This window comes from Pagrus pagrus (genome assembly GCF_965226575.1).
Source record: "Pagrus pagrus genome assembly, chromosome: 20".
Classification (NCBI taxonomy): Eukaryota; Metazoa; Chordata; class Actinopteri; order Spariformes; family Sparidae; genus Pagrus; species Pagrus pagrus.
Genome location: NC_140207.1, coordinates 11744684 through 11866579, shown reverse-complemented (window position 1 = coordinate 11866579; position 121896 = coordinate 11744684). Strand labels below are relative to the sequence as shown.

The 121896-nt window shown below is 43.6% G+C and overlaps 8 protein-coding genes across 17 annotated transcripts; 5 read left to right on the top strand and 3 right to left on the bottom strand.

The window, feature by feature from the left end:
* Nucleotides 1–2849: 2849 nt before the first annotated feature.
* On the top strand, nucleotides 2850–31129 carry boc (BOC cell adhesion associated, oncogene regulated). 2 transcript variants are annotated; one of them, XM_084340620.1, is made up of 18 exons: nucleotides 2850–3106; nucleotides 17393–17521; nucleotides 18751–19023; nucleotides 22135–22281; nucleotides 23002–23145; nucleotides 23543–23836; nucleotides 25314–25586; nucleotides 25670–25938; nucleotides 26031–26196; nucleotides 26569–26628; nucleotides 26909–27118; nucleotides 27462–27637; nucleotides 27734–27956; nucleotides 28048–28233; nucleotides 28606–28817; nucleotides 28907–28995; nucleotides 29252–29403; nucleotides 30006–31129. In XM_084340620.1, exons 2-18 carry the CDS (start codon nucleotides 17410–17412, stop codon nucleotides 30173–30175), a joined length of 3156 nt encoding a protein of 1051 aa, XP_084196746.1. In that variant the 5' UTR covers nucleotides 2850–3106; nucleotides 17393–17409; the 3' UTR covers nucleotides 30176–31129. The 2 variants fall into 2 exon arrangements, with proteins under 2 accessions (XP_084196746.1, XP_084196745.1); XM_084340619.1 differs by lacking the exon at nucleotides 2850–3106 and adding an exon at nucleotides 8896–8943.
* Nucleotides 31130–31461: 332 nt separating this feature from the next.
* On the bottom strand, nucleotides 31462–41698 carry usf3 (upstream transcription factor family member 3). Its single transcript, XM_084341334.1, has 7 exons — nucleotides 41597–41698; nucleotides 40956–41080; nucleotides 40831–40862; nucleotides 40627–40709; nucleotides 40427–40523; nucleotides 35266–40256; nucleotides 31462–33815 (listed from the first exon to the last, which is right to left on the bottom strand). The coding sequence occupies exons 2-7, from the start codon at nucleotides 40997–40999 to the stop codon at nucleotides 32007–32009; spliced, it is 7056 nt and encodes a 2351-aa protein (XP_084197460.1). The 5' UTR covers nucleotides 41000–41080; nucleotides 41597–41698; the 3' UTR covers nucleotides 31462–32006.
* Nucleotides 41699–41945: 247 nt separating this feature from the next.
* Nucleotides 41946–45847, bottom strand: naa50 (N-alpha-acetyltransferase 50, NatE catalytic subunit). Of its 2 annotated transcripts, none has more exons than XM_084339837.1 (5): nucleotides 45633–45847; nucleotides 44012–44145; nucleotides 43763–43882; nucleotides 43605–43671; nucleotides 41946–43446 (listed from the first exon to the last, which is right to left on the bottom strand). In XM_084339837.1, the coding sequence occupies exons 1-5, from the start codon at nucleotides 45638–45640 to the stop codon at nucleotides 43269–43271; spliced, it is 507 nt and encodes a 168-aa protein (XP_084195963.1). In that variant the 5' UTR covers nucleotides 45641–45847; the 3' UTR covers nucleotides 41946–43268. The 2 variants fall into 2 exon arrangements, with proteins under 2 accessions (XP_084195963.1, XP_084195962.1); XM_084339836.1 differs by having other exon boundaries at nucleotides 44012–44148; nucleotides 45633–45846.
* Nucleotides 45848–46946: 1099 nt separating this feature from the next.
* Nucleotides 46947–55359, top strand: atp6v1ab (ATPase H+ transporting V1 subunit Ab). The gene is made up of 15 exons (XM_084340729.1): nucleotides 46947–47075; nucleotides 49857–49960; nucleotides 50093–50221; nucleotides 50730–50944; nucleotides 51030–51167; nucleotides 51253–51404; nucleotides 51490–51652; nucleotides 51732–51840; nucleotides 51937–52059; nucleotides 52987–53101; nucleotides 53196–53259; nucleotides 53353–53556; nucleotides 53734–53828; nucleotides 53990–54161; nucleotides 54634–55359. Exons 2-15 carry the CDS (start codon nucleotides 49879–49881, stop codon nucleotides 54724–54726), a joined length of 1854 nt encoding a protein of 617 aa, XP_084196855.1. The 5' UTR covers nucleotides 46947–47075; nucleotides 49857–49878; the 3' UTR covers nucleotides 54727–55359.
* Nucleotides 55360–55877: 518 nt separating this feature from the next.
* On the top strand, nucleotides 55878–69409 carry gramd1c (GRAM domain containing 1c). Of its 3 annotated transcripts, none has more exons than XM_084340261.1 (18): nucleotides 55878–55961; nucleotides 57666–57772; nucleotides 58193–58316; nucleotides 58944–59044; nucleotides 59661–59756; nucleotides 59849–59929; nucleotides 62766–62884; nucleotides 63782–63938; nucleotides 64038–64194; nucleotides 64292–64435; nucleotides 64975–65093; nucleotides 65187–65329; nucleotides 65411–65514; nucleotides 65839–66009; nucleotides 66549–66615; nucleotides 66839–66958; nucleotides 67348–67453; nucleotides 68202–69409. In XM_084340261.1, exons 1-18 carry the CDS (start codon nucleotides 55922–55924, stop codon nucleotides 68268–68270), a joined length of 2025 nt encoding a protein of 674 aa, XP_084196387.1. In that variant the 5' UTR covers nucleotides 55878–55921; the 3' UTR covers nucleotides 68271–69409. The 3 variants fall into 3 exon arrangements, with proteins under 3 accessions (XP_084196387.1, XP_084196386.1, XP_084196388.1); XM_084340260.1 differs by having other exon boundaries at nucleotides 64035–64194; XM_084340262.1 differs by having other exon boundaries at nucleotides 55885–56109; nucleotides 64035–64194.
* A 1339-nt stretch (nucleotides 69410–70748) lies between these two features.
* zdhhc23b (zDHHC palmitoyltransferase 23b) lies at nucleotides 70749–77138 on the top strand. Of its 2 annotated transcripts, none has more exons than XM_084340931.1 (6): nucleotides 70749–71049; nucleotides 72932–73078; nucleotides 73192–73881; nucleotides 74322–74480; nucleotides 76051–76323; nucleotides 76699–77138. In XM_084340931.1, the coding sequence occupies exons 2-6, from the start codon at nucleotides 72942–72944 to the stop codon at nucleotides 76742–76744; spliced, it is 1305 nt and encodes a 434-aa protein (XP_084197057.1). In that variant the 5' UTR covers nucleotides 70749–71049; nucleotides 72932–72941; the 3' UTR covers nucleotides 76745–77138. The 2 variants fall into 2 exon arrangements, with proteins under 2 accessions (XP_084197057.1, XP_084197056.1); XM_084340930.1 differs by having other exon boundaries at nucleotides 70750–71049; nucleotides 74313–74480.
* Nucleotides 74393–91663, bottom strand: ccdc191 (coiled-coil domain containing 191). Of its 3 annotated transcripts, none has more exons than XR_014621210.1 (18): nucleotides 91040–91306; nucleotides 90342–90380; nucleotides 90032–90167; nucleotides 89761–89913; nucleotides 88788–88966; nucleotides 88432–88655; nucleotides 86552–86696; nucleotides 86261–86451; nucleotides 85823–86072; nucleotides 84812–85224; nucleotides 82938–83029; nucleotides 81879–81961; nucleotides 81684–81785; nucleotides 81323–81466; nucleotides 79549–79701; nucleotides 79109–79263; nucleotides 77170–77389; nucleotides 74393–74483 (listed from the first exon to the last, which is right to left on the bottom strand). XR_014621210.1 is itself a non-coding variant. In XM_084340927.1 (18 exons), exons 3-18 carry the CDS (start codon nucleotides 90372–90374, stop codon nucleotides 77248–77250), a joined length of 2595 nt encoding a protein of 864 aa, XP_084197053.1. In that variant the 5' UTR covers nucleotides 90375–90380; nucleotides 91040–91098; nucleotides 91585–91663; the 3' UTR covers nucleotides 77007–77247. The 3 variants fall into 3 exon arrangements, 2 of the variants coding, with proteins under 2 accessions (XP_084197053.1, XP_084197052.1); XM_084340927.1 differs by lacking the exon at nucleotides 74393–74483 and adding an exon at nucleotides 91585–91663 and having other exon boundaries at nucleotides 77007–77389; nucleotides 91040–91098; XM_084340926.1 differs by lacking the exon at nucleotides 74393–74483 and having other exon boundaries at nucleotides 77007–77389.
* Nucleotides 91345–104135, top strand: qtrt2 (queuine tRNA-ribosyltransferase accessory subunit 2). Of its 3 annotated transcripts, none has more exons than XM_084340933.1 (9): nucleotides 91345–91524; nucleotides 91915–92165; nucleotides 92277–92332; nucleotides 94495–94571; nucleotides 95340–95549; nucleotides 96475–96674; nucleotides 98909–99078; nucleotides 103170–103281; nucleotides 103365–104135. In XM_084340933.1, exons 2-9 carry the CDS (start codon nucleotides 91948–91950, stop codon nucleotides 103615–103617), a joined length of 1296 nt encoding a protein of 431 aa, XP_084197059.1. In that variant the 5' UTR covers nucleotides 91345–91524; nucleotides 91915–91947; the 3' UTR covers nucleotides 103618–104135. The 3 variants fall into 3 exon arrangements, with proteins under 3 accessions (XP_084197059.1, XP_084197058.1, XP_084197060.1); XM_084340932.1 differs by lacking the exon at nucleotides 91345–91524 and adding an exon at nucleotides 91589–91672; XM_084340934.1 differs by lacking the exon at nucleotides 91345–91524 and having other exon boundaries at nucleotides 91943–92165; nucleotides 98909–99060.
* Nucleotides 104136–121896: the final 17761 nt, after the last annotated feature.

The following is a 121896-nucleotide window of genomic DNA, read 5'->3' as shown; positions in this document are numbered from 1 at the left end:
AAGTGGCCTTTGTTGTAACACTGAGTGATCTAGGTCAACAGATATGGACTGAGTATCAAAGGTTGCCGTCTTCAAGTTCGTTTTTGCACAAAACAAAGACTGTTCCTCATCTCCTTCTTTGGGTTTAGTCCAAAAAACTTAAAAGAGGTGGCATTGGTTAGGGGTCATGTGTCAGATGCAGGTGAAAGGATGCAATACGATCCAGTAAATCCAGTTTGAGTGGCAGAGCAGTGAGTTTCAAAGTTTATCAGGCGGCAAAATACTGCACATATTCTTTTTTATGCCTCTGAAATTATGAAACATCATTTCATTTCACTGCATCCTGAATAATCAGTGCCTGAAAAGACAATGCTAGGCTTGTTGTGAATCTTTGGTCTGAACAAGGCTTCATACTTAATCTAATCCTCGTCATTTTGCGCTCACTCACCGGTTTTGTCTGTATTTTAAAGTCGTTCCCTGTCTCAGAGGAAAGAAAGACCTTAAACGCTGGTTCATCGGCAGGATCCTGCTATGGCTGTGGAAAATCCACAGCTTCCATTGGACAACAGCTAACGTTAGCATTCAACCACTTCCTAGCTAACATTACTATTCATGGCGTTACAGGATAAGTAAATTATTTCTAAGATATCAACACACATCTTGGACACATTTATTTAAGCCTTGAAGTAAAAACCAATGGATGTAATCAAACGATAATGTTAGATCAGAAGTGCTTGAATGCTAACATTTGCTAATGGGTTGTCAAATATGTTATTTCACTTTGATTACCAACGTTTAAACGACTTGCAACCTGGAACACAGCGATGTAACATTATCCCTCGAGTGTGAGAGGAAAATGGCCGCCGTGTGCACAAATCAAAGCTTGAGCCAGCTCCAACTTTCAACTGTGACTTGGTGACAGTGTAGCTTCCATTGAAGTGAATGTGGTGGCTGCGTTATTACATTGAAGTCGCACGAGGAAGGGGATCGCCTCACGGCCAATCAGGACTGGAGGAGTGATTACAGTCACCGTTTCTGATGCACATGCAGGCGTCTGAACCTGTCCTTACAATATTCCTTCTCGCCCTGTGCGACAACGTCCAAATTCACCAATGAAGAGTGGCACGGAGAGAGACCGAGACTCCTCTTCTGTCTCGCTTTTATGAATGTGAGAGTGAAAGTGTGCTGGTTTAGAGCTCCCATGCACCACAAAGCACAAGTGTGTGTGTGTGATTCAATCTGGTTTTGTCACGCCGAGGAAGTGACACAGCTGCTAAGGTCAGCAGGATACAGAGAGGGAAGGAGAGAGCGGGTCGTTGTCATGGCGCTCAGCTAAACAATGGAGCGAGGAGGTCGGAGAGGAGAGGGCACAGCACAGTGGAGACCCTTGAGGGAAAAAGATCACCTCATACACTACACACACACACACACTCCTTTAATGATGACATGCACTGGATGGATTCACACCTGAGCTCACCTGGCGCTCTCACTTCGTCAAACTCTTCTTCTTTGTTGGTAAAACGCACAAATCACACTGCAACAACGCCCCCCCGCTCTCCTCCTCACCCTCCATCACTTTCATAACAACATTTATAATCATCTACATGACAATCTGTGTGGGGCTCTATAGCGAGCCTCGGGGGTGACAGGGGTTAGCGCTGAAGGGAAGCGGTGCATGCTGGGATTGCGGCCTGCTGAGAGAGTGGCATTCTGGGAGGCGGTGTCCTGCGGGCAGGGCCTCTGGGGGATGCAGTATGGTTAATAGGCCTTTCATGGCCGGCCCACAAAGCCTTTTGTCCCGAGCTAATTCATCCAGCCCTGCATGGGGAGATGGAGAGGGGGGAGGGGCACCATGGAGGGTTTTTTTGGGGTTGGGAGTCCCCATTTTCTTCTCCCACTCTTGAGACTCTGCAGTGCAAGTGCAGGGTGGCGCTGGTGTGAGGGAGCCACATACAAACAGAGTTGGTAGCAACAACACCAAAACATTGGCAGAGCTTGCAAAGCGCTGGCAAAGTGCAGCACAACACAGAAAACACCCACGATTAATGACTCCTTGAGAACATCTTGAGGCCGGGCTGACGCTCAGAGTCCGCTCACAAGCGCATTATCACCTGAACAAGAGCAACAGGTGTCATGAAATGCCACAGCTCGTCGGTGAATGGAGGCCTGCTGAGCTGCAACAACCCCTCAGGTACATCATGGTGGGAGTTCCTGCATTCACGGGGCCGAGACGCGGCCCACTTCCCACCGACAGACCCCGCTATCAAACCCTGTGATCTGGGAATAGTCGGTTATTAATGAAGTGGACGGGAACGGCTCCCCTCGTTTCAAAGTGTGCTGATTGAAGTGGAGAAGAGAATTCCAGAGGGAGCACAGAGGGGGGATTTGAGCTGTGATCACTGTGGTATGAGAGTGTGTGTGTGTGTGTGTGTGTGTGTGTGTGTGTGCGTGCTGCACAGTCCTGACTGGGCCCGTCCAGTTCACAACAACACAGCACCAGCACTGCACAGCTGCACTGAAGGGCCTGCAGGCCTCAATGGACGGGGGTCAATACAAACTCTGTGGGGACCAACGCATACCAAATCAGGGGGAACAGAGCAGGAGGAGGGGGAGGGGGCGCACTTTTCTCCTCCAGGACACCGTAGTTGTAAAGAAATCACGTTTCAGGGAGTTTTTCTGATCACACACGCTTTTTTTTTTTGACTTAATAAATGTTGATTCAAGTTCTAGTTTTACGCACAGCCTCTGGAAAGTCCTCATGTGTCCTGCGCAGGGCTCTCTAGTCTGGAGAAACGGCGCTGCAGTGCTCAGCTCTGGGATTTTGGGAGCCAGTCCCTATTGTTCAGATCCCTCCTCCTGCTTGGGAAGTGGGAGGACCCGAAAAGACGTCGCAAAAGGGAGAATTGTTTGAGAGCTCAGTCATCCAAAAACGGCCTTTCAATGTGAGAACTTGGGGAGCCGAAGAAAATGTCGGTGGCATCGCAGTAAATTACCAAAGCAGCGAGGCTTTAGAGGGAAAAGAGAAGTAAAAAGTTGTTTTTGCGGACTAAAACTCACCAGAGGAGAGAGGCGAGGAGAGGATCGGCCGGTTTAAAGCGAGGTGTGAGCACCAAATCCAGCAGTTCGGGTAAGTTTGATCCCTTCATGCGGTCCACGATTGTGCGGTGTTACGCTTCGTATCAACATGTTTTACAAAGTTAAACGTAAATGTGACACTTTCGGTGCGTGTTTGCAGCCAAACCGAAGCCTCTTCCTTCTTCTGTGCCGCTTTGTTTCCAGAAAACGTTGTGATTTTGGTGTTAGATGACGAGTTCGTGCCGGGGGGAACTACTTTGATAGCCACATTTGTTTTTGTTTTTGTTTTTTTTCTTCCGCTTATTGAGTCATAAACTTTGCAACAAACTTTCTGAACGCGCATCTCCTGTGTCGGGATGGATGCGTGCGTTTTGGCGCTCCGTTTCTCCGCAACTTTTAATGAAAAACGTTAACTTGTCCTCGGGACTTAGCCTGTTGTGATTGGATGAGCCTCCGCGTCCGTATTCTCCGACGTTTTCTTTCATTTTAAGCGTGTTTGCGCCGACTTTTTCAGCCGGATACGTGCATCCGAGCGGGGGGCGAGCATGGCGTGACACGTTGCAGGACTTCTCGGCTGTGTTTTTTAGACATACGTTTGTTTTTTTGAGGGGAAATGCGTGTGCGTCTTGAAGGCCGCAGCCTATAGTCGCTCCCATAGGGTAACAGAAAACAGACATGGTGAGCCGTGCCAGATTTACCCCCATATTATCACCGGGGAGTGCTGCGATGCAGCGGCAGGCTGGGGAACATCTCCGGCGAAGCAGCCAAAATGAAGGAAGAGCTCAGAAAAGGCTCACGCACGCTCATAAAGATGCTCAAAAAGTAACTTATATGCTTTGTTTTTACACGAAATCCTATATTTTCTCCACTTTTCTGCGCAAAATGGCATGCGTAAGTTTCATTCGCGGCGCAAAGGAAATCATAACAATTCCACCTGAGTGCATTTCTATACCTAACCCCCCCTCCACCCCTCAAACCAAAGTCTGGTGTCAGAATAACCTAATTAAAGCCTCCAATAAACTGACAGCTGCTCCGTGCGCTCAGGAATGCAGCATCCTGCCTCCCCCTGACAGGAGACTCTCTCCTGATATCATCCCCTCATTCAAAGGTTTGATTTTTAATGAGAAAATGTTTGTCTTAATCCCCCTGGGCTGCTAATGAGTGTTGGCCGGGGGGTGTCACTCACCGTGGGGGCCGAGTGCAGAGGCATAGGAGCGGGCTGGCGGGGAGGAGGGGAGGGGGCGCGCACGGACACGGAGGAGTGCCCGCAGGAACAGCCGCAGGGGCTCAAGTTTCCAACCCCAGGTGTCGTTTTGTTGTTTGGATTACATTTGGCCCCGCTCGCATGGAGGAACCTCTGCGATTCAGTGACAGACATGGCATCAGACAAGAGGGCCCGATTGTTCGCGCTGAATCAATGTCACTTGGATTAAAAGTCGAAACGAATGGGCCCCGGCCTCCTCCAATTAGGCGCACGGCTTATGAGGGAATTAATTGGTCCCAGTAAAAAGAGGGCCCTTGTTGTTTGGTCGCTGGGTTTGTTGTTGTTGTTGATCATCTCTGGCAGTCGGGTGGATCAAAGTTGGGACTAATTGATTCCAGTCTGATTATCTGCCTGTTTCTCACACTGTTTGGCCCCTTTGATTACTTATGTGGTGCCTGGAAAGACACAATTATAGGCGTTCATAATCCATCTATTACGCAAATATGTCCGTCTTATGTAAGTTTTTAGGCTAATATTTCAAGGGCTACAGTCAGACTGTGGGGGATAAAACAGTCAAGACGATAGCAAAGTAGACCCAGACACGGTTTGGATCCCTGTAGGAGGGTGTATGATCGTGTTTTTTTAAATCCAGGATGTGAAACTGAACGCTTTCAGGGTGAAGTCCATGGTCAAAACAACAGTTGCCGCCTGGAAGGTCTCAGTTTTCCTTTTAATACAGAAGCACAACAATACAGAAGAAAGATGCCAAAAATCTCAAATCTTTCTCTTTGCGGTTCGTAACTCAAACCAGAGGCGATCCAGGCCCGCCAAACAAGAAGAGGCATCAAAAAGAGGAAGGAAATACGAAAAAAGCCTTTATTACAGTGGCTAGATCGATGAAAGGACAACCACTGAAGGGGCACTAACTTCAAACTCAGAAATATGTATCCTTTCCTTAACTGAACAAACGAGCTGTTTGACGCTAGATAGGTGGCGGGGTCCGCCAAATACAGAGTAAAACAGTATGAATTCATGTTGAACTTTAAGGTCAATTTGTCTGTTCACTCACGAAAACAAAGAGTTTGTTTAGGCGTAAAAATCAGTGGATAAAGATCGTTTTCTGATTAAAATATCTTCTCTAAAACTACATAGTGCTCCTTTTTAAAAACAGCCACCATGTCTCGACCACTACGTCTTCATTAGGGCCCCAAACAACGTCGCCCCAAACATGTGACCTCAGGCTCTGAGAGCTGGAGATATCACTAGACTATGAGAAAATGAAAGTAACCATCAGTTGCAGCTCTCGACTCCAGGAAAGTATACTTCAACCCATTCTTGAATACCACAAGTGCGATTCAAGTCCCTATAGGAGTATCATAATTTATGTTTTTTCTGTACAAGACGTTGTGATGAATGAAACTCTTTCAGGCTGCAGTCCCAGGCCGAAACAACAGCCATCGCCTGGAAGTAGAGACCTTTTTTAAAGCGTCCCCTAAAATCCGACACTGTGCTGACGTCTGGGACTGAAAGTGTGCATACCTGTATCGGCGAGAGAGACCTCCGGTTTCAGGACAGGAAACAGACTTTATTGTCTTTTGGTTAGCAGCTGGAACTTGAAATTATATTTGATTGATCTTGGTTACCTGCCAAACAGACGTGTACCGGCAGTTTTCCACCATTTGCCTAAAAGATGGCGGATAGTTTTTCAGCCGCTCTATAGGAGCCCGAGTTCTCATTCCTGTTTCTAGCTCGTGAGGAGAAGTTACTGTGTGGATTTAGGTACGCAGCCAATAGTTTCTCGCTCGTATCTTGGTGCCATATTGAACTATGACGTCAGTTACGAGCGGATGGATAGGATTTAACATGTTTGACTCTCGCAGCCTGGATGAGAATCAAAGTGTTCGGATGGAGATGGATCTGGAGATGCATTTTGAGATTACAAACGGTTCCGTCGGGTCTGCTTCAAACTTTGTGTTTGTGAGCCAACGTTTTCTTGAGTTTCTACTGCGGCGCTGGAAAGCAGCGTTGTTATTGTAGTGGGTGTAACATTGGCGTTAATTGACAAAGGAAGAAAAAAAATCCTTCCTGAGGGCACGCTTTCATCTCTATGACAGCGGGTACACTCATGCAGTCATAACAGCCTGCAGGCTCGATCTGAGGGCCTTTGCTGCACATATGTGTGTGTGTGTACACTGGAATGCATTGCTGGTCATTGTGGTCCTCAACTGGTCTCACCTGCGTGGTCGCTTTGGGAGAAAGAAGTTAGTTATTTACACTTTATAATATCCGAGAGACTTTTTCCCAAGTTGATGGTACTTTTCATGAACTAGCAAAGGAACACACTCACGCCAAATAAGGCTGCCTCATTTCCCAGAGCTGGACGATATTGGCCTGTTGACATACGGTGCATTAGTCGTCCAGCGCTGACAGATTGGAGGCTCAGGACTCAGGCCCCGCGCCCCCGGGAGGGTTTCTGTGTCCAGTCAAGACATCGGATAACCAGAGAGGGACACCTGGACCGGCAGGTGGCCGAGCTCCAGGCCCCTCCCCTGGGGTTGCATACCTCTCTTCCCCTGATCCTCCCTGTCAGCCAGAGAGAGGGAGTGAAGAAGGAATGTGAGCTTTTTTTTTTTTTTTTTTTTTTTAAAAAGGGAGAATAGTGAAGGAGAAAGTTCTGACAGAGAGTTGGAGAGGCTAATTAAACAGGCTCAAACAGAGAGAGATTATTGAGGAAAGAGGAGACGGGAGACACAAACTCATTGCGAGAGACTTTTCCTGTTTCTTAAAGGGGCACTCTGTAGTTTTGGAAAAGAAATTCAAACTCGGAATTTTAATATTTTCAAATTTAAAGAGGTAATAATACAAACTCGGACATATTTATCTTTTTCTATAGCTGAATAAACACAATTATTCAGTTTATTCAGTCATGGAGTTTGTTCAGGCCTTTTAAAAACAAGTCAGTGAAGTGATCTTTCTCCTCTGATTGCAATTTCTTCCCCAAAACTACAAAGTGCACCTTTTTTAAGGTTTTATATCCATATCATGAAGAAAACCATGCTTTCATTTGTTGTCTCAGCAGCCTAATGAGGATTACCCAAAGCCTTTAAACCAGCTGAGTTGATTTGTTCCACTACTTAAAGTAAAAGTCAAGAAGCCCTTGATTGGATAATGAAGTTACCCATACTCTCACTCTCTCCCTTACACACACACGCAAACACAAACACACACATTGTGAGGCTGGTGCGAGTGCTGTTAGATCATTGATCAACTCCAGACTCCAGTAAGGAGTAAGCTGTGTGTGTGTGTGTAGACAAATAGCCCTGTGTGTGCAAAGCAGATATTTGGACAAAGATTAGGGGGTGTTATTACGAGCCAAAAGCAACCCAGACGCTCTAATAGATCATTCACACACAGGCACAAGATTGCACTCAGACTGGGGCCGTCTCAATTACACACACTTTGGTAACTTTTCGAAGAGTTCTGCGCACACAAAAAAAAACCTCCCCGTGTTAACCGTGTTCTGTATCCCCCGTCTCGAGCATGTGTGAACGAAACAATAAAAGCAGCAGAAAGACAAAAACGTCAAGGAATCTGGGTCTCGTTCCAGGGCTTTAACCAATAATCAGATTTAAAAGTGTTGCCCCAGAGAGAAAAAACTCATCATCGAAGAATGTCAAACTGGCAGGAGAAGACATGATTCAACAGAATAAATCACTGGGCACCAGATTAGTTAAGTTATTGGGCCCCTGAGGTTATCACAACTGGAATTTTCCATCGACAACGCATTTCTGTCTTCTGCCAAAATCGTGTGTGTGTGTGTGTGTGTGTGTGTGTGTGTGTGTGTGAGGTTTTATTTTATATCTCGCAGCACATCTGTGAGCTGTGACTGACAGGACAAATGGTACACACAGACTCAGCTTCTGACACTGGCGAGGGCTCTCTTTGAAAGCCTCCTCCAGCTGTTTCTCCTCTTAAGGAACTCTTTCAGGCCAGCAGCTTTCGCTCTTTAGCCGCCGAGCGGGCCGTCGAAGTCGGGTTGCGCCCTCTCCGCCGTCCCCACACCCTCGCTTTCGGCCTGATTTCCTGCCTCTTCTCAGTTTTCTGATTCCTCCCCGTATGTGTTTTTCCTATAACTTTCTTTCTCCATTCCCTCATCTCTCTTTCTGCCTTATCTCACTTTCCTAATGCGTCCTCGTATCTGTTTTTCATATAATATTTCACTCCCTCCGCTTTTCTCTTCCTTCCTTCGTCTCCCACTGAGAGTTGTTGGGTCAGTCTCTCCCTCTCTCTCCTCTCGCTCTCTCTCTCCCTCTTTTTCCCTCCTGGTTCCTGCTGAATAATGGGGAGAAATTGCTCTTGATTTATAATTGGTTCCATTCACTCTGATGCATGAGCTGCCAAAGGAGTTGGGGGGCCCCTTTCACCCCCTTCACGTCCCTCCTCCCTCCCTCTCTCCCTCCCCTCCCTCCTCCCTACGATGCAGGAACACACAAGGAGGCAGGCTCGAATATATGTACAGCTATGAAAGTCTATATTAGCATGCATGAATGCCGTGGCGTGCTTGTAGTTTATCTCTCAGGCCGAGGATAAGTGGCAGCCCGTTTTTTTTTTTTTTTCTTTTTCTTTCGCGTGTTGACATTTGGTGTTGGAAAAACTTCCTGAGGTCTACATATTTATGTGCCTCTGTGAGTATACTTTTACCATGTAATAGGAGTTTGTGTGATTGCTTGCTTATGTGTCATCAGTCGTGTGTGTGTGTGTGTGTGCAGGGAAAGAATGGCTGTGGGTGAGTGAAATATGTAGCTGCATGCACGCGTGTGTTTGTGTGATGAGTACTGCGAAATATGCTGGATATATGTAGCGTTCTCAGTACTGTGTGATGATTATGTGTGTGTGCTCAGAAATGATCCTTCAAGAGTTAAGACACGCACACACACTTTCTATATTATAATTAGATAATTGATTCATGAACATGTTTGCATGTGCGATGAAAACACGTGTATACAATGTGTGTTCAGAGTTCGATTGTGGTTAAAGAGTGAAGTTGGTTATCTAGTTTTTTTAAACACACACTCAGCTAGCTTTCCTTTGTTTTTATCGTCCCTTCTGTCCATCCATCCTCTTTTCTTTCCTTCTGATTGTCTAACCTCTAACCTTTCCTTCCCTCTAACATCATCCATATTTTATTCTCTCTCTATCCAACTCTTTCTTTCTTTCTTTCTTTCTTTCTTTCTTTCTTTCCTTCATCATCCATATTTCTTTCCTCCATGATCCATATTTCTTTTTTTCCCTCCTGTCCATCCAATGTTCCTTCTTTTTCCATTGATGATGCCTCCATCAATCTTCCCTTTCTTTCTTCTATCCCTCCAATCATCCTTCTTTCCTTTCATCGTTCCTTCTTTCCTCTCATCCACCCATCTTTGCGTCTTTCTGCTTCTTTCTATAAATCCGCCCATCTATCTTTCTTCCCTCCCTTCCTCCCTGCGATGTGATTGGCTAACACCACCTACATCCCCGTGTGCTCCATCTCTCTGGCTGAGACTCCTCCAGCAGCAGTGATGATCCAATCCTGTTCCCATGGCCCCAGTGGGCACGCTGGCATCCCACACCAGGCGGAGGAATGTGGGTGGGTGTGTTCGCCATGGCGCAGTAATTAGCTCTCCGTGGTTAATTCAGCTTCGTTATCTAAATTATGCAAATGCTTCGGTGCCTAATTGATTAGAACGCCCCCCTCCTCGACATGTCGGGCCTGTCCAGATCCCTCTCGTTAATCCTTGAGACGCTCTGTAGCTCGTTAGTGTCGGTTCGGGGGCGAAGCAGGGGTTGGACGGGCATATAGCTCGTTAATACTTTGTGAAGCGTGTGCATATGTGTGTGTGTGTGTGTGTGTTATGAAGGAGGAGGGGATGAATTCTCAACCTCGTTAGGGATGCTTAGATGCTTTTGATGTGTAATTTTATGGCATGAGAACGAGTGATGTCTCGAGTGGAGGATTTGGACTGGCCCCCTCTCCACCTGTTGGGCCGAGTTTTCATGCCAAGATAAGACTCCAGAAGGTTCCCTTGTGTCCGAGAAAGCCGAGAGATAGATGGGAATATATTTAAAGATCTGTTCTCTGCCAAGTTTTTGCTTAAGGGAATTACAACAAAGAAGTTCGGAGGTTCTCCGCTTAAGATCGCATTATCCACGGTACTTTGAATGAGATCACGTCCAGCAATGTGATCTCACTACATCACTGCATATATCATAAACTAGATGCACATATCACTACACTACTTATTGTTGCAAAAAGCTCCATTTATGTTGTATAAGTCGATAAAAAGGAATGACATATTGATAACCATAGCAAGTAAACACCAGTTGTATACATTAGTGTAGTGACAGAGACAGACTTAGGTGACAGAATTGATATAAACGATTAGGCGATTATTCAGTTTGATGAGTGACTGAATTAGAGCTGAAAGGCAGAAAGTCTGTTAAGAGTGCCTAAAAAAAGAAGAGAAAAATCTTCACCGATTGATTTTCATGCTTAAACAAACACTTCGTTTTTCTGACTGAACAAACTGACAGGACATCACAATTTCATACTATTTTACTTTGTTCATATTTGGCGGACCCTGCCACCTTTCTAGCTTCAAACAGTGTTCTGGGGACCTTACTTTCCTTATTATCCTTTTTATTTTCCTTTTTTCATTTATGGAAATAAGACATATTTCTGAGTTATATTATTACCATATCAATGTTATAAACATGACCTTTCTGAATGTCTTTTCCAAACTACATAGTGCCACTTTAATCAAGAATAGAATAATCAATTAATTGATCATAAAAATGATTATTTGTTGCAGCCCGACATTGAACGTCATCACTGTTGGCTCACTATTATACTGTATTAATTCAAACTGTTTTGATAAACGATTAATAGCTTTGAGTGCTTGTTTTTAAAGGACTATTTTCTGATATTTTATAGACCAAACAACTAACTCATTAATTGAGGGAATAAGACCAATCAACAATGAAAATAATCATTAGTTGCATCCCAAAGTCAAATGAATCAACAATGTAAGAAATCATCACGTGCGACCCCGCCCATGATTCCCTGCCCTCTCCTTGTTGCCATCTTGTTGCTCTCTCCCTGCGTGATGCTCAGATGGTGAACCGGGTGTGTTGCTGCTGGTTTGTTAAGCGACCCTCTGGATCCTCCTCATCCTCCTTCCGAGCCAAACGGAGAGACCAGCAAACACATTGACGGAGTGAGGGGGAAAATATGTTGGGACATTCAGCGAAGCTCTCACACGCGCTCTCTCAAACACACCCTCTCATTGACGAGGCCCTGCTCTCTCCTCCTGCTCGCCCGCCAGTTGACATCCTCTCTATTAATTTGAGTAGCCGTTCTGCTTTCTCAGTCAACCTCTCTCCCCCCCCCCACTGCCTCCATAAACCCCCTTCACCCATCTCACATCAATCCATAAAGGCATTGAACCCCCTCCTCCTTCTCCTTCTCCTTCTCGCATCCCCAAACTCTCGACTCAAACCTCTTGGTCATTGAGCTCCCCCCCCCCCCCTTCTCTTTGGTCATTGAGCAGGGCCCATCAGCTCTTCCCCGGGCCCTTCAGAGTAGCGTCTCCCCTTTCTCCAGGGGTCCGCGGGGTCTTTGTCCATGCACCGGCTCACTGCTTTACAATGACTCTCCACTCTATTAAGGTGCGTTCTGCCTGTTAGCGTTGCGAGGGGCAACCGGCCTCCCGCATGGCAGCTATGCGGCATGGCATTGTGGGCCGCGGGCCCGAGCGGGGCAGTTGAACCCCCGGCACTCCTCACACTTGACACCGCATGTGTTTATCTAAAGGGGGGGCTTTGTGGTGTTTGGAGAACCTCGAGGGAGGAGGGGGGGGTTGCCGCTGGGTGTAAAAAGACGTAAAACTGGGGGAGGAGGGAGGGCAAGAGGGGAGTTTGGGGAGGTGATAAATATTCAACAGCTCAGCTCCTCAGAAGGAGTTACTACCCTGCTACCCCTCCACCACCTCCTCCCCTCCTGTGTGTCCTCTTCATGCCAGAAAGCAGATGGAATGTGAGCGCTCAGGGAGGAGGCTCCAGTCTGGTTTTATCCAATTAGCAGGGTTGTCAAAATGAATTTATCCACGGAGGCAGGGGGACAATGGGACTGGCAGTGGCCCGGGAGAACAGGGGCCCCGGTGTCTTTACTTAGCACGCTCACAATGAACTTCTGTCAAGTGACTCTCTCCCACAACGACATATAAGGCACTCGCATACCTACACTCATGATGCATGCCTGCACACACCAACACCACCACGACCTGGAACGCTCTGCTGCTCGTTGTGCTCTCCTCCGAGTCCCCCCGCATGATATATACACCAAACATGGGCACACACACATCTGTCTCTTCAGAGTTGGGTCCAAGTCACGTCTTAAGACTTGGAGGGAAGGTCCAAGTCACATCACAAGTCTTAACAAAGTACAAGCGAAGCAGCTTTTAAGTCTTTGAATGTTAAAGTGACACACACTTTGGACATTTTCTTTTTCTTTTCTCTTCCAATACCAAGAGCCAATACAATACCAGTGCTCCCCTTTTCCCCAAATTTAAAAACTGAACCACACTGCATGGTACTTACTGGAATCAATTACTGTGACAATTGAAACTAAACGTGTAACTGGATTTTTATAACAACATTGACAAAGAAACTGCATTTAATGTCGCCACTATCCGATTGTCTTAACAAGGAAGAAATGTCCCTTCAAAAATAACTAGGACTAAGTAAGACTGTCTAAAAACAAGTGCAAATTGTCCCTGTATCTCACTGAAACATTACTTTCTCTGTAATCATGTCTTCAATTGAGTTTAATGAGATAATTAGACTAGAAATTAGACAAACATACATGGTAAGATTTTGAGTTTTTGCAGTGTTATATCCCGAACTAAAAGTGTTTTTCAGGTTTTTCAATGCATATATCTAGAAGATTGAATAAGTAACGTGTGAGCAGCGAAGGCCCTAGTGATGCAGAGGCAGGGTATTGTTTGAGGTTTTCAATATATATGCACACATTCATGGCATGAGTTGCAGTACGGATGACCAGAGCCTGAGTGGATGGAGTGTAGAATCGATATCAAGGTATCGGCTGCAGTGACCCCTTTGTGACAAAACTATGTAATGAAGGCAGGATATTTAACTGATTAACAAACAACTGACTGAAACTAGAAATGTAATAATTGAAAATCAAGCACCTTTTTCTGCATTATAACCTCTTTAAACAAAGTTCTCATGTCAGTGCAATTTGAACGTATACGTCAATACCGATATATCGATCGGGCTCCACCAATAACAAAAATAGACTCTTTCATTATACCACACTTTTTTCCAACTACACCCTTTTTCATTCAACATTCAGTATTCAGTATTAGTATAAAAAAAGCGATACTCGACAACTCTTTCGACAAAGTCCTGGCCACAATTTCGTTACAGCCTTGGATTGATAAGCTGATTGTAGATCAGGTTTTTTAAATAGTTACTGTACTATCGATGTGTGTTTTGTTTTAACATGTGCTATCGCTTAAGTGTTGATACTTTTGATAAGCTTCGACAGGACTGTGATTTGGACCATCTGTTCACAACTTTCTGCAGATTGGCACAATAACAGTATGGAAGTTGTACACAGAGCCCCACCTGCAGCTGTCTCATGTATTTGCTTTGGTCTCAGGATAAAACCAAGGCAAAGGATGTACTGTATATAAGATTTGCTCCCAAGAGTCACTTGGGAGTCGACGCTCAAGTAAGCCAGGTCTCACAGTAGCCAGTGTCAGTTTTCTCAACATGATTACAGAAATAGCTTTACACTCCTGTAATCATACTTCTGCGCTGGATCTGGCAGATTTGCGCAGTTCACACAGTTCTCCTCACTTCGCTGTCACTGAAGTATGTTTTAATACCACAAAGCTGCTCCCACAGTGTTGCCATGCAGCGTTTGTTCCTCACTGCTAACACTGAAACAAAACAGGCACAGGCACACATTAACACACACACACACACACACACACACACACACACACACACACACACACACACACACACACACATTCTCGGTTCTTGATTTAGGGGAGCTGTCTGTGTGCGTGCTCTGTTTTTTATCAATCTCACTGATGCGTAGGAGGCTCTTCTGCCTCTCGCTGTCTGCGACTTCTCTGGGAAGGATGGATGGAAAAAGTTGGACATAGATGTCAGGCCAACTTTTCATCTGGAGGCAGGGTATCCGCTAAGCAAACACAGGACCCTGCTGACTAATGAATCAGACAGAAAGACAGGCTCGGAGGAGTGAGGCTGTTTTTAGGGAGTGATGATATACGAGGGGCCTTCTCATACCTCGATTGGAACAAAACTCTATCTCTGTTCCTGTCTCACTGCTTGTATTTGTGTGTGAAAGGCAGATATTGGACAGGTAAGAGGGCCAGCGTGTCCTGCTGTGTGTCCAGTTGGCAGAGTGGCTGGTGTGGTTTACGGTCAGTGGCTCTCACAGCTGGGACAGGTGCGCGATACAGATGTATGTGTCTTTTATGGGCAGCTGTCCCGGGTTGTGTCCATACAGCGACCGGCCACAGAAGCCACAGGCGTTCAGCTTTGCTCACTCCTGGTTCCACAGTAGCTTGCTGTTTGTTTACTGAGTGAGCCCACTACTGATGGGCTACTCTGAGAGAGTAAATGAAACGATACATGTATGTAGGGCTGCAGCTGAGGGCTGTTTTTTCGTAGTAAACATTGTGAGAATGTGCATCATGGCTCCCAAATTGCTTGTGTCTGACGTATAGTCCAAACTGAAAGATTTTCAATTCGTAATAACCCGAATAAGTTAAAAGCAGCAAATCTCCACATTAGAGAAGCTACAAGTCAACAACTGTTTCCATCCAAATGTATTGCCAATTTGAACAGAGTTTATAGAAAATCTGCCAAAGAAACTGCACCAAAAGTTAATGGGGACTATTCTGGACTGAGACCCATCTTCCATCCAAGTTTTGTGGAAATCTGTTCAGTAGTTTTTGTGTAATCCCGCTCACAAACCAACAAACAGACTTAGGTGAAAACTTAACCTCCTTGGTGGAGGTGATGAACGGGCAGCAGTCAAACCTCAAAGGGTGAAATAGGTGAATAGGTGTTTGTGTCATGAATTGATGTGTGAAGGATCTGTCTGGAGTGATGAGGAGAATGTTTAAATCTACTGCTGTTTTTTGTTGCTTCTCTCTGAATGGCGACAGCAGGTCAGTCGGAAAAAGGCATTTTCATCTCTCATGAAGCACATTAACTTTGTTTACTTTTAAACTGAGGACTAAAGAGCAGACAGTGCATTTAGCCTCTAAAATGCGAGGTTTTTCCCTCAGGAGAAGGTGGAGACCAAAAATGGAGCTAAAATAGAGTGAATATTGATGTTGCATTCATTCAGTCAGACACACAACTCCAAATAAATGATCGTGTTGCTTCATATATGATGCAGGTGTGTTTGCTAACAAGTCAGCTTAAAGCTCTGTGTTGTGTTTACAACTTGTTATGCTGCCCGCTACTGGCCAAGAAAGTCAGTTATTGTTTTGATAAAGGTAAAGTGTGTGACAAAACAGCGTTATGATGAAGTAGAGACGCTCTAACCTGCAAATCTTGTTCTCCAAATGTAAGAAAACATGCTTGTTTGGTACAGACCACAACAAATGTCACATCATCATGGTTTTAATAGGATTTTTCAGCGAAAATGAAAAATATGATGCTAAAAAGTTAATTTTTTTGCAGCTTTAATAAGTGAATGAAATGGCTTTTGTTTCCAGTCAGTAAACAATTACAGTTTCACATGTTTTTGCGCAGGTTTGGGAGTACTCCTCCATAGCTGCTCATGTCGTGAGAATTAACAATCTCAAACTGTTTACGCACATTCATAATAAGCAATTAAAATGTGGCGGAGTAATGCGCAGCCTGGTGTGACAGTTGGCGCAGTTAACAGCTGTTTTTCCGTCGGCCTGCTGCTTTGCTCATTTTCAATAAACGTGCCAGGCGGCTAAACATTTTCACTGCTGCTATTAGATGATGAAGGTGCACTGTAAGAGTTTCCATTCTCTTACTGTCCTGCTTTGGCCCTGAATGTGTGTGTGTGTAGTCCCGAGTCTCTGAGCTTCATTAATCATCCCCTTGCCATAATAAGAACGGGACAAATATGTATGAGAAAGTTGTGTGCTTCCATTTTTACTGTAACGTCGCAGGACAGTTTGTGCCCTTGAGTATGTTCGGTGACATGCATGTATATGAGAGACGGAGGGAGGGAGAGAGAGAGAGGGGGAGTAATAGAGATTCAGTTTTGCAGGACCACCCTCCTCATCCTGACGGGAAGTTGTTAGTTTAACCTGACAGGAAAGAATTCGGGAAACTTGGCAGCAGGCGACAAGGGAGAGAGAAAAGCTCCCCTCTCTGCATTAACTGTTAATAGACTGACCATTACCAGCGTCTTCTCCATTTTCCTCCCAATACATACTGCACCGAAGTATAAAAGACCCTTCCTCTCCTCCATCTCACACACACGCCTCGCTGCTGTGATATACATTTCCCCCCCGTCCCCCCTCCTCCCCGTTCTGCCTCTCATTAGTTGTTCTTTGTCCCGACTCCTGAATGCAGCCTGTGTGTTTTCCCCTCCTTCCTCCTCCTGGACCCTCTACCTGTATCGGTTACACCTGAGCGGGAAGGTGGAGGGGTCGGGTTACGGCCCGCAGAATGAGGGCGCCCCTTTGATGAGCGCGGGCTGGATGGGTGCGGGTGCAGGCGGAGGAGATGGGGTCAGCGGTGAGATGGGGGCTGACAGAAAAGAAAGGCTTTATTTGTGTCTGGAGTTTGGCTGCTGAGGGTAGCGCAGAGTGCGCTGCCACGCCTGGGTTGTGTTTCGTTAATGGCTGCGTGTTTGTGTGTGTGCGTGTGCGTGTGTGTATGTGTGTGTGTGTGTGTATGAATCGAAATTGACTGTTTGGAAGGATGATGTATGTTTTCAAGTTGAATTTTGGCGGCGTTGTTTTTTTTGCATCTCGTGCTGTTTGTTTCGAATCAACCAAGTCTGTAAATGACCCTCTGACCTTCCACTGTGTGTGTGTGTTTCAGGGGGTAGTGTATGGAAGATGTCTGGAAAGCGAGACTGGACTCCGTGGATGAAAAAGAGAAGGGCTCCAGTGTTGTTCGCTCTGGGTGCAGTGCTGCTATGCTGCCTGCAGAGCGGCGCCTCTCTCACTGGTGAGTACTCGCACTGAGACGGTTTAAAAAAAAACTGGGTCTCTAAGAAATAATCTGCTGAAATGAAATTAAAAAAAGTTTCCATTTCCAAATGCACTCGACTGACTTGATCTCTGCTCACTTTATGAATGCCTTTACATGAGTTTTTCCAGAACACCTGGTGCAGGGTAAGTCCTGCCAGGGACAAAATATCCTGGCTGAGTTCACAGAAAGGGAGGTGTTGTACGTGTCTGGCAGCAGCAACAGCAGTTTATTTGAAATGAACTGAAGAAGTGCTGTAGTTTGCATGAGACGTATGAGTAAACTGAAAAGAAGTATTGTATGTAGAGCTGCAACGATTGGCACATTAATTGAGCTGATTGAGAGAAAATTAAAACTGAGACAACTGTTTCCTTTCGGAGGGCCAGTCTGAAACTTAATGATGGGCTTGTTAAAAAAAAATAATCAAAAAATGAACCAACATTATCAAAAGTATGTGAAGAAATAAGAGTTTTTTTACACTATGTCAAAGACGTCTTGGCATTGTGTTGCAGAGATACCTACTGAAGTTAGCATGCTAACCTGCTCAAGTGCACACAAGCACACAGAAGCTCCCAGTCTGGACTGCTTGCTGCTCAGCTAAATGAGCTAACTAGCTAATGTCAGCAGCAGTTAGCGACTACTCAGGCAATATGCTGCCCCCTATTTGTTTGGAGTATGAATTTAAGAGGTGGCCAGTTCTTACCTATTGCACCTTTTTAAGATGTGAAATGGTCCTAGGATCAGAAGTTCCCTGAATTGACTGACTTTCGGTGCAGTGTCACTCAGCCCGTCACGTATCCTACATATTTTAAGATCATTTTGCAAGACAAAAAATAAAAACTGCATAAACAAACCACTCTGGGCAGCCCTGTATTTAACTATTTTCATAATCATGAGTAATTTTTGAACATTTTTGCTTCAAAATGACAGGCTGAGTCTGACTTTGTGGTATATTGGTGGACTGGCCTGCGAAACGAGACATTTAATGACGTCACTTTGTACTCGAAGATGTACAGTTTCAGATACGTTTTATAGACAAAACGCTTTAAGAAAAAACAATTGGGGAAAAAAATTGTTAGCTGCAGCCCTAATTAATCATATGCATGTCAAAAGGAACCCATCTGGCCACATTGTTTGACATGTAATCAGTGAGAGATGTCTTCATATGTTGACAAAATGCTGATTGCCACGTCCAATCTTTTCTCCAGACGAGGTGCCAGTGTTTACTGAGGAGCCCATGTCCGTGGTGCAGAAGCTGGGAGGCAGCGTGAACCTGCGCTGCAGCGCCCAACCCGCCTCCGCCAACATCAGCTGGCGCCTCAACGGCCAGGAGTTCTTGGACGGAGATTTGGGTGTAGTCCTGGGGCCCAACAGCCTGTACATCCCCACGCTCTCCAACCTGACTCTGGGCCGATACCAGTGTGTGGCCAGCACCGGCGCTGGAGCCCTGGCCAGTGTGCCTGCAAATGTCACCGCTGCCAGTGAGTAGCCACCCACACACACAGCTGAGACAAATAAACACGAACACACGGGCCCCTTTTCAGCCTCTTTTTGGTTTGCGAGAGTATCCAAAGAGCGGCTGTGACTTAATGTTCTTCTAGCAGAACAAAAACAGTGAAGAGGCGGAATTTGTTTGCTTAAAATGCTCACCAATACCGCTCTGTAAACCACGTACTTTTCCACTGCTGCGAGTCCAACTTCAGTTCTCATCATGGTGACAAACTGTTGCCCATCATCGATTAGTGATGGCAGCTCAGCGTCGTTAGATATTAGCTGCTTGTATGCGGCGTCCTCTTGATCTAACGGAGCTAAAGTGAATTATTCTCACTGCTGACATTTTTAGTGGAGTGTGTGGTGTTATATTTGATATGCATCATGGGACCGAGAGGGGGGCCTGAAGCTGTGTAACCCGAGTCGGAGGAATGGAGGGGACCCAGGGGCCGGTCAGGAGAAGGGGAAGAAGGGACCTGGACTCAGCCTGGGGGCCCCCTGCTTCCATCGGCCCCTCTGCTCCCCACAACAGCACATTCCTCTCCACAGGGCCCGACAGCAGGGCTCGCCAGAAATTATGGCCCCGTAATTGGTTAGAGGGCAGGGTGGAGGGGATAAGTGTGTGTGTGTGTATGTGTGTGGACAGAGGATATGGGTGTATGCCTCACTTGAACACAGAAAAAAGGGAGCTGTTAACTGTATTGTTTTACATGTAGTGATGTGATGTATGAGGCTGCCATAGCTGCAGAAACTGGAGGTGTTTCAGGCCAGTCGAGACAAGATCCTCGCACAAGATGAGACGTGATGTCACATTCTGTCTCCCTGAAGCCCTCACACATAACCTTCCACACACACACACACACAAAAACACACTTCTCTTCCTATCCACATTTTTCACTCCTCACCCTGTCACTTTCTCTCCTCTTCCCCTCCTTTCATTATCTTTCACTTTCCCTCCTCTGTTGTCATCTTCACCTCCTCCATGTTTTTTTATTTTCCCTGTGTACAAAGCGGTAAAAGTTATTGATGGTTACAAATAGTGGATGAATCGTGTTGAGATAACTACATGTGGAGCCAGACTGCTCACCCCGCCTCCCCCCGAAAAAAACTTCTCTAATTTAATAACGGTCTCTACTCGGCCACCCCGAAACCGCCTAAGGAATTGCTCCATGGGGAGTGTGTACGTGCCTGCCTCTCCATGTGAGCCCTCTTAGTTGTACGCACATGTTTTTTGTGATCGGGATAGGTTGATTCCAGACCCTCCTCGCTATCCGACTCTAATGAATCTGCGCTATTTTGGCATAAGTTAAAAGCTCCTCGCTCGCTTGAATTCTTGTGCAGACAATCACCCTCCCCGTTTTTTCTTCCTGCGTGTATCTGCACAACGTGAACGCACAACACGTTGCACAAACATGTTATAATTCAGACACGCACACACACACGCAGGCCTCCTACTGCTACACATAAAGATGATGAATGCACTGTCTCTCTTGAAATATTTAAAGTCTGCCTTGCCAAGCGGCCCTGCTGGTGCGGGAGGTCTGCTCCACTTTATGAATACCATCAATCCTCCATCCCTGCAGGATGAACGCACACGCGCGCTCACATGCACGCACACGCACCTGAGAGGCACCCATGCGGGGTTTCTTCCTGTGAAGAATGCGGGGCGGTGGAGTTGAGGGAGGGGGGTTAAAAGGTGTAACTGGAGGAATTTGGGAGAAGGTGGGAGTGGCTGTAAAAACAGCACCTGATTGATTTAGCAAATGGAGCGCCACACGGTCTCTCTTTAAGGCCTTTTTCCCTCCACTTAGCTTGACATGTCCTGGCTGGGATTCTCATCTTTCAGAATAAGAGCTGAAACGGAGTCGAGGAGATGGAGTTGTGTTTGTGATATCCCCCATTTCTCCCGTTAAAAGCTCCCCCAGACGCAGACAGAGGGGGCAGCTCCGGCACGCATGGTGAATAAATCAGCAGCCTGCAGTGAAGGTGTTTGTTCAGCACTTTGAGTAAATCACAGCGACGTCCCTATCAGCAGATAAACTTCACTTATTGAATTAGAGCCGTATACAAAGGCGCCTCATCAGCTGACTGTGTATACCAGCAGCGAATCGGTCTTCTGCCAGAGAGAGCAGCCGGTCCAAGAAAAACACACCCGTTATAGCACCTCTGGAAAGAATGGATGTTTGTTAAGAATAAATCAACAAAGGCCGGTAGACTTTTTAATTACGTTCCCCGAGACGTTTTATTTATCTTTCATTTCACTCCTGGACTCCTCCATGACACATTTCTGCAGTTGTTGCTTCTTTTTTTTCCCTCTTTTTCTTCCACTCTGCTTCAAATCTATAAAATGGCAGCGTCCCCCCGCTAAGATTTTTTGTGGGTTTTCCTTTTTTTTCCCCGGCTCCTTAAGAGCAAAGTTTTGCCGTTTCCTCCCAAACCCAAACTGGATATCTTTCTTTGAAACTCTATAGGACGGACACCTCTCACCTTTGACCCCGTAGCCGGGCCTCTGGGCCGCTCAGCCAGGGGCGGGGGTTTAGGAGGTCAGGGGTCACATGAGTGTCTGTCCTGTGCAGACTGTGTGTCTGCGGGACACAGTCGCAGCAGCACATGGCCCCAGTAATCCCACTCCCCCAGTTTCCCACAGAATCTGAACCGGCTCCGGTCCCAGTATAATGTTTGAAAGGATTAATGACACCTACTCGAATGTTACAGACACCACTTTAAGGCTTTCAGCTTATCCAAAGTGACGTGAAATGAGTAAAACAGAGAAATTAGCCGGAGTGCCATTTTATAAAATTCCTGCGACTTAAGTCAGATCGTGTTAAGACAAGCTGTGGGGAGAGAAATTATTAGATGGATGCAGAGGAGGTTTCTCTTTCAAAGAGAGGGCGCATTAAAGCCGTTGTGGGAATGTGGCTGAGGCCGATATGAGAGACACCCAATATGGAAACTGCGCAGTTATTATACAGTTTATTATTGCTCCGATGATTGTGGTTTTCTGACTGTAAACATGTTGATTTACACTGCGCATTAACGCGATGAAAGAAAAGTGAACTGTGTCACGGCGCTGACTTTTTCCCCTCGCCTGTGTTTTGCAGAGCTGCGGGACTTTGAGCCCGACGACCAGCAGGAGATCGAGGTCGACGAAGGCAACACGGCTGTTATTGAGTGTCACCTCCCGGAGAGCCAGCCCAAGGCTCAGGTCCGCTACAGCGTCAAGCAGGAGTGGCTGGAAACATCCAAAGGTACCGAGCTGCTTCACTCCATTAGCTTCTCACATAATCTGCTTCCCTCTTGACTCCCATGCTATCTTCGTAATTTACCGGAATGCTATAATCCAGCTATCTGGCTCATCATAAAACCGTTGATAAGGGTATTATCTGGAGGACGTTGAAACATGGGAATGCAGTTGTTTATTTTTCAAACTATTTACTTCTAAGTTGCCTGGAAGAGAAGAAAAGCTCCAGTGGTTTGTGGCTGGTATGCTGATGATGCCTGGGAGCTGTAGGTACTGATATCTGCAGCTTATCTCTGAGGAAATGAATACCACATTGACATGCATTCACCGAGTCTGGCTCAGATTCTGGGGCGCCACCTTGTGGTCCCTGCTGGCAGTGCACAGATGGTCTGGAATGGCACATAGTACTCAGATTACACGTGTGTTTCACAGCATGGACTCGATTTACCTGCTGTTGCTCTTGGTTTTAGCTATGTTTTATTTGTATATTATTACTTTAAAGTACCAAAGAAACTTCCATCCTGCCTGCAGCATCCCGTCTTTATAAATCTTTTATCTGACTGAAAGTATGACATTGAGATTCAGTGAAATAAATGTGACAAATAAAACCTTTCAAATCTTTGTCCTCAGTCCATCAAAAGCGCCATCCCTCACAGAAGCTGGTCAGAAGTGTACAGTCCGATCAGTTTAGCACACCCTGACATCTGTTTGTTCCTTCTTCCTGTAGGGAACTACCTCATCATGCCGTCAGGGAACCTGCAGATAGCCAACGCCACGCAGGACGACGAGGGGCCGTACAAGTGTGCTGCCTACAACCCCGTCACTCAGGAGGTCAAGACGTCCATCTCTGCTGACCGCCTGCGCATACGCCGTGAGTCATAATCTACAATTTTTTTTATTAGCAATGCTGGTGTTAATGAAAACATGACTTAAAGACTGAATCCATGGTTCAATGTGTCGGCCATTAAGTAATTACATGAGAGAAGACATTATTGGAGAGCTTGTAACTGTTACTGTAGCCACATGTGGCGCACATGTGGTCGGCTCGGCAGCTCAGTGCGACTTTTATCATCCCGTCTTGCCAGGAGACATTTAGTCAGGTGATGACGTGCACAGTTCATGATTCTGCAAATGCTTTATGTCCTTTTGTATTCCGGCTGTAATTTCAACCACAACACATATACAAGCAATTTGAAGAAAACTGAGATGTGTGGGAAAACGCGCACGGACTTTTTCACATCACACTGACCGTCCACCTCTTTTTCCAGGCTCCACCTCAGAGGCCGCTCGTATCATTTACCCGCCGGCGTCTCGCTCCATCATGGTGACCAAAGGCCAGCGGCTGGTGTTGGAGTGCGTGGCCAGTGGCATCCCCACGCCGCAGGTCATATGGGCTAAAGACGGGCAGGACCTGCGCTCCCATAACAACACTCGCTTCCTGCTCAGCAACCTGCTGATCGACGCGGTGGGCGAGGCCGACTCCGGCACTTACGTTTGCCGGGCGGATAACGGCATCGGCTCGGCCAGCTCGGCGACGGTGCTGTATGACGTCCAAGTGTTTGGTGAGTAAAGGGAAAGTTGTTTGAGCGTGCTGTGTGTCGCTTTTGTAAGATTCGTGAAATGCAGATTTTTATGGGTGGCGTTTTGTCTGTGCCGCGGATTTAATAATTGGTCTGACTCCTGTTTGGCGGCAGAGAGAACGAAGGTCTGTGTGTGAGCATGTCGGAGGCATGTAAGCCCAGGAGGTGCTGTGTAAGAAAGACTTTGGGGAGACAGAGCTCTCTATTCTTCAGCAGGAGTTCATTGAATGTGTCTAGGTTATGGATGACTGTTTTTACAGTGATTTTCTGTGTGTGTGTGTGTGTGTGTGTGTGTGTGTGTGTGTGTGTGTGTGTTGTGGGCTTGTCTCTCTGCAGCTGGCTCTGATTAAAGCCAGAGAGCTGCTGTAATGAGCTCTGTCTTTCCCTGATTCACAAGCAGCCAACCATCAACTAGCTGGCGTGGCCCCGCCTGCCTGGCTCTATACTCCCCTCCTGTCATACAGACTCTACGCACACACACGTGCATGATTGTGATTTTATTCAGACACATGTGACATTGTTCGAGCTTAAACAGATTTAATAAGCCAGCATGCTTTTATCAAGCAGTGGACGACAAAGATTCATTGGTTCCAGCAGCTTTTTCTGTGTTTTCTATCATTTTAAAGGGGATGTATTCAAGTTTTAGAAAATGTCACCATGGGCTCTGTGACATGTTTTTTTACCTCTTTTATTTTGTAAACTTTTATAGACTAAACTAAATTGTGGAATAATGGGGAAAAGAAATCTGCACATTAAAGAAGCACTATGTAGTTTTGGAGAAGAAATATTAATCAGTAGATTGACGATTCATCGACTGACTATTTTATGGCTGAACAAACTAAACAAACTCTTTGTTTTCCTGACTGAATAAACAATAAACAATTTGAAACTCTGGTACTTTGTTTATATTTGGCGGACCCTGCCACCTTTCTAGCTTCAAACAGTGCTCTGGCGACAGCTTGTTCACTCAGTTGTGGAAAAAATAGATATTTCTGAGATTAATATTTGTGAATGTTAAAATTCTGAGTTGGAATTTCTTCTCCAAAACTACATATTGCCCCTTTTAATAAGATTATTCTCATTATGGATTAATCATGTGATTATTGGATTATCTGGATTAAATGAAAAAAACAACATGTGCTCTATAACATGTAAACGGCCAGAAAATAGCAAAAAATATCTGTCAAAGCTCAAAGTCAGCTCCTCAAGTTGCTCGTTTTTGACAATCCAAAACCCAAAGATATTGAGTTTACAGTGATATAAAAAAAAAAGCTGTGAGAAGCTGGAATCAATTAATTTTCAGGAATAGGAAGCCCTAATAGCAAAACAGCTGTGATATATGAGATGGTAATAACTCTCAGTTGTGCTGATGCAGTTTTTGTCATTTGCAGCCTCAGACACTTGCTAAAAATGATGTAATTTCAAACTAGCCTCCTGACATTGAGTCTGTCTCCTGCAGAGCCGCCTCAGGTGACGGTGGAGCTGCAGCAGCAGGAGGCCGCGTACGGTGAGACGGTGCGCTTCATCTGCCAGGTCCGCGGTAAACCCACTCCCTCAGTGATGTGGCTTCACAACGCCCGTCCCCTGGCCCCGTCTCCTCGCCACCGCCTGAACTCCAAGGTGCTGCGCGTCTCCAATGTGGGCCCTCAGGACGACGGACTGTACCAATGCATGGCTGAGAACGGGGTGGGCAGCTCTCAGGCCTCTGCTCGCCTCATCACAGTATCAACCGGTGAGTCAGATAGTCCGTCATGTGTCACAGATTTGACTCTTTATTTTCCAGTCTTTAGATTTCATGATGTCTTTTCTTTTTAGGGATCTCCTCCAGAGGGAAGCTGCCCTCGATCTATCGGCCGCTCAGCCCAGACAAGGTGCTGAGAGAGCAGCCGCCTGTGAGGCCCGGGGCCTCGGGCGCCATGTTGCCTCTCGACTGCTCCGAGCTGCCAGGGCAGATCCTGCCTGCAGACGCCCCCATCATCTCCAGCCAGCCACGCACGGGCAAGGCTGACTACTATGAACTCACCTGGAGGCCGCGGCATGAGCGAGGAGTCCCTGTGCTGGAGTATATGGTCAAATACAGAAAGGTACTGCTGTCACTTCACACTTAAACAGTATGTTATCTCAAAATGTACACTTTCTTCGTCAGCAACTCACCGTCTGTGTCCGTGTCACTCAGGTTGGAGACCCTCTAGCAGAGTGGACATCCAGCAGTATCTCAGGCTCCCTCCACAAGCTGACTCTGGCCAAGCTGCAGCCGGACAGCCTGTACGAGGTGGAGATGGCTGCCAAAAACTGTGCCGGTTTGGGACAACCTGCCATGATGACCTTCAGAACTGGCAAAGGTACGACACTGTCAGAGCAGGCACGGAGCATTTTAAACATGTTGATGCCAGTGTGGGTCAGTCTAACACTTTGGTCAGGATGAATGAACCATGTTGTAAATCCTTTAACTCTTCATGTCGCACCATCATCAGTTTAAAATGTGATATAGTCCAAAAGCTAAAAAACGAATGACAATCAACGGGAATCATTAGCCTCAGCCGCAAGTGTTAGCACGCTAACACTCTGAACTAAGCTGGTGAACGTGGTAAACATACCTGCTTGTTTTTTTCTCGTTCAAATGTTGTTTCTCGTGCAAAAGATGAATTAATCACAAATGCTCTTAAAGCAGTTCCTTAATCTAAAATCGGACTGTTTGTATTTTCTGTCTTCAGGTCGTAAAGGGCAAATCGACCCACCGAAAACGCCTGCTGTCCCTTCGCCAAGCCTCTCTCGTAAGTATCCCTCCAATCCCGCACTTGCAACCTCTACCTCCTATTAATTATACTAACAATAAGTGACTTCTGCTAAACTAACTGTTTTACAGAAGAACCTGAACTAACCATTCTCTTTTTGACTAACATTTCTCAATCTCTCTCTCCGCTCTGTCTCTGAAGGATGAGCTCTCAGTAAGTGCTGAATGCAATGTGTTTTGTTCCTTATAATTACAGTGTTGTTTGTGAGTTTATGTCTTTTCTTGTCCTCCATCTGACACCATTCTTCCTTCCTCTGCAGCTCCCGAAGCCCCCGACAAGCCCACAGTCTCCACAGCAACGGAAACGTCGGCATACGTGACTTGGATTCCTCGGGGTAACCGCGGCTTCCCCATCCAGTCGTTTCGGGTGGAATACAAGAAGGTGAAGAAGGCCGGAGAGGACTGGGTGACGGCGGTGGAAAACATCCCCCCCTCGCGGCTCTCTGTGGAGATCACGGGGCTGGAGAAAGGTCGGCCATCTTCGCACGCACTTAAACAGTGTTGTTCTTATTCATAGAAGTTAGGGTTGGGGGGGAGAGGGAGGATGTACCGTGTAATTATAATGATGATGTCCTGCATAATTACACTCCCACGGCCTGTAAATTCATCAGCGTAATGAGTGTTGTTACAGTCAGTTCAGTAATTGCTGCCATCAGTCAAACCCATAACCGTAACGCAATCAACATGGCATTTGTTCTTAAAAGGAAGACATAAAGTAATGTGAAAACAAACATCATTAGTCAACGCAGCCTCATCCTAGGCGGCGTGTCGCCTCCAGAGACAGCTGAGTGATGGTTATTCCTCTCCCTGTAGGTACGTCCTATAAGTTTCGTGTTGTGGCGGTGAACGTAATCGGTTCCAGTCCTCCCAGCGCTCCTTCGAAGGCATACACAGTGGTGGGTGGGAGAACCCATGAGCGCCCCGTCGACGGACCCTACATCACGTACAACGAAGCCATCAATGAGACGACCATCATTCTCAAATGGACGGTGAGTGACCGGAGGACACAATTAATGTGTTTATGTCTACTAAAATAAGTATTTTGTTGATTGTGATTATGACATGATTTATCCCCCTCTCAACAGTACACTCCTGTAAACAACACGCCCATCTACGGTTTCTACATCTATTACCGGCCGTCAGACAGCGATAATGACAGTGACTATAAGAAGGATGTGGTGGAGGGGGACAGATACTGGCACTCAATCACTGACCTCCAGCCTGAGACCGCCTACGACATCAAGATGCAGAGCTTCAACGAGAAGGGAGAGAGTGAATTTGGCAACGTGGTGATCCGTGAAACAAAAGGTGGGGTCACTTTGCTTCCTCAGCTCGGACTGACACTCACACTTGCTGATGTAGGCGAGTCTGAGATTTAACAATTATTTTGTCTCCTCAGCTCGTCTAAATACCCAGCGGACGATCCTACCAGAGACACAGGACCACGGCTTCGAACCCTCCGGCGGACTCATACCTCGGCCTGGCGACCTTCCCTACCTCATAGTTGGTATCGTCCTAGGAGCCTTCGTCTTCATCATTGTCGCCTTCATCCCCTTCTGCCTTTGGAGGGCTTGGGCCAAACAGAGTGAGTGCTCCTCTATGTGCCTTTAAAGGAGACATATTAAGCTATTTTTCAGGTTCATAATTTTATTTTGGGTAACTACTAAAATAGGTTTACATGCTTTAGTGCTGCAGCACTGTATTCCCCCTCTGTCTGAAGTCTCGGTCGGGAGTGCTGACCGTTGCGGTGATACTTTTAAGGCCCCCTTCTGACTACCCAGTCTACTCTGATTGGTCAGCGCACACATGCCTGAGCCAGCACCGTTAACAACAACAGAGTGGCTGTGCTAAATTAATTCTTACATGCCAAACTAGCTGCTGCAAATGTGTGGCATGTGGACGCAGTGTGATGTCATGTCTCTACATCTCTTTAATTCTTTTTTTGTGCTTATTTCAGAGCAAACATCCGACTTGTGTTTCCCTGCCGTGGCCGCCCCTGTGTCGTCATGCCAGTACACCATGGTGCCCCTTCAGGGACTTGCCCTGGTTGGCCACTGCCCGCTGGACAACCACATGGCGGCTCCACATGGCGTCTACCCTTCTAACAGAGAATACACTCCAAACGGCAAACCTCACCACAACTCACACTGCCTGCCGGGGCTGCAGCAGGTAAAGACTCATTCCATACACGTTGTTAATAATCTGTCCATGCTATGAAATAGTGTTTAATGTATGCTCTATATGTGCTTGTTTTGCAGGAGGAGGTGGACTGTGACATGGAGTGTGACACGTTGTTATCACAGACAATGTCAAATGGACATTTGCCTGTTTACCACTACTCCACCAGGTACGTTTACATGTAAATGTCATGTACAGTATGTGCTGTGATTACCAAAATAGCTTACCACTAATTTAATAGTTGACAACTACTTGATTAATCATTGCAACTATACTCAGGGTAGACTAGAAGGTTAAAAATACAGTAAACCCAAGATGTAAAAATGTGCAGGTCATTGTTCATTCTTCTCACATTTTCTCTGGAAACACTGGAAACAATTATAAATTTCAGCCCTAATATAACGTTTTTTCCTCGTCTTCCTCAGTGGTTCAGATCATCCTGAACAGCACTGCTGTCCCGCTGACGACTCCACTCTTCAGCTCCTCGACTCTTCCCATCAGCACCTCAGTTCACAGGAACTGAGAGGAGATGGCAACGTCTGTGGAGGAGATAGAGCGGAGGATGGCATCACTCACAGTACGTCCACTGTCATTTGCAACGTAGCTTTTCCTTATCCAATGTCATGATCCCCAACAGGAAGCAATCATTGTTGATTATTAATTGGTAGACTGAAGGGAGAGCCTGACATTTTGAAGATGTCACGTGTGGCTAAGTGATCTCAACTGATCGTTCACTAACTTAGCTAAATTAGCTTTTTTTAAGCTTTCAACTGAATCTCACAGACTCAAAGACTGAAGACATTTGCAAACAGACAATTACAAGCAAGAGAAGAAGAAATAAATGAGGAAGTAGTACACATGGCAAAGATGGTCTAGAGATGGGTTTAGAGATTTCCATTTGCTAATGGAAAACTACATAGTGCCTCTTTTTAAGAAGCAGTGAAAAAATTTAATTTGCTAACTTGCTAGCTCTTTCCCAATCCCCTGGTTCCGAGCTCCCAGTCCAGGCAGCTAATACGACGGCTATCTCCTAGTTAACTGAGCTAACAGGCTAACGGCGGCTACAGTTGGCAGCAGTTAGCGGTTACTCTGGTGATATGCTGCCCCCTATTTGTTTAAATCCAAAAGGTCGCCAATTGTGTTTTCTGACCAGATCTCTCTCCCTGCTTCTTTCTGCAGAGTCGACGTCCTTTCCTCTTCTCTCTCTAGAAGACGAAGGGATTTTCACCACGTCGTCGTCGGCAGCCACGACGCCGCAGTCGCAAGACACGACGATACAGGAAGTGAACATCCTCCCGAATGAAGCATACCCCGAGGACGAAGGGACAGCCAACACAACAGATGCATGAGAGACTGTTGAACAAGAAGAAAACAAGAGAAAATATTTATTTTTGTATCACAGATATTTATATATTTATGCTTTTGTACATAAGTGTCTGATTATACTGTATATAAGGTTATTTTCATATTGAAAAAGACTCTTTATTCATACCTCCCCCTGCTCGCTACGCCATGGAGAAAGGGAGAACCAAGTTGTGATGCTGTCTGCATTTCCTGAGGAGGTTTGAGACATTATTCCTCACGTGAAGATCAGCCAGGGGGCATTTTAAATCTGCAGGGGATTCCTCTCAGTTCAGCACTTCATGTCTAGTCATTCCTCACAGAGATCCTCCTCCATCCTTAAACGTCTGGACCTTAGGTACTTAGCTTTATGTACAACAGAAACAAAGGGACCATTCAAACCAGTCTGATGCTGTAATTATGAGGTGCTTCATTGCTGTTTAGTTCTGTTGCTTTGTCATGTTTTCAAAATACAACCGCCTGTCTTCTTGTATAGCAGTAACACAAATGTATTATGCATTGCTCATCATTAACAAACTATTAACAAGTGTATGCAACATAAATCATTCTGTTCCAGTAGTGTACAAGAGATTATATATTGTATAGTTATTTATTTTTTTGATTTCGTTATTTTTTTAAATCACTGAATGGGAGAGATTCTGGAAAAAAAAAACTATCTTAAACTCAGTCATGGATAAGCTGAACTTTATACTGCAACCACTTCTGTGTTTACTCATCGCTGGTTACCAAATGACTGCCAGGTGAGGGCGCTGTGACAGGTGTGTCAGTATTATTCCTCCCTCACAGGTTGGTGCATAAGTATTAGTCTTTGCCAGAGACATCCACAATCAAAAATGAAGGAGATCCTGAATCTACACTCCCCCCTTTTATAAAGTGTGGCTGTTCTGTGGCTGCACATGCTGGAGCACTATTGCATGTAAATAAAAGCTTATGAAATCTGACTGGAGTTTGGTGCATCTTTTCAACCTTGGGATATATTTATGTGGCAGCTACAGTCTGCACACTATGATTAAAATGCTTTCCTTTTGTTTTGCTGTGTTTTTACAGTGACAACAAATAATTTGCTGTCTAGTTTCCTTTTCACACATGTGTCAACTTAGTCTTAAATCCACTCTTGTTGGACAAGACACCACAAACGCCACTAATTTTCATTGTTTCTCCCACTGGTGGATTCTGCAGCACCACCCAGAACTACGCAGAAAATAGTGATGAGTTCAAGTGCCATCTAGTGGAGTAAGAAAACAGATTGTCCAGTTGGCAGCAAATACAAATGTCTCCTTATAAACTTTATTAATCAATTTTGTATTTACAAATACATACATAATCTAACAATTCTGATATGAAACATTGGTATTTACAAAATAGCTCTTGAAAAACAAAGATTCTGTACACTACAACCTGATATAAGTTAGTAAATTACATTGGTAGGTAACTGTGCAGAAGGTTTCTTAACGACCCCAAAAATACACTGAATTCAAGTTCTAAACCTAAATATCATTTTGTTGTCGGTTTAACCAACATCTCATACAAAGAGCCTTAAAAGAACACGACTTCCTGTCACCTTAAAATCAAAAGATTATTACAAATTATAACTTTGACATCATACATATGCCAGAAGGAACAGATTCGAGATTGAGACTGTGTGAACATGTAAACAACAAAATTCACCACCAGACAGACGTGGTGTCATATCAGCTTAGAAACCGTTCATCAGGTAGTTCACCATGACTTCCTGAACATTTAAAAGAAACGTATCTTAAATTCAAAATGAAACTCTCCTCTGAACACCAGTTCATCAAAAAGCAGCAGGACTTCTTCTCAAACAGCTGAGCTGCCGTCATGGCCAAGAATGTGGCTGATGTTGTGGGCAGGACGATTAGGCTGCTTTCCAGAGTCAGCAGACGAGGTGTTGGAGAGAGACAGCAGGGGAGACATTGGCATGGACGAACCGTCAGTGGGCATGCCTGTGGCGATTTCAGGGAACAGTGAGGTGAGGCTGAAGTTGGATATGTGAGGGGTGATTCCAGATGAGTTGGCAATGGGCATAGGTGGCATATCTGGAAGCAAGGGGAAGCTGGCCTGGCCAAAACCCACAGGACGAGGTGGGGAGAGGATGGAGCCGAAGCGGTTGTTGAGCGGAGGAGCGCTGCCCTTGTCGGCGCTCGGGCTGGTAAACATTTGGTTGGGAAAGTATTGGAGCGTGACGTCGCTGGGAAGGCTGGGGTGAGCCGCTGGAGAATAAGAAGGGTAGAAGGAGGGTAAAGTGTTCTGGGGCTCCACAGGGAGAAGAGATGGCGTACGGGAGGCGTTGGGCTGACTGACTGGAGGGATGAAAGTGGAGTTAGCATTGATGGGAGGCGGAGGATTCATCCCTCCCTCAGGAATAAAGGGGAAACCAAAGTTTTGAGTCAGGTGTTGGTCAGGAACCAGGTTGTTTTCACTAGGAACCTGAGCACTATCTGCCATAAATCTAACGATAGTGCTGCGTCGTGCCTCTCCTCCTGACTGCGGCCTGCCCAGCAGCACCCCACCTCCAGAGGGCAGAGGCAGGTGGCCCTCAGGCTCAAAGGGGTTGCTGTGTCTCAGAGCACCTGATCGAGCCCGGTCACCTGGTCTCAGCTTGGTGGGCGGAGCATCTCGGGCGATGTGGCGAGAGTGCTGGCTAACAGCAGTGGGAGGTCTGGAGGGGGCTGAGGAGCGGCCTGGCTCAGAGCTGCTGTGTGCGGTCGGAGGGTGGGGGAGTCCTGCGCGCACACCTGGGCCTCCATGCATATTACTGCTGACCTGAGAAATGTGGCCCTTGTTGCCTTCTCCGAGTCGCATAGCTTGGGCCTTCTGTGTCTGTGGCACACTGGGGCTGGAGGCCTTGCCCTGTATGTCTCCTGAAGAGCTTCCAGGCACGCAGCTGTACTCCATGCTGACTGGGGGACAGCACTGCACCCGCTGGTGGTTGCTCTGATCAGGCAGGTGGGGGGAGAGGAGGCTTTGCATGAAACCCTGGTGACATCCTTCCTGCTCCCGGGGCAGTGCAGGTCCGACCTGAACTCCCTGTGAGCCGGGATGAGCTGCGCTGTAGCCGCCACGGTTCCTGCCGTCTGCTGGAGGGCCGACACCCATCCTGAACCCTCCCTGTTGCTGCCCCTGGGGACCCCTCTGGGAGGGCGGCACTGACTTAGCAGCCATGTCACTCCCACGAGACACCTGAGCCTCAAAACCACCGAGTTGATGTGCTCCTCCTCCTCCCATGGCCTTGAATGGCGGACACTCGGAGACCCGCTGGACATCAGCAGACACTGGGTGCTCAGAGGGGAGCCGATTCTGTGGGTTGTGTGCGATGTTGGCCTTCCCTCGTGATGTGTCGAGGTAACCGCGGAGGTCCGGCTGCTCCTGCGTGGCACCACGGCCAGGTTGAAGGTGGAGACCCATGCGCTGCTGTTCACCACTGGTGGAACTTTTACCAATGAGCGCCTCGGCAGAGTAGTTGGAAACACGGTGACGCTCCTGGCGTGACGGAGCGCAAGCCAGGTCAGACGACCGGGACACGGGATTGCTGGGAGGAGAGATGAGCTGCTGCTCCAGAGTCCTGGCACTCATCATCCTCTGCATAGCGTTATGGTCCTGACCAGGCTGAGGGAGAGAAAAGTCAAAATGTTATATAGCTGGATTACTATAATACAATGACAGCAATTAAAGCACAGTGTTTTACTGATAGTTCCCAGATGTGTATAGATAGATGGCATAAAGTGGAAACACTGACAACTGGTTGGATATTGTAATAATTTAATTGTGTTTCACTTTAAATTACTTGCAACCTTGAATTTTCATTCCTCTGTCTCTGCGGCTAAGGGGGCAGGACTGCTTGTTCACTGGAGGCCCAGGACAGAAAAAGCTCCCCGGCAAGCATTTTGTTTTTGTTTTGCTGTGGTTGTGTAAATATGGTCTGCTGCGGTGGATTGCTGCAGCTAAGTCTTTGTAACGAGAACACTGCTGTTGGCCAAAGTGTCAGATAGGTTGGATAGATTTACCAACCAGTGCCCAAAAATACCAACAGAGCATACCAGTTTGAACTTGTTTTAACACATTTGACTGCACTGACAGAATGACACACTGGAGGTAGTGATTATTTTTCTTAGAGATGTACTGAGACCATCTTTTCCCTTCTGGATACCGACTCCCATACCTGAACGTTGTGTATTAGCTGATATCAAGTACATCAGTATATCAAGTGTATAGTTGTTATGTTATGGATCTGTTTTTAGTTACACAAGTCACTAGATAATTATAGATATTGGCTCCGTGAGCAGTGAATCACTTAAAAGGATAAGTTGGCTTTAAAAATGGTGTAAATAACGTCTTTTCAAATCAATTTGTGATCTCTGGGCTTCTGGAGACTTAAATAACTCCGGACAAGCTGCATGGAGTCAGTTTATGTTTTTTTCAGTTGTTTTTTTTAACGTTTTACATCAAGTCCCCATCTACTTTAGTTGTTTAGGACAATGCTGCAACACTGTTTTTGCTGTGAAGCTCTAGAAATGTTTTGTGGACTACGAAACTTTGCGACTTTTCATCGGCACTCATTATCTCCTCATGAGTACATTTTAATTTTTGGGTGAACTTTTTCCTTTAAGTTGCATACAGGTGTACAGGATGCTGCTGGAAGTAGCAGGGGCCCATTTCTAAGAAATAAATCATGTGGTATTTGGTGCATAGACTCATGTACACACTGATACCTGAACCATTTAAGCAGTAGGTTTATCTTGGTTTTATATTCTATTTTGTGAAAAATGAAAGTGTTAACAATCCTTTTGATGCCAATTTTATTTTATTCAGTAACAATTATATCTTTGGTATCAGCCTTTAATTCACATTATTTTATTTTATTTTGTTTTACTGCTTTTATCGAGTATGCTGCACTACGCAGCTCAGGGAGACGCTTCGCTGTTTCGGAGGATAAAGATTTGACTCATGAATCTTACAGGTGATCATAAGGGGCGAGAATTGGGTTTTAAATTTCCGATTAATGACTTTTCTGCATCAAGACATCATTTCCCCTGTCATTTAGCATGTTAACACTGACCTTGAGGTGCTCCTGCTGGCCCAGGTGGCTGCTGTGGTGGGCTCTGGATCCTGCGGCCTGGGCTTCACAGCTCTTCTCTTGATGTCTAAAGTGCTGCTGCTGCTGCTGCTGCTGCTGGATCTGCTGCTGCAGGTGCTGCTGGTGTCTGGAGTGAGAGCTCTGCTGCTGCTGTAACTGCTGCTGTTGGTGTTGTTGATGCTGCGTCTGTGGCTGCTGTTGGTGAGTCTGCTGTTGGTGATGAGACTGTTGGTGTTGTGTTGGCTGTTGATGCTGCTGTGATTGTTGGTGTGACTGTTGTTGATGCTGCTGTGACTGCTGCTGCTGCTGCTGCGTGTGCTGTTGATGCTGTGTCTGTTGCTGTTGGTGTGAGTGCGGCTGCTGAACTCCAGACTTTTCCAGGTGATGCTGCTTCTGTTGCAGCCCAGCAGGTGAACCAGTCTGACTGCCTCTGACAAGTCCCCTCTTCTTCTGCACATGCTGCTGCTGCTGCTGCTGCTGCTGCTGCTGCTCCTGCTGCTGCTGCTGAAGCGCCCTCTGGTGTAGTGAGTGGCGCTGTGCAGGGTCAGGCTGTGTCAGGTGGTGTTGCAAATGATACAGATGGTGTCTCTGCTGCTCTTGCTGCTGCTGTTTCATGTAAAGGTTTCCTCCAAGGTGCTGGCCAGGCTGGGTTGCAGCATGCTGTGGATGACCCTGGGGCAGATGAAGCACACCTGGCTGGTTCTGCTCAGGGGGCCCTTGAGGAGGGCAGTGGCCATCTGTGGGTCGTACTACCGGCATGAAAGAGTTTGTGGAGAAGAGGGGGCCTGCACTTTCTGAATTAATCCTCGTCATGACAGTGGCAGACGTGGGAGGCAGCTGCCCCACCATCATCTGGCTGTGGTCTGGTGCTTTCACTTCCATATGGCTAACAGTGGTAGCTGATGGAGGGCAAGGCTTGGGTCGTTTTCCAGTGTTCAGCATCACCTCCTCCTGGGCCTGCCGCTTGGAGATGATCTTAACTTGCCGCTCAGCCACGCCAACTCCAGCCTGAGCCCTCATTAATGCAGTCTTTAAGGGGGTGTACTCATTCAGCTGGGCTGCGCCAGAGCAGGGTGAGAGGGCATTGTTTGGGGGTTGGGATATGTGTGCCGAGGTCCCAACAGGTGAGGGAACAGACCTCTGCTGGCCAGCCAGACTGGGAGAGCCAGGGTAGGGCTGCTGACTGGAACTGGGCCTGATCAAGTTGTTGACACTGAGGCTGGCAACAGTGCCGCTCTGGGAGGAGCTCTGAGACTGGACCTGGGGAAGGGACTGAGACTGGGAGTACGAGATGTTCTGTGGATGTCTGCTTCCGTTAGGTCCACTGACAGACCCCTCCCCCACCTGTCCTCTGACAGACACCTGAACAGCTGGTTTAACTGTAACGCTGTCCATGGGTTTAGTCACTTTTGTCTGTTGAGTTGAGCCCCTTTCTTTACTGCTAGACACCGGTGGAGCTTTTGTGGGCTCCCATGTGGCTGTGGTGGGATTTGTTGAAGCAGTGTTGTCCCCAGAACAGCCTCCACTCCGCCTTCCTGGACTGTCCTGTTCAAGCATGGCCAAGGCCAGCATTTCTGCCTGCTCAGAGGTGAATGTAAATGTTCCAAATGAGCCAGATGATGCACTAATACTGTGGCCCTGGGGAAGCATGGACGCCACAGAGAACCCTCTGCCTCCCCCAGCCCCTGTAGACATGGGAGAATCTGTCTGTCTGCTGGATGTCATAGGGTGCTCTATAGTTTGATCATCAAGGTTAGTGTACACCTGTTGAGACAGGCCAAAATCCTTTCTAGAGGGAGTTTCAGAAGTCGCTGCCACCAAGCCTTCTTTCGCTGCTGCTGTGGAGTGTCTCTCCACGTGAGCCTCTCTGTCTCCTCCAGCGGGCGGGGGTGGTTTGACTTCAATGGGAAGGCAGGGGGAGGGATTGGGAATGTTCACATCTGTCTGCTGTGTTGGAGCTCTACTGGTAGTGACCCTTTTCCTAAACTCTGTACTCGTTGTAGGGGCTGTAACAGAGCTGTGGGAAAAGGTTGTGGCAGGTGATGAGAGTGCCACAGTTGTGGACGCAGAGGGGGATGTGGTCGTGTGAGAAACAGGTTTATTGCAGGGCAGAAGACCTTGGGTATTAGATCCCTGGGGATGACATAGCGTTACAGCGCCTGTTGGTAGGGTAGCTTGATTTAAAGATACTGGTGGAGTCGCTGTGACACTGCTGGAGCAGACTGGAGTCATACATGCAGCAGTGGTGGGGGTGTACCGAGTCTCAGTGGCACCTGCAGAACTGACCACAGATCTGCTCTGTCTAGAAACACCTGTAGTGGCAGCTGACTTACTCTGTGTTGTGCTAGTTGCTGAACTCGTGGATGCCTGTTTAACCTCTGGAGCTGAGTGTTTGACTACAGTCGAGTTGTTGCCAGAAACTACAGCTGGTTTACTCTCAGTGGCCACAGCTGCACTGACCGTTGGCTTGACCGATGTGACATTGACAGTTGTAACCGTAGTTGCCACACTACTAGTGTTACTAGTCTGACTGAATATAACGTCAGACTGAGTTGCACTGACGGGGCTTTTACTCTGTGGATTGGGCTGACTCTGCGCAGTTGACTCATTAGAAGAACTGCACACAATCATTATCTGAGTGTTCTGTGTGGAGGTGACACTTGCTACAGGTTCACTACAATCTGCAGTTGTGACAGCTGTGGTACAAGCAGGGGGAATGTCTGTGACTTTTACAGTCGAGGACTGTAAACTTTGAGATACTGTAACTTGAACTGTTTGACTTTCTCCTGCTGCAGCCACTGGCTTGGCTGAAACAGCCACAGCAGGCGGTGCCTGACTGAGCTCTTTTTTCTTGGGTTGTTTAGTCCTTTTAGCTGTTGCCCTCTTTGCATTCGAAGTTGTACGGAGCCTCCTTCCTGTAGTGTTAGAGGCATTCACCACCAGCGCTGATTTGACTGGATTCAAACAAGGGACCTGTAACTGCCGGGCAGGTAGAGCAAGTGTGGTTCCAGGGACGGATGCTTGAGCGGGAGGCTGTGTCTGCTGGACTACTGATGATGGAGCAGCTGAAGGCTGAATGCTGCTCTGGCTAGAAATGGTAAGTGGAAGGCCCTGAGAGATGCTCTGATTGAGACTGCTGAGTGCCCCTAAACTGTTTAGGGCCACATTAGTTGTTGGTTCCTCCGTGGTGGTGGGCTGGACCAGCTGGAGTGTACTCTGCCCACCCTGGGAGCTTGATTGGTCAGAAGTCTTCATGGGCTGCAGGGCAAACACCTGGCCATTCACAGTGATAGTCTGCGGGGTTGAAGGAATCGGTGGGGAAGAGGAGGCCTGGGTGACCTGAAGGGGATGGTTCATTTGAGGCTGAACAGGGCGTGGGAGAATGTGCACCAGCTGTTTTCCCCCAACACTCTGTAAGGAAGGTGCAGATGTTGAACTGTTGGTTGTGGGTATTTGGGTGGACATAACAGGTACTGCAGCAGGCACAGCTGCAGGCACCATGCCAACCTGCGGAGTCTGAGGGGCAGGTGCAGCCTGATTGGGTGCCTGAATGATTACAATATGCTGACAGGGTGTCTGATTGGTTATTTCCTCCCTTACAACTGACTGGGTTGGGCAAGAACTAGCCTGCTGTAGGATGACCACACTTGGGTTGTTAGTGTTCTGTGGGGCTGTTACACCTGAAGCCGTTCCTCCGGTTGGGTTGACCTGCAGCACCTGCATGGTCTGAAGAAGGGGCAGCACTGTGGCCTGTGGCTGGGGTACCAGGGTGGGCTGAGGCTGAGGTATGAGGGCTGTCGGAGGATGGGGAACCAAAGACGCTGGCTGAAGTACAGCAGGCTGGGCCTGTGAAGCGACGGCAGGGTGTGTCACCACAGCTGGCTGGGGTACTATTGTTGCCCTGGGGAGAACAGTACACTGAGGTTGAGGGGCTAGGACAGGCTGAGGAAGGGCCTGGTTCAGGATTGCTGGCCGTAGCTGGGGTGGTCTCTGAAAGGGCTGTGCTTGAATGTGGGCTGTAATGGGTGCTTGTTGTACAGGCACATGTGGTTGCATCTGTATTTGAATGGGCTGAACAGAAGGTTTGTTGCCCATTGGACACACAGTCACCTGCTGGACTGCCTGGGTGGTGTTGATGACCTCTGGGGTGGTGAGACTCTGGCAGACTGGCTGCACTGTGTTCCCTGCCATCTGCAGTGTTGTCCAGGTGGTCTGTGTGCTGCCTGCTGCCCCAGCCCTGAGAAGGGCCTGGCTATTGGGGATAGCAGTGTAACTTACAGTCCTCATAGCAGTGTCCTGTGTGACCCAAGAGGAAACCTCTGGGGCTCCTGCTCTGGATGTGGTTATCGCCTGGGTGAGCGTGGTGAGATTGGACACTGGCTGAGCAGGGCTTTCACTAGGGAGCTGTGAGGATGACGTGGCCGCTATGGTGAGGGTCGGAGCTGGAGCGGCAGGCTGCGGTTGCTGTGGCAGGGTTGTGGTGGCTGCAGGGATCTGAAGGGTGATGTAAGACACAGAGGGTGGCAGAGTCGGGGCTGCAGCTGGGGTCTCCACCACACACTGCTCTATCACTCTCAGGCCTGGTGTAGACTGGGTGGGAGTGGCGGTTGACCCAGGGAGAAGTGCAGGAGTGGAAGTAGAGGTATTAACTTGCAGCAGGGCTCCATTAACCCTCAACCTGGCACTGACTTCAGGGGATGGCTGAAGAATGACTGTTTCAGAAGGCTGTTTCGCTGGGCTAGTCTCCTTTCCTGCTGGACACATCACATTGCCATTGGAATAGACGATGATCCCCTTTGGGAGTTGGTGAGTGGGTGTCACCTTTGCCACCTTGGCGCAGCGCTGTTTGCCTTTCCAGTGAACAGTGGGGTCTTCTAGAAGGTTGATATCATGGGCTTTGAGGAGATCGATGTAGTGAGCGCTCTCCCTCCTCAGCTCCTCCAACTGACGCCGCAGCCGACGAATCTCCTCAGCTGCACAGAGACCAAGAACACATACAATCAATCAAGTGTACTTAGTCATACGTTAATGATTCCAAGTGCACATGTTTCAGCCTACAGTCATAGTCTCTTAACTTTGAGTATTAATAAAGGTGTCTGCTACTGCAAAAACAATGTGTGAGATGTACAATTATTAATCTTACCTTGGACTTTATCTCCTCCTTCCAAGAGCATCGTATCATTTTGTTTCTTCAGTTCAGTGATGTAGCGAAAAGCCTGGTCCAAGATCATGTTCTTACTCTATAGATTACGAGATAAAAGTACCAAACAACAGTTAACTGGTTGTACAGTTGTTGTAAGTGTTGCAGATGAAGCAAAACATTAGTGCCAGCTTGTCTCTTACCTGTTTAAGTGCCTGGGAACAGGGCAGGAGATTACCGATGCGGTTAATCCCAGCATTAATCTTCTCTTTTCTGTGTCTCTCAACTGTATAAAGAAGACACTACATTTTAATTTCCAGATGACCACTAGTTTAACAAGTAAAACTATAGATCAATGTACACAAATATGTAGGATTTGAAGAAAAGCATATTAGGAGATATGTCACCTGCATTGTGGGATTCTTTGTTTTTCTTCTTTCTGCAAAAAACAAAACATCAGTTCACATTTTTTTATTACTATAACATACATATATATCCATGTACCTGAGTGGAATAAAACAGACATCCTTACTTGGGTTTACGACCAGGTGTCTGAGTTTCAGTCATCTCTGGCATCCTGTACTAACAGTTGCCTGTGTGATAAGGTACCAGTCAACACATTTAACAGCTGGTCCTTAAATCCCTTTCGTGTCCGTCCTGCAATGGAAACATGAAGCATACGGAGACAGTATGCATTTTAAATGAGTATGATGACATTAGAGAAATGTATAACACCAAGGATGCATTCAGAAACAGTAATGATGTCATATAACGGCAGATATCAGTCAAAAGACCTTGTTAAGATACACTGAGCCTGCACTACAACAATCAGATGCTAACAATCTGGTGTAGATTAACCTAGCTTTATAGCTAACCTAAACTAATTTACCTGCATATTACAGCATAATTACAGACTGATCAACGAGTGGCACGAACAGCTGTGAGTCCCGATTTACGTTGACAATAAGTGATATTCAAATAATTACCCCGTCACTAAACTAGCAAAAGAAACAAGCAACCTGAGCAATACCTATTCAGCTAGCTTTCTGTTAGCTAGCTGGCTAAAGCTAGCTTAGCTTTCCGTTACCGACATGATTATCAAGCAAATTAATGGCGGATTTCTTCGCGTCGCTGCTATTAAAAGGCTGCGTATGGATGGTAGTTTCCACTAACCTCTAGTCTCGGCATTTTGGAGACTGTCCTTCCTTGCAAGAACTTTGAGGTTGGAGGCTAACTGTTTGCTAGCACAGCATCCAACTCAAAACAATTTAGATACATCTAACGTACTGCAGTAAGGGGCGGGCTCTGGGTGAGCTGACGGCCAATGGTTTTCTAGATGTGGTAGATTTCAGCCAATCACGACGTGCGAGAGGGCATCTAGGGTCGGGTCAACAACTAATGTACATGGTCATGTATTCTGTCGATGTTTATAAGCAGTGTATCCTTTTTCAACTACATTTCTGCGTAATTTGCTAACATTTCACTTATAAATATATACAAGAATGAGACAACGAGCAACACATTTACTGCAAATAGTAATTCCTTTATTTAGACGTTAAAAAGTCTTACAATATAGAGCTCCAGAAAAGATAAAATTCTTCAAAGAAAGGAAAAACATGCTTATACTACAGTGGAGAGGACACAACTCTCCTTGCATGCAGAGGGGTCAGAGCTTCCTCGGGGTAAAACGCTGTTCAAAAGACCATACCAAAATTTCCAAACTATCTGCAGAGCTTCAAAACCTAATGAAGGTGTGTGTAACAACAGAAGCTGACTGATGCAGGAAGTTTGAGTTTACCATTTCTGCAAGGTGGCTACATAAAGTGCCAAAAGGTGTTTAAGGCAAGATGTCTCCAAACACTTCCATGCGTTTAGAGACACACATTCTCACACACCTTCATTTTACTACTAAAAATAATGCCCAATCTAATCCAAAACGGCCAATCTGTTGTTACTCGAACATCCCTCACAAGACATTGTGGAGTGTCCTCAGTCACACATTCAATACAACAATGTTTTGTTTTTGTTTGCTTTCTTTTGCTCCTTAATGTTTTCACTCGTAGCAGTAAACCCAGGAGAACCTCTGAACCATTTGCCATTTTGATGTAAAAAATAAAAATAACAGTTGAAGGGGAATTAAATTAACAGGCTGGAAAATAAAGTTATTCAGAAATTATGAGTGGTGACCACGTCTTCCCACCACCTCAAAACCGTTCAGCCTTCCTCACGCCTGTACCGAGGGGACACATTTCTGTTGCTCCCCTCTGGACATGACATTTCAACAAAACTGGTCAGACACAGTTCCCATAAATCCCAGGGTTCAGGTGGCGAGGGAATGGAGTCGTGACTGTTCCATGTAACAACTCGTAGCATCACTCCAAGCTGACCAGCTGGGACTAGCGTGTGTCAGTGATGGTCTTTCAAACACTTTTACAGCTTCAAACCAACTGTTTCCTTTTGCTCAACAGTATAGATACGTCCCCGTTAGCTTTATAACCGCATAAAAACAACTCAAACACAAACAGTATGATTTGCAAACACCACACCCTCCCCCTTCACCAAGTCTAAAACTGTCGTTGGCATCTTTTTCCACAGGAGCACTTTTGGATACTGAGCTTTTTGTCATTTTCAATTATCTGTATGAGGAAAGGGAAGGAATAAAATATGCAAAAAATCAAAGGGGACCCCTTTGCAAAATAAATGCAGCATTTTTTGTACTTTAAATTTGTTTTCTCTTTTTAGCGTCCTTTGAAGAAAGTGTTGAATGTGTCGACCCTGGGGCATTTGTCACAGTTCTGTTTCTGTGGAGGCGGGCACGTCTGTGCTCTTTCCAAACGCTGTGCCCCTACTCTGCCTTCTGAAGCTCTCCGGTGGGCTGTGCACATGGGCTGCGCAGACTCTTCTGCAACACATGGGCATCTGCGGGCTCTATCCTCTTGTAGTAATTCTTTTTTGTTTCGATGATCTCAAAGCCAAACTTCTGGTAAAAGTGAATGGCTGACTCATTGCTGATCTGCACATGACTGGGGAGGGAAAGGTGAAATTTAGTCACTGGGAGAACAAAAAGTAAAAATGAAAGAAAGAATCTGTAACTTAAATCAGTTCCAATAAAGAAAGATCTTATTAATCTAGCCCGAAAGTGTGCGGAGCTGTAGCTAGAGTTATACAATTAGACACTCACAGGTAAATGTTGTCAAAAGTGCCATCCTTCTCACAGATGTTTAGCACATGATTCAGCATCTTCGTACCTGGAGAAAAAGACAAAGGCAAAGTTAGAAAAACAAAACACAAGATCAAAAGGTGCACTGCAGCGTCTTCTAGACATTTGGAGCTCCTTACCAATTCCGAGTCTACGGTAGGGTGCTAGACAGCCGAGCGTCATGATGTACAGTCTCTTCTGGTTCTGAGAGTGATCCACTCTGCAGCACACAGCACCCACTGCAATGTCATTGAAGTATGCTGCAAGACGAAAAAAGAGGTAAGACTCAAACATCACCAACACTTCATGCTTTTTTAAAAAAAAAACAACAACAAAAAAACAAAAAAAAATTTTAAGGTGGCGTAGGTTACATGAGTGATGTTTCTTACCTAGCTTTGCAAGCTCTCCAACTTCCAATACATCTTTGTAAAACTTGTCGTTGTAGCTGACAGGAAAGATGACCTGGTTCAGGCGTTTCAGCTGCTTAATGTTGTGGGGCGTAACATCCCCCAGCTCGATCCGGCTACTGGAACAAGAGCAAAACGGTCAAATGACTGACCAATAAGGTCCAGAACACTGTTTGAAGCTAGAAAAGGTGGCAGGGTCCGCCACATATAAACAAAGTAAAACTGTATGAAATTGTGTTGTCCTTTAAGGTCAGTTTGTTTCTTGATTTAGTTTAGGCATAACATTTTTTTTTTTTTTTTTTTTAATCTGTCAATTAAGATCTTTCTCTTCTGATTAAAATTAAAGACCCTACATAGTACACCTTTAAACTAAACATATTTGGGTTTAGGACAGATGGTTGAACAAAACAAAACATTTGAAGGTGCCCAGTTCTGCTTTCGGCAGATTTTTCACTATTTTCTGACATTTTATAGACCAATCAAGTAATTCATTGATTTAAAAAACTAATAGACATAATAATTGTCAATCTTAAGAACTGTAAAGTTGCAGCCCCTATGTGAAATCAAATGACAACCAATCCAGATGTGGTGGAAGCTGTGCCACTGACCCACAAATGTCACTCAGCACAATGGGATGCCATACAGTGTTTCCTGATGCCAGACACAATCTACCTAAATCATCTTTCAACAAAACATCAACACCTCAAACCACTTGTTTAGACATTCTTGAATTATTCTTACTTGCTAAAATCAAGAGTCAACTCAAAGATAGCCTGGGAAAGTGTGTGTGACTGTGTCTGTGAGAGTGACCCAAACAACTCTTCAGCTTGTGCGGTTGAAAGGTTCACAGTTGTATTTATAGGCATCTACACGTCCAAAAAACAGCTGTTGGTCACGTGTGTTGCTCATCAGGATGTACAGTGCCAGCATCCATCCACACTTCAAACGGCCACTATCCGAACAATTAACACAATTCAGCGTTAATCGCCCTTGGCTGAGGGCTTGATCTGAGAATCGAGACCTTAGCCAGAAATGTGTTACAACATCGAGCATCACTGCGAGTGTGCAACTTTGACATGTCAAGTTACGCTGAGCAAGCTGGCACAAACTCTGAAGTTGATGTCGGGTGTAACGCTAATACCGTAACGTTAGCTGACAAACATAAGCTGCCTGTGCCAGTGACTTGACAAGTAGCTAATTTAGATAACTGACTTCACTAGTTTACTGCAGCTGAAGTTCAGTTGAGCTGTTGTCGACTTTGACGCGACCACACAAAATACCTGAGACCCAGGGTCTGCCTATTTAGCTTAGCTAGAGTGGGTTTACTGACTCAGCTTCCCACTAGCAGCTAGCTAGTTAGCTTTGCTTGTTCGCGACCTGAACGGACCGACAAGCGGCTTAAATTAACGAGAATATCCGCGCTCGAACCGTTACGGTAACGGCGCTGTCGGATGTATTTTTGTCCTACACCCAAATAAAAGTAGCTTAGCAAGCTAGCTAGCCTCGCCGTCTCCTCCCCGCCTCCCCTTGTAGAAAAAAAACAGACAGGAAAAACTTTACTCGTGCTAAGCTACTTATTCGTGACTCAAAAGCTTACACTCACCCTTTCATTGTAAACAGATATTATCCCTTATTTTCGATGAGGCTGAACTTTAGAGTTGTTCTGGGTAAAAAGGAGGAATTTTGACAGAGTTAGGGTCGGGGATGCCTCCCGTTTTACCCTCCACATGTAGCTAGTTGCGGTAGTTGCAGTTAGCTTAGCCGCCGCACTCCTTCCACGACTGTGTGGAGACTGTCAACCCTGACCCCCGCATGCGCACAAGCGCTGCTGTGTGGGTCTGGGACTTTTTGTGCCCTGAGTTTGGTCTGTCAGGGTGTCCACTGTAACCTGGTCGTCAGGTAAAAGCACAATGTTAGCTGTGTTTACCTACAATATATAATACTATAACAATCATTAGGATATTTTCCGTGTTTGTGTTATACGATTTATATTTGTCGTCAAATTTGAGATAAGAAGGCTTGAGTAATCTGGTGCTATGGTTGGGATTAGAGCTGCCAATCATAGCGAAGGAGGCGGGATTTGTAGTAAACCTGACAGGAAGCACAACCTATCAGGCCGAACACGGGGCACAAAACCCCCATGCATATTACAACTGCTTTAATTTTTAGGACTGGTTTTGTAGTTTTGCGAAATTAAATTAAAAAGGCAAGTGCTTGCTAATAAGCTGTCGCGGAAAATAAAATAAAAATCATAAAATTTACCACACAAACATAATCAGGCCACTTTTTTAGAGAGAAATCACTAAATACAATTATTGGGTATAGAACATTTCGTCCCTTTTAGCATCACCTCGTTTCATATCGGTGTAAATAATTATTGCAATTTGTGTCAATTTTGGCTCAAACGTTGCTGATATTAGCAGAGAAGGCATAGTGACAGAAAGTCATCTCATGGCATAAGTGGCCCCTCACCCTGTCCGAGTGTTGAGAATATATTAAAGTCTAAAATAATAATAATAATAATAATTAAATTCTTAATTACAGCCTGCAGGGCCATAGTAACCTGCTTGGGGGGCAAAAATAAGCCGAGGGTCCCTCTGATATACACCATGTAGACGTTTTAAATTACATGCAAAATTAATAAGGGATGTGCACAATAGGACTACAAACTGAGTGAAATGCAGGACACAAACATCTACAGTCCTGTGTTAATTTCATACATTTCTGCACATATCAATTACTCATTTAAATGTCTTGTACAATATCATGTAGATGCAGAAAAAGATGGTATTATAAGGGGAAAAAATATACATTTGAATGTTTATGATATGATATAATATAATATGATATGATATTATATCATATTGTGAACTTTTATTCCTGCTGTAGGGGGCGGATCCAAAATGGCGGCAGTTGCAGTGGCCCAGCAGTAAAACCGAGCAGCGAGTGAATGAAGTCAGCTGATCTCTCTCCGCTGTCACGCATCACAGCCACCATCGTTTCTCTCTCGAGGCAAGACAGTAAACCACCACCTCACAACCAGACGGTAACTATTATATTTTCGTTGCACATTTTCGATGTTACAGACGGCTTTGTTGAGTGTTGATAACGGAATAATGTAGTAGTTAGCCCGTTGCGCCAAAACGGTGGAGCCAGCAGTTTTCAGCCAGGCCGAGACACCAGTCTTGCTATCGTTTTCATAATACTGAATAACAAACGGGGCCAGCCACGTTATTTTCACCGTTGAAACAAAGTGGGAATGAGTGGAAATGACAGACATGTCTACTCATGATTTATCGGCTGTATTTTAGTTTCTCTTCGATGTGTCATTTAAGCTAGCAAGAGTACAGTTTCGAGGAAAGCTATCAAACTGAATATCCTGCTCTCAGAACAGTTTCAGAGCAATGCCACGGTCATCATATACCACACACAGGCCACCAGGTCATCAACATGTCTTTAAATGTCTACTAAAAGTATGGTTATTCTCCATTAAAACAGTATAAATCAGCTGACTCTCATGCGATAAGCTACATGCATTCAAGGAGTTGGCAATTAACATCAGTGTGTCAGGGGGCTTTTCATGGTCATCTCACTAACATGTAACATTTCTGGGCCTATATCTGCACAGACACCAGTACCTACACATACTGACCCCTCCTCAGTGTTGTTAAAGAGTTGTCCTTCAGCTCAAATATGTAATAATGAGCCTAGATAAACAAACCTGCTTTCTGCAGTTACCTCTTTTACAAGCTATCCATTTGTCATTTTGATTTGACATATGGTGACAACAGCCTTTCCAACCTTTCTGTACCATTCATCACAACCTAGCCAGCTTAAATCTGAGGTCAGTGGTATGATAATTAAGGGTAAAAATCACTTCCATGCCTATCTTCTGTGGAGGATTGTTGTCAGGGGGAAGGACTTCTCCATTCTTTCCACACACAGTCTTGATTTGTACTTCCCAGTTTTGAGCCATGCTACTTTTCCACTTCCTTAAAGAGACTCATACATACAGCCAGGCCAGCCAGTCATGTGCCAGGATCATATGATCAAGTGTCATGTCTGTTATTGTAGCCAGGATTATTATGAGAATTGACCTAAACTGCTTTGTAAAGAGGCTTGTAACAAATATAAAGTTAATGACATCTAAGGCTTTATTTACAATTAATCAAACAGATTTGTGATTATTTAATGGACATTAATCATTAGAACAATAGAGCTTATCTTCCCACTGTGTGCTGCTCTTTATCAGGTAAATACTGATACTCAATTTTTTAGTCAAACCTTTAAATTGAGATTGAAACACATTATTACCGAGATCATTTAGTAGTTTTTGGTCTTTGCTAGAGGAACAGAGTGAAGCTTTTTTTTAGGTGTCATTCTTGTTATTCCTGCGTTGACCTGTTGGTGGTGCTACTATACTCCTGCACAGATGGGTTAAGCAGCCTGGCGTAAACAGGAAGATCTGTACATCAGTGGGAAGGACAAGAAAAGGGCATGGATGTAGAGTACTGCGTATGTGATGTGATTGTCAGATAATGAGAATTTCCACATTTAAATAGACCGAGTATGATGACTGGTGTCTGATGCGTGCAGTATATAGCTGATAAAGACGCTCTTTAATGTGAGCAGATCATCTGCAGTCAGCTCTCTATGGGCATGGCTTTCTGTCACGACTGATGACAGCTTGTGTTCTTGTTACTCCTGCATGAGTGGAGTCCGGGTAGTGTCTAGCAGATACATGATGTGAATATGACAGAAGAATATGAATAATAGGAGACAAATTATGCAACATGCATCCCTGAAAAGCTGTATTAAACAGGAGTATGTCCGTACGTATATGAAAGGAAAACAGAGGAACGTGGCGCTCTGTGGGATTCCTCTCTAATGTTAGCCTGACGCGTCACACTAACCGACTGTACTACTGGACCTGAGGTGTGTGCAGCAGCCAAGAAGGAGAAGGAGCTGAGGGGGATGGCCTAGATCAGGCTCAGTAATGCTGAGAAATGTAGAGTCGTGAGCAAGGATTTTACAGTGTTTCTATGGTTACAGCAGGGGGTGCCACTACCAAGGTCCCAGCACAGCGCCAGACAAATTGCTGTCTGTGAATATGTGGATTCTGACAATAGTATTTTAGATTTTCTTTCAATTATTAAAAAAAAAGAAAGAATATATTCCCTTCCCTTTGAATTGGTTGCTAAAAGTCATTTTGTGTTAAGTGTCATACCGAAAATTATGGTGATGCAGCAAATTTCAGGTGATGAACTTTGCTTTTACTCAGAGAAATTAAGTTTAGTTAGATTATTTCTTTTATCAGTTAATCTGCAAATTGTTTTCACAATGAATCGATTGATTTGAACTTTTTTTACATTTATAACAAATGTCAGAAAAGGGACATCTGCAGATTTCTTCTTTTGTCTCAACAATCAGTGGAAAACCCAGAGACTCCTTATTTCCTAAATGACAAAGAAAAGCAGCAAATCCTCATATTTGAGAAGCTGGAACTAGCACGTTTGACATTTTTGCTGTCGTTGTGAACAAAATGGGTTTTTTCATATTAACTTAAAGGTGCACCAGTTATGCTACAGACTGGTGACACTCTGTGGTCTGAAATGCATTTAACTGTAATGGCAGTAATCAAAGCACTCCTACCCACAGACTGCTAATAAAAGTTTTCAATAATTAAAAAGCTGACACAGTGGTTGTGTTGTTGAAAGGGACCAAGATGGCCTCTCCTGCAGTCCTCTGGTTAACCTCATTCCCTTTAGTTCTCTGTTGCCTCACCCTTTTTCCTCTTTCCTTCACCCTTTCTCTCCTCTCCCTCCAGTTGGACTCATAAATCTGTGAAGATGGACATGTCCAAGCTGCCCAAGATCAGGGATGAGGAGAGAGAGAGCGAGTTTGGATACGTTCATGGAGTCTCTGGACCAGGTTGGCTAGCACACATGAATATATATTCCTATATAAATATAAAAGTGGGATATTCTTGTTCAGCTACAGCTTTTTGACTTCCTGCGGATTGTTCAACTGCATTCAGTCTGATTATTTACTTTGTGTTTGTAGTGGTGACAGCCACAGCCATGGCGGGAGCAGCCATGTACGAGCTGGTCCGTGTCGGCCACAGTGAGCTGGTGGGAGAGATTATCAGGCTGGAGGGAGACATGGCCACCATCCAGGTCTACGAGGAGACATGTATCCTTTTGACCACGTGACTGTCCAGCCCCTGCCGTTACTTGATGTGACAGCTTTCATATTGATTCATTGTGTGGCAGCTCTGCCATGTACATTCTTTCAAGATAATCCATTTGATTCAATCAAAGGCCAAAACACACACCTGCTTTTCAAGAATTTATGAACAGTACTTGTATTGTTATTGAGTAGTTGAGCACAGAAGACTCAGCTCTTTCACATTATAAAATAGACAATAAACAGATGTATTACCATCAAGCACAACATAAAAATGTTTTAACCCATAGCAACAAAGAATAATTAAAATAAAGTGCCTTAAATGGGCAAATAAATAAGCATTCAAAAACAATAGGCAACTAAATCAGTTAAGATTGAATAAAATTAGATTTCTAAATGAAAAAAGGTAAATAAAATAGACCAGATATACAGTTACACTGCATTAATTTTAATGCACACTGATAAACGCTGCACTCACATCTCGCTATATTAAAATTCCTGAGCTTGAATCCAGCCGGTGTGTCTGTTGGAGATCCCGTGCTGCGGACGGGGAAACCTCTCTCCGTGGAGTTGGGTCCAGGAATCATGGGCTCCATCTTTGATGGTATCCAGCGACCACTGAAGGACATTAACGACCTCACACAGAGCATCTACATCCCCAGAGGTGTGAACATCGGAGCCCTCAACCGAGACCTCAAGTGGGAGTTCAATCCAAGCAAGAGCCTGCGGGTACGTGTCCGTGCAGATTTCAAACTTCCAGCCTGACGTGTTCAGACTATCGGTGAGTTAACCACTTTTATTGAATCACTGTTAGGTTGGCAGTCACATCACAGGAGGCGACATCTACGGCATGGTGTACGAGAACTCCCTCATCAGGCACAAGATCATGCTGCCTCCCAAAAACAGAGGAACTGTGACCTACGTGGCTCCACCTGGAAGCTACGACGTCAACGTGAGTGCGCCAGGCCTCCAGCTACAGCTGAAGTAAGATGATGTTCGATGTTGCTTTGTGTTGATGCCGTGCGTGTCTGTTTCAGGATGTGGTGATGGAGCTGGAGTTCGAGGGGGTGAAGGAGAAGTTCACCATGGTTCAGGTGTGGCCCGTCAGACAAGTACGACCAGTCACAGAGAAGCTGCCCGCCAATCACCCGCTGCTGACCGGACAGAGAGTGCTGGACGCTCTTTTCCCGTAAGTCTCCTGAAAATCTCTCACCTAGCAGCACTGCTTCTGTACTGGAGTCACTTCTTGACTCTCACCTCTCTTCTGTGCGAAGATGTGTACAGGGAGGAACCACAGCCATCCCCGGAGCCTTCGGTTGTGGAAAGACCGTCATCTCTCAGTCCCTGTCCAAGTACTCCAACAGTGACGTCATCATCTACGTAGGCTGCGGGGAGCGTGGTAACGAGATGTCAGAAGTACTGCGAGACTTCCCCGAGGTAGGTAGCGAGAGCGCCTACTGTGTTTTATCCCAATTAGACTTTGATTGGTGTTCTGACAGTGTTGTCTGGCCAACAGCTGACCATGGAGGTGGACGGGAAGACGGAGAGCATCATGAAGAGAACAGCACTGGTGGCCAACACCTCCAACATGCCTGTAGCTGCCAGAGAAGCCTCCATCTACACAGGTATCTGTTAACAATACAAACTCTCTGATCACTCGCATAAGTTACATTAAAGAGTCTCATTTACTCTGATCGTACTGACTCAGTTTGTTTTGGCAGGAATCACGCTGTCTGAGTATTTCAGAGACATGGGATACAACGTGAGCATGATGGCCGACTCCACCTCCCGTTGGGCTGAGGCTCTCAGGGAGATTTCAGGCCGTCTGGCTGAGATGCCGGCTGGTAAGTTTGGGAGTCTCTTGGAGATTATAAGAGGAGCTAAAGGCAGATTCAGGCTCCAGTACTTCTGGCATTATGTACTGAAAGACATCAGGAGATTAATTCAAGTCAGGCATCAGACTAGATTTACAGGAAATTAGGAAAATCATTCACTTTTTAATAGGGTCTTTTGTAGTGATAAGCCTTTACTTTGAAAAAAGGAAGTAGAAGTGAATCTCTGAATTTCACAACACTAACACGATCTTCTGCCCTTTCTGCAAACAATTAACCGCTCACCGCTGTCTTAGATTTCTCATCAGTGTCAGAAGAAACAGTTGTGTTTTTTACTGAGTTCTTACAGCTTAAAGGGTAAGTTCACCCAAAAATGAAACTGACTCCATGATCTACTCACCCACATGCTTTTAGAAAGTCTGCATTGCAGCACTCTCCTAAACAACTGAAGTAGATGGGGACTTGTTTTAAAATAACAAACAACAAAAACACAAAATGGCTCCATACAGCTCGTCTGTAATAAAAGTCTCTGGAAGCCCTGAGATCCCAAATTTATTTGTAGACGTTATTTACACCCTTTTTTAAGTTGAACTCTTCTCTGCAGCTGCTAAGGTAAAAGCATTAGCATGCACCCCATCTGGAGTGGGTGCACAGCTCGACTGCACATCGAGGGTGTAAATAGTGTCTAAACAAATTAATTTGGGATCTCTGAGCTTCCGGAGACCTGGAATACACTGTAATGTGAAGCTCCAGAAATGTTTTGTGAGCTGCAAAACTTCACTTGGCTTTCCATCCGCATTGGGGAGATTTTTGGGTGAACTTTTCCTTTTAAACCTTTCAGCAAATCCATCAAATGTGAGTGCCTCTGTCTGTCTGTCTGTTTGAAAGCCGGTGTGTCAGTGCAGTCCTCTCACAAGTGTTTTCTGAATCTTCCCACAGACAGCGGTTATCCTGCCTACCTTGGCGCCCGTCTCGCCTCCTTCTATGAGCGTGCTGGCCGGGTGAAGTGTCTGGGCAACCCTGAGAGGGAGGGCAGCGTCAGTATCGTCGGAGCGTGAGTACAGCTGTAGTTTGTCCACTAGAGGGAGATGTTACCATGCACATTTTATCTGGACTGAACAGTTAAATCTGTTTGTTCCTTCTCTCAGTGTGTCGCCTCCTGGTGGTGACTTCTCTGACCCTGTCACTTCAGCCACCCTCGGTATTGTACAGGTGAGTTATTACCTCAAATTATCATCCTCACCATCGCTCTAATGAAGCTTGGTTGAATAAAGGTGCTCAGCTCTTGATTATTTCCTCTCCCAGGTGTTCTGGGGTCTGGATAAGAAGCTGGCCCAGAGGAAGCACTTTCCCTCTGTCAACTGGCTGATCAGCTACAGCAAATACACTCGCGCTCTAGATGAGTATTACGACAAGCACTTCCCCGAGTTTGTGCCCCTGCGTACCAAAGCCAAGGAGATCCTGCAGGAGGAAGAGGACCTGGCTGAGATTGTGCAGCTCGTTGGAAAGGTAATTCAGGAGAAGGCTTTTCATCTCTGGATGAATTTAAATCTTACTCCAACACCTATCCCTGTATGTACCTCCAAAGTCAGATATACACTGAAAAAAAAAACCCAAATGTTCTCCACATCTGCTTGTTCAAATACAACTAGTAAGGTATTTTATTGACCTTTTTGTTTTTATCAGGCATCGCTTGCAGAAACAGATAAAATCACCCTAGAAGTGGCCAAACTGATCAAAGACGACTTCCTGCAGCAGAACGGTTACACTCCTTATGACAGGTAACACCAAACGCCTCCTCACGTATCACGAACCAGAGTTCAAATAGATGTTGGAGAAAGTTTGTGCATGTAAATCTGATGTAAGAACGGCTCTAAACCTTTAAACTACATATCTGATCTACTGACTACTGATCTTTTGAACGTCTGTCTGTTCTCCTCAGGTTCTGTCCCTTCTACAAGACCGTGGGCATTCTCTCCAACATGGTGTCGTTCTACGACATGGCACGACACGCAGTGGAGACAACAGCTCAGAGCGACAACAAGATCACCTGGGCCATGATCAAGGAGCACATGGGAGAAATCCTCTACAAGATCAGCTCAATGAAATTCAAGGTGTGTGTGTGCGCTAAAGCTTGAATATTCCTTTTCGGCCTTATGTGTAAAATTAGGGGTTTAGGAATTGTGTCCACATAGCATTTTTTTCAGGCAGAAAAACGCTGGTGGAGCGCTGAGCGCTTTTTATTTGACATCCTGACATCAGAGCCAGAGGATGTGGGTGCATGACATGATCCATAGGAGACAAAAATACGGTGAATGTTATTGCCTAGGCCTGGAAAGAGAAAAAGAGCGACTGTGACGTCGCCAGCGCCTTTCTTAAAAAGTTGAGAGCAAAGTGCAAAAAACAGAGGAATTTGTTAACATACTTCTCACTTTTTTTCCTTGATGTAGTGTTCAAGCTTGAGGACTCATAATCACACAGAAGGGGCTTTTCTTTGACTAACTTGTGAAACGCTGTGAGAATGACGACCATAGCTCAAAGTTTTCTGTTCGCGCTTGTAAGACCGTATTTCTTTTTTCGCTCCAGGACCCGGTGAAGGACGGCGAGGCCAAGATCAAGGGCGAATACGCTCAGCTACTGGAGGACATGCAGAACGCCTTCCGCACGTTGGAAGAATAGGTTCCCATCTCTCTCGACCTCCCTGGTTTTCATCTCTGAGCCCTCCACTGCAGAATCACATTCCACCTCCTCGTGTTCCCGAACACCCCACGTGCTCCCCTGTGCTCCTTTTTTGTGAGTGATTGTGCGAGAGTGTGTGTGTGTGTGCGCCTTTTCATGTGGAGGGAAAAGAGAAAGATGTACTGTATTCATTATCATTTGTTGCCTCGTATCGGCGTACTCTGGATCCTCTGCATGGTCGCTGATCGTGCATGCGTGTGTGGGTTTACTGTGTGTGTGACGGAAGGATCTCTTCGGCCCGTTTCTTCCTTTTTCTCTGTTTACATGATTTTTCTCTGTGTGTAACTGTGTTGCTCTTCCTCAAGAGGATTGTTCGGTTGATGTACTGTAATTCATGAACCATCTGTACAGAAGAGTATTGAATATAAATTTAATAAGATCAGTCTATTTATTGCCAGCATTTTTGACGTGAAGGCTTATGTTGTTCTTTCTTTTTTTGTTTTTATGGTTGTGTTTCACGCTGTGCAGTGTCGTGTACTTTGCTGTGTGAATGTGTAAGAGTCGGTGACGCTCTGCTGTCCAATACTTTTCATCATGTTACTCCCAAAGAATTAAAACATGGGGAAAAAAAGAGCCATGACTCGTTTGTGTGTTCGCCGTGACCTCATAGTTTCTGATGACCTGCAGAACCGGTCTCTCCGCATATCACGCATACTCTCCAGCACCCTGCCCTGAGGATGCTTTGTGCATGACAATCATTTTGATTGGACACTATAAATAAATTCAGCCTCGTTAATGAGGTAATGATACAAACTCAGAAGTAGTTATATTATTTCCAGAACTGAATTAAAAAAAGCTGTTCTCAGAGGAAAATAAGGTCCAGAGGATATTGTTTGAAGCTAGAAAGGTGGCAGGGTCCGCCACATGTAAACAAAGTCAGTTCTTTTATTCAGTTGATTCAGTCAGTGATAAACTTTTTTCTTAAAAGTTCAGAACTTAATTTAGAATAGCAATTAATAAAAGTAGTGATGAGCTCTTTGTCCTAAAAATATCATGTAATTGTTAAAAATAACCTAAACATCACACCATCTGGGTACTTGCTGTATAAAAGTGCATCCACTTGTCTTGCTGAGGACTGGTGTGTTAATGAAGGGAGAAGTCATTTTGGAGCCCTTAAGCAGTTGAGTGAAGACCAATGAGCGTCATCAGTGAGAGGACAAGACAACTCCCTGCAGGTATGTTCCCCTAGTCGGATGAGATACACCTGGAACAAGACGCACGAGCAGAGTTTCGGACCTGTGAGGAACAAACTGGTGTTTTCTTGAAATGCTTGATGATTTTTTCAACTTGATCGAAGAGCAGAGAGAGAAGACTCGGTGCCAGGTACGTGACTGACAAGAAGGGTTTAAGTCTCAGATGAGCCGCGTGTGGAGACATGCTGAAGGCGCAGCACGCCTGTGCAGCACTCATGGCGCTGTGCGTAAAACGCACGTTTGCACGGCTTTACCCATCAGATGGTAACTTTTTATCAGCGTGATTCTGTTTGGCAACACCTGACGTCCATGTGGACTGATAGCGCGTATCAGCCAACACAATCTAACAGCGCGCAAAGAGTTTGGATGTGTAGCCTCGCACTGTGGCGGCGTTATGCGCAAAGATATCGAGACGTCTATAAATGTTTTTAATGTTGTGGCTCCAAATCCGCTCTTTTCACGACACTTTTCCACCTAAACAAAAGAAAGACAGTCTGACGTGCATGGAGGTTTCAGTACATTGGCATGACTACACTTCCTCCAGCGTGTCTCCTCGTCAAACCAGTTCCATCGCTGTGATAATGACCTCCCCTGTGGCGCTGCTGCTGCTGCTGGATCTCCCTGTTTGATGACATTTACCGCCGAGGCTCACGTCGTGTTCTCAAACTCAACCTCTCTAAAGACACACAAACCTCATTTCTTCCCTGCCCCAGTTTCTCATTATGACACCACTGGAGAAATGGGAATGTGTATAGTGTCAGTCTGCAGCAGGGTTTAAAGGTATGGAGGACCGTTTCCGCCAGTTAAAGTGGAAACAAGATGAAAACAAAGCTTGATGCGAGAAATATTACCATGGCAAGTCACGAGTGTGAGATAAAAGTCATAATTATGAAATAGAAGAACATTTATCTTGTAATTTTGACTTTTTAACTCATAAACAGGCCTGTGACTTCATCTCATGAAGGTGTCTTTTTGTATTTTATCATTTCTTTAATCGTGATTAATTAAAAAAATTAATTATGACTTTTTACCTCATAATTATAATTTGTCATGGGAATATTAATCTTTTAAGTTGTCAAGTCAATTTTTTTAAAAAGTACTTTAACAAGAGCAGATCTTCACTTTCCACTTTTTTTAATCTCAGAATTTGGACTTAACTCATCATTGTGACTTTGTATATGATCATTTGAACTCTCATAATTAAAACTCTCTCATAAGTTCCACTCTTCAACGTTTTATCCCTAAAATTTCTAATTATCTCATAAACATACCTGACTTTTTATTGTGTGTTTTGTGAATGGTTTTGAAAAGAACAATTGAAATAATGCAACACATTTCATTTGACTTTTATTGCATATGCTTGCACATATATGCACCCATATCCCAATATCAGTAACTCATTTTGAGTGACTCATGTATCTCATGATTCTGACTCTTGTAAATATGACTTATCTGCATGGCTTCGAATTTCTATCCCATAGCAGACTTTTTGATCAACTTTTTATCTCAGAAATTCAAAATACTATCTCCAATTACAAGTTATTGTCATAAATTCTACTTTCTATCCCATAATTCTGACCTTTTTATCTCATAATGTGGAGTTTTTATCTCATTAGAATGACTTTTTCCCTCATAATTATGATTTACCTTTATTATGGTCTAAGTTTTCATCAATTTTGTTTGCAGCAGAGCAGATGGACCAGGTATCCATCCTGTCAGGAGCGGGCAGTGACGATATTACAGATGAGTCCACATCCCTGGCAGATGTCAGGTGGAGCTCTGATGAAGAAGAGGTAAAAAATAAACAACTAAGCACTAAACTTTATCAACGTGAAGCTACTGCTGCTTGTACATGACCTTTAGATTAATGGCTCCTTAATATTACTCAGTCAAATCATGCAGTCCTTCTGTAATCTATAATGAAATCTGGAATGGAAAATCTTTGACTGCCCTCTTGTGGGTCAGGCTCATTACACCATGTTACACCACACACAGGTGGGATTGCTGTTGCCTCCCTGGTGCAAAGCCCGGAAGGCTTATAATGCTGTTTATCACCTGCTCAGACTCAAAGGAGATGTTTCTTACTAATTCCTCAAACTTGGTTTGTTATATACAGACATAATGCAAATACAGAAAAAAAAATCCACTGTAACTTTACAAGTATGTTTGTAATAATGTCTCTTATTAAATAATGTTCACATCCCCTCCATCAGAGCTCTGACCCTCAGGGACAGTGTCTGGCAGCGCCTCAAGCTCCTCAGCCGACCTACAAGCAGAGGTTGGATGAATTTAAGAAGTTGTTCAAAGAGCTGCCGGAGTCTGAGAGACTCCTACTGGGTGAGTTACAGGCTGCTGCTCATAGTAATGATTAAAGTTCAACATCCAGATTTATTTGTATTATTTAAGTTCATGACATTCTTTGCTGGGATCCAGTATTTATTTTCAAATGTTTTTTAACCATAAAAATGCAAAATAGTCCTTATTTTGTTTAATAAACCTAGAAAAATATATCATTTTTATTTCAGTCGTGGTCTTTGGGCAAAGACTCTCACTTTTAGTCACAGTGGCTAATAATTTAAGCGGGTGAACATTACTGTTCCCAATATTCATCCTAAATTTAAAGACATCTTAAAACCTTCTCCCACGCTGTGTGATCACATCTACTGTTTCATCTGTACCTGGATCTTTTAGTGTTTCATACATGATATAGTAATTTTACACATTAAAATAAAATATTTGAATCCAAGACTCCAAAACTCAACATTTCACAGCTTCAGATCAGTTTATATCGATAATTAAACTGAATTGTCGTTGGCCACATATTGTCTTATCTGCAGTGAACTGAGGGGAAGTAAATCACACCACGGCTATCACAACATCTCATTACAGTGACCTGTTTCATGGTTAAAGTGAGTCAAAGAACACCTCAGGCACACTCATGTGTATGTTTGGTTTCTCCTTCAGACTACCCGTGTGCCCTCCAGCGGGACATCCTCCTTCAGGGACGCCTCTACCTCTCGCAGAGCTGGCTCTGTTTCTACAGCAATGTGTTTTGGGGTACCAAGGTAATAAGAAAGTGGAGGAAGAGGGTGCATGGCCTAGAGGCACTCATTCATTTAACTGCAAATACGTGGACAAGGAAATAAAATATAGTACAAGATCATAGTTTCAAAAGAGAAACATTTACAGAAATACAGAATATAAACTATTGATATCAGATCTTGGTATTGTACGTTTTTAATGTGTGTCGTTGTATGTACTGTTTTTGTATACGGTCTGTTGTGTGTACTGTCTGACCGACATAAAGTGTAACTCTGTTTTGCTGTCAGTTGTTAAAAAGCAGCAGTAGATTCTAGTTTGTAATCATGTGCAACAGCCTCGGAGATAAATAGCTGCGATACAACAGGAAACATAACAAGGATGATGTACTAATTGCTCCATTTGCAGCGGCCTCAATGGACCGTGATAATGCAACGACGACTGATTAACTCGCCGCCACGAGCTTTAAAGTCACATCTCTTCTTGGGAGTTGCTTAAAGTCATTAAAAGATGTCATCACAGAATAACTCCTGAGTGGAGGAGGAACCATCTGATAAAGCATCCGGGGGATTTTTTTTCTCTATAGCATTCTTTGATAAGCATGTGCGCACCGATTACTGTAACCTTTCCCCTTTCTGACAGATTACTCTGACTCTCAAAGACATCACAACTATGACGAGAGAGAAAACTGCTCGGCTGATTCCCAACGCCATCCAGGTCTGCACGAGCACAGAGAAGGTAGATAATGTTCGGAGGGAACAATGATTTTAGAGTTTATTTCACGTCTGATAAGCACATAATCCGTTATCTCCTTCCATCTTCACCCTCAGCTCTTCTTCACTTCCTTCTCGGCAAGAGAGAAAAGTTATCAGGGTGTTTTCCGCATGTGGCAAAACACGCTGCTGGAGAAGGTAAGGCCCTGCTCCACTTATCTGCTGTTACCTTATATAGCACAGTCTCCTATCTACAGACACTCATCAGTGCAATCTTCATACTCCAACCACCCATACAGGTTCAATCTGCCCACAAGGTCTAACCACATAAAAGTCTGCTGTTGAACTCCAGCAGGTCTGTGACTTTACCCCATTTCGCAGCACTTATCTAATCGGTCCAGAGTACGTTTCAGACGGCCTCAGACTGTCTTTCTCCCGAGGTTATCAGTGCTGTCGCTGCTATTGCATGTAGGGTAAAGATCCGCACGAAGCAGCTCGGCAGGTTTGCTCACCGAGTCCAACAGACACTTTTGTTTGTGAGTGACTGTGTTTGGAGCGTCAGTACATAGTTAAAGTGAACATACAACCTGCTCTTTACGCTGCAAAAGTAAATAGATGTTAAACCAACTGCAAAAGCCCAATTTTAGAAAGAAAATATATGCATGTTTGCTTACCGAAGTATACAGTATATACTCCTGTGTAAATATATGTATGATTTACTTGTACTTTTCTAAAGGCTACCCAGTGCGCTCGCTTAAAAATGGCAACTTTAAAGTTGTTCTTTAAAGCACGTTTCCCAACACAAACACTACATTAATTAAAAAGTGATGAAAGATTACAGGCGATTGTTCACCACGAGTGCCGCCATGCTGCTGTGATGTCATCTGTGTTTATGTCGCTGAAGTTTCCGACCTGGATCCCCGTTTCATTGCACTTCTCTGTGTCGTAGGTGTGTTTTTCCGTGTTCGAGTGCAGTGGAGTACAGCATTGTTTCAGGAAAGATACGCATGGTAGTGAATGGCAGGAGACAAATAATCTTTGGTCATTTTTCAACTTGAGAAAGCATAAGACTGAAACATACTGTCTGTAATTTGACTACACATCCGACAGTTGCGTAAGTGACGTTGTTTTAATGCTCAGCAAAACCCCAAACTGAAACCTTGTACAGCCGGTTCTGTATATCAGCTCACTAACAAAACTGACTCGCTCTCTGTTCAGATTTTCACCTTTTTTAATACTTTTTCTGTGCTGAAGCAGTGGCCACGTTGGTGCTGGTGATGTATGTCGAGCGAGACGATGTAGTCTCTAAAACTAAATTATGTTTTGCTGTCTTTACGCTAAGCTCTAACTTTTTTGACTCGAAACATGATCTTTTAAACTGTCGCAGATTATAGTTAAGGTGTCAGTTGATGTGCAGAGGCTCAAAGCAGTTGAACTGCCAGTTAGGAAGAAACCTACGAGCTCAAAATTGAAGCGACTGAGATTAATGGCGTCATTTTAAGGAGACGTCCCTTTTTTTACAGAAAAATTACACCTGAAAACACTTGAGACGCACATTTAAAAAAATATTTTATAATATAACAGGTTATTTGAACAAACAAAGTTATGTGACCTATTTCCTGAAGATCGGTGTCACTGGTGTTACCTTCCTTATGGGTAACAAATGATGAAAAGTCATTAAGATTTAATTCATGTGTATTCATAGAGTCAAGGAGTTATGTAATAACTGGTGGTGGTTTAAGTTTCGGACATTTTGCCCTTTCAAAAGTGGACGTTTCTGTAGAATGACCCAATAACTTAACCTCCGGTATGTCAGGGATGCAGTTAAAGACGAAACCACCAGCTCATGTTTATTTGGAGAACTGTGATTGCCCCAGTCCTGTGAGAGTAAACAGAATTAAGCCATAAAAAAAGTAAAATTAAGAGAGCTCAGGCGAATATATACACATCATAGTAACTTGTTTTTAAGAGGAGAAACTACACAGCATTGCTTTTCTGTCACACTGAACGACTGGCAGCACTGCCTATAGTAGACTCCAGTTATAGACAGGCACTATGGCAGCCTACTCACAGGGGTGCGAGTCTGCGGGGACGTGGAGCACAAACAGGTAGATTAAAAACATCAGCTTCCAGAGTTCATTGACCTCTGCAGGTGTGGCCATGAGGGGCTCATTTCCATGCTGCCTCTCACCGCACAGAGCGCACCTGACGCTCCGCTCGTGTCGGGGCTTTAAACTACCAGAGGAACCACGTAAAGTCACGAGAGCCTCTCCGGCCGTGTGAACCGACGGTGAACCGGACTTTCGACAGGTGGAGCGGGCTTTATTTACCTTTTATCACGGTGTCAATCTGGGCGGCGCGTCTTTACGCAGTTGAACTCGGGACTTCCTGAATGTGAGTGCGCGGTGCGCCCAGGCTCCAGATCAGTGTCGGACAGCCAGGTGAAGGCTAACAGCTGCTCGGAAATGTCTCCCGATAAGTGAGTAAAGTCTGTGTGAATGGATCTTAAACATTAAATCGGGTTTTAGACGCGCTACAGGACCGTGTGCGGGTCCCATATGGCGACAAACGTGCTGGAATAAACAGGCCTGCACTGATACAGACAGTTTTCTGTCGTTTTACCGGTTTTAACAGCACATCTCGTCTTTGTAATATCATTTTATGTGAAAACTATTTACTGTCTCTGGTGATCTGTGTCTGCTAATGTGTAAATATTGTTCTGAGGTGTGTTTTATTTGAGATATTCATTATTTTTGGTCCTATTTCTAAGATTGAGCTTCTCTTTGCTGTCATGGGTTAACACTGGTATGACAGATGACAATCTCTGCAGTCAAGAGAGACAATAAGTTTTGTGGGTTGTCTGTCACCCATGGAGATAAGACTGAATAATAGTGTGGAGGCTCCGTGTTTCCAGGTGACCTGCAGCTACTTCAAACTTTGTGGAGTCCTAGTTAGGCAAGAGGAAACCTTGTGGTTAATGTTTGCATGTCCTCTCACGTCTCTTCTGATATTTTATTTCTTTCTCCACCTGCAGCCTCTGAGCAGCTCGGAGCTTTGGCAGATGGTTAAACAGCATTATGGGTATGACCTGGGCCTGAGCCATGAAGAGATGGAGAGCTTACACATAGCAGCAGAATCAAACATGCAGACCAGGTGAGCAGACTTCCAGGGCTGCCTGATTATATGGCCTTATAATGATATAGTTTTTGTATTTGCATTAAACAATAAAGATCTTGATATTTTGAAATCTTCTCAAAAGCACTTAAAAAGCTAGGACTGGTTGCCAATTTAAATACCACAATACTTTGAATAAATACTCATCAATAAGTTGATGAAGGCATGTAAGTGAAATGACATCACTTTACTGTAAAGCAGCCTTTTAAAGGTGCAATATGTAAGAATTTGAGTTTAAAGCCCCCGTCCGTTCTCTCCCAAACAGAGAGTGGAGCTGTGGTTAATGGTCATATATAACCATTACCATCACAACCAGACTGCTGTTCTAGCAAGATCAACATTGCTAGCATGGATAATCATCATGAGAAATTTGAGTCACTCAAACATGAGTTCTTCATGGGAGTTTAATGAAGTGAAGTTATTTATCGAAAAAATAATGGCTCATCAACATTGTCAGGAAAGGACTCATGGACTAAATTAACCAAAATTTTCAACAGAATGTGAAGAAATAACAGTTTTAATGTAAGAAAGACGTCTATGTATTGTGTTGCGGAGATATATATTAAAGTTAGCATGCTAACCAGCTAGCCCCTAGCCAGTTTGTACCTGAACAGTTGATAGTCTGATTGTAAACGACACCGACACGCCCCTGGTTCCCCGAGCTACCAATCCAGGCGGAGTCAGCTAATACGACAGCTAGCTGCATGGTTAACTGAGCTAACTAGCTAACAATAGCAATAGTTAACAGTAAGCGTTTACTCTGTGATATGCTTCCCCGGTTTGAATTCAACAGGTGGCCCATTCTGACCTATTGCACCCTTTAAAACACTTATGCCGTACCACAATAACCAATATACCTGTCTTGTTTGTCTGCAGCCTGACGGTGAAGCCTTGTGGTGATGATGGTCTAGGGAAGCTGGAGCGGACCTCCTCCCTTCGCCTCCCTGGGTTGGAGCTCGGGCCCTTAGACACCTCCACGCCTCAAGGGGAGGACCTGCCTTCCCCTCTCGGCTCTCAGAACTCCGCCTGCATGGTATTAAAGATGCTATTTTTCTGTACCCTTAATTGTTCTCTTAATTGTGCATGTCTAAACATTTTCACAACTCGTTTTTTTTGTACCGCCCTCTAGCAGGATGACTCCCGCACAACCCCCACTCAGCAGCGCAGTCATGCTCCCCTGGACCGCCTTGCCCCAGAACGGGTTTCCAAGCGCTCCTCGCTCTCCCTTGACCTCAACGCCAACGAGAACGGCGTGACTGAACAGAGCGGTTCAGAAAGCGTAGAAGACGGTAAGAGGACTCAACCTCCTGGAGGATTCTTGAGCTCATGTTTTTTTGTATTTTTGTTGTTTAAATATTTCCCTCTGTGGGTTTTTTGCTTCATCAGTGGAGGAGCGAGTGGGTTTGCCGGAGGTGCAGGGCCGACTTTATCTGAACAAGGTCTTCCACATCAGCGCTAACAAGATGTTTGAGCTGCTCTTCACCGACTCCGGCTTCATCCGCAGGTTCATGAACATCCGGAAGACGACCAGTAAGCCTGCTTTAATCTAGATTTAAAAGCAAAACCAAGGACATCATTGCTTATCGTTATGTAACTTATCTTTATTGGCCCTCTTTCATAAGTAATAAATTCAAATGATTGTGTGTCACTCCTGAAACTAACTTATCACCAGTTTCCAGCTAATTAAAGGGGCACTGCATTAAAAACACCGAATTATAATGTTTACGATATTAATGAGGTAATAATACAAACTCAAATATTATTTTTTTTCCATGACTGAATAAACAAGCTGTTCTCAGAGGAAAATAAGGTCCCCAGAACACTGAAGCTAGTAAGGTGGCAGGGTCCGCCACATATAAACAAAGTAAAACGGTACTAAACTGTGTTGTCCTTTAAGGTCAGTTTGTTTATTCAGTCATGAAAACAAAGGGTTTGTTTATTTAGTCTGTATAGGCATACAAAAATCCGCAATGAAGATCTTTATCTTCTGATTTAAAAATGTCTTCCCCAAAACTACATAATGCACCTTTTTATAGCGTTTTGTGTGTTATTGTCTTTTGTGTTATCAGACGCCAGCTGTACTGCTTGGCAAAAGGACGCCTCGGGTAACATGAAGAGGAGCCTGAACTACACAATAGCCATCAGCAACCCTCTGATTGGCAAGTCCTCAACCGCCACAGAGAACCAGGTGTGTTTACAAATCTGTGTGAATGGTGTGTTTGCACGCTTTGAATGGATGAATCGTGCCTCAACGCTTATTTGTGCTCTAATTACCTGTCAGACGCTGTACAAAGAATCCAGGGACGGTCAGTATTACCTCTTGGACTCGGAGGTGTTCACTCACGACGTTCCCTATCACGATTACTTCTACACTCAAAATCGGTACTACATCATACGTAGCTCGAAGAGGAAGTGTCGGCTAAGGTGAGGTGTTATGATTCTATCAGTTTATCTTCTGTATTTTTTTTAAGCGACTGACATTTAACATGCGTGTTGTGCTTCCAGGGTCTACACCGATGTGAAATACAAGAAGCAGCCATGGGGCCTGGTTAAGTCCTTTATCACCAAAAACTCCTGGAGCGGCATTGAAGATTACTTCAGACAGCTGGGTGAGTAAAAAGCCCGGTTCACCCACTGTAGAAGCAGAAGAGAGCACTTCCCCGTCTTCTTTCCTTAGTATTTGGTTTATTTTTATCTCTGATCTGATATGAACGGTTTCCTCCAGCACACACCAGGCTGTGCTGCAGTGAATCATATCACAGCTGCATTTGCAAGGAATGAGAAAAGCAGGTTTCTTGTTCTTTAGTTATTCATTAAGCAGACTGAGCTGTTCACTGTAGTTTAATAAATCAGTGTCTACATGCAGATACTTGTACGACACGCTGTTTTTCACTGTCCCCTCACTGCCCTGTGTTTGTGTTGACGCTGTACAGAAGCAGAACTGCTGGAGGAGGAAGCGGAGATGAACCAGGGAGGTGGTGACACGGGGAAGATGAGTGGGCTTCGGAGGAGGAGGCGCACCTACAGTCGGACTATGCCGGAGCACATGAAGCCCAACAAGCAGTACGGGCAGGACCCCGAGCAGCACAGAGATGGCAACATGGGTACATGACGTTACACTGTGAAAGATGGCTTTAAAGGGACAGTTTGACATTTGGGGAAGTATGCTGAACTGCTTCCTTTTGTCAGATTTTGATGAGAGGATTGATGGCACTCTCATGTCAGTCCGTTTACATATGAAGCATCAGCTAGGAGGCAGTTAACTTAGCTTAGCATAAAGCTTGGAAGCAGGGAATACAGCACCTCTAAAGTTCCCTAACATGTTGCATCTCCTTTCTTTTATTTGTACGTAAAACACAGCATGTTGTGGCTTTACAAAGAGTTTAAGTACTCAAAGTATCGAACATGTCCAGCCAAGAAATAGCGTTAAAACTACCATGTGTTGTTTTTATACTAATTTAATAGATACGGTCGGGTTTGAGAACTTTAGAGCAGCTGAGAGGCAGATTTTGTCACCTTTTTAGAACAGAGCCAGGCTAGCTGTTTCCCCTTGCTTCCAGTCTTTATGCTAAGCTAAGCTAATAAACTTCAGGCTCCAGCTTAAAAAAACTTCTACTAATTTATTGATCTGTCTGCATTTCAGGTCCAATCGAAATTAAAGACTCGCACAGGTGGAGCTCCACGACAATAGTGGCTGGGATGAGTGTGATGTAAGTGAACAATGTGGAAAGGACTCTGTGAAACAACATGTTTTTCTTTATTGTGTAAAACGGAAGGAGAACTGTGCCCGTATTTTTTAAATTAGATCCAAACCGCCTTTATTATGAAGACAGTTGTCTATTGTCTGTGTTAATTTCTGGCGTTTGCACGGCCCCTCCACCCCTTTTGCGGTCACTGGTTAAATTAAACTCTGCTGCTTTCTGTCCGTTTCAGATTGCTGATTCTGACGCTGATGAATCTGGGCCTGTTTTTCAAGCTGTGGGCCATGGAGGACGTAGCCCATCGCATGTATCTCACCACAAAGCATCGGCTGAGGGAGAGGGCCGAGGCCAGGTCGGACAACTTTCTCTTCATTTGCAACATGTGTATTTAAATCTTCTCAGCTGCAATGATCAGTCAGAAAGCAGAAGTCTTGGTGTGGGTGGAGAGAGGGAAGGGGATAGTCTTCCTCCACCTTTTTTTGTGTGTCATTTAAGCAGCCCACGTACAACAGAGCTCTTATTCCAATGACTCACGATGTTCACAGTGCCTGTTTATAGGCGTCAGTAAATGTGGTTATATAAGCGACATCAGTGCTACTTCACTTTCAGCCCTCTTCTCACATCTTCTTCACTTTGCTTCTGCCTCTATTTTTGTGTCCTCAGCTGTCTTTATGAAGCACATGTGAATATCATATTTTGAGCAAAAGATTAATTTTTTTTGTTCTTTTTTTTTTTTGACAGCTTGGCCCCTGAATTTGGTCCCACACAGGGACAAGTGTACAGGAGCACAGAGGACATGCAGCTGCTAAAAACTGTACTGCAGGACTCCATTAACCTTTTAGAGCAGGTAGGATGGCAGTTTAAGCTGCAAATGCACTAATTTGGACATGATTTTGGAAAATCTGCACTGCTTTGTGAGAGAGCGTAGAAGTAGTAGATGTTCGGCTAATGTTTTCTTATAGTGTGATGTGCATTTGTCACATTTTTGGACCTATGGAAGAAGGATGTGACTTTACATCATCATTACAGCATGCTTGTTGCCAGATTTTGGTGTTGGATCTATTGTAGTCTGGGAGGTTACGTTACAGGCTCAGAGTGAGTTTTATGAGGATAGGACATGTGATCTGAATGTTACTGACCTCAATCAAAAGCTCCCGTCCATAATAAATCTAAGATCAACTTGCAAACACATGAAACATTAGCTAAATGGCAACACACCAAAATACAGATGCCTCCATCACCCAGAGGGGAGAGATGAGGGAGTGGTCTGCCCATTCACCGCTGTGATAACTGCACAGAGAGTGAAGGGAAGTCCGGCACCAGTGTTGTAATGACTCTTCCTTCCAGTTACTGGTCTTGGCTGGGACCTGTTACTTCCTGAAATCTCTCTTAGCTTCGTATTTAATGGACAAACATTGAATTTTTCTCATCTGACTATGCACCAGGAAGTGAATAAGCCTGTTTTTCCCCAAATTTTAAACTGCTCCTTTAAAGGATGGATGCGTTTGGGTCGACTGCAGACCTAATGAGTTTGATAAATTGGGTTAATAAGCAGGTGCTGTAGTTGCTGACTCAGTTCTTCTTCTCCCTTGCAGCTCCGCAGCTCTCTAGTGGTGCTGCAGCAAAACTTTGCCATGGCCAATCGCACAGCAGCGCCGCAGTGACGCTCCACACCTGGCGACTACAGAGTTGCCTGTGCCCCCGGCCCTGTGGAGGAAACTGCAGCAGTGGAGTGCCTCGTTGAGATCTCCGGTATCCAGTGACGTTGCCATGTAGAAGTCCCCAGACCCCTGACATGCCACATGTGTTGCCCGGGGTTACACGTCCCAAAGCCTGCGGTGGGGCATCAGGTGCCAGGATGTTTTTTTTTTAAAGGACTGACAGCTGCGAGGACAAAGTAAAATCTGAGTCAGCTGCACACGGATCAGCGGGTTTAGATTTCTGTAGGGTGCCGCCGTCAGCTGGCTTGGACCTCAGAAAAAACTCTTTCCTGACGTGATCTTCTTTCTTCAGACGAGCCTCGTGCCACACCAGATGAGCTATTGTAAATACTTTTACTTTTTTGGTTTTATTCAAGGGAAGTTAATCAATATTATTTAAAGAACCTATTTTTCTCTATTTACATGTTTGCACACGTAATTTTTTGCACAAGTTCCTCGTAGATGAGGCAGATGTTTTAGGTGCCTTTTTTAGATTTTCTATTCTTTCCAATAAAAATGTCAATGTTTGTCTTCATTTGTAATCATGACACATCTTTTTGTATTGTTTATGAAATCTGCAGGAATGGCTGCAACATTAACTGTACATTAAATTGCAAATAGAAAAATAACCTCTGAGTTTTATAATGATGTATATGAGCAAAACCTGGTCATTACCTTTAGCTCCAGCTTGGACTGATTTAAAAGGATTCCCTGTAAATCACATTTTTATATACATTAATTTTCCGTTTCTGCACTGAACCAAGTCATTTTAATTACTTTTCACTCTGATGTTATTTCAATGGTGTCGGGTCAGTAGACTATCTCAGGGTTTGTCATTACTGTGTACTAAAGTTAGTTCTGTGATTTCCAAAGGGACACTTTGGTCTTTTAGCAAATGTCGGTGACACGCCACCTTGAGCCTTGTTTGATGTTTACAGTGTTGCCTTCACCCTCGTTTGTGTGCATAAGTTTGTTCAGTTGTTCTTACATTAAACCACTTTTGAAAGTGTTGTGGTTGATTTTGTTTAAAATAGGTTGATGTTTCGTGTATTGTTAGCCATATTGCAATGCACTATTTTAATAAACAGGATGTCTTGCAAGGATGCATTAGTCTGACAATTATTTTCTTGATTAATCATTCTTGTCCAAAAAATGTCATATTTTATAAATGTCCATCAATCATCAGTATTGTTGCACATTAATTTGCTGTTATGTTTATGTGTCGCATCACTCAGTTATTTCACTGAGAACGTTACATGGACTGCGATGGGATCCTTTACAGTGCTCAGTTGCATAAGATGAGGACACAAAGTTCATATTTGGATCAATCATGCTACTATTAAATTTTGAAATAATGTTGGATAAATGTTTCTGGAAACTGCAGGCTTAACAACTCATCACTATACATTGTCCATTAAATGTTTGTGACTGCTGCTGGAAACAGAAGTGGAAAACTAACTGGGAGTAAAGCCAAATGTGTCTTTGTTCCTTAGTCACAGGTGAAATACAACACTACTGAGACTTTCTTTAATTATTGATCAGCTGCCTGTCCCTATTTACCCCGAGAGGAAATATATGATTTCTTCTCTAGTATCCCTCTGATATATGATAGTGGAAATTATTGTGTATCTGCAGAGTTTATATTGAGATTACAATGTTTCCAGTTTCATACTTAATGGGAGGTTTTTCATAATATCCAGTGGTATTATTAGTAATTTGGTACACTGAGGCACTTGAACTTTTGATTTTGATTTTATACAATTTACTGTATAATAGGAAATATTTTCCTTTATATTCCACAACAGCTTTAGTTATTGGATACTTTATTTACTTTACTAGTTAAGATGATTCACATGAAATATATTCAAATAAAATAATGAAATCGTGATACAATTGTTCCCTTATCAAGTCTTAGTCTGCCATTGAGGCAAAACCCCCTATATCCTCAAAACATGGAGGAAAGAAATCCACCAGTGCAGTTGGTTAACAAACTGACCTTAAAGGACAACACAATTTCATACTGTTTTACTTTGTTTATATGTGGCGGACCCTGCCACCTTTCAGACAGTGTTCTTTGACCTTATTTTCCTCTATTCACTTATGGGAAAATACATATTTCTGAGTTTGTATTATTACCTCATTAATATTGTAAATATTCTCCAATATGTTCTCCAAAACTACATAGCGCCCCTTTAAGTAGTGTATTTATTTCATTATTCTAGACTCATTTGATTCAAAATGGACATTTTTTTCATTCATTTTAAGAAAATAAGTCTTTCAGTATGAATTCATAAGCAGATCTGAATATTTATTATTCATACTGTTCATTGTATTTGGATGTTTTGCACAGCTGGACAGTGAACTGAACAGCTGGGTGTAGTGAGAACAGCTCGTGCGTCCTGTAGGTGTGAGCGTGTCCTGGGCGGGGACCTCATCTGACGTCAGGAGGGAGACAGTCTGCTCAGGTTGCAGGCAGAGCCACAGGAGGACGTCTCCCTCTGCGGCAGAGCCTCAACCGAACCCGCTGACCGGATCCCCGTCGACCCGGACGCTTGAAGCGGGACTCGTGTCCCGGCAGCTGCTGTTGTTCTGGACACTTCCGCGGCGCTAAGACGCTCCGAGACACACCGGATACAACAGCCGGGACCAGGAGCAAGACTTCCGCTGAGAAGAGGCGGCGGGGGAGAAACGCTACCGACGATATTTACTCGAAAGCATCGGCATGTAGGAGCCCGGAGTCCAGGTACGGTGCGGCTGTGTGTGGCTGTGTCTGTGATTGTTGGCAGGTTTGACCTCCTGTCGGTGTTGAACTGGCTGTTATGAGACAAACAACCTCCCGTGTGAAACGAAACTGAGCACTGACACCAGAGAGAAGCACACATGTATGAAAACAAGACTTTATTCTCAGTTAACCTCAAACAAATACATGGGCGAACTACTGAAGCCTACAATCTGCACAGAAAATGGGTGTCCTCAACTCTTTCCTCCTTCTTATTTAAACAACTGAGCTTTAAAAATACATGTTTATATCTATGTATGTTATTATTAGCCCAAATAACCCTGGAGGAGGGTTTGGCATTCATAAAATGGCTTTTTCTACCTATTGTTTTATAGTTTGTCATGTAAATTGAAGAAATATACAGATTTAATACTTATTTTTGTAAATCTACTCTCAATAATTTCATCCAACTCTCTTTTTTTGCAGAGAGTTGGATGAAAACATCGATACTGCTCTGAAATTTACTGTCTGTTAAAGGTGCAATATGTAATAATTGGCTGCCTTTTGAATCCATACATACCGCTAACTGCTGCTAGCTGAGAGCTAATTAGCTCATTTAGCCGTGCAGCCAGCGGTCTGGACTGGGAGCTCAGAGTGATAAGGACGGGGCCGGGTCTAGTTCGAGCCCACAGGAGGAGCGCCAGGCTCTGAAGCCAGTTTTCGTAGTGGCCAAACTATTATGTAATTACATCACCACTTTTTCCCATAAGCTTACATGACTAAAGAAGCGGTCCAGTTCGGTCCAGTAGAATCTGGAAAGTCTTGACGAGCTGCACGATTAAATGATTTTATCCCCATTCAAGTTAGCCGGGCGCTAAACCGGAAGTTAGCGGGCTCGGCCAATAAACCATTTGACCTCTGAGGAATATGTCCCCATTCTCAATCGCACTAACAAAAAGCAGTCGCTCACACAGAGATACATCCACCCTCCATCATATTTCACAAGCTTTTTAACATCCTGCAGACACTGCTGCATGCCACAGACAACCCCTCAGTATTTCAGCAGAACATAAAACTGCTGAGCACCACAGTCATGCTATGAATCGTTGCAGTATGAGCTTTTTTTTTTTTTGTCAGGCAGCAGATGTGCCAGTTGGTGAAGCCCACACACCCACACACACATTAATCAGTACATGTAGCCCAATCTGTCCTCTCTTTCTGCTCCGAGGCTGCCTGGAAAGACTCACCAGTCAGACGCTGGGTGAGCTTTCCCGACCCTGAAGTCATCTTTACCCTGTTATTACGATCAGGGGCTGATTAACAACAAGCCATTTCATGCATTGATTTATTGCTAATCAGAGGCTCATTCAGGCTAACAGAGCCAGATCCCCCCCGAGAGAGGTTTAACTGAGCTGAGCTGAAGAATTTATCCCACTTAGCGGTTCACTGGGTCTTGCTTTGTGCGATGGATGGGACACTGAAAGACCTGTGATGCTGCCACTGCCTCACCTCAGCCCAAACGCATCTGTGCAGTCTAAATGAGCCAGCAGGCTGCAGTAGTGGCACCGCTTAGTGGCTGTAAATCATTCAAGGGCGACAGATGTGTGACAGATGTGAGTGTAGAAGGTGGACTGGGTAGGGTCAAATAAGCAGGGTCTGCTTTTGCAGAGTCATGTGGTGAAAATCTGTTTGGAACTGCTTCACTATCTAAAATGCAGATAGCTGGTAAGCTGCTGAATGCAAAGGACATTTCAGCAAAGTGGGCTTTTAGAGGTATTTAAAGTCTTTCCCTTCCTGTCTCTTATCGGCCACCTCTCTTGTCTATGGACTTCATCTTAACTTTAACACAAATGCTCACACAAGTTCAGTTAACGAGGCGTTTATAAACGTTTTAATAATCTGACAGGCTGTCCGTCATGAAGAAGCGAGCCACCAAGGTGCCGGAGGAGGAGGGGAGCTTGTGCTGCTGCGAGTATGTGAACCGATTCGGAGAGCGCAGCCATGTAGCGGCCTGCTGCTGTGACTGTGAGGACCTGGATGACGCCTGTGACAGGTTAGAGACATATAACTGATTTGACGACTCAGAGCCACCGTAGTATAAAAGAACAGTGTGATTATGAAAAAACTAATCCTAATTAAAAATATTTCACTTTTGTCAAACTTCAGGTTCCTGAAGAGGGAGCCTCAGAAACCTGAATCCTTATCGAAGGTGACTGAAGTTTTCTCGGACCGCATCCGTGTGCCGTGGTTGTGGGGCGGAGCCCGAAAAGTGGACCTGTCCGTCATCCCTCCTCTCATCCTCCTTCCTGTCCTCCTGCACGTCGCTGCTCTCCACTTCCTGCTCGGCATGGTGGCTCTGACAGCTCTGCCCGGCCTGGTCCTCTGGTACTACTACTTCACCCACCGCAAGAAGGGACGGACGCTCTTCTTCCTCAGCCTGGCCCTCTTCTCCCTCGGGTACATGTACTACTTGTTCATCACAGAGGTGCTTCCCAGTGGGGATGTCGGCCCGGTCCAGGTAACTGTGGTGACTGTCGGAGTCATACTGACCCTGGCGGCCCTCGTCAACACCAAGAGAGAACCTGGTGTTGTACGGCCAAACCAAGATAACGTCCACAGCACGGTGACGTATTACAGCTCTCTGCCAGACAGAGACCCTGCCACACACGGCGGCAGGCAGGATGTGATGATGACAGTAGCCAATCGGGCGGGATCGTCGGAGCAGGACGGGGCGGCGCTGAAGGAGAGCAGCCGGAGGAACTGGTGTCCCGTGTGCAGGGTGTCGCGGCCCCCGAGGGCAGGACATTGTCGGATCTGTGGCGTCTGCGTGCTGCGTCTCGACCACCACTGTGTCTGGTGGGTCCCATTAAAATGCCTCTCACTCGGCCTGTCATCACTGTTTCCTCCACTTTCTTTCACATCTCAAACACTGAAGTGGTCTCGTTTGTCTCCTGCTTTCCTTTTCTTTTCTACACAAACTATTCAATAAATCTAAAAAACATTCTTTTTAATTTACAACACAATGCCTTTAAGTGACTGTCTTTCTTTCCAGGATATGAGTGTTTGTCGTGCTCACACCTCCTGTGTCTTTCTTGACCATGTTTGCGTGTTGTGTTCAGTCAACGTCACACACCAACATCAAGTTCCTCGCTATCATCCGCTGCCTCACTTATGCGTGTGGTCCTGCATGTGTGTAGTGTAACCCTGGGGTCTCAGTACAATGTTTTGTCTACCTGTGTGTGTGTACTTGTGTGTTTGTGCGTCGCCCTGTGTCGGTGCCTCGGTAGGATAAACAGCTGTGTGGGTCAGGCCAATCATCGCAGCTTCCTGGTTACACTCGTCCTCTTCCTGTTGACGTCGCTGTACGGGATCAGCCTGGTGCTGCAGAGCGTGTGTCCGAAACAACACCTCTTCACCGCCCTGCTCTACTGCCCGGGGGTCTACAGCCAGTACAGGTACTGAGAACAAAGACATGTACACTTGATGGGTAACTTAAGCATTATATTCTCTTAAATTATTCTGGAAACAGTTGATTGTCACAAACATGCTTGTACATAGATGAACCCTGGTGGAAATTGGTTGTGTGTGGCCAGGAAATGAGGTGATAAAATACTAATATTATGGTCGTGTCAGCCAACAAGTAACAAAAAATTTAAATAGTAACAATACATTTTAATAGCTGTTTTGAGTCCTTTTGCTAAGCTTAGCAAACTGGCTGCTTGTTCTAGCTACTTCATTACCGTATAGATATGAGAGTGGTATTGATCTTCCCATCTAACTCTTAAAATCAAAATAGGCCTCACAAGTCCTCCATCAGTTGTTGATTCAAGCAAGTTTCGTTCCATTGTCTAAAGATGTGAAACAAACTACAAATTACTGCTGCTTGTTGTCATGGATACCTGTATTCTTAGCAATGTAAAGATCATATTTAATTTTAAACCCAACCTTTCTGCACAGCACAGCAATCTGCTTAACTGTACAAAGACAATCACAATAATTCAAACTAAATATGGAAAATGAACATCTCTGCGTATGTGTACACATTCACAGATCAGATGGAGCCTGTAGAGACAGGAAATCGCAGATGGCCTTTCAGCAGCAATTAAAAACAACATCGTCTTCTTTAAACTGAAGCACTGTGTAGCGTTTTGACATTTTTCCCAGAACTGATCATAAAATGATGACTAAATGAGTTTGTGAGAGGTTCTGGCATATTCGGCATAAGGCTCCTCTCTGTGTAGTATTGAATCATTTTCAAAGAGTACTATGGAGTGTTCCCATGGAGGTGTTGGAGAAAGACACTGTTTTGCTCAGAGCAATGAGAGAGCGGTTGTAAAATAGTTGAACTGATCCGCTCTGGCATCGCACACTTAAAACAGGCCTTCAGAATGACCATCTGAACCTCAGACTACTGAACACAAAACTTGTCTGAACCTCTATCATGTCCTAAAAATAATGGATCATTGAACTGCGATCTGTCCACTAACCTCTTTTAAACTGCTCACACAGAATTTGATATGCATGCACTTTTATTTTAATATAGACATAAATGGCATTAGATAAGATTAACTTTTCAGTTTCCCATATCCACTGAATCATTAGTGGGTTTAATCAAGTGATGGGCATGTTATACCACCAATGCCAAAAAAAGACCAAACTAGAGTCTTGCTGATGGAACAAACACAGTAAAACTTTATTTTAAGGTTCTCATTATAAGCGTGAGTTATAACGTTAAGTGTTAATAATAGCATTATAAAAAAGTTTATTAGATTACAAAAATATTTACAGAAACATTTTAACAAATTATAGATGCTGAAGAACAGAGTCAGCCAGAGGACTCTAATCCTCCTTTCACACATTCAAACAGCGGCATGGCAAGAAAACTCATTCTCAAAGACTTGAAGACACCAACTATTACAAGGAGCTTAATATAAAGCTTTACCATGAACAATAATAACCTTGCAACATTAAGTCTTTTTTTCTTTTTAATTGTTTCACCATCGTTTCTCTTCGTCTGTGTTCCAGCACCGCACTCTGCTTCACCTGTGCCTGGTACAGCAGCATCGTGACCGGAGGGCTGCTGCACCTGCTGGTGGTGCAGGTGATCAACGTCAGCTACAATGTGACCGAGCGCGAGGCACGCACCGCCCTGAGAGAAAAAACTGCTCGCAGTGCCTACTGGGGACTCGTCGTAGACACTGGAGTCTACTCTCGAGGTTTCCGTGGCAACTGGGCAGAGTTCATGACCATGGGAGAAAAACTGAATCCTCCTCCCTCCCCTGCCCCAACAGACCTGGTGTAAGAGACTGCTATGCAACCCTGATTTTAAAGAGTTTGGAGCTTAATGCTGCTGTTTTGTTTGTGTCCACTGGATGGCAGCGTGGCTTTAACTTTGCTGGTCGCCTTCTGCTCGCTGCCAGGACTGTCATCGCTGGGTTATTGCAGCTATTGAGTTGTCTCGACTTTGACATATAGCAATAACTACCAACCCCAATAAAATCACAGCCATTAACGTCATCGACATCTGGCATCTCCGCTATGCAGCTGTACCCACTCACTGACTTATAATCTCCCTCCACTGCTGCCTCTCATCAAATATCACTGTTTCCTTCAGACTGACTGACTGTTTTCCCCGGGCTTGAACATTGTTTTTATGTCTCCTCTACATTCTAGTGCCTTGCTGGGAGTCAACATACAAGAAAAATGTGAGAATGAGTAATCTAGGGACATTTTCTCTGAGCACAGCGTCAGCAGCAAGATGACGACTCCGGAGTTGGTCAGTCCTGCACAAAGCAATGGGCTGAGCAGCATTTCAAGGATGGTCTCTCTCTGCACACCTTCTTTCTCCTCAACAAACACACCTCTGCAGTGTTGACCTTGTGCAATGTGTCGTAGATATTTGTCACAGATAAACGAAAACATCACAGCACAACAAGCCTCATAATCAGCATGTAAATCAAGACAGATGAATTTCAGCAAAGAAGTTTGTAGTGCTCTCCCAAGACAGCTGCTTTAATTCATCCACAAAGGGATTTAAAGGTTTTAATGCATCCGTTTGTGTGTTTGTATGACTACATTTTATTTATTTATATTAAAAGAATGTGAGAAATGTGCCTGTGTATTTGCATTTGTATGCGTCCCCACCAGAGTTGTGTGATGAGTTGATGCTTGTGTCGTCGGTACGCAGTTCGTCTCCTTCAGGGACAGTTTCTGCTAGAGGCTTTACAGCGGACCGGTGCAGAAATCAGGCAGAATCTCAGCCACTTTCCGCCCCAGCCTCTCCCGCCGCTCCTCCTTCTTTCTTTCCTGGCGCAGCAGACATGGAAGCTGCCCCCAAGCCAGGAAACATCGCCGCAGCACCCGTCTGAAGTGCAGGCAGATGGAGGGACAGACGGGAACAGAGCAAGTGAGCAATAAGAAACTGAATTATAGAGACCTGTGGGTTGACAGCACCTAATGAGTTTTCACATGATGTTTCTGCGGGCTTGTGGACAGTGGCAGCTGGGCAGCCGGTGGGAATTCACCTGCAGGCTGTGGTCACTTACCTGACCTCTCCTGAGAAGCCAGTTTATAGACGCTCACATTTTGTAACAAAGACATTGACATCATTAAGTTCGACGAGTGCTGCTGAAATAATTAATTTTGGCCACAATGGGGAACTGAATATGTTGTTATTAAGCATAATGAAAACCAGAAGTGTGTTTATTTAAAATGTATATTTTGTAGGAAACTATTTAGACGCAAATTAGAAAAGTTCTTAAGTCACCAAACGCTTTTTAGTCACCCCAGCAGCGTGGTCCTAAGGACGTGCCTGTCGGTCCATGACTTTGATCGAGGCTGAAATATCTCAAAAACTATGGGGTGGATTGCCGTAACATTTCATTCACATATCCGTAGAGAATGTATCCTAACAACAGTTGTGATCCCCCTGACTTTCCTGTAGCACCAGCAGCAAGTAAACATTTTCAATTATCCATTCAATTATCTGAAAACTTCTCAGATAGATTGGCACAACATTGTGGACACACATTTTATTTAAGGTAAAAAAAAAAACTACACAGATTAAAAATTGGCGTGTGACTTTCTGGATGAATTGATTTCACATTGTAACTTTTTTCAATTAATTCTTCATATTTATTCACTGGAAACATCTGGAGCACATCTGGCAGCTGTTATTCTGTTCCCATCTACTGCAGGACAGCAAACCCAAGAGCTTTCTTGGCGGCACCAGCAGGTCAAAAGAAAATGACTAATACTTAGACTTTATGACTAAATACCTATAAAACTAATGATCTCGCCAGCCTCAGCTGTACTTTGTTTAGTGCTAATTAGCAAAACCACACTAAACTAAGATGGTGAACATTGGTAGACATTACCTGTAGAAAACATTTTTGCATTGTCACTGTGAGCCTGCTGACGTTAGCATTCACACAGGTGCTCTCGTTGAATGATATATTACCTGTACTCACAAAACTAATTGAGAATGAGGTAGCTAAAAAGAGAATTATTGCAGAAAATACATTTTTTTAATCACTCAGGGCTAGAAAGCAGTCAGGCTATAAAAACACTATGCTATGCCAGTTAGTTTAGCTATATTGAAGTTTCTACCCGAGCAGCAATAAACCATAACTGACTCCATTAATCATAATGAGAAGATGCATTTACAGCAGATACTGTATGAGGCACTTCACTGGAGTTAAGGACATGATGCACTGCTAAGGCTCTCATATTTCATATTAAATGTTCAACAACTGCTTCTGCTCAAAGATGCATGTTCCAGTGTCTAACCTTTATCATTCAATTCATCATCAATTCATCTTTGTTGCAAGCAAGTCTTGAAAATCTATAAAGTCTTCCTATAGAATAGGATTTAAAATGTCTAAAGTTAGACTTAATATGATGTTTTCTAGGAATTCAATGTTTTTTGGGGGCGCAGCATGCTCTGATATTAAATTTCAACTCTTAATTAAAGTTTTACAAGCTGCTCATTTTAATATGACACCCTGTTAGTGGGTTATGTTACTGGGGGAACACACAGCATCATCCGTACAGGAAACATATGGGAAAGTCACGGGTAGCAGACCTGTTATTATGCTCCTGAGCCAGCTCCTGACGGTCCCACTCCACCAGCCTCTCCTGGGTCACATGGTCCAGCAGTGCAAGCAGAAACCTCCTCAGAGTGCGAGTGCGGTAGAAACGCTCGGCTCGCTCCTCCTGAATCATCCGCCAGTCCTTAAGCTGAGACAGACGACACTCCCTCAGAGATAGGAACATTTTAAAAGTGTATTGGCATTCGACTCAAACGCAAGTCACTCAGTGAGTTTAAGCTTCATCAAGAAAATGAGTAGGAACTAATCTAAACTTTTTTTTATCTTCAAGACAGCGCACTTAAAGCAACAACCTTTTCCTAATCTCCTCCTCAACTTGCACTCAATTATGTTTTAAGTCACTGGCAGAAGATGGAGGAGACTGTAATTCTGATTGAGTAACGGTGCTTGTATGTGTGTGCGTGTGTATACGCACCCTTTCCCAGCAGCTTAAGCTCCTCCGAAGCAAAAAGTGCTGGTACAGTTGGTCTGCAGAAGCTTCTTTCGCAGACAGGGACTCTCTCGCTGATTGCCGCCAGGCTACTGTACAGCGCCTCAGGAGGAAGAGATTGTGGTGACTCTGGGCCAGCTGGCGGGGATTGAAAAGAAAAAGACCGATGCAAGCCGATGAATGCGTCCAAACTCAATCATATGTGCCAGGTTGAAACAATAGAGCTGTGTCAAATGAAGAAGCGCTCGAATCTCACGTGTAACAAAGAGGATTTGAACAATATCTAGCTGTGAAACATGTATGCACAAGGGGATTTTTGCGTTTTGTATGATTCTGTGCAAAGGCCGGAACATTTTAAAGATTAAATGACGATACTGTCAAGGGAATAAGGCTATGAAGTTGTCACATGCTTTTGTTTGGATGTTTTCCCGCTGCCTTGTTTGAGTGTGTGTGTCTGAGCTATATCTGTGCATGTTGAATAGTATAAATGTGGTGCTGGATGGTGGGTATATGTGTGTTTCGTAGGTTTGTGTCCTGTGTTTAATTTAGCTGCTCAGTGAGTATTTTTACCAGAACAGTTCTCTCCTTTCTCACAATTACCAGTCTATTAAATGTGTTAGATCAGGCTGCCTGTGGATACGCAGCGTGTGGTTTGTTGTACTATGATAATAATAATAAACTTTATAAGGCACTTCTGAAAATCCAAAACAGAACGTATTGACGGATAATGATTAAATGGAATGACGATCAAAGAAAAATCATCCCAGCAACAGGGATAATAAATACAGAATAAATCAATAAATAATACATTAATAACTGACAGCTAAGGCAAAAAGGGGAACAGATGAGGAGCCAAAGATTCTGACTGACAAACTATGACAGTATTTAGAAGTGATTTAAAACACTATTTGTTCAAAAGCTTTTCCAGTGTTTTGATTAGTCGAAGCTGTTTCTATGTTCTTATGGAGGACCGAAACAACCCAAATTAAGAAATAAATAAATAAATAAATAAATGCCATGGAAAATTAAATGAGAAAGTAAATAAATAGGGAAATTAATACAAAGGTAAATACAGTAAAGCAAATTAAAACAGAAATATTAATTTATGTTAAGATTTTTTTTTTTTTTACAAATGAATGCCACTTATTTTTAATATAATTCTTTCTTGATTTTGGCAGTTTTGCTCCTCCACACCTCTTCAGATAAGGCGAGACAACAGAAAACAGCATGTGTAATCCTCTTTCTGCTGATGGAATTTCATACATAGCAGATTTATAATCTTCCTCAGATGGAAAAGAAATACCTAAACAAGCTTCTTAGTGGGAGAAAATTGGAAAGCATCATGTCCACCCAATGCTCCTTCAGCAATAAAAAATGTCCAGCTGCTTGTATAGGTTTGAATTATAAAAAGCCTTTTACAGACATGCTAGCCTTTAAGCGACTGCTTCGAGCCAGATAGCAGATGCAGGACTGGACGTGCTCCTTTTAATGTTCAAGCCTCTATAACCAGAAAGGCTTTTTATTATTCTAATCCGTGACATGTACCAGGACTTGGATTTACCCTTGTAGATCAAACTTCTTCCCTTTTGCTTTTTGTAATTCTGTTATAGCACGTGCGATAATGGAAAGCCTACAGGGGGGCACAGTTCCTTCTTCAAACAGGACTACTTGGGGTACAGGAGTACTTTCAGAAGCAATACCACCTCCTGGGCTCTTAAAATGAAGGCGGGCTGAAAACAGTCTTTGTAGCTGACTTTACCTGCATGTTTGCTTGTTTGAGCTGAATGAGACGTTTCCATGGCGCCAGGCCTCGCCGCAGCAGCAGGTTTCTGCAGTAGTGTTGATGGGCCAGCTTCAGGAGCGCCTGCTGCCTTTTCAGCTGCCTCTGTTTTTCCTCCTCCCGCTGCGCACACACACACACACACACACACACACACACACACACACACACACACACACACACACACACACACACACACACACACACACACACACACACACACACACACACACAAAGAGGCATTGTTTTAATACTCTGCAATGGGTTGCCTGGGCACAGTCCTGCTCCTGTATTCCGACTCATGTCTTCATGGACATATAAAATATGAAACATGTCTCACCTCTCTTTCCTGCCTTTTCTCCTCCTTCTTCTTTTCTGCTGCTTTGTGCTTCTCCTCCTCCTCCTCCCTCTGCCTCTGCTCCTCAGCGGCTTTCATCTCGTCCTGAAAGGTTGCACTTTTTTTAAAAAAAACGGACAATAACAGCTCCTATAAAACAGTGTTGGTGGACCAGAAAGCAACTCCTCCATCTCTCACCAGTCTTTCCTCTTCCTTCTTTCTCTTGAGTTCCTCGATTTCTTTCCTCCGTGCTGCGCGCTGATGTGCACGGGCCTCCATGGCTGCAGAGAGAAGATGAGGGGTGAGTTGGGGATAAGGTATTCTTCTGAGTCTCAGGGGTGCATACTGTATCTGAATGTTTATGTGTGTTTCATATTTTGAACAGGCCACTGGAAGTGAAGTGTAACCACCAATTTTACACACAATGAAGTTAGCATGCTCACCATTCTGACCAGGTCCAAAGCTCCTGTGCTAGTGGCGTAAACACCAACACTCCCCTGTCCCAGAGCCTCGAATTTGAACCACTGGATGCACGGCTAACCAAGCTACCTAGCTTAAGGCAGCTGCAGTTAGCGGTTACTCTGGTGATAGGCTGCCCCCTGTTTGTTTTGAGTATGAATTTGATAATTCTTACATATAGCCCCTTTAAACTGTGTTTACAGGTCTTGGGGAGGACTTCTGTGCACCAGTATAATGCCTTTTGTGTCTCCAGAGGAAGCTGCATGTAGTTTGATAAACTGACTCCAATGATGTCACTCAGTGGCTAAATTGCATTGTGGGTAATGTAGGCTCCACATTATATTTCACTAAGAGATATCACCATGAAACATCTCTAGTTGATTACTTACATTAATGTTTTTGTATTTCATTACTATTTTGCTTACATTTCCAGGATGACAATCTAAACTAAAATAAATATGTAAATGTGTATTCTGGACATTTCCTTTCCCATAGTCTGAAAGAAGAAATCTCAAAATTGACCAGTGCAGGAAAAACATGTTTCTCCCTGGCCTTGTAATAACTATGTTACTGTTGTTGGACGACAGACCTTAAGGCTTTCATGCATGCAACAGTCAAGTCTCCATTTGTGTGACTCGGGGGGGTCATCCAATCTTCCTGACAAAAGCGCTTCACCGTTCTGTCACCATATGTTTGGAAGGAGATACGAACCTTCTATGTACGTTTACACAGTATGTGTATGTAAATCCGTGTCTATATCGTCCCCTGCTGTTGCGCTTGCTGAACCTGCATACTAACCTGTGATGATAGGATGGGGGCATGCCTGCCGTGTGACTGCTTTCTTCTGAGGTGCACAGAGAACATCAGGTTTTCCAGTAGCTCTCCGAGCCCTGTGATAGTAAAAACCAAAGATAACTCTGTCCACACATTCACATTTTCCTCATTCTTATCTGCCAAATTTTACACAGACAGGTATTGACTCAAAGGGTAATTTCACCCAAAAATCAAAATTCAGTCATTGTCTACTCACCACCATGGCGGTGGAAAGACACAGCAAAACGGTGTTGCAGCGTTCTCCTAAACAACTGCAGAAGATGGGGACTTTATTTAGAGTATAAAAGAGAACAAGCTAAAAAAAACAAAACATAAAATGTCTCTGTAGAATTCGCCAGGTGTAATCCAAATCCCCAGAAGCCCTGAGACCCCAAATTGATCGAAAAGTCACTTTACTCTCTCAACATGTGGTCCAGCTTGTGCGCCCACTTCAGATGGGGTGCTTGGTAACATTTACCTTAGCAGCTTCAGTGAAGATTTTGGCTGTAACGGGTGCAAATTACATATTTTCAAATCAATTTGTGATCTCAGGGCTTCCAGAGACTTAGAATACACTGGACAAGCTCTATGCAGTTTAATGGTTTTTCAGTTTTTTCCCCAGGTTTCAAAACAAGTCCCGATCTACCTCTGCTGTTTAGGAGAATGCTGCAACGTTGTCTTGCTGTGAAACTCCAGAAATGTTTTGTGGACGACAAACTTTCACCATCTCCTAACAATGATACTCTCATCAAATGCAAGAGTATTGACAGTTGAAGGAAGGGATTTAAAGGATTCAGAGGTTTTATTGTCAAATGCAGAAATAAGAAAGCTATTAACAGAAAGAAAATCTTATGGTGAAACAGCCATAAGTCCTCTTGAGTCCTTTTCAAACAAACAGTAAAAACTCTGGACTGAAAGTTGTGTCTGGTTTGTAAAATGTTAAATGATTCAGCCCCTCCTCTATTATGTTACTTTATGTACACTCACTCTACACTCAGTTCTATCTTCAATACAAGACTGTACCACACCATTTTACCCCACCAAGATGAACCGAGAGCAATCAGCTTTTTCTGTACCAGCTGCAAATCGATAGACGTTCCTGCATGATGATGTGAGGAGCTGCAGCTCCGTCAGCACTTTCAAAACCAACTTAAAAAGTCTATTAACAGCTGCTCAGCTCTGCACTCACTGGTATCGATGTTCCATCTTTATGGCTTGCTTTTATTTGACAAGTGCACATTTGTGATGCGCTTCCATGTGTAGTTTTATACTGCATGACTTATATGTTCTTTTATGTATAACTCTGTGTTTTTTTTTTACTCTGTACTGTTTGTTATGGTGCCGTATCTCTGCTCAGACCTGCCATGGGGCTGCTGATGAAAATTAGCTTGGAACGGCACAGCATGCTGACATTTCTGTTTGAGCTGTACACTGTCTTACTAAATTAAATACATAGATAAATAAAATATTCTTCAAAGTGCTGCAGTACATCTAAGCACATGTTGTTAACTTTTTATTCACATTTATAACTGCAGACTTAATGGATTGTAGCTTGTGCAAATGAAAAAGCATAATATTATAATAACATACAACTTATTAAAATATATAATTGCAGGTAACCATTTGTTGATGGTTTATCTGAAAGTGAAAGACTCATGACACTAATACCTTCATTACCCCTAATTAATGATGTACAAACATCACCAAACCAGAATGACTTATTTGAAGGTGAGATTTTTCATAAAGTGGCAAACTAAAAGTTGTTGATCAGTCAATTTAAACATGTGTTACTTTGAATGTTATACACACACATTAAGAGCTTTTGTGCCTTACATTTCAAGGAAGTGCAGTGAGTTTACCTCTGCTTTGTGAGGTCACAGTTGTGGCTCTTTGGTCTCGAGCCTGCTAACAACGATAGCTCGGTAAGCTGTGCCGTTTTCTCCATTTCCAGCTCCAATCCCATCATGCTCTGCTCCCCCCTCAGCTGTGCAATTTGGTCCTGCTGCTCCTTCAACAGCTTCCTCTGCTGCGTGATGATCTGCTGCTGGACGGCGTGTCTGTTCTCAAACCTGCTGGCCGGCGATGCTGCTCTTTTTGGACCGGTGAACTCGCCTCTCCGCTGTGCCTCGTGGAGCTCGGCGGCCGTTGGCGCTACATGCCGTCGGGTCACCTGCCATGGCTGTGTGGGCTGGGCCACAGTGCACGCAGGGGTCCTGCTCTGTTGCACTGCAGAGGCGTTGTGGGCTGAAGTGCCTGACCTGTGGTGATCTTCCTACAGGGGGGAACAGATATAAAGATTATATATGAGAAAAATCAAACCTGCCCACAGGTCTAGGTCTGCAGAAAGCTTAAGGGGGATATTATAGATACAGTATCAAGTAACTTAATCTTATTCGAGCTTCGAAGCCTGATATATAAGCAGCAGGGGCCTGACCCCTCCACCATGAACTACTGCAACTCCAACTTCATCTCTTGTTCCGTTTCTTACGTCCCTCGAGCTCTGTTCCACTATCCTACACCTCTTATTCCTCCATCTGCTCTATACCTTCCTGTCCTATATATTCACACCTCCTTTCCTGCTCCTGCACTCCCCAGAGTTGTGAATATTTCAGCAGGAAAAGGTTCTTCCCCTGGTCGACGTACAGGAGAGGTTTCAGGTCATCGTGACTATTTGGAAAAACAAACGTTTCATTCAGTTTAGTCCCAAACTTCAGTAATGAGGCCTTTAGTATCACCTGCCAAGGATAGGGCTGATGTTTTAGTCATGATTTTACCTCAAAATTAGGTGATAATATGTGGGAAGCGTTAAAAAGAGTTAACATCTGAATGAATCCCTTTGCACTGTGCACTGTTGCTGTTGCACCCCTCACCTTCTCTTCGTTCTCTGGTTGGTTAGATGCCTCAGGTGGGGCCATTACTGCCTGATAAGTTGGAGTTTCTGTGGCCTTGAGTTTGCCTGTCGATGCAGCGTTGATTAAGGCAGCCATCTTGCGGCGGGTCTCCTGCTGCTGGGCCAAAAGCACTCGCTGTTCCTTCTCCATCCGACACCATAGCTGCCACTCATTCAGACATCGCCGTAGCAAACGTCTTCGGTCGCTCTCCACGGCCAGGTGGCATTGTCTGGAGGAGGTGACAGATGTGATCATATTTTTAAGCCTCACTTACTGCTGGGCCCGGGGAACAGGATATATAACCACTGAGTGTCTACTAGAAATATTGTTATACTTAATAGTCTAATTTTTAATCTGGGTAGTAATTTACATTTGGCCATCTGTGGTAAATTAACGTAATTTCTTTTTAGTTCTCGCCTGTTTTTAGCTCGTAGCTCCTGCTCCGTTCTCGACACCTCTCGCTGCTTTTGTTGTTCCCACACCACTGCCCGCCACGCTCGCCACGCTCTCAGCTGCCTCTTCCAGTCACAGAGCGCAGCGGCCTTATCCAAACGTAGCCTTCGGTCCAACACCACCGTATACCACCCGGAGAAATGCCTCTGGAGACACTAAAAACATGCACACAGATGCATGCAAACATGCAAGACCACAAGTCACAGAATTGTTCCAGCCTGCAAACACTACCACACATTCAGTGCAGGCACCAACCTTGAGATTTTGCATGTGAACTTTGGTCTCAATGTTCGGTTCTACAAAGCGTCGCGCTGAGTCCTGCTGCTGCTGTTTTGTGTGAAGTGGAGGAGCTGACTGGAGGCTTCTGGCTGCCCTCTGCCCTTCCACTCTCTCCCTCTCCCTGTGGAATAAATATAGCATACATATACTACATAAAGAATTGCAGTCATCCGCGAAAAGTTGCAGTAAATCACTTTTTCTCTATCAATCAAAATAATATATACTTATACACATTCAGTTTTTCCATCACTGTACACGTCTCCTGGAATCGACCAAGTGGGTTATTTTCCTTTTGCTTTCCTCTGTTCAATTTCACATTCTCCAATATTGTGTTTTGAGTACCGAGTTTTTGAGATTTTCAGAATTGAAAAATCTTTTTTATGATTAGACAATAAAAAATAACGAATCATCAGTACAAAAATAATGTCCTGAGGAATACGAACCTAAACATTTTAGATACACAAGCAGGATATGGCTCTATGGATGGCAATGTTCAGACACCAGACTATATCCTTTTGGTTTATGAGCCAAGAAGACCACTCAGATCCTCCAGCTCTTCTCTTTTGGCTTTCCCACAACGCAGACAGAAAACATTTGGTGACGCTGCTTTCAGCCGTTATGCTCTGAGTCAATGCAAACAGCCTTTTGAAGGATCTGAGAGAAGCTTGAAGTATCGACACTTTCTATCGACTCTGGCTTTTATTTATGGTTTTAGTATTTCTACTTTTTAATAATGTATTTATTTATTGTTTTATCATAGCTATTTATTCTGTTTTATCTACATTTTATAGTTTCTCATTATTATAATATTCTATTCTATTAATATTTCATCTTTTATCAATTTTTAAGTATTTTATCATTTTATTTTTCACTGTTGTTTTCATTCCTTGTATTATATTTTCTCCTTATCTTTAATTATTTGATTTATCCATATTTATTGCTGACTTGCTGTGCATTAGTCTCTAAATTCCATTTTTTGTTTTCTTAATATCCCATGTTTTTTCAATCACTTACAAAGCACTTTATACTTTTGCTTTTTGAATTGTTTGGGAGGTGCTACATAAATAAAGTTTGATTGACTGATTCTTTGAATGTCGACTGGTTGTTCGCTCCAACACTTTGGTGTTAACTGAAATATGTATAACAGCTTTCGGGTGGATGCCATGAAGTTTTGTACAGACATTACTGATCCCCATAATCCTACGGACTTTAAAAATACACTGACTTCATCTAGTTCATCTAGTGCCAATGATGTGTCCCATTAGGATATTTAATTCATGCGTTGACATGGTTACTCACTGTCCTTCACAAGTATATTAGCAGACTCTGAGTGTCTGAAGGGACAGATAAAGATGAATCTTGACGAGATTCCAGACTCCCTTAATAATAATGAGCTTAGAGATGACATTGACCAAGAATCACACACACATTTCCGGGTGCCAACTGAATGATAAAGTGCATCATAAATACTATCCTTAGTTGCGACCTTATAAATCTTAAGGTCTCGTTTTTATGTCCGCATGATGACAACCATTGATTTCCGTTATCAAAGGATGTTCATGATGAAAGTTAGCCTATCTCACAACACACTTTTGATAAAGAAAAGCCTTGGATTGTACACACTTTGTGAGGGATTAAAGACCAATCTCACGGTGTCTGTCAAAGGCTCATGTATCCTCCACAGGGTCACTTCTACAATAGTTGTTTTGGTCAGGGAGCTGGCTCATCACAGGCTTACGTGTCAACAAGTTGCCATTAACCCACTCAATCCATCACAGGAAGGTGGAAGTCACAGTAGACGCAATCAGACATGAGGGTCATTTCAGATACTTCCACTTCAGCAGAGGATACCATACCTTTGTCGAACCAGCTGCTCCAGGCCTCTCCTCTCCTCCATCTCACGTCGCAGTCTCAACATCTCCTGCTGCACCATCTCCTCCTGCCTCTTTGCCTCCTGCTTCCTCCTCATGTCCTCCCCTCGCTCTCTCCGCTTTGCCTCCTCTCTGGCTTGACGCTGAGCCTCCTTCTCTCTCTGCTGCCTCTTCCTCTCAGCCTCCCGCCTGGCCCTGTTCTCCCGCACCTTAGTAGCAATCAGTAGCAATTAATGTAATTGAGAATGTAGCTTACAGCTGAATTGCTGACAGTTTCCCAACCCACAGCATTTCATCTCTTATGCAAATTGAGGAATTTGAGATTCACTTTGGTCACATACCTGGAGGTGTCGTGCCTCCATGGTGACGATCGGGTCTCTGAACTTTCTTTTTGTCTGTCCAACATCCAACGCTAGTTCCTCCATCACCCCACAGTCCAACACCTCTCGCTCCATCAGGTCTTGTAGGAAGCCATTAACAGCGCTGTGCTCCTCCTCCTCAGCCAGACACTTGTACAGATCTAAGTATTTGAAAAGTATTATATCAAGAATGTGGATCACTTGCACTTTACAAATTATTGAGTATTTTGCAAAGCATAGAAATACGATTTTAGCTTGATTTTCTTCCCTTCAAGGCTGCTAGTTTCATTTCATTTAAGCACGGTGTCAAAATCAATGTGCTGAGACAAGAAACACTTGCTTGGGGTCGATCAACCTAAAAACCTATAACAAGCTCAAAAACATTGACATATCATATTCAAAGCAAAATCAATGTTTTTCAAAATTTCAGTGTGAAATAGGCATATAAATAAAGTCTTTTCAATATTTTTGCCTCTAGCTTAGCAGCTACATTGAAGATTTCGGCTTCACAAAGGGTGTAAATAACTTTCAATCTTTCCAAATTCAATTTGGGATCTCGGGGCGCCTGGAGACTTGGATCATGCCGGACGAGCTGTCCTCTAGAAATGTTTTGAGATTTCACCAGACTTTCCACTGTCATGGGTGTGAGCAGATAATGACCACATTTAAATTTCTGTGGTGAACTTGTCCTGTAATTTAGGTTGGAATTGGGTTTGCATGATAACAACTACACATTCCTTTAGGGTGAACTTCTCCTTTAAAGATGTTCCGCACCAACTTTTTCTATTGAGCTACAAACCCTCGCTTTAATTAATTAGTCCCATTAATTATTTCGGCTTGCAATGTCAAATGTAAACCTCCCAATTCCCATGATGGCCTGGGAGCTGTTTGAGCTGATGCTGATTAATTAAAATAAAGAGCCTCAGGTTAGTAGGACAGATGACACAGTTTGTACCATCAAAGTTTGTGTAGTCCACAGCTGCAGGCCGAGAACTTGCCAACGCAACAGGGCTTCTCCTCTCAGCGGAGCACATCAGGTCATCTTCCTCATCCATTTCCAGCTCAAGACGCAACTTGCTGCTCAGCCAATCACCAAGAAGAGCCTGAGCTGCAAGAGAGAAGCAGCCACACTTAATTGTCCTGCTTCTGCGCAGACTCAGCGCTCTGTTATATAGGTAACTCTTCTCCAGAGACAAGTCTATTGTTTTTTTCATGGGATAACCTACCTTCACTGTAAGCATCATCATGATCTCTTAGCTGGTCAGAGCTTTGCAATGGTACAGCGGGGTTTTTGGTTCCTGAATGAGGTTTCTTGGGGCAGAATACTTCAGATACAGCAAATTCTGAAGCCATCTCCACTCGCTGAGGACACGGATATAGACAAAGAGATGTAGGGCTGAAACTATCAGTTAATCTGATAATTATCTGATTCATTCTATAGTTTGTAAATGACAGAAAATTGTATATTACTGAATTACTGAAATTGCCTATGCACACATGCACACCCAGCTGCACCAGCACATAAGTTCTTCTCACCTTCCTCCACTGGTCGATATCACCATTCTTCATATGAACCTGTTCAAGAAGGAAAAACAGTTTCCAGTGTCAGCTATTACTCTTTGCAAGAGAGACCACAGGGGCCACGAAAACGCTGGTGTCATGGTCACCTTTGCCTGCTTAAAAATGCCCAGCCAGGCTCACAGGCACCTTGAGCTGTGGGTGCTTTGTGCAAATTGAGGGCTGAGCCAGTGCCTGATGTCTGCGGATTATTTCCCAGGAAAGCTTAGCCATTGCTTTAAATCAGCAGATTACTTTAAAAATAATTTCCCAGACGTCCAACAGCGGATGGTATAGCAGCAGCAGCAATGCAGCTATCTCTGTCTCAGGCATGTGAGTATCTGAGAAAGGCCATCTGTCTGACATTTCTAAACCCTGCCCTGACATGAGAAATGCCCTTATAGAGTGTAAACACCTATGTGCAGCTCCTTCATTCACAAATCCTGCAGGGAAACCGTTTTTTACAATTATGTTTTACCTGTCTAGGGGATTTTATAATCCTGGAGAAAAGATCTGAAAGGTGGAAACTGACTGAACAAAATCCTGAAGGTGTTCCCTTTAGATAAGAGAACATGTTGAGGTGAGCACCTTGGAGTTATTATCCAGAATAGGCAGCCACAGTTCCCCAAATCAGTTATTACAGAAGCAGCACCCCTCAATCCAAAAACTAAACTTACCTTGTCTCCTGATGTACTCCTGCTGAGCCCCCTCCACCTAAACAGGTGAGGGTTGTGACCTGGGGACGTCATTATCTGTTTAGTTATTGACCTTTACCTCCGCTACTGTAATGTTATCCCACCCATTTTTAGAGTACTCCGCTACCAACCGTTAAAGCAAACTATTTAAATGTTTCTGTTTACAGTGTTCAGAAGTCACTACAAAGAGACCTAGCAAAACGCAAGACATGTACGCAGAACTGCCATCGAGTTGGATCACAAAGGATTCTGGGTAATGTAGTAAACCAACCATTTTTTAAAGCTAAATGTTCCGCCAACGTTTAATTGTGGACTACATGTCCCACTAGACTTTGCCTGTAGTTCAGGCGTTTCTCTGGTAACCATAGCAACGCTCGTCACGTCTCTAAATGACCTGAAATTACGTTTAAATGGACTACAACTTGAAAGAAGATTAAACAAATCGGAAAGCTTCGCCTATTTAAAAGGTTTGTATTAAGCACAAATGAAGAAAATGGTGTTTTGGTCGAAAAGGAGGCACGACGCACCACTGTACTTTTTCCAATTGCCGCGGCGGCTGATGATGACGACATATTTCCGCGACTTGTAGTTCCTGTCAGCCAGTGAGTTTTGTAGGTAAGCGAATTAAAACACTTTAAACATAAACGTATACCATTAAAACCAGCACCGTTGTGAACGTGTTCTTCGTGTACGTCGTTTAAGAGCAGTAAACGTCAAAACTCGACGAATGCTTGCCTGAAGTGGCACGTGAGACTAGTTAGCTACGTGGCTAACTCACATGCACTTTTGCTAACGTTAGCCTGCCTGATTCACCGCCAATCAAACTCCTTGTGGTTTAGTTAAGTATTGTGCGTTAGTGTAGTGCGGTGAATCTGTTCGCGGCTGCTCGTATGGCTGGCAGCAGGATGAAACTGGAGCTGTCCCGGGTGGTTCAGGGAAGAAGCCGGCTGGGTGTACTGAAGGGGCTCGGCAGGACTGGACAGCAGTCCCTGGATGTCCCGGGGTGTCTGCTGTACACTCACTTCGGCACAGTGCCCCACCTCACCCAGGACACACTGCACATCCTGAGCAACCTCCCCCCTGTCACTCACATCACCCTGTCTAATATGTAAGCAACTCAACACACACACACACACACACACACACACACACACACACACACACACACACTGAACTCTCTCTATATCTAACACACACCTGCATCACTTTTTCCCTCAAGAGCAGAGCACCAGGAAGTGTTGGAGGAGTTTAAGGATGGATTCAGGAAATTTGCAGGTACTGCAATAACAGCTCTTCTCCCATCTTTTCTTCTTTCTCTCGCCCACCTTTGTACCACTTATCTTCCAGAGAGTAATCATGAGTGGAGGACAATGAGTTGGAACTTTCTAGCACACTAAACAGCATTGATTAGACATAAATTAGGATGACAGCCTAATGATATTGCAATGCATTTAGATTTATTCAGTATTGATGAAAAGGTAATTCATCATCAGCTTTTTAACTAACTTAAAATCATGAAGTGTTCATATTAATGCAGTAGAACTGTATTCATAGCTTGATAAAGGCGCAACATTACGCAAGCATCTTCAATTATGCAAACAGCTTTTAAATCTTTTCTCGCACTTCACATTGTGGAAGCACTTTAAAACATTATGTAACTTGTTCACCTTAAAATAACAGCTTCAAAAATCGCACAAAGTGCCAATTTCTACATAATGTTGCTTTAATGTGTGCACGTAAAGGCTTTGTAATCAGTCAATAATGGTCAATAAATTGGCTCAGGTATTAGAAAAAGTGATTCACAACTGATTATTCAAGTAGCAGCATATGTCTTATTAAAGCAGTCAGCAAGGTCAGTTCATACAAGTAGTTAATAAACAGCTTTTGTGTTTAGATTTGAAATAACTTCTGGACGACAAAAAAAGTCTCACCCACAAGCTGATCTATTCTTTCTTTCAGTCTCTACATTCAAACCAACTTGGATGAGAAGTTTGTAGAGTGTATAAATATTAAACTAAAGCTAAATATAACAGCTACTGAGAGGACCTTGTGAATTACTATCATCAATATCTTTTAATGTGTTGAAGAGAGAAAAAATAGTTATGGATTTGAGTCTTTGTTGCAGACGCATCAAGTTGTGATACTGAAAATGGAAAAAGTGTGAAGTGTAGCAATCCTTCACAACAGTTTGTCAGTACACCCACTCACCCACTTGGATATTAAATTAACATGTTTCTGAGCATTTAAAGATTTTTGAAAGAGGCTGCGAGTAGGGATGTAAATGATTTATCATTAATCGATGAATAGCTGGTCAGAATTTAATGATTAAAAATGTATTAACCAGACAACCAGAGATGAATACAAATACCCCAAAAAGTATCTTGTTACAAATTACAAATACTTTCTTTTCAAATATATTAAAATAAAATACACAATACTGGTCTGAGAAAATTTATTGTTGGGCCAGTTGTGAGTAGCGACAGACGGGGGCTGCACAATTAAAATTAATGAATCATCTTGTGTCATATATTGGTAATTAAAGTAACTTGGTCTTTAATAAATCAGTTCTTTAAGTTCCTCATGCAGCCTACTCTGATTTTGCATCAAAAATAGATTATGTCAGTGGTTAAAACGGTTTCCTAAAGGAAAAATGTCCAACATATTTCATATATTTTTCTCTCACACTGTCAAAACAGCAAGAAATGTACTCTCAATTACTCATCTCCGTGACAAAGATTAGGAAGCTTTAGAGGGGGAAAGGGACTGTTTGTTGAACTATTTTGAATTAACCTGCTGTTTGCTCCACTGTAAATGTGTTTTTAAATTACAGCTACATCAGAGGAACCTCTGCCAGGCTCAAAATCCTGTGCTGGTGTGACTAGTTGATTAATGTAAATGTCACACATACGTGATGCATAAATTTTCTCTGAAGGCTGAAGGCTATATGAATGTTATTACCACTGGCTAAATTGAAAAGACGTAGCAAATTGCTTCTAAATATACTGTACGTTGAGTTCAGTATTGAAAAGCTGATTAGCTCCATGAGCCTGACTAAAAGGTTGTGCTGCTCATAGTAATATTTATATAAATGCCCCAGAAAAGTGACCTCATTCAGCTTTGCTGTACCACAGTCGCTGTGGTATGGAGCTTTACCAGACCTCAAGCAAACACATTTGAAATTGGAAAAGTAATCACTGTCGCTCCTCTTGTTGTAAACCATCAGGTGATTACTACAGTGCTGTCTACTTAAGTCCCAGAAGGGAAGAGCATTGATTTAATTGCTGATAAGGCCTCACCTCGTTACTCTCGAGACTCAGTTGTCACATTAATGCATTAATGACGTGTCTTATACTGTCACCTCTCTTAATGCTCTGCCTTTGTCTGGTCTTGTGCTCTGTGAGTCATTCACATTGACTTTTGTGTTTTGCTTTGTACAGGTCTTCATGATACTGTGTTGTACTGCTCGCTTCACGACCCTGCGACTTCCTGCCCAACAGGTTATACCACTAACAAGGTGAGATTAAACTTCTGCCTAAAGGAGTAGATCCATATGTTGGGAAATATGCTTATTTTACGGCTGGGCTCAAAATAATGTTGCAATATTTTAAGGTTTTATTACGATAAACAATATATATATATGTTGATATCCTGAAATCTGCTAGACCCATAAAACTACAACATCAAATACCATAATATTTTTGACCAAATGCAATATTGTTGGGATGACTACTGATACTTTCACAAAATATTAACATAGTGAGATTTTTCAGAGATGGAAGAAATTAACCCCCAATTCCATCTTTATACATTTAATACAGACTTGTCCTGCCTTGAACAGGCTGGCTGAAAGGAACTAAAATCTGCCTACTAGCACCTCTTAAAGTGTAAAAATTATGAGATTGCGATTTTAGGGGGATTAGGTGTTTGTCTATGTCTTGTCCGGGTAGCAGTTGCCAGGCAACCAGTGGAGACTACAGCAAGTCACTGCTCCCATCCCAGAAATACTCACACTTAACACATAAACCACACTTTGTCTTTTTAACACTTTATATTTGTTAATTAGTGAGCTTTAGATATGCAGATAGGCGGATTTTGCTACCTTCAGACAGAGCCAGGCTAGTTGTTTGCCCTTTTTCACAGAAAATCAATATGCCTTTTTCCAACAATGGCGCACTACTCCTTTGAAAAGAGAATTATTTTAGTCAAATTCTAGCATCACTAAAACTGTTGTTACCTCTTAGTTGTGTTTTCACATGAAAAATGCCATTCTCATTGTCCATAGACCGTGTCGGTGTGGGGCAGCGGTGGGCGGATTGAACTGACAGTGGCCAAGTACATGGCTCTCCAGCGGACCGTGCAGCCCGACTGGTACCAGAGCATGGCTGACGGAGAGACGTGGCAGAACAACACCTCTCGCAAAAGGGTCCGAAAGTCGGTGGATCGAACTCTCGCTCACTTGGATGAGTGTCTACTGCTGCACCAAAAATCACAGGTACATACACTTCTTAACACACACACACCACTGCTCTGTTACATTCGTGAATCAGTCATGCACGGCACGAGCACGCGTGGCAGGGATTGATGTTCGGTGTTTTTGTTGTCACAGGGGACCGCTGTGCTGCTGTGATACGGCTGAAAACACAGTGAGATTAGGAGGAATACATAATCAGTGGGTGCATTTAATATTAGTGGGTGTGTAATGGCTCTGCATTAGGCATGACTAATGAAATTGATTATTTTTTTTCTTTTTAAAGCAATGAACGGCAACCCCATTTCATGATAAAGAGAACAAAGTGAAACTGTTTGTCGAGAGTTATCCATGTGACACCGTAACTCAATTATGCTTCAGAAGAGATCATTACTTTAATCCTTGTTGATCTGTAACTTAATTTACAGGAAGCGGTTCATTGCATTCTTTTTTTCTTTTTTGTTGCATTAATCTGAAAGTGTAAGTGTTTTTAATATTGTTTTGTATGACGTGTGCATGACACTGCTAAAAGCTGCGTTAATGTGCTCTTTTCTGTATTTTATCACCTGGCTGCAAACCATATTTCCCTCGGGATGATAAACGTTAAGCGTAGAATGATGTGGAGCAAAGAGTCTAACAGGATCGACAGCGTACTGCAGGTAATGCGTGACAGCAACATTGTTATGAGTGCGCTGCTTGATTGAGCTCCACTCCCCCACCCACTGCTCCGTCTTTCCTCCTCATGATGTGCAGTCAGCTTCATGTCGAGTCATTGGAATTGAGATGGGCTCTGGCAAGAATAAAATCTCTCTTTTTTGCACTTGAGGACCTCCAATCTGTGAAACATGAATGCTTTGTCAAGTTTCAGGATGATGCTTCCCTCCCCTTTCTATCTTCCAGGTTTTCTCTCTGTCAGCTGTTTAATCACCAAACTGTCTCTCGTTGCCAGGAGTTGGAGGGAGTTGAGGTGTTCGGGGTGGTGGAGGGAGGGGACATCCTGGAAGAGAGAGTGCGCTCAGCCAGGGAGACAGCCAAGAGGCCTGTGGCAGGATTCTGCCTGGACGGCCTCCAGACGGGCTCAATGGACCAGGTTCTGAGGACCCAGCTCATCACTGCTGTGACCAAGGAGCTGCCTGAGGACAAACCCAGGTCAGTGTGTGACAAAGATGAATGTGTGTATTGATTACAGTTGTAAGGGGAGATTTCTTTCCCAGAAGGTGTCACTGATATTAAATAAACTCCAACCAAACAAAAGGAGACGAACAGTATCGTGTTCATTATCCTGCCCTCAATAAGAGATGACACACGAACATTGTATCTATCCACCAGTTTAAACGGGCAATATGTTTATGTAGTTATATACACTGTAGGATGTTCACATGGGCAATGTGATGTTTTTGTTCTCTAATATGTTTCTAAAATGTCTCTCTAATACCAATACATATTTAAACATACGACTTTAAGGAAGGCTACATCAAAGTCATGTTAGCTCTTACAACTGCTATTCAATGTGTAAAGACCTCGGTCTCCTTGTTTATAGGCCTGTAAGAAGGCTCAATTTGGGCACCTTAAAGAACAGTCCATAGATGCTCTACAGTATATACTGTTTTTGTATAATGTGATGATTTAAAAAAGTTTTCTTTGTCAAGTATTTAATTATTGCTTGATCTTAAACAACAGAACATAGTGGAAAAATGTGACATCTTTAAATGTCTTTTTCCACAACACCTAAATATACTCAGTTTACATAAACAGAAAAGCAGCAAATCCTCTTGTTGGAGTAGAGTTGATTGTCCCCTAATTTTCTGCTGCTCAAAGAATCAATTATTTTTATTATTATTTTTTCAGCTCTAATTAACTTAATAATGTATTTTGTAAAAAGGTTTTCTACTCTTTGTACTAACAAGCAAATGCTCAATATTGTTACTTATTACCAAAATAACAAATTAAACATTAAATAGATTGATAAACTATTCAATCATTTGATTTATTTTTATTTTTGGTAAATAAACAAACCGGTGCTGCAGTTTGGTTTAAAGTGCAGTGACTGATAATGAAAAGACTGTGACTGAGAGACTGAGCAGACCCCGTCGTTGGGTCCGGCTCAATCAATCAATTATCCTGCTTCATTGATTACAAGTGAAAAGCCTGCAGCTCTGCTGTGCTGCCCCAACTGCTCCACACAGTCGTTATCTCAGCACCACCTTTAAAGATAGTACCAGTGTCAATAATCATTTAGCATTGTCTACTGACAGTGATTTATTTTAACACTTTATAATAATAAATGGCAATAGTTATTTCTCTGTAACAAACAATGGAATGCTTTGTAAACCATTGATTAATCAACTGTGTATTGCAACTGTTTGGTACAACTGATGTTTATAATTTATAAACATCAGTTGTTAAAGATGTTAAAGATAAGTTTATAAAAGATGCCAAGCTGTGGCAATTTTGGTTCATAAATCTTTCTTCCATTTACATTATTAATTAAAATAGAAATTAATGGCTTAGTTGATTGATCAACCAACAGAAATTAATCAGCAACTACTTAGATAATCAGTTTAATCGTTTGTCGTTCTCTGCTCTGATTTGCTGCCTTGTCTGTTTTATGTCTTAATGAATTTAATTTCTTTTGTCTTTGGACTGTCGTGCAAACAGACAGAATAACTTTTGAAGATGTCACTTCGGGCTCTTGGCACTTATGATGGACGCTTTTCATGTTTGTCTGTTTCGTATATATTTTACTAATTGTAGAAATGATTGACAGATTAATTTGATGAAAATAATCTTTAAGTGCTGTCTGAAAAAGACTCTTACATTACGACTATAACACCCAAAATTGTATAATAATAAACAGCCTCTCATGAAGAAGGTGTCTGCAACCATACTGATTACACTGGCAGTCTGACTGTCCCACATGAGTACTCCTCTCCAGGAGGTGATGGAGGAGCCTCTGGCAGTGGCTCTGAGAGTAACAGATAGAGGAACTGTGAGGAGCGGCAGACTGCATCCCTGTGAGCTTCACTAAGTTTGCTTGAGAACAGGCTCATCTGGCATACTGTGTGACATCGTCCCTGCTGGTAGCTCTGGCTGTTAGGAGATGCTCCTCCCAATGGAAAGTGGAGTGGAGTCATTATCAAATGCTAAATTGGGCCTGACCTTGACGCCTGCAGGCAGACGGTCAGAGGGAGCCAGTTATCTGAAAGCACAAACACACAAAGGTGCACATGTTGTTAGAGGGTAGAGAAAACCTGCTGATGTAGTCGCTATGTATTGTAGACATTTCTGTGTTTTATATTAGGATTTATTTAATGTTAAATTCAATGTTTTGCTTTCTGCTGTTTGTGTGTGTGTGTGTGTGTGTGTGTGCGCGTGACTTTCAGACTGCTGCAGGGTGTCGGACGACCTGACGAGGTGCTGGTGTGCGTGGAGGCCGGCATGGACCTGTTTGAGAGTTTCTTCCCCTTCCAGGTGACGGAGCGAGGCTGCGCTCTGTGCTTTGACTTCGACATCTCCCCGGACCCGGAGCGCGCAGGTAGAGCGCCCCCTGCAGGTGTGGTGAATAGCTGTGCTGAAGAATAGTTGTTGCAACTGTCTGATTTCACGTTATAGGGGACGAAGAAAAGTCAGCAAGCAAGTTGAGTCGTCTACTGTTGGTTCATAAAGTCACTTATATTAAGTAGTTTTATTGTTTTCTTTTTTTTTTTTTTTTACTCGTTTTCTCAATGGCAGCGCTGATGTTTGTGTATTGAGGGAGGTAAGCAGACACCAACCAGAGTGGCTTCTTTGTGACAGGCTGACCACCGTTATGTGTAGCAGGAACAGCCAGTAGTCAGAGCTAACCAGCCATGAGAAGGCGCTGACAGATTCTTCACATTCACACTGAAAACACAGACTCCACTGGAGCTTTGACATTCACCAGACTGTTACTTTGTAAAAGTTTCTCTGTGGTACCTGTGTTGTAGCTGAGCTAGCGGCTCAGAGAGACTGCGAGGCTCAGTCCCAGTGTCCCCCCTAAGGCCTCAAGCCCTGAGCGCTCATGGATTTAGTTGACATCACCTGGTAAGTGTATGAGAGAGTCTGCAAGGGGCCGGAATGGTATAACAGGAATTTGTGAGTGTGGACATTGGGATTGGGCCAGAGGCTGTCGAGTGTGTCAATGTCTATGGGGGAGTGTCAGTACATACGCACTTCTGTTGTGTAAATTTAGTAAGAAATGTCAATATTTACATCAGCATTGATGTATTTCCTCAGAATACAGTCATATAATTTAGCCTACAGCTCAAAAAACGTGTGAAAGCGTGCAGTGCATGAGCAGTATATGGTGACTCAGCACCAAACTCCATTAATAAAACAGCCTATTTTATTGTTAATGACTTTCTCTTTTACCCCAGCCTCGGTTTGATGTTGGAACATGGTTTTGACATATCAGGGGATGTAGATCAAGCATGTTAACTTTCAGCCAACATTCCCATTTAAGTTGCCTTGACCCTCCTCCTCACTTTCTACTGCAGAAGGATTCCCACGTGCTCATATTCTTCTTCTTGTTCTTCTCAGGCAGTAACTTCTGCAACTGTCTGTGTGCTTTTAAACATGTAGCATTTAAATCGGGACATTTACATTTAAAAGGGGAAAAGCACTTTATTTGAATAATTCCACTCTTTGCAAACCAGACGACCTTTCAGGTAAAGCAACCTTGCCCAAAGCCACAAAATGACTTCTTTTAAAAGCAAGTGTGATACAGAAAATTACCCCCAAAATATGGAAAACACTGTTGCCTCTCTTGAAGAGCAAGTGCAATATATGCCTCGAGCAAACTGACATGTCACTGTGTAATTTGGGAGAGTGGGTAGGGGGTCTGTCCCGCTGGATGCATTTAGATGAGAATGAAATGTGATTGTGGTGGGAAATATGATTCCTCTGAGAATAATAGTTTACTTAAAGTCATTTCTGTGCATAAAGGAGACGTGGTAAAAGCAACGAGGAAAGAAATCTTGACGTTAATGTGCGGGTAGGTCATGAACAGAAAGAGAATGAATGTTAGAAAGCTGAGAACGGGCAGCACTTTGATGTTATTCATGACACAGTCATTAGAAAGCACTGAACGGATGATTAAAGACAATAATCAGCATAGTAGGCTTATGCTAATTCCTATATGAGGAGCATATGAGATAACAGATGCTCTCATACAAATGTAAAGGCGATTCATCTCACAGCAGAGAGGCTGCACAGAATCTTTTGTCCAAATACACCATCTGTAACCAGACGGCTCAGTGTAAAGACCTCGCAGAGTGTGTTCAGTAATCGAACATCCCTTCATCTTCTTTTAATTTGGTGAGCAACAAGGCGAAGTCTGACTGCTGTTGGAGCCAGTTTCTACATAATGAATAGAGAAGAACTGTGCACCTCTATGGATGCATGTGGTCTGCTTCCTTGAAGATGAAGGATTTATTTTGCATGAAAATAAGACAGATTTAATGGCTGTTGAAATTATGTGTTCGCTTGCTTGTTTGTGTGTAATAGCTCTTGTGTATTTGCTCGCCCCAGGTCAGTCGGAATAATTGGATAGAAAGAAATTCAGCGAGTGAAATGAAATCAATGGCGTATCTCAAAGCAGCTCCAGTATGGTAGCTATTAAGTCCGGGGCCCGTCTTTCTGATTGTTGTCCCAAGTGAAAAGCCAAAGAAGTGTTATGACAAGAGCTGTGGGAAGTGCACTGACTCGCTCCGCAGAGGACTTTGAGCTTCATTAAAAAGTTGCGTTAAACTCGTATCAGAGACAGAGTGAAGTTTGGTAACTGGCAGCATTTAGTGTCAGACAGCACTAATCGATTCTGCACAGGGAGCGTAATGGAGTTCAGTGGAGGTGAGAGCAGCAATGGTGTCAATCCTGAAGAGAAGTTTTAATCACCCTCTCAGCCAATTACAAAGCCCCATAGGGGGGTGGGGTTTCAACACCCTCACTTCCCAGTTAACGTCCTTTTTGACACTGCACACCATTATGCTAATTCAGCCCCTTCCTTTTTCTCACCCCAAAGTTTTCCTCTTCCCTCCTCCATCCTGACAACTTTCTGTTTTCATCAACCGTCCTTCTCCTCTTACTGCACTTCATCCATCTGTTCTGCAGTTCAAAACCGAGACGCAATAGCTACATATTTGGTTTAAATTGAGTTTTCAGAATCAGAATCAGAAATACTTCCCCGAGGGGAAATTGTTTGTGTTACAGCTGCTCCCATTCAAAGTTCAGAATATGCAGAAATAATAATAATATTATTATTAATAATAATGTTAATAATAATAATAATAATATCAACAAAAACAAAACAAAAAAACAAGAAATGTACATATATATAGAGCAATATTGCCACGGAAGGAATGCAAGGAATTAAACAGTTTGATAGCCACAGGCAGGAATGATTTCCTGTGGCGCTCTGTGGTGCATCTCGGTGGGATCAGTCTAGTGCTGAATGTACTCCTGTGGCTGACCACCACGTCATGGACAAGAGTACATTCAGCACTAGACTGATCCCACCAAGATGCACCACAGAGAGCCACGGGAAATAATTCCTGCCTGCCTGAAAACATCTTTCTCCCAGCGGTCAAAAGCTCCTTTCCTCTTGCTGTAAACGCCAACATTCCCCCAGTTGTACAGCAAGCTGCACGGCTAACTGAGCTAAGAGGCTATCAGTAGCTACAGCCATGGATGTGGATATATTGGATATATTCCTACATAAAACTTACGTCTGCACTGGAACACACATATTCTACTAGCATTCATCTTCACCTGCAATGCTTGAATAAGACGATTTGCCCAAAAATCAGTCTAGCATTGGTTAAAAGTTTTCCTGAAAAGGTCTTAAAAAGAACTAAATTTAAGTGCTGGACACGTGCAGAAACCCTGAGAAGGCATTTAAGGCCCACAACTATCTGCAGCCTTGAAACTTCAAACCCTTTTTTCTCAACTTCAATGTTTCTGTAGTTTCGGCTCTTAGTTCTCCTTCCTTTTATCTTATTTGCTTTGGTCAAGCCTCATTTTGTCCCTTTTATTCTCGAGCTTATCACCCCTTCCTTAAGCTACAGACCATAATAATTTCATTTTTATGCTTTGTTTACACACGTTGCTGCTCTCCGCTTCACCCGTCTCAGTTTGCACTAAGCCCAGTTTGCTCTGCTCTTGCCTTTTAATCCCTGTCTTTAGTCATATGCATTGCTGTGGACTGTGCACTTTCTTACCCTTTTCTCCACCCTGTGTTTTTAAACTTCACGTCCCTTTTGTCTGTAACCGACCAGATAGTTTGGTGTACAGCCCTTCTAATAAAAGACGGCTCTTTTTGTCAGCTCTGCTTACTTTCTCCATTTTCATTAAATTAAGTGAAGTCGCCTCACAGTGAACACCCATCTGTAAAAGACAGGCGTTGAAAGTCAGAACATAACCAGCATGTAATTATATTCTAATGGGGTTGAAAATATAGGCGACGGCAGTGTTTAAATGGTGTCAAGCTATAGTATGTGTCCCCATTTTATTTTCGCCGCTGGGCAGATGGAGTTCTGTATACGGGGATGTAATCTCCTGCTGAATGATACGAGATAATGGTGTGAAGGTGTTTTCTGCTGGGATTAATGAGATGTTTGTCTGTGTTGGCAGTGCTGGAGCTGGACAAAGAGAGGGAGACGGCAGGGGAGCCACAACAGAATGGAGACCTTAATGTGGATCAGTCACAGATGACATCTTTCGAGATGAATCTTAAAGACAAGAGGTTTGTAGCAACAGCAGCAGTAGCAGTAGCGCTTAGAGAATCTTTGTTGAACGCTTGATTTACTTATTTAAACTTTTCTCCAGGTACCAGGATGACTTCAGACCCTTAGTGGAGGGGTGTGGCTGCTACTGCTGTAAGAACCACCAGAGGGCGTACCTGCACCACCTGCTGGTGACCAATGAGCTGCTGGCTGGAGTCCTGCTCATGATCCACAACACGGCCCACTATCACGGCTTCTTCGGTGCCCTGAGGGACGCTCTGGCCGAGGATAAGCTGGACCTCCTCAAGAGACGGGTACTTGGGGAGAGAGGCGGGCAGACAGAGAGAAAGGACTAAGACTGATAAATCAGAGAGATTGTGTTTTCCTGTAAAGGATCTCTGGACTGACTTGGCTATAAGAGCTCTATCTTGCTCAGATCATGCAGAGACTTTGAGTCATTCCATGTGTTTCAAAATTTAAAACAAAAGTCATGTACCTCATACACAGAGCAGATAAAGAGACCAGTCTGATGTTTGCACCTCGGGGTCATGTCCTGGTTTCACATCAGGAGAACGGCTGCCTTTAAGCTTGTGTATTGATCCGAGCTGATAGCAAGAAGGAGTCAGGGGTCAGGTGGCTGAAGAGGGGAAGAGGAATCTGCATAAAGAAAGAAATGTGAGGATGGATGGTAGAAGACTATCGACTATGACTGAATCCCCTCCTGTTTTGGGCTGATTGTAGGTCAGCACACGGCTGTAATCCTCTGAACTCATGACATAGAGCAGAGGACGAACCAACTCTGACTTATAAAATGAAAAAAAGATCCCTTTTTCTTCTGTTACACATTAAAAAGTCAAGTGTGTATTAAGATTTCCTTCAGTCTTTGTTCTTTTGTCATTTCATACTTTATACACCTGTCTTCATCAAGCATTTGTCATTTTTTTTTGCACGTTCATGAATATTTTTTATGTTTCACTTGGATAACTCGAGCTTCTCACAGTCATGGAAATTGATTTCATGTAGTTTTCAAACACATTGACAAACCGTCATGTTTAATAGGATTGTTTTCATTAAACACGCCACTGGTTGTTGTCTCCTGTGAGGGTTAACTGAAGGTTTGAGCTGACAGCTCCACAGTTGCTGCTGCTGAGGGGAGGATAAAGATCAGATGAAGATATGGGTCTCTACTGCCTCCCATGCAGGCTTTTTGAAGGTGATGGGATATAATTGACTGTCAGACCGTGCAGATGTCTGTGGGGGACAGGGGGACAGGCCGAGAGAGAGGAGAGTGTGACAGATTTATGGAACAGGTATAAGGATTTATGTCGTACGTGGGATACCTTTACCACAACGAGGATTATAAAGCAGGTTTGACGATCTGCTGTCGTCAGTAGGTGGGCGCTGTTTATTAATACTTGTAGGATTAAAATGGATTGGGAAAGATGGAACTCTGTTGATGTCTATAGGGAAAGGCTAAAACAAGCAGCGACCTCTACACTGTTTATTTTAAGGTGCAATGGGATGGCAGGGGACAGGAGTTGGTGAAGAGAAGGTTGCAAAGTCAATAACCCTGATTAGCAAGATAAAATAGAATAAGTAGCTAATGGTTTGCCCTCCTTTTCCTGCATTTTATCCAGGAACTGTTTCGGTGGAGGCGTAACCAAAAATAATGTTTCCTTATGTGATGTTTATCTGACAAAAGTTAGTATAACAGCATGCTCAGCAAATTTGCCCTTGATGAATATGCACTGTCTCCAGCCCTTTTGAAGCTGTTGCTAATGACTGTAGAGTGAAACTACTCCTAATAAGTCTAGACTACGAGACTCCAGCCGGTTATTCATTTTGACATATATTTATCGAGCTTGTGACCTTCAAATGTTAGATAAAGTGGAACATAAGTGATTGCAATAATGATGAGATATAGCATAGTGAAACAGAATATAAATAAGCATATAGCAGATAGGGGGGTGCTTAAACACATCCCAGCTGGCAGTTTATTGCTCAAGAGTGTTAAATTAAGATGTAAGAATGTGAACAAAATGTGAATTTAAAGCAAATAGGATTCACCAGAATTCATCACGTTAAGAGGTCCATACACGGTTTGACTATTTACATGCGAACCCAATCGCCAGAATCAATGTTAGTAATGTATGTTTCTGAACGCAGACAGGTTAAAACTTTACATTTCTTTACATTCAGTTTTCAATGTTATGTTTTGACCGTGCTGGTGGTCTTGGATTTTTATATATTTAATATTAAAATATATACACTCCAGTCAGTCAGCAGACATACAGTTGCTACTGCTGTAGATGTGTTATTTTAGATCACACTACCTTGCTTGGCATGACCTGCCCTGCTCTGCCTCTGATTGGCTACATCCTGCCCGTTAAGTAATGCACATGTACAACTCTCGCCAAAGATTGAACAGAGGCGTGATGTCTCACTCTGTAGCTAAAACGGAGCGTTCAAGACACAGTGTGAAAAGGGGTGCTGCAGCAATGCACCATATGAAACACAAAAATAACGTGTTTTTATTTTAAATTGAGGTATGTAAACCTATTCTACAAGGACCCCCAAAATAAAAATATGAACCTGGAAATTAGCATAATATGATCTCTTGAAGGTTTGTTTGTGACATTTTGTCAACTATGCTGAGTCAAGATAATAGTGAAAGTTAAATGTTGGATGTCCAAGAAGTTTAATTCGATAAACTGGCAGTGCCACAGCCCGGACACAAATTCAGTTTGAAAGTATAACTATTTCAAAGTTGTGTGGCACACCTTTAACATAGTTGGAAGTGTTTTCCATAATGCACCTTTTCTGGATAAACTTAGCAGTATGAATTGATCTTGCTGGCTGCTTTGGCACAGTGGAACAAGCTGTCAGCACAACATTGATATAATCACCTCTTAAAGTTGGCATGGTGAGTGTGTAAACAGATGCTTATTTACACATTTTGCAAATTCATGTGGAGCCATACAGTATTTCTGGCCACCTGATTAATTTAAGTCCAATATTCACTCTCCTTTTGGCTCTGGTTTTGTCTCCTGTGGGAACTATTTGGCTCTTTAGCTGCTAAAGGCTCTTCTATGTTCACCTCCTAATCAATTAACAGTGGCTGTCTGCTGTTTGGTGCTGAGCTGGTTGTGTATAGAGGATTCATCAGAGCTTCTTCCCTGATGAAGGCAGTCTGCTGTGGCTGAAAATTAGGTAATGAGAACAATGGAACAATCAAGTTGTGTGCCACAAATCCAATACAATGCACAGAAAGATGCAAAAAAAAAAAACTCCTTACAGCTGAACTGCAGCATCTGGTGATAATTGTGGGTCCACCTCTTTTACATTTCATATAAAAATATTTAAAAATGCAGCTTGTAACTGGCACTGCCAGCCGGACACCAATTACAGAGATGAGCCTAAATGATCTGAAAGTTAAGTCTCAACTTATTTCAATCTTCATTCTTGGGATTACGTTCCATAAAATACCCTTATTGGTGGATAAACAAATATGTGGGAAAATGTGTCCAGAATGCCAATTAAGACTAAGTGTAAGCTTTTAGCTTTTTTAGGATTCTGTATATTTCCCACTCATGAGTTAAACATTTCTGTGGTAGACTTCAGCTGATATGCTCGTGCTCATTCTCCGTGTGCCTCTCTCACTCTCTGCTGAGTGACACTGGGCACAATTTCCATGTAAAAGAGCTCTGAATGACACAGTCAGCAGGTGGCCCTCATAGCTCATTTCAACCAATTATACAGATGGAGAGCGCTATTCATACTGGATCACTACAAGTTTCTCTTCTGTCTCACCGCTCTCCTGGACAAGTTTGCAGTGCGAGCCGAGCCTCATATTTATCTCTCACTTCACATGGCAGCCAGATTGTTATCTGCTGTTGTGGCAGCAAAACATGAAAAAGAATGAGCTCAGCTGCACTCCCAACACAACAGAAAGTCTCATAAAGCCAGTGGTGTGAGGTGCAGTGGGTGTTATCTTGAGAGGAAATGATGGCCAGAGAAGGTTTTTATCAGTGAGGGATTGTGTTGTCAGAATCTAAACATCCAGAGTCCTACAGGAGTGAGATATTGTCTGTATTTTTCACTTTGAGAGGCAAGTGTCCGCGATGTGTTGAAACTTATAGTCATTAATTTGACGAGTGATTTGAAGTGTCACTGTAGCCACAGCCAGGGATCGATTATTTAACAGGCCTGTCTGACACACCCTTGGGGCCACCTGACCCCCTGGGGAGCTACTATCTGTGATTGCTTATGTTTCTTGTGTGAAATCCAATTCAACGAGTCGACTACAAGGACACGCAAAGTAAAACAGAGACAAAAAAACAAACAACACCGCTTAAAAGTGTCACAAAAAGACTATGGAGAGACGCAATGAATACAAACGAACGAAATGAGTACAAAGATAAACAAAACAACTTAAAAGACTCACAAAATGACTAAGCAAGACACAAAATGATTACAGTGACAAAATGGGTACATAGTCACAAAATGACTACATAACTTTAAAAAGACACAAAATGACTATAAGGAGACAAAACGACTGCAAAGACAAACAATAAAACTTCTAAGAGTCATAAAATGAATACAATAAAACAATATGACTATGGAGAGACACAAAACAAAATGCTGGCGCAGTAGTTTGCATTGTTGCCTCACAGCGAGAAGGTCCTGGGTTCGACTTGCGTTGGGGCAGGTCCTTCCTGTGCGGAGTTTACATGTTCCCTCCATGCTCACATGGGTTTCCCCCAGGTACTCCGGTTTCCCCCACCATCAAAACATGCAATTAGGTTGATTCTCCAGTGCCCTTTGACCGCGGCACTGGCTAAGATCTGAGTTGGTCCCTGGGCGCATAGTTGATAGGTGACACAAATAAAAGTTCTTCTTCTTCTAAAAAAAAAAACCAACTGAAAAGAGACAAACCAACTTCAAAAAAACAAACAAAATCACTTCAAAGAGTCATATATTGTTTACTAAAAGACATACAATGACTCCAATAATAAATACTTAATCAAATTGACAAAAAGAGACACAAATTTACAACAAAGAGACATAAAACAACTGCAGAGAGACGTTAAATGACCACAAAGGGACACCAACCGATAACAAAGACAAACAAAACTACTTCAAAGGGTCACATAATGTCTACAACAAGACACAAAGTGACTACAAAGATATAAAATGAACACATAAATAATCACAAAATGAATACAAAGGGGACTGCAAAGAGACAAAACGACTGCAAAGACAAACAAAACCACTTTGAAGAGTCACAAAATGTCTACTACAATAAACAAAATGACTTTGAAGCAAGACAAAGCGACTTAAACATAGTCACAGAACGACTACAAGGAGTCGGTATGCTTACTAAGAGATATAAAATGACTTGAAAGAGACACAAAACAACCACAAACAAACGGAAAAAGGACAGAAAAGAGATAGAAAAAGGCTGCAAAACTGAATGCACCATACATCTACAGAGATACAAAACAATTATGTAGAAATAAAAATGACAACAAAGAGATAATCGTGCCTCTGCAGTCATTTGGCATCTCTTTCAATCTGATGTATAGTTTTAGGATGAGCTGGGGGCCTTTTGTCTTTAATAATCCGTGCAGGCTGCTGCTCGCTCTTTAATATTACTATTATCAGCCATGATATAACACCACACTGTCAGCTTAACATACAGGTCCTCCTCCATTTCACCCAATCAGAAACGACTAGGGCACCATAAAGCGACAATGTGACGACTCCCTCTGCAGCCCCTGACCCTCGCCTCTGTCCCCATGGTAACCCTTGACCACCGACGAGGATCAGCCGTGACTCTCGCCACCGTGCTGACTATAAATGATTGCTCCCTAAACAGAAGGCCAAATGCCTTATTAAGCTCCCTCATGTACTTCATAATCCATTTATACACATAAATCATCAGCTGATGATGTTTTAAATCAGCGGGGACCTGCTCCCACCGGGACGCCACAGATGAATATTTTATCAGGGCTGCGACTCAGCACATCATAATGTGTAAGTGTATGTTGAAATACTCTCTTGAAATATGGAGAGGCCATAATACATTAATGCTCCTGACTTATTGGATAAGATTTCTCATGACTTTCTGCCCTGGTGGGTGAATTTAATGAAATGTGATCTAAAACCAGTAAAGGCAGAGTAGCCCTTCCTCTGTGGATATGAATACATCAATTATCCAGATCTGCGCACATCTATACCTGTCTTATGTCCAGCTTATAATCACACACAGTATCATTACGTACATAACCACATTTTTTCCCTCTACCAGTGTCTGTAGCATGACATTTGTTTAGTTGCTTACACGCCAGATGAGCTTGTGAGGTGGTGAGAGCAGACACAACTCACAAGGGTCTTCAAAGACATAATTTAATGGAATTTAAACTACGACAGAAGATATGTGCACCACAACCAGTCCTCTGACTGTGTTGGTATTTGAACGCTGCTGTGACTGAATGTTGGCAACAAAAAGAGAGAAATTGACTTCAAAGAGTCACAAAATGACTTCAAAGAGTCACAAAATGACTACAAAGAGACAAGATGATTAGAAAGAGTCACAAAATGATCACTTAGGGACACACAACAACTTCAAAGAATCTCAAAATGACAACGAGACACTGAATGACAACAAAGAGACAACCTAAACACAAAGAGACAGCATGACTCCAAAGAGACACAAAACAACTGCAAAGAGAGGCAAAATGATTACTAGACACAAAATGACTACAAAGAGACAACAATTGCAATTGTGGCGGCTATAGCGGTGCAGTTTTATACAAATCTGATCCCATATTTAGGCTTTTTGTAGGATAACTATTCCTGTCAGAGAAAAAGAAGGAAGTGCACATTGAATTATAGCTGCTGAACAGGGAAGGTTTCGACCATATTGAGTTTTGGATGTATTGATGTCAACAGTGACTTACATGGCCAACTAATCAATCAAAAAGAAAAAAACATTTTTGATGAGACACTCAGGAAAAAAAAGTCAAAACCTGCATTGTTGCATAAACGAGACAAAAAAAATAAAAAATTGTGTGTATTATCTGCTGCTATTCTGCTTTTACCAGGAGCCATATTCCAATTTTGCAAGCCTGTGGAGGCAGGGCTCCAATTAACGATTCATTATCGATTAATGTGCTTAGTTTTTTTTTTATGATTAATTATTTAGTGCATACCAACATGAAGAGTACAGCCAGTACAGTGTGGCTCTGTTAGACTGTACTACAGGCACAGGGGTGCTTTGAGCAAAAACGACATGTGCTAATGATCTTTAGCATGTTTATCAAGTTCACGATCTCAGGTCAGCGCGCTAACATCTGCTAATTAGCGCTAAAGACAAAGCACAGTTGTGGCTGATGGTAATGTCATTAGTTTTGCAGGTATTTGGTCATAAATCATAAAGTACTGGACAAATTGAGGTTTCGACCTGATGATGGCACGAGAGATTGGTGATAATTAAGGGATCAGCATATTAAAATTCATCCTGGGGGAAACATGGATGGCAGGAACAAACTTACAGTCAATTCAGTACTGGGAGCATGGCTGCAAAAAAAAAAGAAAATATTCACTTTACTATAATAGAAAACCAAATCTTTGTACGCATGTAAAATTTGATTAAACAACTAATAGTTTCAGCTTTACTGATTACACTGACTCTTTTTTTCACTCACAAATCCCTGCTCCTTCCCCTGCGCTCACACAAATTAAATCAAACTCTGCCAGACTAAGGAAGAAGAAGCGCTGCAGTGGGCCTAAAGCCATATTTTATTGGAAGTGTTTTTATGTTAGTCAGCTAAAGAAACTCACACACAGTAAGAAAAATGGTCATAATTGTTTGCCAATGTTAAACATTCCTTTTTCTGACATGTTTGTCCTACCGATCGATGGCAGAGCAACACACGCGGATACAGAGATAACAGGGATTTTTCATTTCTGGCATCTTTAAAGTGTCCGTTCGGTGATTCAGTTCCTAAATGCACCGATTATTGTGTGACTCAGCTGATACTATCCAGGGAGCTACACCGCTTCTCTCTCTTTCTGGATGAAAACAAATTTGTTTAAAGTAAATTAAGGGTTTATTCAAAGGACACCCAATGCTACAGAAGGTCAGGTGAGCTTTTGCTTCGCTAGTTTGTGTGTTTCACAAGCAAGCCTTTCATTTGTATCGTTCTGCTGCCCCAGAGGTCACAGAAAGTTGAACGAAAGGTCAGCTGTGCTCGGTTTAGTAGCACAGCAGACGGATGAAAAGGTCACGTGGGATTTGACCTTTGCTGATGAGCATCGCTGGTTAGTGCGGGGAAAAACGGGGAACGAATGCCTCATTCGGTGTAATTTGAGGTCTGGGTTGCTGAAGTGGAAGCAGGGGAAGAAGTGTGAGCTAAAACATTAGCACTTACAGTTGCTCTGTGGCAGCTTCAACCAGAAATCCCCCACCCCCCTTTTTATAGGAAATTTCTAGCCAAAGGTTTCTCCAAGGATTTCTGGAGAGGCGGCACTTACACAATGAGTGCTGACTGAGGGATTCATCTTCGCCTAATAGCGTTTTGTATGCAGAATCTAACCTTGTGGGGGTTGTTTATGAGATATCCTTAAGGATCCTGAGGGGGGTAATTTGTAATGCGCCTTCAAACCGGTTATATTTGATTGCCACTGTTGTTTATAGCTAACGTGGCGTTTGTTTGAAAGAGAAAAACGACGTGCAGTAAAGGAATCTTTATGATGGCGAATTTATGCGACCACCCTGCCATCAATCACATTTCCACTTCAAATGATCTTTTCATAAACGCATCAACCATAACACAGGATGGTTTATTGTTATTTTTAAATCCAGTTTTTTTTACAAATTGAAAAAGCAATAAGGTCTCATTTGTATATCACAGATTCTTTTCAATAATCGACACATTAGTGAAGGTGTAAGGTGTGCTGCCTCGCCGATAGCGACCAAACTGCTTCATTTGCAGCCTTCACCAGAGGTGTGAATCACAAAAACACACTGACTTCATTCACGCTGGGCCAGTGTGTGCCTTAGTTAGTACACGCGTGTCAACAAACAACCACATGATTTCTTTCTTCACCTTTTACGTGTTCCTGAGGAAAAACACTGACTGTGACATCAGCGCCAATCAGGCCCAAATCAATAGGGTTTGATTGTAATGACAGCTCCGAGGGTTTTGTTCGCGAGAGCGTGACTCAGCATCTTGACGGGCTTGCACGCAGAGACTTGATTAAGTAGTGATCACATTCTCAGAGGGCTTCGGTTGTTCCTTGTAATGATGAAGTGAGACATCAGCGCCTTATTTGCCTCCAAAGCACGAACGTTGAGGATGTCCCAGTGCTGCAGTAGCTACTTTGTGGCATTATATCTTAATGGTGCAAACATTAAGATTCAGAACAGTTGTATTTTTTTCTGAAAAGCTGTGAAACTTTTGCAGGACTGGCAGGGTGCTAATAAAGCATTAGACTAGATATGAAATGAAGTACATGTCGGATTGACAGAGAAATGACAGCCTTTGAGGGAGCAGGCGACGGTTATAGAAAGTGAATTTCTGAGTGGGAGAAACAAAGAGCGAGAGAGAGATCAATGCTCTTAAAGATGAGGGTTTCTTTCTTCTCGCCTTTACGAGACGAGATAGCCGTTAGCAGAGTTCCTCCGGATTTGAGCGAAACATCAAAAGCAGATATGCTTGTCAAGCTTCGAGCCACCGCACGTCCCCTGCACAGCAAGGAGCCACTTCAAAATATGGTGGTGTGTTAGGCAGATTTTTCTTTTAAATGTCTCCTCTGAGAACCGTTTGGAAACCGTAAGTATTTTTGCATTGATCCACGAATAAAATTGAGAAATCCTCCACTCCCTTAATGAGAATTTCAGTCTATGAATATGCAGATATGGAGCTGCTTTACCCACCACCATCACCGGTTTGATTACTCTGATCTAAACTTGATAATATGGCTCTTTGAAGTATAACCCCGTCTAGGGTACGCTTGTTCTTTTCCAGTTTTCCAGGGGGTTGGGGCTGCTAGGTTTATCTGCTCAGTAATCATAATGATTTGGATCAGATTGAGAATGAGATATTTCACCAGTACAATGTCATTATATTCATACACTGTGTATAAATTGATCACGTGACCTCTTTTTATTTAGAGCCAAGTCGCTTCTTTTTAGACTTTTCATCGTAGACGTGGTTGCTTGTTTCTCTCGCCAGATCTGGCAACACTGGAGAGTACAAAGGAAAAAAAGCCTTCTGGTGGTGAGCTTGGCGTAAACATCACAGTGAAATAGCCCCAAAGAGAAATTAGCACTAGCAACAACACACTCTTCTTTACATCTTTACTGCGTTTCTCAATATGTTCTGGGTTTTTGGCAGGAAACCAGCTGTGTGATTGTTGCTGCCACTGTGGCAGATACACTGATGTTCATTGAGTTTGAAGGCAATTTCCTTGTCTCTTGATTAAATCAAGTCGTAGACACAATATATTCACCCTATAGGACCTGTGTCAAATGCCATTCCCTATCTCGCCCTAAACCCTCCCTGACTCGCTTTGCTCCACACAATCTGCGAGCAGAATCGCTCGCCTCGCTGCTCCAGGCTGAAGGGAGTGTGTGTTTCTGTGAATGATGGCGCCCAAACACTCATCTACTCTCTGGCGTTAGTCCAGTGTTTCGATGATGAAAAGGCTGTCAGGCAACCACGTGTATAGACACAAATCTCTGCAGATGTCCACTTCGTCACACCGCGAGTCTTGAGCAGGCCTCACTTACTCAAACCCACTTGGGACGTTTAGTAGCGAAATTATGGCAGCAGTGTGATCAGCAGGGCAAGACGAGAGTGTGAAGATGTAAACTTGCATCTGTTCTTCATTTACATCCGTCTACAGAAGCAGAGTCATTTGAAATGCATAAGATGGGGCCATAGTATACCCATGTCCAATCAGCAGTACTCCACCTGCTTCAGGTATCATTATAGCCTTGAGGGGATATTTGTGACACTGTAATTTACTGTATGGAGGGAAGAGCAGGTCGGGATTCAAGAAACATTTCCATTTTTTCCATTGCTGTTTGTTACACTGTGTACTTTCAAGGTTATTTAAAGGTGCCGGATAAAATACTGTTTGCGTGACATACATTTTTATAGAAGTTGTGCTTTACCGAGGCGTACTGTAAAGAATCTACCTTTTTTTCAGACAAAATACTAAAGATGTTGAATAAAAGTGCACAAAGAACGGCACACAATCTCTATTATCACAAAGAAAAATACAAACAAATGTTTAAAAAAAATGGCACAATGTTTAAAACACCAGCTGGAAGTACAGCGGCTGAAACAGGAGCAGAGCATTACTATTTCAGCCCGTTGGTCCCTAAGGCCACCTGCCTCTTGGATACTGGTGGCCTTAGCCTTGGTTGCTGTCACAACATCTTATGTCTCTTCAACACACGTACACAAGGGAGCCTGGATTTGCATTTTTCCATCTAAAGGACTATCTGCGTCTCCACATTTTCAATCATAACCACCAAATAAAACATCCGGAGATGATTGATGACACCATCCTAATCAATGTCATATCAAAGCAGGAGTGGTGATCTGACATAAAGCAGAAAATCTTCGATGTTGAGCGCTCCACCGCGTCTTCTGAGAGTTTCGCTGTAGGTGTTTGCATTCTCAAGAGATTTTCAATTCCTTTGCATTTCTTTATGATTGCGTTGTTATATTTTTTTTAGCCATGCTGGTGGCTCTAGAGGTGGCCATCATTCTGCTGGTCGGCTGATCAATCAAACTGTTTGGTTGATTGCCATAAAATTTGGCCAACACAGGTTACATCCTTGCAAACGCTGATTGCATCCTTGTAAACCTGATTGCATTTCTGAAGATATTTTATGTGAGAAATAAGCCACGTAGCTGCTGAATCCATCCTCATCTTAAATCGACAACAGTTTTCATGTTTAGTAGAGGAGTTTCCAGAGGTGGCGGGTTGTGCTGGATGCCCAAGATTTGCATAAAGTAGACGAGTCCTGACCTTTGGAAATCACTCTTGGAGGAGAGTGGTCAGCTGAGCTACAGCTCGATTGTGCTCAGTTTCCGTCATTCATAGCACAGAAGCAGAAAACCGACATATATAATATAATTTACCATGTTAGAGATTTTAATGCAGCTCTAAATACAGTTTTTTCAAGTGTTTCCTCATTTCCCTCTCTGGCTTGTTCGAAAAAAAGCGCAAATTGAGCCATATTTTCCCGCTTTTTGTCCGCAGGTGACACTGATCGTCACTTGTCATCATGGGTCACTGATCATTACCATGGAAACACTGCTCTTAGCCACCCAAAGATCGAGTGGCTCATGAGTTTGGTCTCTGTATTTGTGCAGCTTTGTAACTGACACAATGAAATTTTAAGAATAAAAAAACAACCCTTTCAACATATTTTTATGAAACAGCCGCTGAAGTTCACCTGTGTGAAAGAGTAGAAGCTCGTGGCGGGTCACCGGTGACATCTTTGCGGGCGCTGTAGGTATGTTCTGGCTATTTTCAGAGAGACTGTTGTGTCTGCGATGATTCACGACCATGTGTTCTCTGTGACTTTGCATTTCGTTGTTGTGGGTGCTGCTGATGTTGGAGCCAGCTGGGTCGGCCTGTTGTTTTTATGTGGATGGGGAGGTCAGACACAGAGATGGCTGCAGGGGCAAAAAGAACAGCTGGACGAAACGGGATGCCGCCTGCAGCTGCAGAAAGGCCAGGACCCCCTCTGTCTCACTTAGCATGAGAGCCATTGTGGCACGCTTCATGCATGAATATTTGTCTTCATTTGTGCACATGGTTAAACACAGTTTTATCCTGCTTTGCATGTAACCTCTGTTCTCGGGACTTGTGAATAGCCAGTGACGACGGTTAGAAGAAACCTCCTTCACTACAGGTCAGCTGCTCGTGAAGTCTTCGGTTGAAGAGAAAAAAAAGAAGAGGAGGGAGAACAGAGGGGGGAAATGCAGTTAGAGATAACAAAACGAGTTGTTGTGCAGCAGAAAAACAATCTCCTTTCTGTGACTGAGGGAGACGGTGAGCATTTGGTGATTGATCGAGATTGCTCCTCCACTTTTTACACGGCCTCTTTCTAATTGTATGAGCACACAGACGCATTTCTCTCAATTGGGCCGAGGATTTGGGCGAACACTGTGGAATGAAAGTCATGTATTTGTGCCCATCGATTAAACATTGTTCCCCGGGGTCTTTCAATCTGCAGATTTAATTAACAACTTTCACAGGACTAACAGGCAGCAGGGGCCTGCAGCTGGGAGAGCGAGAGCGGTTTATGGTGGTGAGGAGGAGCAGACTGGGAAAAGACAGCGAAGGTGTGAGAGACAGGGAGGCAATCGGTATGAGAAACAGAAAAGAAGGGACACTTAGAGTTAATGAAGTAGGTGGAGTCAAGTGGGGAAAGAACGAGCGCAAATTGTTGAAGGAGAGTTTCAAATTCATTTCAAATAACGGTTGTACACTTACTTAACAGTTTGAGTTAATGGGAAATAGACTTGGAAATAGAGTTAGATGGGCGTCCGCTTGTTATGGTGGTCAAGACAATAGACAGCGGATCAAAAATTAATTGAAATAGAAAAAAAGGTTATTAAAGGTTGTAATTTTAGCTTTGAGGCAAAGAAATAATGATAACAATGTTTGATGCAAAGGGGATTAATAAAGTATATCGTCTTAGATCGATAAGAAAATCAATGAAAGTCAGTTCAGCAGCTCATCAACAGTGTGCAGCATAAAACACATTCAATAACTACAGACAGTATAAAAGGAATGTGTCTTCTTCTTCTTCTGCTAAATCAATAAGTTAATGCAAACGAAAGGCGGATCAGGAAAACTAAAATGATTAAAAAGAAAATGGCATATATACAAATAGTTATTTTGGCAAATGTTTAGTGGAGAAATGAAGAAAAACTCTAGATTATTGAGTGGCCTGCTAGTAAAATGGATTTTATTTTGAAAAGTACAAAAGCAGGAGTCTGTCTGTCAACATATCACCCTCGACTACAATAATTATGAACATGAAATGCAGTTTTTGATCTCTTCTGTGACCAAATCAGCTACAAACCCCGCACAAACCATATCTGGAAGTTCACCTTATTACAAAAAAAAATGCAAAATCTTGTTTTGCGCAGATTAAATAAACAAGATAAAACATGTATTGTTGTCAGGTTACTGATTACACAAGATATATTCATTAGTGAGCTAAAAAAAGCTTACTTCTTTACACTTTGTTACTTGTATTGATCAACAAATGAGGCATTACACATTGATTTGTAGGCCAATGTCGAACTGCCTGTCGGAAATGGTTGCTTCCTTCAGTATAGAAAATATGTGGCAGGGTCCGGGGGGGTCTGAGAGTGTCAGTGTTTGTCATTTGAATTGAAAATGACTCAATAAAAGTAAGTCCTCTGCCCTTGCGCTGCGTGGACGTGGCACTCCCCTGCTGAATGTTGCTCCAGGTCGGACTGATAGAAAAAAGACATGTTTCTGGGTCTCTGTAACCAGGGCAACGAGGACGTAAATGGGACGCTGGTTCACAATGAAAACAAATTGATTCCTACTGGAATACCAATTAGCAAAGGGTCAATAATGTCCTTTGGCTGACAGATATTGCAGTGTTGTATGATGGGCTAATTTAGGCTGTCGTAACAGAGAGGCTGGTCCTGGTGTGACGGCCTTTCAGTGCAAAGTGCAGAAGGATCGGAGGGTGAGCCGCCCAGCTATGTGTATTTCACACTAAAAAACCTTAAAAATAACAGGAGCAGTTTATGGTTTATGATTAATTCCGTCATTGAGTGATTGCATGATGGACGAGGCTAATAATCGCGAATAACTCATGAACCTGAACTCAGGCTCATGTGTGTTTAGTCCTGTTTCTCAGTGTTAAGCAGTGTTTATCCACCCTAAACAGCTAGTTTACTTTACTGTACACTAGCCTAAAGCTAACGTTAGCAAGCAACGGGACACACCAAGAGTGCGTGTGTCTGTGTTTTTGAATTCAGGTCAACCCTCACTACATTCAGCACTCACCAGAGACTCGGCACCTCTTTCTTCTTTTCCCCTCTCCTCTCTATAATGTCTTCTGTTTTGTTTTGATGGTGAGCCCCCGAGCGGTAGACTTTACATATTCATTCTTATTTGGTACACACTGTATGTCTAAAGAGCTGCTGCCATATAATACAAGTAAGAAGCTGAGGTCCTGTGGTCAGGACGTGTTATTTATTCTTCGCTCCAGGCTAAGACAAAGGGAGTGCTTTTGAGGTAGTGGCTCCAATACTTCAGAACTCGCTCCCTTTGGATCTGTGGACGATGTTTAGACCTTTGAATATTACCTCAAGACCCATTTGTTTACACTTGCTTTTGTTTAATTTCCTTTGTTTTTAGCTGGTTCTCTGATTTTAATGCTCTGTGTCTTATTCGCTCCTTTGTTTGTCTTCCGTTTTTTTTCATTAGTGAAGCACTTTGTGACGTCTGCTCTTGGAAGGTGAATGTATAAATAAACTCAGAATTATTATTAACTGGCTTCTGGCCTCATCTCATTTTGAAAAAGTGGCCCCCAAGCAAAGCAAGTTGAACGTCCCCCGACAACAAGACAAGACAAACAACTCGCCTGACATTTTGTTTCATTATTCACTTCCACCACTTCTGATTTAATATGAGAGTGGTGTCAATCTTCTCAACTCTCGGCAAAAAAACAATTAAGCACATTTCCCAAAATGTTGAACTATTCCTTTAAAAGTGCACTAAGAACATTTTAATCAAAAAAGACAAACAAACAAACTGACCGTAAAGGACAACACGATTTCATACTTTGTTTATATGTGGCGGACCCTGCCACCTTTCTAGCTTCAGACAGTGTTCTGCGGACCTTATTTTCCTCTGAGAACAGCTTTTTTTATTCAGTTATGAAAAAAATAATATTTCTGAGTTTACATTACCACCTCATTAATATTGTAAATATCAAAATTAAAAGATAGAATTTATTCTCCAAAACTACATATTGCCCCTTTAAGTCCAATCTTGATTTCTACCACTCGTAGACTTCAGGAGAAGCATGGAGCCACAGAGAGGTCAATATTGCCTCGCTGGAACAACCACCTGTGCATCACCACTAAACAATCAATACATGAGAGCGGACACACACGGACAGAGCACACACGTGATTGCAGAGCCGAATGAGCCCGCTGATGGAACAATTAAGAAATGTTGACACAGGAGAAGGCAGGAGATGAGGAAGAAAATAAGGTTTGTGTGTGGGTTCGGTTGAGGATTGCTCTCAGAAAAAGTCGAGCTGGAGTCACATGTGCAGAGTATCTCAGCCGGCAGAGAGAGTAAACAGGGAGCAGGCGAAAATTGAAACTGAGAGCAAGCAGGAGGAGATAGCAGAGGAAACAGAGGCGATGGAGTGTGTGCCTGTGCCCTGATTAAGGCAACCAGTTGCATGCAGGAGCTTGTGAGGGTGTGATAAAAAACTCAAGGTAAACAGAAACTCTGGAAACGTGGAAAGCTCTCATGAAATTGTGGAATAAGTTTTTTCACTTTCTGGGTCTAGATGTTCTTTGTCGGCAGCCTGCTCGAAATGGACGTGTGAGGACAAAGTGTGTAATTAGCAGTCATTATGGCAGCACTGATCAAAGTGTGCGACAATTATACAATATTTAATGGAGCACGTATAGTTCCTCTGACCCCTATAGGAAGAAAATATAATCGGCAAACCTTTACGTGACCATTTCTCTGCACAAGCATGCACATTCTCCTCACAAACCACTCACACGGCAAGTCAGTCCCCATCATCCGTGCCAAGGAGGTAGGGAGGGCTCGCTTAATTGCTCGACAGATTGACAGAATAAGGGGAGCACAGGTGCTGAGGGTCCAGAGTGAGAAAGGTGTGACCGTGCATAGAATGCATTACTTATGCATGCCAACTCCTGATACATTATTGAATGCGTGCGTCTATTTTAAGAGCACGGCTTATCTGCGGCTTGGTACAATTGGAAAGATACAGTACATCCTACAGATTGGATAAAATAATCATTTCATTGGCATAATTTCCCTGAGAATTAGCAGCTTCTCTGGGGAAATCCAGGAGCTTGTGTATTGAGGGAGTTTAACCCATTTCAACTCTCTCCCAGGTAGGCAAGTTGTTCCTCATTAGCTTAGAAAGTAGCAGCCTGGCTGAGACCTGGCTCGCAGATGATAATCAAACGGCCGCATTGTGATGGTAATTCTCAGGAGCGCAGCTTTTGCCCGTCAATCTCGTCCACAGGAGGGGGATCTAAAGACACATTGCAACAAAGCGCTGAAGAGGTGGAGAACGCTCGCTACTGTGCAAACCATCAAGTGTGATCGTGTATGCACTCGTTTTGTGTGCTACTGTTTGAATGAAAGGTATGAAGGTTACTCTTGGGCTTATCAGGTGATCCCTAATTGACTGCACACAGAGAATACATTGAGCTGCAGTTGCTGCATCCTGACTTTTTTTTTTGCACACAGAACATTTGCCTCACTTTCCTTCTGTTCGATGGAGCTTCATCTCAAGCATCTGGATTTTAAAGGTGTCTTCTTGAAGTAATTCACTTTGAGAAGTCCTCTGAAACGTCCCCTTTCCCGTCTTATTTACCGACACTGCATCACCAGCCATCTAGAACTAATTACATCTAATCACGCGGAAACATTTACCTCAAACCCTCAACGCTGCTTATGAATGTCAGTCACGGCGAACACATGAAGAACTCCCTCCTCTCGAGGCCGCCGTTCCTCCTCTTGTTACACCTTATCACAGGGCTGAGATAAGCGCAGCAGGGGGATTCATGGAGACGTGAGGGAGCGCGGGGCAGGGCCACACCTTTTAAGGGTTCGAACATCACCCTTGCATGAACATGTAGAAATTTGCATGCTATCCGGGAGTGCCATGACAGCTGCTGGAGATAAAAAAAGAAGAGGCAAAGTCGGGTCACGTTTTGTTTTAGCTCGAGAGGTTGTTTTGGCGAGAGAACCAGCCGATCAATGTAGAATAACCCTGAAACGAAGAAGAGCTAAAGACACAAAACTCGAGATAAAATTTTGAATTAAATATAAAGTATATACAAAGATATATACATGACAGCCACTAAGTCGGTAGACAGGATTGGCCATTAATCATAGGGGTGGTGATTTGCATCTGCCCAGATGTTGAAATGTCCTTGAGAATGCCGCCGACACCCAAATTGTCAAGGATGTGTGTGTATGGAAGGAAAAAGTTGTTTTGGACGTCAAATATAATCCATTCCTGCCTGAGAAGAAAAAAAGGGAAAAGGTAGGCATGACAAATAAAAATATTCAGGATGAATTCAAATTATAAGATGCTAAATTAGAGGTATGATCTTCTAAATCAAATGGATTAGATAGTTGGTCAAAATAATGAGATTATGGCTCGATCCTAAATCCACTTTTTACCTCTACTCCTCATGTTCGATGACCCATTGCCCCTCAGATCAGAGCTAGAAGAGGAAGTGGAAATCTCCCAGTATAAAATAGGACATCTGACCTGACAGGACATCTCCAATATGCCCTTTTCAGCTGCGGTGATTTCTCTTGCA

What these genes read in the sequence shown, in the direction of transcription:
- naa50 (XM_084339836.1), bottom strand. An exon ending in TGGAGAGCTTGCAAAGCTAG is followed by an intron (nt 43,883 to 44,011) that starts GTAAGAAACATC and finishes TTCGTCTTGCAG; the next exon opens with CATACTTCAATGACATTGCA. An exon ending in CTACCGTAGACTCGGAATTG is followed by an intron (nt 43,672 to 43,762) that starts GTAAGGAGCTCC and finishes CTTTTTCTCCAG; the next exon opens with GTACGAAGATGCTGAATCAT.
- atp6v1ab (XM_084340729.1), top strand. Translation starts at nt 49,879, where the DNA reads ATGGACATGTCCAAGCTGCCCAAGATCAGGGATGAGGAGAGAGAGAGC. An exon ending in CCAGGTCTACGAGGAGACAT is followed by an intron (nt 50,222 to 50,729) that starts GTATCCTTTTGA and finishes GCTTGAATCCAG; the next exon opens with CCGGTGTGTCTGTTGGAGAT. An exon ending in AGAAGCCTCCATCTACACAG is followed by an intron (nt 51,841 to 51,936) that starts GTATCTGTTAAC and finishes TTGTTTTGGCAG; the next exon opens with GAATCACGCTGTCTGAGTAT.
- usf3 (XM_084341334.1), bottom strand. Translation starts at nt 40,999, where the DNA reads ATGCCAGAGATGACTGAAACTCAGACACCTGGTCGTAAACCCAA. An exon ending in ACACCTGGTCGTAAACCCAA is followed by an intron (nt 40,863 to 40,955) that starts GTAAGGATGTCT and finishes TGTTTTTTGCAG; the next exon opens with AAAGAAGAAAAACAAAGAAT. An exon ending in AGGAGGAGATAAAGTCCAAG is followed by an intron (nt 40,257 to 40,426) that starts GTAAGATTAATA and finishes GTCTCTGTGCAG; the next exon opens with CTGAGGAGATTCGTCGGCTG.
- qtrt2 (XM_084340933.1), top strand. Translation starts at nt 91,948, where the DNA reads ATGGCTGGCAGCAGGATGAAACTGGAGCTGTCCCGGGTGGTTCAGGGA. An exon ending in CACATCACCCTGTCTAATAT is followed by an intron (nt 92,166 to 92,276) that starts GTAAGCAACTCA and finishes TTTTCCCTCAAG; the next exon opens with AGCAGAGCACCAGGAAGTGT. An exon ending in CTGCCTGAGGACAAACCCAG is followed by an intron (nt 96,675 to 98,908) that starts GTCAGTGTGTGA and finishes CGTGACTTTCAG; the next exon opens with ACTGCTGCAGGGTGTCGGAC.
- gramd1c (XM_084340260.1), top strand. Translation starts at nt 55,922, where the DNA reads ATGAGCGTCATCAGTGAGAGGACAAGACAACTCCCTGCAG. An exon ending in AAAACACGCTGCTGGAGAAG is followed by an intron (nt 59,930 to 62,765) that starts GTAAGGCCCTGC and finishes CTCCACCTGCAG; the next exon opens with CCTCTGAGCAGCTCGGAGCT. An exon ending in CTCAGAACTCCGCCTGCATG is followed by an intron (nt 63,939 to 64,034) that starts GTATTAAAGATG and finishes ACCGCCCTCTAG; the next exon opens with CAGGATGACTCCCGCACAAC.
- ccdc191 (XM_084340926.1), bottom strand. Translation starts at nt 91,111, where the DNA reads ATGACGTCCCCAGGTCACAACCCTCACCTGTTTAGGTGGAGGGGGCTC. An exon ending in GAGCTACGAGCTAAAAACAG is followed by an intron (nt 86,073 to 86,260) that starts GCGAGAACTAAA and finishes CACCTCCTCCAG; the next exon opens with ACAATGCCACCTGGCCGTGG. An exon ending in AGAAGGAAGAGGAAAGACTG is followed by an intron (nt 81,786 to 81,878) that starts GTGAGAGATGGA and finishes GCAACCTTTCAG; the next exon opens with GACGAGATGAAAGCCGCTGA.
- boc (XM_084340619.1), top strand. An exon ending in TGACCGCCTGCGCATACGCC is followed by an intron (nt 23,146 to 23,542) that starts GTGAGTCATAAT and finishes CTCTTTTTCCAG; the next exon opens with GCTCCACCTCAGAGGCCGCT. An exon ending in GATCACGGGGCTGGAGAAAG is followed by an intron (nt 27,119 to 27,461) that starts GTCGGCCATCTT and finishes CTCTCCCTGTAG; the next exon opens with GTACGTCCTATAAGTTTCGT.
- zdhhc23b (XM_084340930.1), top strand. Translation starts at nt 72,942, where the DNA reads ATGAAGAAGCGAGCCACCAAGGTGCCGGAGGAGGAGGGGAGCTTGTGC. An exon ending in CTCGACCACCACTGTGTCTG is followed by an intron (nt 73,882 to 74,312) that starts GTGGGTCCCATT and finishes GTGCCTCGGTAG; the next exon opens with GATAAACAGCTGTGTGGGTC. An exon ending in CCTGCCCCAACAGACCTGGT is followed by an intron (nt 76,324 to 76,698) that starts GTAAGAGACTGC and finishes TCTACATTCTAG; the next exon opens with TGCCTTGCTGGGAGTCAACA.